Source organism: Rutidosis leptorrhynchoides, chromosome 3, assembly GCF_046630445.1.
Source record: "Rutidosis leptorrhynchoides isolate AG116_Rl617_1_P2 chromosome 3, CSIRO_AGI_Rlap_v1, whole genome shotgun sequence".
NCBI classification, from domain to species: Eukaryota; Viridiplantae; Streptophyta; class Magnoliopsida; order Asterales; family Asteraceae; genus Rutidosis; species Rutidosis leptorrhynchoides.
Window position 1 is genome coordinate 229,343,267 of NC_092335.1, and position 144,179 is coordinate 229,487,445.

Below are 144,179 nucleotides of genomic sequence, written 5' to 3' on the forward strand. Positions count from 1 at the left end.
AAGTTTAAATTCGGGTAGTACCTACCCGTTAAGTTCATACTTAGTAGCTAATATACAATTCAACTACTACAATTCTATATGAAAAACTGATTATAATAATATTTCGCGTTCAAACTTTTATACAATATTTTACAAACTTACAATACCACTTATTTTACATAAAGCATGAAATATAGCACACAATAACTTTGATAGAAGATAGTTGTGAAGATAATTCTAGCTAGTACACAAGTCGTTCAGCAAAGGCAATAAAGACACGTAATTCATACGTCCAGAAACAAGTCATGCATTCTGGTTTTACTAGGACTACTTCCCATCCTTGGTCTTGTGGAACATAACCGTTATGGCCGTTGATAAGTCAGCGTGTTGTAACGTCGTCAAAGGGACGAGGGTTACGTAATGACCAACAGTCTCGTAATAACCTAAAAACCTCATTTCTTACCCCAATTACCGACTCCATCACTTGTGGGAACGTTTTGTTTAATAGTTCTAGCCCGATGTTCTTTTTCTCACTTTGGTGAGAAGCGAACATTACTAACCCGTAAGCATAGCATGCTTCTTTATGTTGCATGTTAGCTGCTTTTTCTAAATCACGAAGTCCTATATTCGGATACATTGAGTCAAAATAATTTCTTAACCCGTTGCGTAAAATAGCATTTGGGTTCCCCGCAATATATGCGTTAAAGTAAACACATCGTAACTTATGGGTTTCCCAATGTGATATCCCCCATCTTTCAAACGAAAGTCTCTTATAAACCAAGACATTCTTGGAACGTTCTTCGAATGTCTTACAAACTGATTTCGCCGTAAATAGTTGTGCCGAAGAGTTCTGACCGACTCTAGACAAGATTTCATCAATCATGTCTCCGGGTAGGTCTCTAAAAATATTGGGTTGTCTATCCATTTTGTGTTTTTATACTGTAAAATAGACAAGAGTTAGATTCATAAAAAAAATACTTATTAATACAAGCAATTTTTACATATATCATAAAGCATAAGCACACTATATTACATATATTACACCACACGAATACAACTATCTTATTCCGACTTGCTCGTTTCTTCTTCTTCGGTTTTGGTTCGTTTTGCCAAGTTTCTAGGGATATATGATGTTTCCCTAATACGAGCTGTCGTTTTCCACAACGGTTTAGAAAAACCTGGTGGTTTAGAGGTTCCCGGGTCATTGTTACAACTTAAGGGCTTCGGAGGTTGACGATACATATAAAGTTCATCGGGGTTGGAATTAGATTTCTCTATTTTTATGCCCTTTCCCTTATTACTTTCTTTTTCCTTTTTAAATTCAGTTGGGGTAATTTCTATAACATCATCGGAATTCTCGTCGGAATCCGATTCATCGGAGAATTGGTAATCCTCCCAATATTTTGCTTCCTTGGCGGAAACACCATTGACCATAATTAACCTTGGTCGGTTGGTTGAGGATTTTCTTTTACTTAACCGTTTTATTATTTCCCCCACCGGTTCTATTTCCTCCTCCGGTTCCTCCTCTTCCGGTTCTGATTCTTCTTGCGGTTCTGATTCTTCTTCCGGTTCTTCTTCGGGAACTTGTGAATCAGTCCAATATATATTCGACTCTTCGTTATTATTAGGTGAGTTAATAGGATTTGTGCTAGAGGTAGACATCTATCACACAATATCAAAGATGTTAAGAGATTAATATATCACATAATATATACATGTTAATAATATATAGTTTCCAACAAAAATGTTAAGCAATCATTTTTAAAGAAAACACGGTCGAAGTCCAGACTCACTAATGCATCCTAACAAACTCGATAAGACACTCTAATGCAAATTTCTGGTTCTCTAAGACCAACGCTCGAATACCAACTGAAATGTCCCGTTCTTATTGATTAAAAACGTTCCATATTAATTGATTTCGTTGCGAGGTTTTGACCTCTATATGAGACGTTTTTCAAAGACTGCATTCATTTTTAAAACAAACCATAACCTTTATTTCATAAATAAAGGTTTAAAAAGCTTTACATAGATTATCAAATAATGATAATCTAAAATATCCTGTTTACACACGACCATTACATAATGGTTTACAATACAAATATGTTACATCGAAATCAGTTTCTTGAATGCAGTTTTTACACAATATCATACAAACATGGACTCCAAATCTTGTCCTTATTTTAGTATGCAATAATGGAAGCTCTTAGTATTCACCTGAGAATAAACATGCTTTAAACGTCAACAAAAATGTTGGTGAGTTATAGGTTTAACCTATATATATCAAATCGTAACAATAGACCACAAGATTTCATATTTCAATACACATCCCATACATAGAGATAAAAATCATTCATATGGTGAACACCTGGTAACCGACATTAACAAGATGCATATATAAGAATATCCCCATCATTCCGGGACACCCTTCGGATATGATATAAATTTCGAAGTACTAAAGCATCCGGTACTTTGGATAGGGTTTGTTAGGCCCAATAGATCTATCTTTAGGATTCGCGTCAATTAGGGTGTCTGTTCTCTAATTCTTAGATTACCAGACTTAATAAAAAGGGGCATATTCGATTTCGATAATTCAACCATAGAATGTAGTTTCACGTACTTGTGTCTATTTTGTAAATCATTTATAAAACCTGCATGTATTCTCATCCCAAAAATATTAGATTTTAAAAGTGGGACTATAACTCACTTTCACAGATTTTTACTTCGTCGGGAAGTAAGACTTGGCCACTGGTTGATTCACGAACCTATAACAATATATACATATATATCAAAGTATGTTCAAAATATATTTACAACACTTTTAATATATTTTGATGTTTTAAGTTTATTAAGTCAGCTGTCCTCGTTAGTAACCTACAACTAGTTGTCCACAGTTAGATGTACAGAAATAAATCGATAAATATTATCTTGAATCAATCCACGACCCAGTGTATATGTATCTCAGTATTGATCACAACTCAAACTATATATATTTTGGAATCAACCTCAACCCTGTATAGCTAACTCCAACATTCACATATAGAGTGTCTATGGTTGTTCCGAAATATATATAGATGTGTCGACATGATAGGTCGAAACATTGTATACGTGTCTATGGTATCTCAAGATTACATAATATATAATACAAGTTGATTAAGTTATGGTTGGAATAGATTTGTTACCAATTTTCACGTAGCTAAAATGAGAAAAAATTATCCAATCTTGTTTTACCCATAACTTCTTCATTTTAAATCCGTTTTGAGTGAATCAAATTGCTATGGTTTCATATTGAACTCTATTTTATGAATCTAAATAGAAAATGTATAGGTTTATAGTCGGAAAAATAAGTTACAAGTCTTTTTTGTAAAGGTAGTCATTTCAGTCGAAAGAACGACGTCTAGATGACCATTTTAGAAAACATACTTCCACTTTGAGTTTAACCATAATTTTTTGATATAGTTTCATGTTCATAATAAAAATCATTTTCCCAGAATAACAACTTTTAAATCAAAGTTTATCATATTTTTTAATTAACTAACCCAAAACAGCCCGCGGTGTTACTACGACGGCGTAAATTTGGTTTTACGGTGTTTTCCGTGATTCCAGGTTTTAAATCATTAAGTTATCATATCATATAGATATAGAACATGTGTTTAGTTGATTTTAAAAGTCAAGTTAGAAGGATTAACTTTTATTTGCGAACAAGTTTAGAATTAACTAAACTATGTTCTAGTGATTACAAGTTTAAACCTTCGAATAAGATAGCTTTATATGTATGAATCGAATGATGTTATGAACATCATTACTATCTCAATTTCCTTGGATAGACCTACTGGAAATGTGAAAAAAAGATCTAGCTTCAAAGGATCCTTGGATGGCTTGAAAGTTCTTGAAGCAGAATCATGACACGAAAACAATTTCAAGTAAGATTTCCACTCGAAATAAGATTGTTATAGTTATAGAAATTGAATTAAAGTTTGAATATGATTATTACCTTGTATTAGAAAGATAACCTACTGTAAGTAACAAAGGTTTCTTGATCTTGGATGATTACTTGGAATGGATTTAGAAAACTTGGAAGTAAACTTGCAATCTTGAAAGTATTCTTGATTTTATGAAACTAGAACTTTTGGAATTTATGAAGAACACTTAGAACTTGAAGATAGAACTTGAGAGATATCAATTAGATGAAGAAAATTGAAGAATGAAAGTTTTTGTAGGTGTTTTTGGTCGTTGGTGTATGGATTAGATATAAAGGATATGTAATTTTGTTTTCATGTAAATAAGTCATGAATGATTACTCATATTTTTGTAATTTTATGAGATATTTCGTGCTAGTTGCCAAATGATGGTTCCCACATGTGTTAGGTGACTCACATGGGCTGCTAAGAGCTGATCATTGGAGTGTATATACCAATAGTACATACATCTAAAAGCTGTGTATTCTACGAGTACGAATACGGGTGCATACGAGTAGAATTGTTGATGAAACTGAACGAGGATGTAATTGTAAGCATTTTTGTTAAGTAGAAGTATTTTGATAAGTGTCTTGAAGTCTTTCAAAAGTGTATGAATACATATTAAAACACTTCATGTATATACATTTTAACTGAGTCGTTAAGTCATCGTTAGTCGTTACATGTAAATGTTGTTTTGAAACCTTTAGGTTAACGATCTTGTTGAATGTTGTTAACCCATTGTTTATTATAACAAATGAGATGTTAAATTGTTATATTATCATGATATTATGATATATAATATATCTTAGTATGATATATATACAGTTAAATGTCGTTACAACGATAATCGTTACATATATGTCTCGTTTCGAAATCATTAAGTTAGTAGTCTTATTTTTACATATGTAGTTCATTGTTAATATACTTAATGATATGTTTACTTATCATAATATCATGTTAACTATATATATAACCATATATATGTCATCATATAGTTTTTACAAGTTTTAACATTCGTGAATCACCGGTCAACTTGGGTGGTCAATTGTCTATATGAAACCTATTTCAATTAATCAAGTCTTAACAAGTTTGATTGCTTAACATGTTGGAAACACTTAATCATGTAAATAACAATTTCATTTAATATATATATAAACATGGAAAAGTTCGGGTCACTACAGTACCTACCCGTTAAATAAATTTCGTCCCGAAATTTTAAGCAGTTGGAGGTGTTAACGTATCTTCTAGAAATAAATGCGGGTATTTCTTCTTCATCTGATCTTCACGCTCCCAGGTGAACTCGGGTCCTCTACGAGCATTCCATCGAACCTTAACAATCGGTATCTTGTTTTGTTTAAGTCTCTTAACCTCACGATCCATTATTTCGACGGGTTCTTCAATGAATTGAAGTTTTTCATTGATTTGGATTTTGTCTAACGGAATAGTGAGATCTTCTTTAGCAAAACATTTCTTCAAATTTGAGATGTGAAAAGTGTTATGTACAGCCGCGAGTTGTTGAGGTAGCTCCAGTTGTTAAGCTACTGGTCCGACACGATCTATAATCTTGAATGGTCCAATGTACCTTGGATTTAGTTTCCCCCGTTTACCAAATCGAACAACGCCTTTCCAAGGTGAAACCTTAAGCATGACCATTTCTCTAATTTCAAACTCTATATCTTTTCTTTTACTGTCCCCGTAGCTCTTTTGTCGACTCTGGGCGGTTTTCAATCTTTGTTGAATTTGGATGATTTTCTCGGTAGTTTCTTGTATTATCTCTGGACCCGTAATCTGTCTATCCCCCACTTCACTCCAATAAATCGGAGACCTGCACTTTCTACCATAAAGTGCTTCAAACGGTGCCATCTCAATGCTTGAATGGTAGCTGTTGTTGTAAGAAAATTCTGCTAACGGTAGATGTCGATCCCAACTGTTTCCGAAATCAATAACACAAGCTCGTAGCATGTCTTCAAGCGTTTGTATCGTCCTTTCGCTCTGCCCATCAGTTTGTGGATGATAGGCAGTACTCATGTCTAGACGAGTTCCCAATGCTTGATGTAATGTCTGCCAGAATCTTGAAATAAATCTGCCATCCCTATCAGAGATAATAGAGATTGGTATTCCATGTCTGGAGACGACTTCCTTCAAATACAGTCGTGCTAACTCCTCCATCTTGTCATCTTCTCTTATTGGCAGGAAGTGTGCTGATTTGGTGAGACGATCAACTATTACCCATATAGTATCAAAACCACTTGCAGTCCTTGGCAATTTAGTGATGAAATCCATGGTAATTTTTCCCATTTCCATTCCGGGATTTCGGGTTGTTGAAGTAGACCTGATGGTTTCTGATGCTCAGCTTTGACCTTAGAACACGTCAAACATTCTCCTACGTAGTTAGCAACATCGGCTTTCATACCTAGCCACCAAAAATATTTCTTAAGATCCTTGTACATCTTCCCCGTTCCAGGATGTATTGAGTATCTGGTTTTATGAGCTTCTCTAAGTACCATTTCTCTCATATCTCCAAATTTTGGTACCCAAATTCTTTCAGCCCTATACCGGGTTCCGTCTTCCCGAATATTAAGATGCTTCTCCGATCCTTTGGGTATTTCATCCTTTAAATTTCCCTCTTTTAAAACTCCTTGTTGCGCCTCCTTTATTTGAGTAGTAAGGTTAGTGTGAATCATTATATTCATAGATTTTACTCGAATGGGTTCTCTGTCCTTTCTGCTCAAGGCGTCGGCTACCACATTTGCCTTCCCCGGGTGGTAACGAATCTCAAAGTCGTAATCATTCAACAATTCAATCCACCTACGCTGCCTCATATTCAGTTGTTTCTGATTAAATATGTGTTGAAGACTTTTGTGGTCGGTATATATAATACTTTTGACCCCATATAAGTAGTGCCTCCAAGTCTTTAATGCAAAAACAACTGACGGTTAAAGCTAAGGGGTATAAAATACTATTAAATTTTACAAGAAAATACTATTAAATATGATACAATTTTACACAAGATATTTATTTATTTAGAGAATGGATATACTTAAACCTTGCTACAACACTTATAGGCAGTGTACCTAATCGTACAGTAGTGTAGTTTTTAGTAAGTCCGGTTCGTTCCACAGGGAAAATCTTTAAACAAAGCTTAACGCTATATTAGTTTACTTTTATAAAAATACAAATATATATATATAAGTAATATTATTGTTATAAATGGGGGTTTTTACCATTTAATGACCGGTTTGTCGATTTTAAAACTTTAGTCGCAGTTAAAACCAAATGTAAAATAATAAATAAATACAAGACTTAATTTAAAGCGTAAAGTAAATAACGATAATGAAATTGCGAATAATAAAAGTGCGATAAAATAAACTTGCGATAATTAAAAAGTACGATAATTAAAAGTGCAATTAAATACAATAACAATAAAAAATGCGATAATTAAAAGTGCAATTAAATATAAAATAAAGGAAATTAAATATGAAATAAAAGAATTATTCTTATTTAAACTTTCGTAATCACGATGTTTGACGTGTTGATTTTAGTTTTATGCCCATGGGTTAATTGTCCTTTGTCCTGGATTATTTAATATGTCCATACGGATTTTGTCCATAATAGTCCATCAGTCATAAATATAAAGAGCGAAAGCCTTCGTCAAATTATTCTTATTCTCGAAGTCAAATATTCCAACTAATTGGGGATTCGAATTGTAACAAGGTTTTAATACTTTGTTTAATGAATACACCAGGTTATCGACTGCGTGTAAACCAAGGTTTTACTACTTTGTTAACAATTACACCAATTACCCTTGAATGTAATTCACCCCTGTTTCAACAAGTCTATTAACTATTAATCCAGTTCCGTATCCGGTAAAATGAATAATTATTGGTATTTATAGATATCCCGCCCACCGTACCCAGTCAAGCGTATGTGGTTATATATAAATACGTCGAATTATAAGTTTGTATATTAAATTAACAAGGTATTGTTTAGTTAATATAAAACCCATTAATAACCCATAGTCTAATTTCCACAAGTGTCGTTCTTTTATCCAAACCCCAATTATGGTACAAAGCCCAATTACCCAATTTTAGTAATTAGCCCAACATCATGATTACTTCGGATTTAAATAAGCATAATAATAACTTAGCTACGAGACATTAAATTAAAAAGGTTGAACATAACTTACAATGATTAAAAATAGCGTAGCGTTATACGGACAGAATTTCGACTTACACCCTTACAACATTTGCTAACATACCCTTATTATTAGGATTAAAATTAAAATTAAAATTAAAATATAAATTATAAATATAAATATTACGTATATAGATAGAGAGATTGATGGATATTGGATGATAAAATGATCAGAATTCGTTGCGCTTTATAGGGAGTTTCAGTTTTTGGGGCTCCGCGACTCGCGGCCCATTCCTTCTTCAAACTCCGCGAGTCGCGGAGTTTGTAATTACAGCTCACTCCATTTTGGCTCTTTGTTTACCGACGGTTTATTATATAAATATAATATATATAATTTATATAATTAATTATATATTATATTATTTATATACATAGTTAACTTGTAATTTTTAGTCCGTTGCGTCGAGCGTTGAGAGTTGACTCTGGACCCGGTTCCGGATTTTCGAACGTCCTTGCGTACAATTTAATATCTTGTACTTTGCGTTTTGAATCTTGTACTCTTGTAATTTCGAGACGTTTCTTATCAATAATTGGAACCTCTTTGATTGTCTTTTGTACTTTTGAGCTTTTTGGTCGTTTGCGTCTTCAATTCGTCGAATCTGTCTTTTGTCTTCACCTTTTATTATTTAAACGAATATCACTTGTAAATAGAACAATTGCAACTAAAAGCTTGTCTTTCTTGAGGAATAATGCTATGAAATATATGTTCGTTTTTAGCATTATCAAATATTCCCACACTTGAGCGTTGCTTGTCCTCAAGCAATATCGTCTTGAAATACTAGAATCACTTCTTTATTCTTCACACTTTGTACATCAGTGATTTCTATACGGCGGTATAAACAATGGTAGTAACGATATGGTTTACAGTCCCACATGACTATAAATATTTAGATCCATTAAGGAAATTGGATCTTTATGAAAACATTTGATCTTTTGAAAATTAAATCTAGTTTTTACCCTAGATAAGTTTTCCGAAATAACCCTTCACCGGTGTTTGCAAAATATTTTTGTGGGTTTGGTGGGTTTCAGATTTGAAAATTTTAGCTCAAAACTTATGGTTTTGTGTCACCCACTTACTAACCTTGTATTTGGAAAGCAACACGTCCAGTTTACTTGTCCCGTATATTACTTTTCGGCAATCTACCGTCCGGTTGTAAAGGAAAGCGTTGAACAAGCAACTGTTAAGGCAATGCCCCCTGACATGCTTTTAATTATGGTCTATAACGTGTCGGACGCAATTACTATCTTTGGTAGGAGCAATAGTAAAGCTTACCCTTATAATTTTCCGGCCTGGCACAAGGTCCTGTCTTTGACCATACTATGCAACCACCGTTCTTACGGTTGACACCCGATTTAGTTCAGGTGACCTAATGAATTCCAGGTGAATTCCTAGGAATTTACGTTCAATGGTAATGAACGCATTGAAAATAGAGTTTTCAGAAAACAAATCGGTTTGTAATTTTATCAAAATATTTTCTCGTTCAAGCTCGAGTTTAGATATCATTGAATTCCATGAGTTTGAATTCTCAATCTTTAAGGTCAATCTCTAGGATTGAGTAATATCAGGCTTAAAAGCTGATTTTTGATCTTTTAAGGAGATTATCCTTTCTGGGGATCTGATTCATTAGTCTTATCCAGCTAATTTGCATGGTGCCCCCCATTGTACGAGATAAATCCTTCTCATGGTTAGGATAAATCTGACCACTTGGCGACCCTATTTAATGCTGAGGTCCGTGGATTTTCTGCTGATTTTAGTGATGACTTTTCTAGGTTTTTCGTCAACCTACAGTTGGTCTGGACGACAACTTCCTGACCTAAATCAAGAAGCGCATTTCTTTTTCGGAAGACTTTACTTCCTTTTAATGATGGAATTGATTCATCGTGTAGATCCATCTCTTCTTTTCTTTCATCGGGTAAAACAGTTTAGTTTAGTCCAAAGCAAAAGTATTTTCAGTTATTTGTACAAAAATATGTGACATATGTTTCGAATAACTTGGAGAATTTTCCCACACTTGGCTTTTATTTTCCTTTTTATTTTCCTCTATTCCATTTTAAATGAATTTTAACATTTTGGTTTGTTTATCAATTTATGTCCTTTCCGAGGTAACAATAATTTCGGTGTTAAAACCTAGTTTTATCATTCATAAATATGTATAAACATGATTTTGAGTTCATTTAATTAAAAATTTTGAAAATTTTTACTAGAATTGGGTAGTCAGTATATAAGACTAGGGATGTTCTTTATTATCAGAGAGCACTAGATTCTAATACAACTACTACTTTACTAGTATTTCTAATGGTAACCAAGTGTATAAAGTAAAAATTTTAAAATCCGAAAGAATTTAACCCCTTCCCACACTTAAGATCTTGCAATGCCCTCATTTGCAAGAAATCAGTAACAATTTAAATTATTGAGGGTGATTTGTGTGAAAATGATTAAATTTTACCAAAGTTTCCAAATATATTTGTGTTTGTTTGCTGAATGATAAATGGTGCACATCATTTGTTCATTCCGTCTTGTTGTTATTTCACATATATTTTGCATCTTGTCGTCAAAATTAGTTGCTTTTGCTGAACTTAATGCCAGTCTTTGAAAATGCGTTGTTTTACCCTGTTGTGTACATAAGATAAACTGCATACATATATACATATTTTTGAAGTTTGGTATATTACCCCACATTCAAAAATTATTAAAATCTAAGAATAAAAGTTAGAAAATTATAAAAACTATTAGAATATTAAATAAGTATTAAACGTATCAACATTACAAATTACAAAATAAATAAAACTAAGTAGACTAAGGATGATACTGATACCAGTAGGGGTTCCATGCATAACCATAGGTGCTATAAAATGCTTCGGCTGGGTTATACGTAGGATACGGTGGTTGAATCTCTATAGACCAGGGAGGGAATATGGGCGATGGAGTAGGAATATAGTTTCTACCTATATGTTGGCAATAAGCTATGATTTGGTTTTGATGAACTTGCCAATCTTCAAATGCTCTATGTCTAGCATTTTCGTACTCCTGTGAAGCTATAAACCTTTGCATTTCTTGCATTTCATTTACCCCTCCTACATTACCTTGCTGTTGGTTTCTCTCAACCTGTGGATGTCTACCATGGTATTGTACTGCGGCGTTATTTCGCCTCTTCAAAACTTTCGCACCATGGTATACATTTAAACCTATTGTATCGCGGGGTTCTGGTTCTTCGACTAATAATCCCCCCGACTTATATCCACACCAAGATATTCAACAATCAAAGTAATAAATATACCACCTCCAATTATGCTATGCGGTCTCATCCCCCTAACCATAGCTGATAAATAATAACCCACACAATAAGGTATACTTACAGCGCTTTGTGGGTCTCGAATACCCATATGGTAAAACAAATCCTGTTCATTTACCTTTTCCTTGTTCTTACCTCTTTGTGTAATCGAATTAGCTAAAAACCTATGAATTACTCTTAATTCAGCTCTATCTATATCCTAATAAGAGTAATTTCCCCCTTTGAATCGGTGATGGCTTGTCATTTGACTCCATACACCATGTGTATCAAAATTTTCATCTATCTTTCTACCATTTAGTATCAACCCTCTACAATCGGCAGATGCTAACTCCTCAGGCGTATATATACGTAAAGCCTGAGCCATGTCTAGTAAAGACATGTGGCGCATCGAACCTCCTAACAAAAATCTAATAAAAGATTGATCGGTTAAACTAGCTACCCGATCATTTAATTCTATACTACACAACAATTCTTCACACCATACTTTATATACAGGTCTACGCATGGTGAATAAACGTACCCAGTCGTTAAAAGTAGAATTACCATACCTCTATGCAAGTAATTCCCTAATTGGCCCGGCCAATTCTACAGCTTCTAATGCTCCCCATTTTATGACCCTAGGTACCTCAACAACTTTAGAATGAAGAGTATGCAAACCCCTTTGGTATTTTGGATAATCTATCCAAAGTCTATCAAATCTCAGGTTCGGGTGCACATCTTCCAAGTGCATATCAGAAAATGTCATGACTGGATGAGGTATATCTTGTTTGTAGTAGTTATCCACCTCCTGTTGTTCCGCATTCTCAGCAGGAGCATTGCGAGCTTGGGATGAAGATTCACCCCTTTCAGTCTGCAAAACACATCAAACACGATTTTTGTGCATCCAAATATGCATTAGTGTCAGCAAAATCATCAATCAAAATAATTACAATGACATGATCAATTTATATCAAACTTAAGCTCATTTTCATATTTTCATCAAATCTACACTTTTTCAAATAAGCATATACGAAAATGTTCGCCAAGTTCATAAGCATTCAACTCAAATAACATGTCAAAATAATCATTACTAGCAATTAAACAAGTTTCAAATGGCATTATCTCTCAAAAATCAAGTTCATGAATTTTAGACTTGAAAAAGTCCACTTTAATTCTCAAAATCATGTTTAGGTTCAAAGTTTGGATCATTTAACTACCTAAACATGTTACACTACTTAATTTAGCAACAATTCATGACAAAAATCGGCCATAACCTGTTTATATCAAAAAGCCCCAAATTGCTCAAGAACACAAACCCTAGATTACTCAAAATTTGAAGTTTAAGGCTTCTAATCATGTTAAATAGCATCAATCTAGGTTATACAAGCATAATACATAAGCAATTTAAGCATAATTACACTAAAAAGCATCAAAATCGAATTGGGTATAAAATTGCTCAAGAACACTAATTTTCGGATTAAATGGTGTTTAGGTGTAGAAATTTACCGTTTTTCTTGAGTAATTCCTTGATAGCATCCTTCTCAACATGATTTTAGTAAAAGATTTGATGATTAATGGTGAAAAAATTCGATTTTTGTGTGATATTTTCGGGTTTTTTCGCAGTATGTTTTGTGGGTGTTGTGTGGACTGAGCTGTTCCAGCTCCTTTATTTTTTTCTGTAATTCGGTCCCTCCGCGAGTCGCGGTGTTTGAACCTTCAAACTCTGCGAGTCGCGGAGTTTGTATTTTTTTTTTAACATCTTATACTAATTAAAACAATTAAGTAATTAATTTTAAAATTTTGTTTCCCTTGTTATTTAGGACGAGGTCGTTTCGGATCGATGTCCTAGTCCGTCCTTCGACAAAATTTTAAAATTTATCTTTTTGTAGCGATTGTTTTAAAAGCTAAGATTTTTGGGGGTTTTTTTTAATGTTTTTGGCATACTTTAATTCAATAAGATTAAAAATAATGATAATAAAAGTTCTCGTCCCTCCCTTGGGTAAAGCAATTTCGGTTCAAAGACCTAGTCTTCAACTTACGACGAATTTTAAAAATCATATTTTTAACTTAATGAGATAAAGTAAATTTTTGTTTTTAAATTCACACAATTTAAATATAAAATTCAAAATTAATATTAAAAATTCACACCAAACTTACAATTTAAAATGCATAAAAATAAAATTCATATTTAAAAATTAAAAATTCACACCAAACTTATATTAATTTTTCAAATATTTACAATTTTAAATATATTGTTTTTACAAAGTTTACAATATTAATTTAAGATTTATATATTAATTTTAAAAACATGGTAAAAATAAAATTAAAATTTTTTTGGCTTTTTATCCCACTTTAATCAATCAAATATTATCAAAAATATGCGCCCCTCTTTTCGGTAAAGTATTTCGGTTCCAAGACCTAATTTAACTCATGACGAATTTTTGAAATATTTTGGGTTGATTGATTAAAGATATTTATACCTTAAGAATAAACGTTAAATTTCGCAGTGATGTAATAAATTTTTGTATGATATCAATAATTTCGGTCGCCAAACCTAATTTTATTCAATACCAATTTAATACTTTATAGCGAACAAATTAGCGTTTATTATCAAAAGGTTAAAAAAAAAATTTAAAAATAAAAACTGTACAGACTTACCTGTGAGATAGTATTCTTAGTTATACGATCTATCCCATTCATAAGATAGTCGGTTTAATTGGTTTTCCATGGCTACATAGGCGTAACCTCAAGCATTCAGTGTTTTTTCTTCTAAACATATGAACGGTCCGTCTCTGCATAAAGTAACAAATTCGGTGTTTGAATAGGTTTGATTATTTGAACATTTACCTCCATGTGACCATTTTCCGCATTTGTGACATCTTTCTAGGTGTCGTGCTCTTCTTTTCGCTGTGGATTTTGATTTTCCTTTACCAAATTGTAACTTATTATCTTCGCATATGGATTCTTTTCTAACTCCGTCCAATCTTTCTCTGATTACTGATACTATTTCACTTGAAAGTGTGTCATTATTACGTTTAGTGATTAAAGCGTGTAGCATTAGACCATGGTTTAGTTCACAGGCAGTCTTCATTTCCTAAAAAAATAAAAATTCAGAATGGGGGGAGAAGACTAGTTCTTTAGGGTCTGCTAGGGAAAGACCGTTCGGGTTCCATTTTCGAGAACTACACGAAAACAGACAATCTAACTCTAACATAAATACATAAACCCCCTATACTTAGTTAGCTGTGGTATCGAAATTGTGATTAACTTCATTGTCTTCTTCCATCGGACCATGTATGTAATGTTTAACTCTGTGACCATTAACTTTAAATTCAATCCCATTTGAATTTATTAATTCTATCGTTCCGTATGGGAAAACTCTTTTGACTATGAATGGTCCAGACCATCTTGATTTCAATTTTCCAGGAAATAGCTTGAATCGTGAATTGAAAAGAAGAACTCTGTCTCCTTCTTTAAATTCTTTTGAACTTCTGATTCTTTTATCATGCCATTTCTTCGTTCTTTCTTTATAGATTAACGAATTTTCGTATGCTTCATGTCTTAATTCTTCTAATTCGTTTAGTTGACTTAATCGTAGACGTCCGGCTTCATGTAAATCAAGATTACATGTCTTCAAAGCCCAAAATGCTTTGTGTTCAATTTCTACTGGAAGATGACATGCTTTTCCATAAACAAGTCTAAAAGGTGTGGTTCCAATTGGAGTGTAGTAGGCTGTTCTAAAAGCCCAGAGTGCATCCTCCAATTTAATGGACCATTCCTTCGGATTTGATCCTACGGTTTTCTCTAGAATACGTTTTAAAGCTCGGTTGGTATTTTCAACTTGTCCACTTGTTTGTGGATGATATGCGGTGGAGATTTTATGAGTTACTCCATATCTTTTAAGAACTTTCTCAAGTTGATTATTACAGAAATGAGTACCCCGATCACTTATTAAAGCTTTCGGTGTTCCAAACCTTGCAAAAAGACGTTTTAAAAAGTTGACTACAACTCATGCATCGTTAGTTGGGAGAGCTTATGCTTCCGCCCATTTAGATACATAATCAATGGCTACGAGTATATATAGATTATTATGAGATTTTGGAAATGGACCCATAAAGTCAATACCCCAAATGTCAAATACTTCACATACTTGGATGACATTTTGTGGCATTTCATCACGTTGACTTATTTTTCCGGCCCTTTGACAAGCATCACAGGATTTGCAAAGAAGGTGTGCGGCTTTGTAAATTGTAGGCCAATAGAATCCAGCATCATAAACTTTTCTTGCTATTAGTTGAGGCCCATAATGCCCTCCTGTTGGTCCTGTGTGACAATGGTTTAAAATTTTACTACCTTCATCTCCAAATACACATCGGCGTATTATTCCATCGGAACAACTTTTAAACAGATGTGGATCTTCCCAAAAATAGTGTTTTATATCACTGAAGAATTTCTTTCGTTTTTGGTACGATAATCCTTTTTTAAGGAATCCACAAACTAAGTAGTTTGCATAGTCTGCAAACCATGGAATTTCTTTATAATCTATCTTCAATAGATATTCATCAGGAAAGTTGTCTTGTATGGCCGATTCATTTAGAACTTCTAATTCGGGATTTTCAAGACGAGAAAGATGATCTGTGACGACTCCGTCAAAACACTTAACGGCTCCGTCACTTGGTCCCACAGCTTGATCGAAAATCTATATGAATTTAATAAAACAACCTTGCATTCTTTATTTAAAAATGATTTCCTATAAAGGAAATCTACTAAAATGTATAAGTTTAGAAAAACTATGCAATAATACTTTAACCAAAAGTTGACCAAAATAAAGTCAACAAACAACCACTTTTTAATGTAACAAAATAGAATGCAAGTTAATGTTTAACAAAAGCTGCCATCATAAATATGCAGACTCTCTAAGCACAGCGGAAGCAATCAATCATGAACCTGAGAATAAAACATGCGAGTAACTGTCAACAAAAATGTTGAGTGAATTATAGGTTTAATATTGCAAACAATATTTAATTTAAACAATAAAAATTTATGTTTGAAAACATAAAAACTCCTTTTTGAACCACCAAATTATATGCTAGAAAACATATAATAAAACATTATTCCATTTTCCGTGAGCCACCTGGTAACCACTTAACCATTTATTTACCCTTGCCAAACACAATAAATAATATACACCGAACAAGTGTATCTACAACAAAATACGAAGTACTAAACATTCCGATTATAAATTGCTAGCGCGACTAGCTCGAAATGGGGTTGTCAAACCCGATAGATCTATCCGTAGGATTCGCGTTCACCAGTAGAAACCAGTGATTACAGTTACCAGACTAGGGAATATTTTTGTTCAACTCACAATGAATAATTTAAACCAACTTTCACTTGTGTCCAAAATATAAAATAAATTGCATGTATTCTCATCCCAAAAGATTTAAGATAGAAAAATGGGACTATAACTCACCTTAAATAGCAACTGAAGAAATCTCACAAACAAGCGAACAGCAAGTAAAGTAAAGTGACCAAGAAAGATCACAACGCCGACCTATAAATAAAGCAGGTCGAAATAAATAACTAACTTAGGTCAAGTCTTAGTATGATAGCTATTGTACATGTTGCAAGTAGACATAGAGCATTACTCAGCAAGCATCGGTTTGATTGGAACAGCATAAGGACACACACTTTCTATTTTTAGAAAGTTTCTATTTTTAGCAGGTTTCCATTTTTGGAAAGTTTCTATTTTAGGAAAGTTTCTATTTTTGGAAAGTTTTAAGTTAGGAAAGTTTTCTTATTTAGAAAGTCAACAGAAGTCAACTGAAAGTCAAAGTCAACCGAAAGTCAACTCAAAAGTCAACCTTGGTCAAACATAGTCAACATTAATTTTAAAAGTGTAAGTTATAATAATAATGTAAGTTATAACGTTTATTAAAGTTAAATATGTCTAATTATGTCATAACATAAGTTTAATTAAATTAAAATGAATTATTAAAGTTAATATAAGTTGAAGTGTTATAATTAGTATAACATAAGTATTTAATTAATTAAATATTAATCATAATATAAGTTTTATTAATTAATAATGAATTTTAATTCATATCATAAGTATTATAAATTAATAATGAATTATTAATTATATCATAAGTTTCTAATTAAAATTATTAAATCATAAGTATTTAATAATTAAATCATAATTAAATAATAATTAAGTCTTATAATAATTAAATAATTATTTAATCTTTGTTATAAGTCCTATAATAATTTCTCAAAAATAAATTTAATACTTATCATAAGTATTTTCCTTTAATAATAAAAGTATTATTAATCATAAGTTTAATTAAAATGTTAATTAAATCATAATTAATAATTAAATGATATAATAAATATTTATATCATAAGTCTTAAATAATAATAATTACTTCTTTTATCATAAGTAATTTATTAATAATGAAAGCCATTCATTTTAACATAAGTTTAATCATTAACCATAAGTTTTAAGTTTAAAAGTTCATCGGGTCGTATCTTGAGCCCCGGGTGTCGGTTTCGGGCGAGCCACATATGCATCTCCGCCTACTCAAACCACCCGACACAATTATGTACTCAAGAACACTCCAAGAACAGTCCCTAGGTCGTGGATATCAGCCATGACAACACTTGGGAATTCAATTTACTCAAAACAGTGATTTAGGCACAACGGGTGAACCGTGGCTCGGATTTAGGTGACCCGAACATGAAAATTCATCCCACCATCAGTCCTAACCAAATGACACACCCTAAAGACACCAAGGATGATCACAAAGTTGGACCATACCTTGTTCTTGCCCATAACACCTTTCAATCTTTACCAAAAATCAAATTAAGCATATCTAGGGCTCCGGGAATCGAAACGACATGAATCCGGAGTCTAAAATTAATGTCTTGATGAGAGGAACTCATTTATATACTTTATTTTAACTTTTATATGAGTTACACAACCATAAATGAACGAATAAGCTGCTGTCCCAATTTAATCAAACCGAAAACAAGTGAAATTGAGCAATTCTATGCATACAAACATCATTACAATAATCCACAATCATCATACTACTATAATAACATATAAAAACAGTAAAATTAAAGAAAATTGAAAAAGTTAGGGTTAGGGTTTATACCCTAATCAAGAATTGATTAATATCAACGTGTAGAGATCGAAGAGAGGAACGCGTTTATACAAACAATAGGATGATCCAAGCTTTATTGATGAAGATGATGGTGATTTTAGTGTGCTAGGGTGATGGCTAGGCTAGGGAGAAAGAGGGAGATGGAGAAAATTAAAAATTAAATGAGATAGGTTAAGGAAAATTGAAAAGTGTAGGTATTATTCCAAAATGAAGCAAAATGTGGATATACCCCCTCCCCCTTGAATAATTCGGCCAAGAACTGAATGGGGTGGGCCCCATAGTGGCCCAATTTGATAAATGATAAAATCCTAGTGGCCCGAACGCCCGAACGAAACCCGAAATGCGAAAACACGACTACGCGATTGAAAATTCGGAGAGATAACAAATACGCGACGAAAAATAAATATAAATACTATATATAATAATATGATCTTAAAATATCATATTTAAAATATTTAGGAATTAAAAATTCCAAAAGCTCGACCGTTGGTTTGAAAACCGAAAAGATTCGCCGGATAGAAATCCGCGACACGTAGAAACGTGTAACTTAAAATATGAATACAAATGTTCACATAACTCATAATAAATAAATATATATTATTACAAAAATAATAATATAGGTCATAGAAATGACGTGGCACGAATAATAGTTAACGGTCGTTAAATAATTAATGGCAAAAGATAACGGAAAAAGTAGGGTCGTTACAGTACCTTCCCGTTACGGAAATTTCGTCCCGAAATTTAAGCAGGTGCAGGGGTTGACTCAGCATCTGAGAACAAATGCGGGTACTTCTGCCTCATCTATTCTTCATGCTCCCAAGTGAACTCGGGACCGCGTCTGGCGTTCCATTTAACTCGAACAATAGAAATTTTACTCTGCTTAAGAGTCTTTACCTCTCGGTCCATAATTTCAACAGGTTCTTCAATAAAATAAAGTTGCTTATCAACATGAAGTTCATCAAAAAGAATAGTTTCATTGGCCTCGGCCAAACACTTCTTTAAATTCGATACATGAAAAACGTCACGAATAGCACTGAGTTCTTGTGGCAATTTCAAACGATAAGCCACTGGTCCAACTCTCTCAATAATCCCAAAAGGTCCAACAATTCGAGGATTCAACTTTCCCCTTTTTCCAAAACGTACCACACCCTTCCAAGGTGAAACTTTCAACATAACACGATTACCGACGTGAAAGTCGATATCGTTCCTTCTCTTATCAGCATAACTCTTTTGCCTACTCCTGGCAGTTCTCAATCTTTCCTTAATCTGTGCAATCTTCTCGGTAGTCTCGTGAATGATCTCTGGTCATGTGAGTTGAGCATCCCCAACCTCATTCCAACAGACAGGAGACCTACACTTTCTACCATACAGAGCTTCAAATGGTACGACTTTAATACTTGCATGATAACTGCTGTTATAAGAAAACTCATCCAGCGGCAAATATTTATCCCACCCATTTCCAAAATCAATAACACACGCTCTTAACATGTTTTCTACGTTTGAATGGTCCTTTCACTCTGACCATCCATCTGTGGATGATAAGCGGTGCTCATATCCAATTTAGTTCCTAGAGCACCTTGTTAGGACTGCCTCAGTCCAACATAATCGATACGGGAACACCATGTCTCGAAATAATCTCCTTCAAATACAAACGAGTAAACTTCTTCATTGAATATGTTTCCTTAATTGGCAAGAAAAGAGTTGACTTAGCGAGTCGGTAACAATCACCCAAATGGTATCATAACCACCCACAACTCCCGGTAACTTCGTAATAAAGTCCATCTTAATACCTTCCCACTTCCACTCGGGAATTTTAGGTTGCACCAAAAGTCCAGACGGTTTCTGATGTTCAGCTTTAACCTTAGCGCAGGTCAAACACTTAGCCACATACGTAGCCACATCAGCTTTCAAATTAGGCCACCAATACAGCTCCTTAAGATCATGATACATCTTTCCTGAACCAGGATGAATAGAGTACCTAGACTTATGAGCCTCATCTAAAACAAGTTTTCGTAGATCACCAAACTTCGGAACCCAAAGGCATCCCGCAAAATACTGAGTACCATCGGTTTGTACCTCTAACTGTTTACTCAAGCCTCGGACCTTCCCGTTACAAAATTTTCCTCCTTCAAGGCTTCTTATTGTGCCTCAAGGATCTGCCTAGCGAGGTTTGCTTGAATTGTCATATTCAAGGCCCTAAACCTGCGAGGTTCAGCCCTTTCTTTACGACTTAACGTATCAGCCACAACATTTGCCTTCCCTGAATGATATAAAAGTTTACAATCATAATCATTTAACATCTCAACCCATCTTCGTTGCCTCATATTCGGCTGTTTCTGATCAAGGATATGTTGAAGACCTTTGTGATCAGTGTACACTGTACATTTGACCCCATATAAGTAATGTCTCCAATTCTTGAGTTCGAACACAACAACTCCCAACTCTAAATCATGGGTTGTATAATTCCGTTCATGGATCTTCAATTGACGTGACGCGTAAGCGATGACTTTCTTTTGTTGCATCAAAACACAACCAAAGCCCTGACGCGAAGCATCATAATAGACAACAAAATCGTCATTACCCTCAGGTAGTGATAATATCGGTGCAGAAGTTAACTTCTTCTTCAGAGTTTGGAAATCAGACTCTTGTTCACTCTTCCACTCGTACTTCTTCCCCTTATGCGTTAAAGCAGTCAGAGGTTTCGCTACTCGTGAAAAATCTTGAATGAACCTTCTATAATAGCCTGCTAATCCTAGAAACTGGCGAATCTGAGTAGGAGTTTTCGGAACTTCCCACTTTTCAATCGCCTCAATCTTAGCAGAATCAACTTGTATTCCCTATTTACTAACAATATGTCCGAGGAAATTGAACTTCTCTTAACCAGAAAGCACACTTAGAGAACTTAGCGTACAACTCTTCTTTCCTCAACAGATCAAGCACTAACTTCAAATGTTCTTCGCCCTTCATCACTCTTAGAATAAATAAGGATGTGGTCGATGAAAACAGTAACGAATTTGTCCAGATAGGGTCTACACACACGGTTCATGAGGTCCATGAACACAACAGGTGCATTTGTCAATCTGAACGGCATAACAAGAAATTCAAAGTGACTATAACGGGTACAGAAAGCGGTTTTCAGAATATCAGTTTCTTTAGCGCGTAATTGGTGATAACCAGAACGAAGATCAATCTTATAATAAACGGACGAACCTTGAAGTTGATCGAACAGATCATCAATTCTCGGAAGAGGGTAACGGTTTTTAACAGTAAGCTCGTTCAATTCACGATAATCAATACACAAACGAAATGAACCATCTTTCTTCTCAGCGAACAAAACGGGAGCTCCCCAAGGGGACGAACTGGGACGGATTAAATAAAGTTGCAATAATGAAGGAAGAAATAAATATGGAGTAGTCACATCGGTGGCATAGATATTTAAGGCAATTCTCTCAAAGGAGTTAACGAGGATCATGGACTCCAAAGTAAATTTTCATTATATTTCCGAAAGGAAGACGTATGAAAGGTGTGATAATTCAACGAGAGTGAACTTCCTTGTACAATGAGCGAGGAAGTCTAGGATTCATCCATATTCTTAAATTTATGTGGGAATGAAAAGAACGCGAATCATGGGTTATAAAGAATGGCCGACTCCAGGTGAGATGAATCTCCAAAAATAATTTCGTGCACCCTAAAGTATCGAATCCTAGGATTGATGTTTACGAGGGTGTTGCGGTTGACAGCGAAAATTGAGAGTAGAAACTCCTCAAACGGTCTAGAGTAATATATATCCATGATACCCATTATAACAACAGTTGGGGTAGAAACCCACCTAGCGCCTTTTCTACAATAAGGTGACCATCGAGTGTACCCCAGAAACTTGATTTATCGGTCTGCGTTTCGACCATGTCCAACCATAAGAGGGAAAATTCTATGAGCGCAATGACTTTCCAACAAATTTTATAAAACCGGCATCCAAACTGGTGTAAGAATTTCTATCAATGGACTTAATGGTAAATTTTCATCCTTAAACGGAGGATGAGAAGAATTGTGATCCAAGCACTCTGTAGAGTAATGCGAAAATTCTAATGTACTCAATCAAAGAAGTTTTGAAAAAGCTTTAAACATCTGATGTAACCCCATAAATGGAACGAAGCTCTTAGTAAATTTAGAAGTATGTACAACGTGTACCATTTTACGTAAAACAATTTGAGTTAACTAGACAACTCAATAAGATTGGTTTTTAAAATAATTTTAAAGGTATAATTTAGTGTATACTAGTCAAAATAGGTAAGGGTAAATTTATCCATTCGAATTCATACGTACATATATGATTTTATAATTAGTATACATGACAAAATATTTCATTACTTCTATTCGCCCATAAATCTCACGAGAACCGCCCAATTACACAAATGTGTAAAAATTTTAAATGAAAAGCAGGGTATCCGCATTATAAAGGTTACGAGTTGAAGTAAGACCGTTAAAGCTCGGGTGAAGGACTTGAATCGTCTTGCGACATCTAATCAATAAATGCTACGAGATCATGAAAACCAATGAGTTAAATATTGTTTTGACTTTTATCAGGACACAAGTCCTTGGGTCAAAACTAGTCACGTGCGAAGCTGTCACTAACAAGCGAGTTATGAATGATAAAACATGGGGTAAGTAGTTCGGTTAAGATGAGTCTCTCGTATATCAAAAAATAAGATAATGAGTATCTTCCTTACTCATGTAACAACGTTAGAATTTCTGAATGAGTGGTGTACAAATTTTCTTTGACTCACTTTCTATTCCTCATGTCACAATACTGGGACTTTTTATGAATTAACGTAATATAATCACGTTGGCCTGACGCCATTATATTTCACTAACTCATAGTTCCATTCCAATATCACTACATAAGGTCAGGACACGTGGTCAACCTCGAATTTCAACACAATTTCCCTAAAACAATTTCTTAACAATGTGCTAAGGATAGCACAAGAGACAAAGACATCGAAAGTAATGAATAGGAGTAACGATGACATAAAAATATCTTCGAAGTACCAAGAATCTCTAAAAGTAAGAATGACGTTTTCCGTTTCAACAACCAAAGCACATAGGCACAACGGCACAAATGCACGTAATATAACAAAAATGTTATATACCTAAACATAATAGCTGACATTGAAATGCCGAGCATTTAGAAGTCAAGAATGACATCTCGCGTAATATAACTCAAACGTTATATACATAACCATAATAGATGACATAGAAATGCCGAGAATTCTAGAACACGTAATGTAACTTAAACGTTATATCAATAAACACTAATTATGACATAGAAATGTCGAGAATTCCAGAAGTCAAGAATGACACCCCCTCGGTTTCACTAACCGAGGTGTTCCTTTAAAAGATGAACTCGCATGAGTCGGAGAATACGTTTAAATCGGAATGGGAGTTCCTCCCGGATTCAGAACATAATAGAAATGTATGTATGCTAACCATATACATACCAATACGATACAAATAATCACATATAATAATATATAATAGGTCGGGCTGTAGACTAGACTCACTAATGCACCCTATTGACTCGGGTAACGACATCAATGCAGCCTAATTCCCTACAACCAACGCTCTGATACCAACTGTGACGACTCCGTCAAAACACTTAACGGCTCCGTCACTTGGTCCCACAGCTTGATCGAAAATCTATATGAATTTAATAAAACAACCTTGCATTCTTTATTTAAAAATGATTTCCTATAAAGGAAATCTACTAAAATGTATAAGTTTAGAAAAACTATGCAATAATACTTTAACCAAAAGTTGACCAAAATAAAGTCAACAAACAACCACTTTTTAATGTAACAAAATAGAATGCAAGTTAATGTTTAACAAAAGCTGCCATCATAAATATGCAGACTCTCTAAGCACAGCGGAAGCAATCAATCATGAACCTGAGAATAAAACATGCGAGTAACTGTCAACAAAAATGTTGAGTGAATTATAGGTTTAATATTGCAAACAATATTTAATTTAAACAATAAAAATTTATGTTTGAAAACATAAAAACTCCTTTTTGAACCACCAAATTATATGCTAGAAAACATATAATAAAACATTATTCCATTTTCCGTGAGCCACCTGGTAACCACTTAACCATTTATTTACCCTTGCCAAACACAATAAATAATATACACCGAACAAGTGTATCTACAACAAAATACGAAGTACTAAACATTCCGATTATAAATTGCTAGCGCGACTAGCTCGAAATGGGGTTGTCAAACCCGATAGATCTATCCGTAGGATTCGCGTTCACCAGTAGAAACCAGTGATTACAGTTACCAGACTAGGGAATATTTTTGTTCAACTCACAATGAATAATTTAAACCAACTTTCACTTGTGTCCAAAATATAAAATAAATTGCATGTATTCTCATCCCAAAAGATTTAAGATAGAAAAATGGGACTATAACTCACCTTAAATAGCAACTGAAGAAATCTCACAAACAAGCGAACAGCAAGTAAAGTAAAGTGACCAAGAAAGATCACAACGCCGACCTATAAATAAAGCAGGTCGAAATAAATAACTAACTTAGGTCAAGTCTTAGTATGATAGCTATTGTACATGTTGCAAGTAGACATAGAGCATTACTCAGCAAGCATCGGTTTGATTGGAACAGCATAAGGACACACACTTTCTATTTTTAGAAAGTTTCTATTTTTAGCAGGTTTCCATTTTTGGAAAGTTTCTATTTTAGGAAAGTTTCTATTTTTGGAAAGTTTTAAGTTAGGAAAGTTTTCTTATTTAGAAAGTCAACAGAAGTCAACTGAAAGTCAAAGTCAACCGAAAGTCAACTCAAAAGTCAACCTTGGTCAAACATAGTCAACATTAATTTTAAAAGTGTAAGTTATAATAATAATGTAAGTTATAACGTTTATTAAAGTTAAATATGTCTAATTATGTCATAACATAAGTTTAATTAAATTAAAATGAATTATTAAAGTTAATATAAGTTGAAGTGTTATAATTAGTATAACATAAGTATTTAATTAATTAAATATTAATCATAATATAAGTTTTATTAATTAATAATGAATTTTAATTCATATCATAAGTATTATAAATTAATAATGAATTATTAATTATATCATAAGTTTCTAATTAAAATTATTAAATCATAAGTATTTAATAATTAAATCATAATTAAATAATAATTAAGTCTTATAATAATTAAATAATTATTTAATCTTTGTTATAAGTCCTATAATAATTTCTCAAAAATAAATTTAATACTTATCATAAGTATTTTCCTTTAATAATAAAAGTATTATTAATCATAAGTTTAATTAAAATGTTAATTAAATCATAATTAATAATTAAATGATATAATAAATATTTATATCATAAGTCTTAAATAATAATAATTACTTCTTTTATCATAAGTAATTTATTAATAATGAAAGCCATTCATTTTAACATAAGTTTAATCATTAACCATAAGTTTTAAGTTTAAAAGTTCATCGGGTCGTATCTTGAGCCCCGGGTGTCGGTTTCGGGCGAGCCACATATGCATCTCCGCCTACTCAAACCACCCGACACAATTATGTACTCAAGAACACTCCAAGAACAGTCCCTAGGTCGTGGATATCAGCCATGACAACACTTGGGAATTCAATTTACTCAAAACAGTGATTTAGGCACAACGGGTGAACCGTGGCTCGGATTTAGGTGACCCGAACATGAAAATTCATCCCACCATCAGTCCTAACCAAATGACACACCCTAAAGACACCAAGGATGATCACAAAGTTGGACCATACCTTGTTCTTGCCCATAACACCTTTCAATCTTTACCAAAAATCAAATTAAGCATATCTAGGGCTCCGGGAATCGAAACGACATGAATCCGGAGTCTAAAATTAATGTCTTGATGAGAGGAACTCATTTATATACTTTATTTTAACTTTTATATGAGTTACACAACCAGAAATGAACGAATAAGCTGCTGTCCCAATTTAATCAAACCGAAAACAAGTGAAATTGAGCAATTCTATGCATACAAACATCATTACAATAATCCACAATCATCATACTACTATAATAACATATAAAAACAGTAAAATTAAAGAAAATTGAAAAAGTTAGGGTTAGGGTTTATACCCTAATCAAGAATTGATTAATATCAACGTGTAGAGATCGAAGAGAGGAACGCGTTTATACAAACAATAGGATGATCCAAGCTTTATTGATGAAGATGATGGTGATTTTAGTGTGCTAGGGTGATGGCTAGGCTAGGGAGAAAGAGGGAGATGGAGAAAATTAAAAATTAAATGAGATAGGTTAAGGAAAATTGAAAAGTGTAGGTATTATTCCAAAATGAAGCAAAATGTGGATATACCCCCTCCCCCTTGAATAATTCGGCCAAGAACTGAATGGGGTGGGCCCCATAGTGGCCCAATTTGATAAATGATAAAATCCTAGTGGCCCGAACGCCCGAACGAAACCCGAAATGCGAAAACACGACTACGCGATTGAAAATTCGGAGAGATAACAAATACGCGACGAAAAATAAATATAAATACTATATATAATAATATGATCTTAAAATATCATATTTAAAATATTTAGGAATTAAAAATTCCAAAAGCTCGACCGTTGGTTTGAAAACCGAAAAGATTCGCCGGATAGAAATCCGCGACACGTAGAAACGTGTAACTTAAAATATGAATACAAATGTTCACATAACTCATAATAAATAAATATATATTATTACAAAAATAATAATATAGGTCATAGAAATGACGTGGCACGAATAATAGTTAACGGTCGTTAAATAATTAATGGCAAAAGATAACGGAAAAAGTAGGGTCGTTACATGATCAGCGGCGAGATTTTCTGCTCCTCTTTTATCTTGGATTTCAATATCAAACTCTTGTAAGAGTAAGATCCAACGGATTAATCTTAGTTTAGCATCTTGTTTTGAAAATAGGTATCTAAGAGCAGAATGGTCGGTATAGACCACCGTTTTTGCTAGAACGAGATATGATCGAAATTTGTCAAAAGCAAAGACAATAGCAAGGAGTTCTTTTTCAGTAGTTGTATAGTTCGTTTGTGCTCCTTGTAACGTCTTACTAGCATAATATATAGGTTGAAATCGTTTTTCAATCCTTTGTCCTAAAACGGCTCCCATTGCAAAATCACTTGCATCGCACATTAGTTCAAATGGTAGATTCCAATTTGGTGTTATCATGATCGGTGCATTAGTGAGTTTCTCTTTAAGAATATTAAAAGATTTGATACACTCATCTGAAAAGATGAATGGAGCATCCTTTTCTAGGAGTTTATTCATAGGAGTGGCAATTTTAGAAAAATCTTTTATGAAACGTCGGTAAAAACCGGCATGCCCTAGAAAACTCCTAACTCCTCTAACATTGGTGGGATGTGGAAGTTTAGCAATTACATCTACTTTAGCTCTATCCACTTCAATTCTTTCTTTTGAAATTTTATGTCCAAGAACGATGCCCTCTTTAACCATGAAATGGCATTTCTCCCAATTAAGTACTAGATTTGATTGTTCGCATCTAATAAGCATTCGTTCAAGATTAGCTAGACATGTTTCAAATGTATCACCGAAGACTGAAAAGTCATCCATGAAAACTTCCATGCATTCTTCTATCATGTCATGAAAAATCGCCATCATACACCTTTGAAAGGTTGCAGGGGCGTTGCAAAGTCCAAATGGCATGCGTTTGTAAGCAAAAGTACCATAAGGGCACGTGAATGTGGTTTTCTCTTGATCTTTGGGTGCTATTGGAATTTGAAAATATCCGGAAAATCCATCTAGAAAACAATAGTAACTATTTCCGGCTAATCTTTCCAACATTTGATCAATGAAAGGTAAGGGAAAGTGATCTTTTCTGGTGGCGTCATTTAATTTTCTATAATCAATACATACACGCCATCCTGTTACAGTCCTAGTAGGAATAAGCTCATTTTTCTCATTTGTAATGACAGTCATGCCACCCTTCTTAGGCACGCATTGAACTGGGCTTACCCATGGACTATCAGAAATTGGATAAATTAAACCTGCATCTAGCAGTTTAATAATCTCTTTCTTAACTACATCTTGCATATTAGGATTTAGTCTTCATTGGCGTTGCACATACGTTTTATGACCTTCTTTCATAAGGATTTTATGTGTGCAATACGAAGGACTTATTCCTTTAATATCATGAATTTTCCATGCAATGGCTGGTTTATAAGCTTTCAACACAGAAATGAGTTGTGATTTCTCATTTTCAGTAAGAGAAGATGATATTATTACAGGTAATTCAGATTCACCATGTAAATAAGCGTATTCCAAATGGTTTGGAAGTGGCTTTAACTCTAATTTCGGAGGTTCTTCTATCGATGATTTATATCGATATCTGTCTTCTTCTTTTAGCATTTGAATTTCTTCTGTTGTTGGTTCATATCCATTAGCTATAAGTGTAGCTAACATTTCAGCTTCATCAATTTGTTCTGTTCCTTCTCCTAAAGAACATTCTCCTGTTCCTTGTAATTCTGGAAATTCTTCTAATAATTCTGCATGTGCATCTATAGTTTGAATATAATAACATGTATCATCTGCAGATTGTGGTTGTTGCATTGCTCTATCAACTGAAAAGGTAACACTCTCATCCTCTATACTTAGGGTCAATTTCTTACCGAACACATCTATCATTGCTTTAGCCGTGTTTAAGAATGGTCTTCCTAATATGAGAGGAACTTGAGAATCTTCTTCCATGTCCAGAACAACAAAATCTACTGGAAATACTAAAGTACCAACTTTAACTAGCATGTTCTCCATTATCCCTCTAGGATATTTTATTGATCTATCGGCTAGTTGTATGCTTATTCTGGTTGGTTTCAATTCTCCAAGGTCTAATTTAGCATATAGTGAATATGGCATTAGATTTATACTAGCACCTAAGTCTGCCAATGCTTCTATTGAACTAAGACTACCCAAAAAACATGGAATTGTGAAACTTCCTGGATCAGATAGTTTTTCTGGTATCTTATTCAACAGCACTGCTGAACAATTAGCATTCATGGTAACAGCCGAGAGTTCTTCCATTTTCTTTCTATTTGAGATTAGATCTTTCAAGAATTTAGCATATCTAGGCATTCCTGAAATCACATCAATGAAAGGAAGATTTACATTTATCTGTTTAAACATATCCACGAATTTGGATTGCTCGGCTTCAAGTTTCTCTTTCTTCATTTTACTCGGGTAAGGAAGTGGTGGTTGGTATGGTTTAACATAAGGTTTAGCCTTAACTGTGTTATCTTCATTAACCTTTTCAACTACCGGTTCTTTTTCCTTATCTTGATTAGGTTGTGGTTCTTGTGGAGTACGAATAGCTTCATCAGAAGTTACAAGTATTTCAGGTGGTTTAAGTGTTGTACCACTTCTTGTGGTAATGGCTTTAGCTGTTTCATTCCGGGGGTTAGCATTTGTATCACTAGGTAGACTTCCCGGTTTTCTTTCACCTATTAACCTTGCTAGGTTACTTACTTCTTGTTCCAGATTTTGAGTAGAAGCTTGTTGATTTCTAAATGCTTGAGCATTTTGTTCATTAGTTTGTTTCTGAGATGTGAAAAACTGCGTTTGAGTTTCAACTAGCTTCGTCATCATATCTTCTAAATTCGGCTTTTTATCATCGGTTTGTTGTGGTGGTTTGTTTTGAAAATTAGGTCTTTGTTGATTGTAATTATTATTGGATACTTGTTGATTGCTAGGACCTTGTTGGTTGTTGTAGGGAATATTTCGGTTATAATTCTGGTTTTGATTGTAAATCGGTCTTGGTGGTTGATAATTATTCTGATAATTATTTCCAGGCCTTTGGTTTATGTATGAAATATTCTCTCTTTGTTCCATTGTTAATTCAATACTGAGACAATCTTTTGTCAAATGTGGTCCTCCACACTGCTCACAACTAATTCGTATTGAGTGAATATCTTTAGTCATCTTTTCCATTCATCTCTCAACAGCATCTATCTTTGCGGAAATGGAATCTAAGTCATGGCTAGAATCGGCTCTAGCTGCTTTAGATGATCTAACGATATCTTTTTCTTGGTGCCACTCATGTGAGTGGGAAGCAGTGTTATCAATAATTTTGTAAGCATCAGTTTCGGTTTTCTTCATAATGGAACCACCAGCTGCTATATCTATGTCTTTCCTTGTAGTGATGTCGCATCCTTGGTAGAATATTTGTACTATTTGACAGGTGTCTAAAACATATTGCGGACATCCTCTTAACAACTTTCCAAATCTAGTCCACGCCTCATATAGAGTTTCATTTGGCTTTTGTGTAAACGTAACAATTTCTCCTTGAAGTCTTACGGCTTTAGATGCAGGAAAGAATTGTTTAAGAAATTTTTCAACTAAAACGTCCCATGTATCAATCGCCCCTTCAGGTAACGATTCCAACCAATCTTTGGCTTCTCCCTTTAAAGTCCAGGGAAATAACATGAGATATATCTGTTCATCCTCTACTTCTCGGATTTTAAATAGTGTGCAGATCATATTAAAGGTACGTAGATGTTCATTTGGATCTTCCTTCGGCGCACCACTAAATTGGCATTGATTAGTCACCATGTGTAGAATTTGTCCTTTGATTTCATAATCTGGCGCATTAATGTCTGGATGAGTAATTGCGTGACCTTGGCCAGTGCGTTTAGCTCTCATTCGGTCTTCCATACTTAATGGTTCTGTTACTTCCATAATTGAATTTGTTGAATCGGAATCACTAGAGGATTCTGATTTAATGGTTCGTTCCTCAACAATCTCTGTTTGAATGATTGGTGGTTCCGGAGGAAAGTTTAGTGGTTCAGGATCTACGAATCGTCCCAGAATATTCTCCGGATTCTCAATTGTGAGGTCGGGTTCAAAAATTGGATTATCGGAAATTTGAACTGGAGTACTTGGTCGACTGGATGACGATTCTAAAGAAAAATCAACGGCAATAATATTTGCTAAATGTCTTGATCTAGTTACAGGTGGTGAACGTACAAAAGGTGGTGAACGTCTTGCTCGGTGCATTCACTGAATATCCTATTAGTTTTAAAAGGAAAGAAAAATTATAATAAGTTATCCAATCAATAGACTTTTCTGATTTTGCCCACGTTTCGAATAGCCAAAAGATGCAGCAGAGGGGCAGGATTCGTTTGGTCTCAATATAATTGAGGACTGTTTGGCTCCAATAACCCGGTCCACGTACAAATCCAACTATTACTACGAACCAGAAAATTTTGATGTCTATCAATTTAACTACTTAAAATAAATTTTCGTAATTTTAAGAAATTTAGATAAGAAGTAGAATAAAAATCTATGTCCTAAAACTAGAATAGCGAGAAATAAGAAAGAAAAAGAGTTCATCGAAAAAGGTCGAAAAAGAAAAATAGTTGAAAAATAAAAGGTGACGGAAAAATAAAAGAAACTTATAAAACTTAAAAACACTTAACTAACCTAACCTTATTACCACAACTAACTTAAAATTATAATCGCAAATTGAGATTACTAATTGGAATGATAATTGATACATAGGTAAAAGGTTTCTGAAAATATTAAAGCTTACAGGAAAAACTAAATCCCAAATGGAAATAACTTAAAAAGAAACTAAAACATAAAAGGCGTCGCAAAATTCTAAAGTACCTAAATTTTAGTCTAAAGAAAAAGTACTTAAGGGATTTTAAGGCAAAGCCTAAAAATCTATAACTAAAAAAAATAACTATGGCAAAAACTAAGTTTAAAACTAAAAACGAGCGAAAAATAAAAAAAATTACGCTAAAACAATTAAAAAGGGACAAAATATAAAAATATACTAAAAGTTGTGAAAATTACAATTTTTATAAAAATATTATTTTTATATATAATAAAACTAATTATAATTAATTAAAACTAAATTATATTAATAATAAACTAATTAGGGTTTAAATAATAATAATAATTAATTACACCGTATTAAATGCAGATTAGGGTTTTGGTCTGGCCTGTCAGGGCGGCTTCGCGAGTTGCGGTGCCCGAAGCAGCAAACTCCGCGAGTCGCGGGGTTCCAAAATTCAAATGACAGGTTGTTTAAAATTCGACGCGTTTTTTTTTTAATAAAAATATTTAAATAAAACTTATATTTTTATAAAATAAAAATAAAGAAACTTTATAAAACTTAAATATTTGACAAGATCTTAAAAAAAATATATAAATTTTTGTTTTCTTTTTATATTTTCGAATAATAAAAAACGTACTTTTACAAAAGTGAATTTTAATAAAAGTAAACTAAAAATAAAAATCTTTTTTTTTAAATATTTAGCGTTGCGCTTTCGGCGTTTAAGAGTTCCCCGGCAGCCGCGCCAAAAATACTTGATGGTTAAAGCTAAGGGGTACAAAATACTATTAAATTTTACAAGAAAATACTATTAAATACGATACAATTTTACACAAGATATTTATTTATTTAGAGAATGGATATACTTAAACCTTGCTACAACACTTATAGGCAGTGTACCTAATCGTACAGTAGTATAGTTTTTAGTAAGTCCGGTTCGTTCCACAGGGAAAATCTTTAAACAAAGCTTAACGCTATATTAGTTTACTTTTATAAAAATACAAATATATATATATATATATATATATATATATATATATATATATATATAAGTAATATTATTGTTATAAATGGGGGTTTTTACCGTTTAATGACCGGTTTGTCGATTTTAAAACTTTAGTCGCAGTTAAAACCAAATGTAAAATAATAAATAAATACAAGACTTAATTTAAAGCGTAAAGTAAATAACGATAATGAAATTGCGAATAATAAAAGTGCGATAAAATAAACTTGCGATAATTAAAAAGTAAGATAATTAAAAGTGCAATTAAATACAATAACAATAAAAAATGCGATAATTAAAAGTGCAATTAAATAAAAAATAAAGGAAATTAAATATGAAATAAAAGAATTATGCTTATTTAAACTTCCGTAATCACGATGTTTGACGTGTTGATTTTAGTTTTATGCCCATGGGTTAATTGTCCTTTGTCCTGGATTATTTAATATGTCCATACGGATTTTGTCCATAATAGTCCATCAGTCATAAATATAAAGAGCGAAAGCCTTCGTCAAATTATTCTTATTCCCGAAGTCAAATATTCCAACTAATTGGGAATTCGAATTGTAACAAGGTTTTAATACTTTGTTTAATGAATACACCGGGTTATCGACTGCGTGTAAACCAAGGTTTTACTACTTTGTTAACAATTACACCAATTACCCTTGAATGTAATTCACCCCTGTTTCAACAAGTCTATTAACTATTAATCCAGTTCCGTATCCGGTAAAATGAATAATTATTGGTATTTATAGATATCCCGCCCACCGTACCCAGTCAAGCGTATGTGGTTATATATAAATACGTCGAATTATAAGTTTGTATATTAAATTAACAAGGTATTGTTTAGTTAATATAAAACCCATTAATAACCCATAGTCTAATTTCCACAAGTGTCGTTCTTTTATCCAAACCCCAATTATGGTACAAAGCCCAATTACTCAATTTTAGTAATTAGCCCAACATCATGATTACTTCGGATTTAAATAAGCATAATAATAACTTAGCTACGAGACATTAAATTAAAAAGGTTGAACATAACTTACAATGATTAAAAATAGCGTAGCGTTATACGGACAGAATTTCGACTTACACCCTTACAACATTTGCTACATACCCTTATTATTAGGATTAAAATTAAAATTAAAATTAAAATATAAATTATAAATATAAATATTACGTATATAGATAGAGAGATTGATGGATATTGGATGATAAAATGATCAAAATTCTTTGGGCTTTATAGGGAGTTTCAGTTTTTGGGGCTCCGCGACTCGCGGCCCATTCCTTCTTCAAACTCCGCGAGTCGCGGAGTTTGTAATTACAGCTCACTCCATTTTGGCTCTTTGTTTACCGACGGTTTATTATATAAATATAATATATATATAATTTATATAATTAATTATATATTATATTATATTTATATACATAGTTAACTTGTACTTTTTAGTCCGTTGCGTCGAGCGTTGAGAGTTGACTCTGGACCCGGTTCCGGATTTTCGAACGTCCTTGCGTACAATTTAATATCTTGTACTTTGCGTTTTGAATCTTGTACTCTTGTAATTTCGAGACGTTTCTTATCAATAATTGGAACCTCTTTGATTGTCTTTTGTACTTTTGAGCTTTTTGGTCGTTTGCGTCTTCAATTCGTCGAATCTGTCTTTTGTCTTCACCTTTTATTATTTAAACGAATATCACTTGTAAATAGAACAATTGCAAATAAAAGCTTGTCTTTTTTGAGGAATAATGCTATGAAATATATGTTCGTTTTTAGCATTATCAACAACCGCGCCTAATTCCAAATCATGCGTCGTATAATTTTGCTCGCGAATCTTCAATTGTCTAGACGCATAAGCAATCACCTTCGTCCATTGCATTAATACACAACCGAGACCTTGCTTTGATGCGTCACAATAAATTACAAAATCATCATTCCCTTCAGGCAATGACAATATAGGTGCCGTAGTTAGCTTTTTCTTCAATAATTGAAACGCCTTCTCTTGTTCATCCTTCCATTCAAATTTCTTCCCTTTATGCGTTAATGCAGTCAAGGGTTTTGCTATTTTGGAGAAATCTTGGATGAATCTTCTGTAGTAACCAGCCAATCCTAAAAATTGACGTATATGTTTCGGAGTTTTTGGGGTTTCCCACTTTTCAACAGTTTCTATCTTTGCCGGATCCACCTTAATACCTTTTTTGTTCACTATGTGACCGAGGAATTGAACTTCTTCCAACCAAAATGCACACTTTGAAAACTTAGCGTACAATTCTTCCTTCCTCAATACTTCTAACACCTTTCTCAAATGTTCACCGTGTTCTTGGTCATTCTTTGAGTAAATAAGTATGTCATCAATGAAAACAATGACAAACTTGTCAAGGTATGGTCCACACACTCGGTTCATAAGGTCCATGAACACAGCTGGTGTGTTAGTCAATCCAAACGGCATAACCATAAACTCGTAATGACCATAACGCGTCCTAAAAGCAGTCTTTGGAATATCATCTTCCTTTACTCGCATTTGATGATATCCAGAACGTAAATCGATCTTCGAATAAACCGACGAGCCTTGTAGTTGATCAAATAAGTCGTCAATTCTCTACAGTGGATAACGGTTTTTGATGGTAAGTTTGTTCAACTCTCTGTAGTCAATACACAACCTAAATGTACCATCCTTCTTCTTGACAAACAAAACAGGAGCTCCCCATGGTGATGTGCTTGGTCGAATGAAACTACGTTCTAATAGTTCTTGCAGTTGGCTTTGCAGTTCTTTTATCTCGCTGGGTACGAGTCTATAAGGAGCACGAGCTATTGGTGCAGCTCCTGGTACAAGATCTATTTGAAATTCAACAGATCGATGTGGAGGTAGTCCCGGTAATTCTTTCGGAAATACATCGGGAAATTCTTTTGCGACGGGAACATCATTGATGCTCTTTTCTTCAGTTTGTACTTTCTCGACGTGTGCTAGAACAGCATAGCAACCTTTTCTTATTAGTTTTTGTGCCTTCAAATTACTAATAAGATGTAGCTTCATGTTGCCCTTTTCTCCGTACACCATTAAGGGTTCTCCTTCTTCTCGTACAATGCGAATTGCATTTTTATAACATACGATCTCCGCTTTCACCTTTTTCAGCTAGTCCATGCCAACTATTACATCAAAACTCCCTAACTCTACTGGTATTAAATCAATCTTAAATATTCCGCTACCCAGTTTAATTTCTCGATTCCGGCATATATTATCTGCTGAAATTAATTTACCGTTTGCTAATTCGAGTAAAAATTTACTATCCAACGGCGTCAATGGACAACTTAATTTAGCACAAAAATCTCTACTCATATAGCTTCTATCCGCACCCGAATCAAATAAAACGTAAGCAGATTTATTGTCAATAAGAAACGTACCCGTAACAAGCTCCGGGTCTTCCTGTGCCTCTGCCGCATTAATATTGAAAACTCTTCCGCGGCCTTGTCCATTCGTGTTCTCCTGGTTCAGGCAATTTCTAATAATGTGGCCCGGTTTTCCACATTTATAACAAACTACATTGGCATAACTTGCTCCGACACTACTTGCTCCGCCATTACTCGTTCCAACACCATTTGTTCCTTTCGTTCTGTTAACCCCTGGTCCGTAGACCTCACACTTCGCCGCGCTATGACCATTTCTTTTACACTTGTTGCAAAATTTGGTGCAGAACCCCGAGTGATACTTTTCACACCTTTGGCATAGTTGCTTCTGATTGTTGTTGTTGTTGCGGTTGTTATTGTTATTGGGATGATTGTTGTAGTTGCTGTTGTTGTTGTTGTTGTTATTGTTGTTGTTGTTGTTGGGCCGTTTATTGTAGTTGCGATTGATGTTGCGATTGTTGGGATAATTGTTGCGATTATTATTGTAATTGCTGTTGTTGTTGTATTGGTGATTCTTATCACAGTTTTCCTCCCACTTTCTTTTGACTTACTTCACATTGGCCTCTTCAGCCGTCTGTTCTTTAATTCTTTCCTCAATCTGGTTCACTAGTTTGTGAGCCATTCTACATGCCTGTTTTGAACTTATATCTTCTTGGATTCTTTCCGGTAATCCTTTCACAAACGCGTCGATCTTCTCTTCCTCATCTTCGAACGCTCCCGGACACAATAGGCACAATTCTGTGAATCGTCTTTCGTACGTGGTAATATCAAATCCTTGGGTTCGTAACCCTCTAAGTTCTGTCTTGAGCTTATTGACCTCGGTTCTGGGACGGTACTTCTCGTTCATCAAGTGTTTGAATGCTGACCACGGTAGTGCGTACGCATCATCTTGTCCTACTTGCTCCAGATAGGTATTCCACCATGTTAACGCAGAACCTGTGAAGGTATGCGTAGCGTACTTAACTTTGTCCTCTTCATTACACTTACTTATGGCAAACACCGATTCGACCTTCTCGGTCCACCGTTTCAATCCAATCGGTCCTTCGGTTCCATCAAATTCCAAAGGTTTGCAGGCAGTGAATTCTTTGTAGGTGCATCCTACACAATTTCATGTACTGCTAGATCCAAGGTTATTGTTGGTACGTAGCGCAGCCTGTACTGCGGCTATGTTTGAAGCTATAAAAGTATGGAATTCCTCTTCATTCATATTCACGGTGTGTCGAGTAGTCGGTGCCATTTCCTTCAAAATAGTCAAATGGAACAAGTTAATCATACAGAATATTAAGAGTAGTTAATAGTATTTCGTAGCATAATATGAACTCATTTATAAAAGCTTTTTCTTCATATTAGCGTTTTATAAGTTTAAATTCGGGTAGTACCTACCCGTTAAGTTCATACTTAGTAGCTAATATACAATTCAACTACTACAATTCTATATGAAAAACTGATTATAATAATATTTTGCGTTCAAACTTTTATACAATATTTTACAAACTTACAATACCGCTTATTTTACATAAAGCATGAAATATAGCACACAATAACTTTGATACAAGATAGTTGTGAAGATAATTCTAGCTAGTACACAAGTCGTTCAGCAAAGGCAATAAAGACACGTAATTCATACGTCCAGAAACAAGTCATGCATTCTGGTTTTACTAGGACTACTTCCCATCCTTGGTCTTGTGGAACATAACCGTTATGACCGTTGATAAGACAGCGTGTTGTAACGTCGTCAAAGGGACGAGGGTTACGTAATGACCAACAGTCTCATAATAACCTAAAAACCTCATTTCTTACCCCAATTACCGACTCTGTCACTTGTGGGAACGTTTTGTTTAATAGTTGTAGCCCGATGTTCTTTTTCTCACTTTGGTGAGAAGCGAACATTACTAACCCGTAAGCATAGCATGCTTCTTTATGTTGCATGTTAGCCGCTTTTTCTAAATCATGAAGTCCTATATTCGGATACATTGAGTCAAAATAATTTCTTAACCCATTGCGTAAAATAGCATTTGGGTTCCCCGCAATATATGCGTCAAAGTAAACACATCGTAACTTATGGGTTTCCCAATGTGATATCCCCCATCTTTCAAACGAAAGTCTCTTATAAACTAATACATTCTTCGCCGTAAATAGTTGTGCCGAAGAGTTCTGACCGACTCTAGACAAGATTTCATCAATCATGTCTCCGGGTAGGTCTCTTAAAATATTGGGTTGTCTATCCATTTTGTGTTTTTATACTGTAAAATAGACAAGAGTTAGATTCATAAAAAAATACTTATTAATACAAGCAATTTTTACATATATCATAAAGCATAAGCACACTATATTACATATATTACACCACACGAATACAACTATCTTATTCCGACTCGCTCGTTTCTTTTTCTTCGGTTTTGGTTCGTTTTGCCAAGTTTCTAGGGATATATGATGTTCCCCTAATACGAGCTGTCGTTTTCCACAACGGTTTAGAAAAACCTGGTGGTTTAGAGGTTCCCGGGTCATTGTTACAACTTAAGGGCTTCGGGGGTTGACGATACATATAAAGTTCATCGGGGTTGGAATTAGATTTCTCTATTTTTATGCCCTTTCCCTTATTATTTTCTTTTGCCTTTTTAAATTCAGTTGGGGTAATTTCTATAACATCATCGGAATTCTCGTCGGAATCCGATTCATCGGAGAATTGGTAATCCTCCCAATATTTTGCTTCCTTGGCGGAAACACCATTGACCATAATTAACCTTGGTCGGTTGGTTGAGGATTTTCTTTTACTTATCCATTTTATTATTTCCCCCACCGGTTCTATTTTCTCCTCCGGTTCCTCCTCTTCCGGTTCTGATTCTTCTTCCGGTTCTGATTCTTCTTCCGGTTCTTCTTCGGGAACTTGTGAATCAGTCCAATATATATTCGACTCTTCGTTATTATTAGGTGAGTCAATGGGATTTGTGCTAGAGGTAGACATCTATCACACAATATCAAACATGTTAAGAGATTAATATATCACATAATATATACATGTTAATAATATATAGTTTCCAACAAAAATGTTAAGCAATCATTTTTAAAGAAAACACGGTCGAAGTCCAGACTCACTAATGCATCCTAACAAACTCGATAAGACACACTAATGCAAATTTCTGGTTCTCTAAGACCAACGCTCGGATACCAACTGAAATGTCCTGTTCTTATTGATTAAAAACGTTCCATATTAATTGATTTCGTTGCGAGATTTTGACCTCTATATGAGACGTTTTTCAAAGACTGCATTCATTTTTAAAACAAACCATAACCTTTATTTCATAAATAAAGGTTTAAAAAGCTTTACGTAGATTATCAAATAATGATAATCTAAAATATCCTGTTTACACACGACCATTACATAATGGTTTACAATACAAATATGTTACATCGAAATCAGTTTCTTGAATGCAGTTTTTACACAATATCATACAAACATGGACTCCAAATCTTGTCCTTATTTTAGTATGCAACAGCGGAAGCTCTTAGTATTCACCTGAGAATAAACATGCTTTAAACGTCAACAAAAATGTTGGTGAGTTATAGGTTTAACCTATATATATCAAATCATAACAATAGACCACAAGATTTCATATTTCAATACACATCCCATACATAGAGATAAAAATCATTCATATGGTGAACACCTGGTAACCGACATTAACAAGATGCATATATAAGAATATCCCCATCATTCCGGGACACCCTTCGGATATGATATAAATTTCGAAGTACTAAAGCATCCGGTACTTTGGATAGGGTTTGTTAGGCCCAATAGATCTATCTTTAGGATTCGCGTCAATTAGGGTGTCTGTTCCCTAATTCTTAGATTACCAGACTTAATAAAAAGGGGCATATTCGATTTCGATAATTCAACCATAGAATGTAGTTTCACGTACTTGTGTCTATTTTGTAAATCATTTATAAAACCTGCATGTATTCTCATCCCAAAAATATTAGATTTTAAAAGTGGGACTATAACTCACTTTCACAGATTTTTACTTCGTCGGGAAGTAAGACTTGGCCACTGGTTGATTCACGAACCTATAACAATATATACATATATTTCAAAGTATGTTCAAAATATATTTACAACACTTTTAATATATTTTGATGTTTTAAGTTTATTAAGTCAGCTGTCCTCGTTAGTAACCTACAACTAGTTGTCCACAGTTAGATGTACAGAAATAAATCGATAAATATTATCTTGAATCAATCCATGACCCAGTGTATACGTATCTCAGTATTGATCACAACTCAAACTATATATATTTTGGAATCAACCTCAACCCTGTATAGCTAACTCCAACATTCACATATAGAGTGTCTATGGTTGTTCCGAAATATATATAGATGTGTCGACATGATAGGTCGAAACATTGTATACGTGTCTATGGTATCTCAAGATTACATAATATACAATACAAGTTGATTAAGTTATGGTTGGAATAGATTTGTTACCAATTTTCACGTAGCTAAAATGAGAAAAATTATCCAATCTTGTTTTACCCATAACTTCTTCATTTTAAATCCGTTTTGAGTGAATCAAATTGATATGGTTTCATATTGAACTCTATTTTATGAATCTAAACAGAAAAATTATAGGTTTATAGTCGGAAAAATAAGTTACAAGTCGTTTTTGTAAAGGTAGTCATTTCAGTCGAAAGAACGACGTCTAGATGACCATTTTAGAAAACATACTTCCACTTTGAGTTTAACCATAATTTTTGGATATAGTTTCATGTTCATAATAAAAATCATTTTCCCAGAATAACAACTTTTAAATCAAAGTTTATCATAGTTTTTAATTAACTAACCCAAAATAGCCCGCGGTATTACTACGACGGCGTAAATCCAGTTTTACGGTGTTTTTTGTGTTTCCAGGTTTTAAATCATTAAGTTATCATATCATATAGATATAGAACATGTGTTTAGTTGATTTTAAAAGTCAAGTTAGAAGGATTAACTTTTATTTGCGAACAAGTTTAGAATTAACTAAACTATGTTCTAGTGATTACAAGTTTAAACCTTCGAATAAGATAGCTTTATATGTATGAATCGAATGATGTTATGAACATTATTAATACCTCAAGTTCCTTGGATAAACCTACTGGAAATGAGAAAAAAATATCTAGCTTTAAAGGATCCTTGGATGGCTTGAAAGTTCTTGAAGCAGAATCATGACACGAAAACAATTTCAAGTAAGATTTCCACTCGAAATAAGATTGTTATAGTTATAGAAATTGAATTAAAGTTTGAATATGATTATTACCTTGTATTAGAAAGATAACCTACTGTAAGTAACAAAGGTTTCTTGATCTTGGATGATTACTTGGAATGGATTTAGAAAACTTGGAAGTAAACTTGCAATCTTGGAAGTATTCTTGATTTTATGAAACTAGAACTTTTGGAATTTATGAAGAACACTTAGAACTTGAAGATAGAACTTAAGAGAGATCAATTAGATGAAGAAAATTGAAGAATGAAAGTGTTTGTAGGTGTTTTTGGTCGTTGGTGTATGGATTAGATATAAAGGATATGTAATTTTGTTTTCATGTAAATAAGTCTTGAATGATTACTCATATTTTTGTAATTTTATGAGATATTTCGTGCTAGTTGCCAAATGATGGTTCCCACATGTGTTAGGTGACTCACATGGGCTGCTAAGAGCTGATCATTGGAGTGTATATACCAATAGTACATACATCTAAAAGCTGTGTATTGTACGAGTACGAATACGGGTGCATACGAGTAGAATTGTTGATGAAACTGAACAAGGATGTAATTGTAAGCATTTTTGTTAAGTAGAAGTATTTTGATAAGTGTCTTGAAGTCTTTCAAAAGTGTATGAATACATATTAAAACACTACATGTATATACATTTTAACTGAGTCGTTAAGTCATCGTTAGTCGTTACATGTAAATGTTGTTTTGAAACCTTTAGGTTAACGATCTTGTTGAATGTTGTTAACCCATTGTTTATTATAACAAATGAGATGTTAAATTGTTATATTATCATGATATTATGATATATAATATATCTTAGTATGATATATATACAGTTAAATGTCGTTACAACGATAATCGTTACATATATGTCTCGTTTCGAAATCATTAAGTTAGTAGTCTTATTTTTACATATGTAGTTCATTGTTAATATACTTAATGATATGTTTAATTATCATAATATCATGTTAACTATATATATAACCATATATATGTCATCATATAGTTTTTACAAGTTTTAACGTTCGTGAATCACCGGTCAACTTGGGTGGTCAATTGTCTATATGAAACCTATTTCAATTAATCAAGTCTTAACAAGTTTGATTGTTTAACATGTTGGAAACACTTAATCATGTAAATAACAATTTCATTTAATATATATATAAACATGGAAAAGTTCGGGTCACTACAATAACACCTTTCCATGGCGAAACTTTAAGCATCACCATGTCACCTTCTTGGAACTCAATTAGTCACCTCCGTTTATCGACATATGACTTTTGTCTATCTTGAGCCGCTTTCAAATGAGTCCGAATCATCTCAATCTTGCTATTTGTCTCTAACACCAAATCGGTACTCCCGATTTCTCTTTGACCCACTTCACCCCAACAAATCAGAGTTTGACACCTCCGCCCATAAAGCATCTCATAAGGTGGCATCCCGATACTAGTATGATAACTATTATTGTACGAGAACTCCACCAATGGTAAGTGCTCATCCCAACTACCACCGAAATCGATAATGCACGCTCGTAACATATCATCCAAGGTTTGGTTCGTACGTTCTGTTTGACCGTCCGTTTAAGGATGGTACGCCGTGCTCATTCTCAATTGTGTACCCATATCTTCATGAAACTTATTCCAAAACCGAGATGTGAAGAGAGTATCCCGATCCTAAATAATAGATATAGGAACCCCATGTATCAATATCACCTCCTTGATAAACAACTTCAACAACGCCTCTGACGATATCGTTTCCCGAATGGGAAGAAACAAAGCACTTTTCGTCAACCGATCAACTATCACCTAAATCGAATCAAATTGGGTTCTCGCCGTCTGTGGTAACTTTGTAATGAAGTCCATGGTAATGTGCTCCCATTTCCATTTCGGGACTTCCAACGGTTGCAACTTACCATACGGCTTTTGGTGCTTAGCCTTAACTTGCAAACACGTGACACATTGTTCAACATACTTTACAACATCACGCTTCATGCCCGGCCACCAATACTCTTTATTCAAATCAAGATACATCTTCGTCGCACCCAGATGAATGGAATACTTTGACTTATGTGCTTCATCAAGTAGCACTCGTCGATAATCTCCCATTCTAGGCACCCACACTCTTCCTTGAAAAGACAACAAACCATGCGGGCCTAAGGTAATAAACTCCGTTTCGCCCACAATTCGCTCCTCATGCTTATTGTTAACAAAAGCTTCAATTTGAATTTCACCAAGCTTTACAAGAAAGTCGTTAGTAATAATCATGCGTAACGATCCTACTCGTATCTCAATAATGTTGACTCTTTCGACTTAACGCATCCGCGACCACGTTCGCCTTACCCGGATGATATAAGATTTCTCAATCATAGTCTTTTACCACATCCATCCATCTACGTTGACGATAATTCAAATCTCATTGATCAAAAAGATGCTTCAAACTTTTATGATCTGAATAAATCGTACACTTGACACCATACAAGTAGTGGCGCCAAATTTTCAACGCATGAACAATCACCGCCAACACAAGATCATGAGTCAGATATCTCGTTTCGTGTTATTTTAATTGTCGAGAGGCGTAAGCGATGACTTTACCTCTTTGTATTAGAACACACCCGAGCCCATTTAAAGAAGCATCATAATAAACCGTCATGTCTTCTACTCCTTCCGGCAACACTAACACCGGAGTTTGACATAACTTCTCTTTTAACAATTGAAAAGAAATTTCTTGCTCGTTCTCCCAATTAAATCTCGCATTCTTTCTCGTCAACTTCGTCAAAGGAGAAGCGATTTTAGAAAAGTCTTGGATAAACTGACGATAATAACCGGCCAATCCGAGGAAACTTCGGATTTTGATAGGCGTAGTCGGTCGTCCCCAACTCTTTACCGTCTCAATCTTCCCCGGATCTACTTGAATACCACCCTTGTTCACGATATGGCCAAGGAATTGAACTTCCCTTAGCCAAAATTCACATTTGGAGAATTTTGCATACAATTTCTCCTTTCGCAACGTCTTCAATACTTCATGCAAGTGACGTTCATGTTCTTTCATACTTTTCGAATAGACAAGTATGTCGTCAACGAACACAATTATCGACTTGTCCAACATAGGTTGGCACACTCGGTTCATAAGATCCATGAATGCCGCCGGTGCATTCGTAAGACCAAAAGGCATAACTACAAACTCAAAATGCCCATAACGCGTTCAAAAGGGCATTTTCTCAATATCTTCCTCACGGACCCGCATTTGATGATAGCCGGACCGTAAGTCAATTTTAGAAAAATAAGTCGCGCCTTGGAGTTGATCAAACAAATCGTCAATCCAAGGCAATGGATAGCGATTCTTGATCGTCACTTTATTCAACTCCCGATAATCGATGCACATCCTCATACTACCATCCTTCTTCTTCACGAATAAAACTGGAGCGCCCCATGGTGAAGCACTCGGTCGAATAAAACCCTTTTCAAGCAACTTTTGGGTTTGATTTAGCAATTCTAGCATTTCTGTTGGTGCTAAATGATAAGGGGTTTTAGCAATGGGAGTAGAACCCGGAACCAACTCAATGCAAAATTCGACTTGCCTTTCCGCCAAAACACCCGGTAATTCATCTGAAAAAACGTCTTCGAATTCACTAACTACCAGAATTTCACGAATGGATGGTGGCTCTTCACGAGTATCAACTACATGAGCAAGAAAAGTCATGCCACCACTGACAAGAAAACGTCGTGCCCGTGCATAGGTGCATATTGGCATAAGTTTTCTCTGTCTCTCGCCGTGAATAATTAACTCTCCCCCACTTGGGGTCTTCACACGAATAGATTTTTCATGGCATGCAATATCAGCTCTATAACGATCGAGCGAATCCATACCAACGACAATATCGAACTCACCCAAAGTCATCGGGATAAGATCGATTTTAAACATTTCGGAACCAAACACAATATCACAATCATTACAAACATCAACCCCTAGCACCGTCTTACCATCCGCTATTTCAACTTCTACCGGATGACTTAACTTAGCTAGTGGTTTATCAAGCTTAGACACAAAACACGGAGACACAAACGATAAATTAGCACCGCTATCAAATAGTGTCTTTGCCGGATTAGAGTTAACCATGAATGTACCTGAGACAACTTCGTTTTATTACTTGGCGTCATCATTCATCATCAAATAATTTCGTCCCCTAGCCGTACTCGCCGCCTTCTCTAACCGTTTAACATGATCATCCCGCAACTCGGGGCACTCCGTCCTTCGGTGCCCTTCCTTACCACAATTATAATAAGTGAGTTTGTTCGGCGCCTTGGTACAATCACGGGCCATGTGCCCTCTTTGATTACAATTAAAACACGTGGGTCCATAACTCAAAGAACCACCTTTCTTCACACTATTAACGCTCTCGGAACCCTTCTTGTGTAACATCCCGTCTTTTTTCGTTTACCTTCTGTTTAATTATTTAAAGTCCGTTATATAAATATAACATCTTTCGTTAATTTGCGTTTTAAAATATTTCGTTTAGGTAATGCACGCACCCGCTCCTAAACTTGAGGGACTAAACTTGCCTAAGGACCAAAGTCCTAACTAGGTCAAAGGGGTCAAACCCCATCCTCCTCCATTCATTCACCTCCTTCACCATTTTGATACTTTCAACTTTCTCTCAACTCACTCAAAATAAATTCATCATCTAAATCCGATCTAGCAAGAGATATTCGAAACAAATTACATATTCAGAATCCTTGCATCTTCCTCTTCGAATCCATACCAATCTCATATCATTTGGGTAACTTTCTAAAAACAGTAAATTTCATGTTCTTGATGTTTTTAACTTATAAAAGTGTTAGTTAGTGTCTATGGCTCGAGTCTAACATGAATATATGATTTTTATGCTCGATCTTGTTGTTTTAGAGTAACTAGCATGAACTTGAAAGTGTGTGTTTAATCTTGAGTTTTGGATGATTAAATGTTGTTGTTATGTTAAAGTTCAAGTAGTAAATGTGTTACTAGCATCACTAGCTTCATTTTAATCTTGAACTACTTTGTAAACTTGAAACATTTTACATTTGAAATTATTGCGACATATTTTGGTCGAATGTTATTTTAAGGACTTATGACCACGTAACGGGACCTAAGTAGACGGCGCTGTCAATGACGATTTTGTCGAGTCGCTACAGATGGTATCAGATCCAGGTTGTAGAGATTTAGAGTTCATTGGTGTCAACTCCGAGTCATAGGGTACATTAGTGAGTCTAGACTACAACCGGGATATAGACTTGAAGTAGGAATTACTTGACTACTTGTGCATTTATACTCGAACTCTTTTATTCGTATCTAACTCTTATTTCATCGTAATCTCACGCTGTTTAATTTGATTGACACGCCATCTTGAATTTATGAGGTAATGTCAAATGCACATGTGAATTAGGATAATATAATTGCCGGGATTATATTATGGTGATTTAAGTGGACATTCAGACATTACGACATAGAGAATCGAGGGCGGATCAAGGAAAATTTTCTCTCTATCTTTATTCCATATCACGATTAGTATTATTGAGGATACTAATCAATGATATTCTTGTGTCTTGAAGGAACAATGCCTCCTCGCCGAATTCCACGCAATTACACTCCCGAACAAGCTCTTCAACGAATGATAGCCACCGCCGTAGATGCGGCCATGCCCGGTCACTCATCCAACAACAACAACAATAACAACAACCATAACAACAACAACAATGGAGCCAGAAATTCAAACGAGGGATGCTCTTACAAAGCTTTCATGGGGTGCAAACCTCACACATTCGATGGGACCGGAGGACTGGTTGCTCTTACTCGATGGTTTGAGCAAACGGAAGCCATTTTTAGCATAAGCGGTTACCGGGACCAAGACAAGGTTAAATATTCCACCCACACTTTTCCCGGTATCGCTCTCACGTGGTGGAACATGTATGTACAATCGGTGGGTACCGATGAAGCCCACGCTCTCTCTTGGTCCGATTTGAAAGAAAAGATGATCACCAAGTAATTTCCGCGTGAAGTGACCCGAAGGCTCGAAAGCGAGCTAAGAGGTTTGAAAGCGGTCGGAAATAACCTCAAGGCTTATAATCAACGGTTTGCCGAGCTAGCCCTTATGTGCTCGGCCCTCTTGACTTCCGAGTCCTTAAGAGTTGAACTTTACATGGATGGCCTCCCTAAGAGCATTAAACGCGAGGTAATGGCATCCAAACCCGCTAACCTACAAGAAGCTTTAAAGATGGCCCGCCAATTGATAGAAACGATGGATGAAATTGAAGTGCCGGTACCTAAGGCGAGGACAAGTCGGGTGGCAACAAAAGAAAATGGGAAGCCACTCCATCAAGCAACTACAACAACAACCTCACCAAAAGGCCTTTCACCTCCGACGGCATGAAAGGTTATGCCGAAACCAAACCTTTTTGCAACAAATGTCACAAGCATCACTTTGGTGAATGTGGCAAGCTAATTTGCCACCGGTGCTAAGGAAGTGGTCATATGTCCAACAATTGTAGAAGTGCCGCCCCAGTCGCTCGAAAGGGACCCGATGCACCAAAGACGGTCACTTGTTACGGATGTGGCCAACATGGTCATTTTAGAAATGCATGCCCAAATAAGAAAGCTAACCCCAATGCTCGCGGCCGAAATTTCAACATCAACACCAAGGATGCCCGGGATGACAATGAACTAGTTACGGGTACGTTTCTCCTCAACAACTCTTTTGTTTCTTGCTTATTCGATTCGGGTGCCGATAAGAGTTATGTATCCAAGGCCTTGACTCATTCTTTTAGCACTCCACCACTCCCACTAGATAGTACTTATACCATTGAAGTGGCCAACGGGAAACTTTTGAGTGCCGACAAATTTAATCGGGGGGTGTACGTTAAACTTAATGGGTAAAGAGTTTGAAATTGACTTGATACCTATAGAACTAGGGAGCTTCGATGTAATAATTGGTATGGATTGGTTAGCCAAAAAGAAATCTCACATCCTTTGTGATCTTAAAGCGATTCAAATTCCTATCGAGAATGGTGAACCCTTGATTGTCTATGGCGATAAGAGTTGCACCGGACTCAACCTTGTCTCGTGCCTAAAAGTTGAAAAATACCTTCGTAAAGGTTGTTTTGTGATCCTAGCCCACGTTAAGAAAGTCGAGTCCGATGAGAAGCATATCAACGATGTGCCAATTGTTAGTGACTTTTCCGATGTATTTCCCGACGAATTGCCGGGTCTTCCACCTCATCGACCGGTAGAATTCCAAATCGATCTTATTTCGGGAGCCACACCCATAGCACGTGCACCATATAGACTTGCTCCATCCGAAATGCAAGAGTTGCAAAGTTAAATTCAAGAACTACTTGACCGTGGTTTTATCCAACCTAGCCATTCACCATGGGGTGCTCCGATTTTATTCATTAAGAAAAAAGATGGATCCTTACGAATGTGCATCAACTATCATGAATTAAAAAAATTAACAGCTAAGAACTGATATCCCCTTCCACGCATCGACGACCTTTTCGATCAACTACAAGGATCTCGTGTATATTCTAAAATCGATCTCCGCTCGGGTTATCATCAATTAAGGGTTAAGGGGGAAGATGTCTCCAAAACCGCTTTCCGGACTTGCTATGGTAGTTACGAATTCCTTGTCATGCCATTTGGTCTAACTAATGCACCGGCGGTGTTCATGGATCTTATGAACCGCATGTGCAAACCGTATCTCGAAAAATTCGTTATTGTATTCATTGATGACATCTTGGTCTATTCTAAAAGCGAAGAAGAACATGCACAACACCTCTGACTCATACTCGAACTCCTTAGACAAGAACGACTCTATGCCAAATTCTCCAAGTGTGAATTTTGGTTGAAGGAAGTTCAATTCCTTGGTCATGTGGTAAGCGATCAGGGTATTAAGGTCGATCCCGCAAAAATCGAAGCCATTAGCAAATGGGAAACCCCAACTACTCCTACTCACATTCGTCAATTCTTAAGACTCGCCGGGTACTATCGTAGATTTATCGAAAATTTCTCTTTGGTTGCACGTCCTCTAATCGCGTTAACTCATAAGGGAAGGAAATTCATTTGGTCAACCGAACAAGAATCTGCGTTTCAAATCTTAAAGAAAAAGTTAACCACCGCTCCTATCTTATCTCTCCCCGAGGGCAATGAAGATTTTGTTGTATATTGCGATGCCTCAAAACATGGTTATGGGTGTGTATTGATGTAACGAAAGAAGGTTATCGCTTATGCGTCCCGACAATTGAAAATCCATGAACGGAACTACACGACACATGATCTCGAACTCGGAGCCGTTGTCTTCGCACTTAAAATGTGGAGACACTACCTTTATGGAACAAAAAGCACCATCTTCACCGATCACAAAAGCCTCCAACACATCTTCGACCAAAAGCAATTAAACATGAGAGAATGACGATGGATTGAAACTTTGAATGATTATGATTGTGAGCTTCGTTACCATCCCGGAAAGGCAAATGTAGTAGCCGATGCCTTAAGTCGAAAAGAAAGAGCGGTGCCTCTTCGTGTCCGAGCTTTAAATATCACCATCCATACCAACCTCAATAACTAAATTCGTGTAGCCCAAGATGAGGCTCTCAAAGATGAGAATATTGCTCTCTTACGCTTGAACGTCCTCGCATCAGGATTCAAAGTTAACGAGACTGGACTTCGATATTTCGTCGGAAGAATTTGGGTGCCTAGTTATGTGGACTTGCGAAGCCTTATTCTAGAAGAAGCCCATAAGTTAAGATATTCGATTCACCCCGGTGCCAATAAGATGTACCACGACCTCAAGGAACAATATTGGTGGCCGAACATTAAAAGGGACGTCGCTACTTATGTTGGAAAATGCCTAACTTGCTCCAAAGTCAAAGCCGAACATCAAAGACCGTTCGGATTACTTCAACAACCCAAAATCCCACAATGGAAGTGGGAAAGAATAACGATGGATTTTATCACCAAACTACCAAGAACGGCGGGCGGTTATGATACCATTTGGGTTATTGTTGACCGTCTCACCAAATTCGCCCACTTCCTCGACATGAAGGAAACCAATAAAATGAAGAAACTTGCACAACTTTACATTAAAGAGATCGTAGCCCGTCATGGTGTACCCTTATCTATAATTTCCGACCGAGATGGCCGTTTTGTTTCTAAATTTTGGCGTACCTTACAAGAAGCGTTGGGAACGCGTTTAGACATGAGCAACGCATATCATCCACAAACCGATGGACAGAGCGAACACACGATTCAAACTTTGGAAGATACGTTACGAGCTTACGTTATCGATTTTGGAAAAGCTTGGGACAAGCACTTGCCTCTCGCCGAATTCTCTTACAACAATAGTTATCACGCGAGTATCAACACCGCACCTTTCGAAGCTTTATATGGTCGAAAATGTCGTTCACCTCTTTGTTGGGCTGAAGTAGGCGACACACAAATCACCGGACCTGAACTCATTCATGAAATAATCGAGAAGATTGTTCAAATCCGATATAGGCTTAGGACGGCCCGTAGTCATCAAAAGAGCTATACCGACATCAGACGCAACGACCTCGAATTCCAAGTCGGTGACCGTGTAATGTTAAAAGTCACACCTTGAAAAGGTGTAATCCGCTTCAGGAAACGCGGGAAGCTAAATCCGCGGTATATTGGTCCTTTCGAAATCTTGGAACGTGTTGGACCCGTCGCTTATCGTTTAGATCTTCCGCCTCAATTGAGCTCCGTTCATCCTACTTTTCATGTATCAAACTTGAAGAAGTGTTTTACCGAACCCGAACTCGTCATCCCTCTCGAAGAGCTTACTATTTATGACAAACTTCATTTTGTGGAAGAACCGGTTGAAATTGTGGACCACTCCGTCAAAACGCTAAAACAAAGCCGAATTCTGATTGTCAAAGTCCGTTGGAATGCCAAAAGAGGACCCGAGTTTACTTGGGAAAGACAAGATCAGAAAAAGAAGTACCCTCATTATATTCGTGGATTTGGAAACGCAAGATCTTGAGGAAGAAACAACGACTACTACGCCTACTTAAATTTCGGGACGAAATTTCTTTTAAGGAGTAGGTAATGTAACATCCCGTATTTTTCCATTTACCTTCCGTTTAATTATTTAAAGTCCGTTATATAAATATAACATCTTCCGTTAATTTACGTTTTAAAATATTTCGTTTAGGTAATTCATGCACCCGCTCCTAAACTTGAGGGACTAAACTTGCCCAAGGACCAAAGTCCTAACTAGGTCAAAGGGGTCAAACCCCATCCTCCTCCATTCATTCACCGCCTTTACCATTTTGATACTTTCAAATTTTCTCTCAACTCACTCAACATAAATTCATCATCTAAATCCGATCTAGCAAGATTTATTCGAAACAAATTGCATATTCGGAATCCTTGCATCTTCCTCTTCGAATCCATACCAATCTCATCTCATTTGGATAACTTTCTAAAAACACTAAATTTCATGTTCTTGATGTTTTTAACTTATAAAAGTGTTAGTTAGTGTCTATGGCTCGAGTCTAACATGAATATATGATTTGTATGTTCGATCTTGTTGTTTTAGAGTAACTAGCATGAACTTAAAAAGTGTATGTTTAATCTTGAGTTTTGGATGATTAAATGTTGTTGTTATGTTAAAGTTCAAGTATTAAATGTGCTACTAGCATCACTAGCTTCATTTTGATGTGTAGGTTGATTAAGAAAACTTCATTAACATGATTATTGTTTTGGTGATTTAGGTTAGGGTTTGATAGGCTTAATTATGAACTTTTGATGCATTTAATGCTATGAAATATTGTTGATAAGTGTTTAGTTGCAATGTACATTTAAGTACCTTCAAAACGACATATCATACATGTAAATTGGTTGCCCGAATCATGAAACGCATTTAATGAACTTGAATGTAATAAATGATGAGCATTTAATGCGATTTTGGTTGTTGTAAATGATGGATTGATTGATGAAAGGTGCTTAATCATTTTCCTCGTCAAAATACCTTTCCAACGGTATAAGATACATGTTTTAAGTGTTTTCGGTTCATAATTTATGTTTGATTGAAGTTTGGTTCGTGCACTTGTGTGATTTCAGCAAACAGGGTCTGTATACCATTTGGGACGCCGCCCAAACACTTGGACGCCGTCCAGCCCTTCACAGCTGAACACCGTCCAGCTAATCTGAACGCCGTCCAAATGAACTGCAGAATTCTGTTTAGCTTGGTCGTTTACCGTTTAATTCTAACTATGCTACGCACCTCCGATTAACATGTAACTTGTTCTAACATGCTCATATATGATTATAAAACTCATAAAAATTGTCCGAGACCCGACCCAAACGTGTTAACTTTTTCGTTGACTTTGACTTGACCAAAGTTGACTTCTATTCAAACTCAACCGAATAATTATGCAATCGTTCTAGCGTGCTTCTATACTTGTATCTTGCATGAAACTTGACAACGTGATTTCATATGCTATATAATCGAGTCGTAACGATCCATAGGACTAATTGAACACTTTGACCGACCGTGTTTACCGATATTGATACAACCTATTTGTTTAGGTCAAGACTAGCAATTGTTCTTTGCACACGTTTACCTTGTGAAGTACTTATATACTCGTACACTCAAGGTGAGATCATAGTCCCACTTTTACTCTTTTAAATTTACATTTGGGATGAGAAAACATAAACGTTTCATTTTACAAAGTGAACACAAGTACGAAAACAAACATTCTACGTACGAGTTAGAACAAAAATCCTCAATTCGATTATCATTAGTTACACTTGCCAGGTGTAAGCGAGAACTTATGTTGTATAGCCATATGGGTTTGACAAACCCTCATTCGGACGGTTCGCTACCATTATGCGGATGAAATATATTTTCGAGAACAAAGTGTAGGTTCTAACACTATGTGATGGGGTAACGTTAGTTAAGCCTTGATAATTGGGTGCTCGTGATATCAACTTTTAGAATGTATTACTATTATCTCAACGTTATAAATCTTGTGGTTCAACTTACTTACTTACATACTCACTTACTAAACCTATGATTTCACCAACGTTTTCGTTGACAGATTTTCTATGTTTTTCTCAGGTCCTTGAACGATATGTGTTACATGCTTCCGCTCACTATTTTTGATACTTGCTTGGATGTTGAGTATACATGCATACATGGAGCGTCTTTTGATTTTACTTTAAATTGTATCGCATAGGTTTCATTTGTGCTTTGAAACGTTGTAACGTACTAGTCATTGAACTACTTTGTAAACTTGAAACATCTTTACATTTGAAATGAATGCGACATATTTTGGTCAAACGTTGTTTTAAAGACTTATGACCACGTAACGTGACCTTAGTACACGGCGCCGTCAATGACGATTTTGTCGGGTCGCTACATCCTGTTCTTCTTGTTGGAAAAGTTCGAATGACTCGAACCTTCAAACTTTCTCTTAGAAAAAGAGAAATCGCTTCTCTTTGGAACCTCCGGCTAGGAACCCCGAGCCATTTCAAATAACTCGTCAAAAGACTTAGACATTCCCCGACTAATCTTACCATTCAACTCATCGTTCATAGTACGGTAGAAATCTTGCATCAATTTGTGATCATCACCAACATACTCCGGACAAAAACGAGTCTTTGCCAAGAAGGTAGACTTGAGAGTAACCAAGTCCATTGAACCTTGTCGCAAATTGTGCAACTCATCCCGGATTCTATCAAGGTCGGAAGGAGTTCGGTATTCTTTGAAAAATTCCTTTTTAAATTCTTCCCACGTCAAACTCATGCATTGCTCTTCCTCATATAATTGGATTTTATCGTCCCACAACAACTTCGCCTCTTCTCGCAACATGCTAGAACCGTACCTCGCCTTCTTCTCGGGAGGACACTCCGCGGTACGGAAGGCCCCTCGATGTCGGAGATCCAACATGTACTCTTCAACGGATCTCTTACCCCATTAAACATAGGGGTTGAGCATCCTTAAAGTTTTTGTAATGGAAGTCCCGCCTTCCATGTCCCCCATTACCCTCACCTCCTTCGCCACGAGGATGGATGTTTCTAGCATCGAGTGCCTCTTCGATTGCGGCACTCATTCGTTCATTTATTAAATCGGTTACTTGCTCATCAACCGAATCTTGGAAAACTTTTTGGACGTCCTCAAGAAATTCCGCTTTTTGCTTCTTAAAGATGGCCTCAACTTTGGCCGTAAACTCGGCGTCCTCGCTCGTACCTCCGTCATTGTTTTCGTGTCCGTTTCTCGTCTTCATACTATAAAACAGAAATAGGTTAAACAATGAAATGAAAGGACACAACATAAAATCCATATACACCTCACCGCCCCATCTTGCTTAACAATCGTCGTACATCGCTTGTTTGACACGATTTGAACCCGTAACGATGGTAGCTAATCATTGTTACGTGAGCACGTCGCATTAACTCGCTAGTACAACGTCTATCTCGCTTGATGATTGCAAAACACAACACAAAACAATTAGCGCATAGTTAGTTCACCTAAACCTAGGCACTAACAAATCCCCGGTCCGACCCGTCTCCTACAAGTCCCGCATAAAGCGCTTTCACAATAAAGTCTAAGTCTAGGCACCTATCTCAAGTCACCTAAATCCCTTAGACCATGCTCTGATACCACTTGTAACAACCCAACCCAGTATCCAACCGAAATAGTAAATAAATTTTTTTTTTATATAAAAGGGTGCGCGGCACGCAACACACCTTGTGAGCGGCGCGCACAAGCCTCAACAGCTTCTGTTCGATTTTGCAGTTTTTCAAACAAAGATCACCCACTTCCCGACATATTTAGACAAAACGCTTTTCACAACATGATATAATATGAAAAACTCACACGATTCAATAATAAAATAAGTTTTACGAAACGGGACCCACATCGACCCGAATTACGAGTTTCATACAAAACATGAGTTTCGACCACATTAGTTTAAATTCCAAACGACACTATGAGCATGGTGTTTGAGGGTTAAACTACCCAAATCTCGGTCAAACTCCAGAAGCTAACACATCCAAAAGCGTCCCCTATCAAACAAAGCGGGATCTCTAATCCAAACGAACGCCCTTACCCTTGTCCACGCCAGAGCCTATAAAAAGGTAAACAACGAGAGGGTAAGGAAAGTTTAGTGAGTGCAACAATTATACATACACATATATAACCCATCTATTTGCAATCGCACCCACCAAATACCTCATACGAACATATAACTCAGATAGCATGCCGTCATACTCATAATGCTAACAACTCGTACACAATCACAACCCCACATTAGCATATACTCAACACAATATATATATATATATATATATATATATATATATATATATATATATATATATATATATATATATATATATATATATATATATATATATATATATATATATAACATGCTATACAATATCCAACAACATAGTATGGTTAATCATAAACGCTATGGTATTACCGGCTCGTGGTTCACACCATATGTAATGCTATGACGCTACCGGCTCGTGGTTCACGCTACTACGCATTTAAGTCATTTTACATGTAGTTTGTATATATATGGTTTATAATTAATAAAATTTTTGACTTTTTAATATATTTTTTTTACTAAGTTGTATATTTTTATTACCCGCGGGTTACCCGCGAGTCACGGGTATCCGCGGGTCACGGACATGGGCGAAATATTTTTACCCGCGAGCGGGTAATGGGTCTCAACGAGAAAAAAAACAACCCGATGGGCGGGTCGCGGATATATAAGATCCGCGCCCATTACCCGCGGGAGCCATCCCTAAGTAAATATTTAATATTATAGTAATATTTAATATTTAATATTTAATATTAATATTAAAATATTATTGTTTAAATTGGGCTAAGTAGATATTGAAGATGTTATTTGTAAATTGGGTCAGGCAGAATTTAAAACCCATTGAAATTTGATTCTACCATTTTAACTGCTTCTTAATTTTATTTTTAATTATATTTTACTATATTTTCCTTTTAAAATTATCTACTTATTGTCGGAGGTTCACTCGGAAGAAATCTATTTATCCGTCGAATATAATGAGATGACTTTCTCTACTTACTTACGTTGTGTTCTCGAGTTTTGTTTTGAGCTGAACAGAATGGGGAACAAAGGGGAAGAGAGTAATATACTATCCTTTTCAATCCTCCCAAATTTAGTTGAAGAGTGTTATTAACAAAAAGTTAATGTACTATTCTTCCTAATTATCTACTATCATTTCCTTTCCAATTAAAATAAGAACTCGAGAATTATTATTACTCCCTCCGTTCCAAAATAATTGTCCTGTTTTGAGTGTTCGAGTCTTTTTTCTTCAACTTTGACTTTAAATATCTTTCTTTGTGTTATATAATATCGAATGAAAGTTATACCAAATGAAAACACATTCGAAAATCAATCAATTTATACATATAAACTTCATCAAATATTCTATAGCAAAAATCAACAAATATTTAAAGTTAAAACTTAATAATAAATTGACTTTAAAAAATCTAAGAGGACAATTATTTTGAGACAATCTTTCCATTCAAAAAAAAAAATATTGAGAATTTGTATTTCACTAAAAAAAAAATAACTTCCCACTTTTGGGGAGATGATAAATCCAACAGCACTTTTACTTCTTCCACCATCATTTGATGGTTCTTTCCTATAATATCCCTCACTAAATTATATTATAATGTTTTAAAAAGTTTGTGCAAGTGTATTATTAAGGGCAGTTTAGACATTTTAGGTGGTAGAATTAAAAGTGATGGTGGACTTTTGGGGTTAGTAGGGCTTTCTCACCTCCAAATAAACCACTCATTTTATTCTTGTTGCACAAGAAACCTAATTTCAAAACCTCAAAAACCCTTGCAAAAATTATAAATTTACATAAATCACTCTGCAGCCGCCGTACCAATGGGGAAATCCGGTAGGACGCCGGTGAAATTTTGTAGGACCCCGGTGAAATCCCGTAAGACGCCGGTGAAATCATCGTTATTCGAAGTGTTACGCCAACGTATACAAGAAACCTACGGTAACTCATCTCTGTCCCTTGACCAGCTCGTTAACCGCCTTCGTGCTAGATACCCTGACTACCATCGCCATAATAAAATTCATTTCACTAAAATGGTCGAACAAACCCTAGACTCTTCAATTAAAACCAACGGAAAGCGTAAATCAAAAATTGATAATAATGATAATGATGATGATGACGATGATAATGATGATATGACGTCAGTGCAATTACGAAATCCGGTCAAAAAATCGAAGAAAATTGATAGTAGTGAGCAACGATTACAGATGATGGAAATGGAACATGTGACACGTAGACGAATCGAGAAACAATCGGAATCGGAATTAAGTGGAGATGTTGATGATGATGATGATGAAGATATTAGTGCGGTTTCGACCTCTGATGATGATGATGAGATTTATAGTTTGCAATTTGAACCTGAGTTTGACTTAACAAAGTCAATGCTGAGAACTAAGTACAGTACTGTAAAACCTGAGTCAAAAATTGATAATGAGAAACCTAAAAATGTGGAGTTGGAAGTGGTTACTAATGATAATAATAATAAGGAAATGAAAAAAGTTGATGTATTGAAGGAAGATAGAGGTGTAAAGACGATTTCGAAAATGAAGGAACAAAAGTTGAATGATGAAAGTGGTGATGATGGTAATGTGAAAAAAGATGGGCCAATGTTTAAGGATTTGGGTGGAATGGATGGTGTGTTGGATTTGTTGAAAATTGAAGTGATTGTTCCGTTGTATCATCCCGAGGTACCTCGATGTTTGGGCGTTAAACCGATGGCTGGGATTTTGTTGCACGGGCCACCCGGGTGTGGGAAGACGAAACTGGCTCACGCGATTGCTAATGAGACCGGTGTTCCGTTTTATAAGATTTCTGCTACTGAGTTGGTCTCTGGTATTTCAGGTATGGTTTAAAGTTGATATTGTGAACTGTGCAAGTGTTGCCTCAGCTTACTAAATGATGTTTTGAATTTGTTTGTGTATGTTGTGATAAGTTTGTAGGTTATAAAATTGTGTTAGTATGTTAAAGAACTGTTACCTCTTTACATTTACAACTATTACATTTGCAAACGTTTTAGCTAATGACATGAGTTTAATAATAATAATAATAATAATACAAATGGGTTCAATTGCTCGGTCAAAAGTTGGGATTAATTGTTCAAACTCAGTCAAAACTCGTGATTACTTGAAAAATTCGTCAAAAGTAGGTGAAAAGCGGTAGAAGTCAAACATGGTCAACATCTGACCAGAGTACTTCCCGAATACTCCCGAGTAGCCAATTACTCCCCAAAAAGTGTCTACTGCTTGAGTTGTGAGTTCAACGTTGTCTTTAATACATACATGTCACGACAAACTTACCTTTGTCAGCGCATTACACTGATTAGTAATTTACATATTTTATGTTTTTTCCAATGTTTTTTCCAAAGGAGATCAAGGTTCAATCCTCACTGCCTACACTTTGGGGGGCTTGCCTTCCAAAAAAAAAATATATATATATATTTTATGTTTTATTTTTTTTTTGAACGACGATTTTTTGGCATCAGTAGATCATTTCTTTCAACGACCCTCATCATTTGCACGTAGCACACACGTTAGGCCGGGAACCCAACCCGATCAACGGTACCCGGGAACACATCCATTCGGGCAGTGTTCCTGATTAGAGGTCCGTGAACGAATCCGGTAAAACCTCCCTATAGGGTCAATATATACCACCATTATTGGTGTTCAATTTTTTTAAAGAAAATCATGTCATCCCTAAGGATCGAACCCATGACCTCAGGATCGAACCCATGACCTCTCCCTATCCCATGACACAAAGTACATGGGGAGAACCGTTGGGCTATGCCCGCAAGTTCTATTTTATGTTTTATTGATGCATGTTCTAAGTTAAATATGGTCTGAAATAACTTTTCATGTCTTCTCTCATTTCGAGTTTATAGTCACGTCGAAGTTTACATCATAGTATATTATATATTTATATTGTAAAATTATTAGGTGCATCCGAAGAGAATATACGAGAGCTGTTTTCAAAAGCTTACAGGACTGCACCGTCTATAGTTTTCATCGATGAGATCGATGCAATTGCTTCAAAACGAGAGAATCTTCAAAGGGAAATGGAAAGGCGCATTGTGACACAATTGATGACATGTATGGATGAATCTCATAGGGTAGCTAAAGCAGACGATAATTCAAATAATGTAGAAACAACTGATGGTAAACCAGGATATGTCTTGGTTATCGGGGCAACTAATAGACCCGACGCTGTTGACCCGGCATTAAGAAGACCGGGACGATTTGACCGAGAGATTGCTTTAGGTATTCCCGATGAAAAGGCTAGAATGAAGATTCTTGATGTGCTTACACGAAGTTTAAAACTTGAAGGTGAATTTGACCTGGTCAAACTAGCTAGGTCAACTCCTGGATTCGTTGGAGCTGATTTAGCAGCGTTGGTGAATAAAGCTGGTAATCTAGCCATGAAGAGAATTATTGATGGGAGAAAATCAGAACTTTTTAATGAAAATTCAGACGTAGAACAAATTGAAGATTGGTGGAGAAAGGCGTGGACCCCAGAAGAAATGGAAAAACTTAGCATCACGATGTGTGATTTTGAGGTAATACAAGTCGTTTTTTGTAAACCATCACTAGATAGCCTCTGGGACGAATATTTAGTGGTGGCCAGGGAAGGGTTGGAAACAGCCAGAGATTAATCCTGCTGGGCTGCGTTCATCAGAGTATGAGGTCGGATTACTCGCCCTCCCGATAGCCCAAACAGTGAAAACCTTCTATCTTTTTACCCTTTACATGTCGTTTTTTGTTTAATCTTTATTAAATTTGTATAGTTGTCAGCCTGTTGTTTTTAATGATGTTTAACTTGTATCTAATTATCTGCAGGTTGCAGCCAAAATGGTTCAACCCTCATTAAGAAGAGAAGGATTCTCTAGCATTCCAGATGTCAAATGGGAAGATGTAGGCGGTCTTTGCTCGTTAAGTCAAATATTTGACCGTTACATCGTTAGACGAATCAAATATCCCGATTTGTATGAGGTAAATCGTTGACTCTAATATAATTGACTTTTTGGTTGCCATACAATTACTAGATAAGCGTTGTTGAAAAATGTTGACCTTTTTTCATATTCCATACCTATTTAGAAATATGGAGTGGATCTAGAGACGGGGTTTTTGCTTTATGGACCTCCTGGTTGTGGAAAGACATTAATTGCTAAAGCCGTTGCTAATGAAGCAGGAGCAAATTTCATATACATTAAGGTCCGCCCCCGATTTACTCTATTCAATATTTCATCTATTTGATATATTTTCTACAATAACTAAATATGGTAAGTTATTTTTTTACTTTGAAGGGCCCCGAGATTATAAACAAATATGTCGGTGAGAGTGAATTGGCAGTGCGAACAATATTTAGTCGTGCAAGAACATGTGCTCCATGCATACTCTTTTTTGATGAGGTTATCTACTCTCAACTATCGAATGTGAAAATTATAATTCAAATAAATTAAAGCAACTTATATAAAGAAAATGCTTAGTATATGGTAAAATTAAAGTTGAAGATTGAATTAGTTGTGATATAATAAACTTATGGTTAAACTTGTTCGGAATATTAGGTAGATGCTCTGACAACAAAGCGTGGAACCGAAGGGGGATGGGTTGTCGAGCGACTTCTAAACCAGGTAAGCAAATCACGAAATCGTATTTTTAAACTTGCTCATTGCTCATTAAAATTTTAACTTTTGCAAAACTTAGTGTATAATAAAAAGTTTAATTTTTGCAGCTATTGATAGAGCTAGATGGTGCTGATCATCGCAAGGGTGTTTACGTAATTGGTGCCACTAACAGGTGTTACACATTTTTTTTTTCTTTTTTTTTTAAAAATTTCATAGTCATAACAAGTGTTGAATATATATGTTGATTTTGATGGCATTATTATTATAGGCCAGAGGTGATGGATGATGCATTATTACGGCCTGGAAGATTTGGGAAAATGCTATATGTTCCTCTGCCAAATCCAGATGAGCGTGGTTTGATCTTAAAAGCTCTCGCTAAATCGAAGCCGCTAGATGCTGACGTGGACTTGATTGCTATTGGAAGGGATTATTGTGACGGTTTTAGTGGAGCTGATCTTTCTTCACTGGTACGTGTTTTTCTTCTGATGAAATTGATACAAATTTATAAATTCAAGAGTCAAAGATTAAATAATGCAGCAAGTGCAGATTTATTGTTTTTCTTTATACTAAGACTTGTTAGACGTCGTGCATATAAGAGACAGGGCGGTGATATATCCACCATTGTTTTTTATGTATCCACAATGAATATGCAATAACTTGTTGTACTATACAAACTGTTAATGCACAATCATATGGAGGATTTGTAAAAATTGATGGTGGATATATCAAACACATATGAAACAGAATTTACTAACCGGAAAGCCTACTTCACCCTCTTCCAGTTAACCTAAAGGTGCCAAAAATGGTGGGATCGGTATATGAGTCAAACTAAGTATTAGTTTTATTTTATCATTATTTAATTATGGGTCGAGTTGGGTTGACCCATTTTCCAATTTCTTTAGTTTTTTATTTTTATTTTTTTATTATTGAAATAGTAACCTGTATTTTTTAATTAAAAGAATATAGAAGTGTCACGTTTTAATATTATAAATGCAACTTTCTACCCATACAATCTTTTTTTTCTATGTTAATCCTTTGTTTATGCTAATACTTCTTTTTTACATGTTAAACCCATTATAAATAAAACATTACCCATGTAATCTTTTCACAAAAATGGGCAAAAAAAATCTCACCATCGATGTCAGTAAATGCATACAAATACTCAAAATCCTGAGAATTGTGATTGAACTTTTTTCAAAATTTCAGATTAATGAAGCTGGCATGATTGCCGTTGAAGAGAACTTTAGCAGAATTGAAGCGGCAACTGCTGCTAATGAAGGGACATCTGAGAGTGTTTCTTGTGGCGGCATTAAAACTGTACATTTTAAACAAGCATCGCAACAAATTAAGCCTTCCGTGTCAGAAAAGGTACAAGCTTTTAATCTTTTAATAACATTTCATGACTTTTGACATGTTAGACAATTCATCATTTTGATCTATCCAAGTTTTACCCGTTAGACCCATTGGGGAAAAGTTGAACCCTTATTGACCCAATTGAGTCAAGATTGCCACGTGTTACTATTCATATATATGTATCAGTTTCACTGTCCACAACATACTCACATTGGCAACGCTAATATACATTTGTCGTCTGTTTTGTTGCAGCAAAGAAAGTATTACCAGCAACTGCATGAGAAGAAGTTTAACCCATCTCAAAATGAGGGCTGTTTATCAATTTTACAACCGACATTACATACCATGGCCACAACAGAGTAGTTTCCAGTTTTGTTACGAGAGATGTAGCTTTTTTTATCTGTTAATATTCTTGCAATTATCGGTAATCTTAGTATTTTAAGATTGAGATAATAACTTATCAATTGATGACGTTACATTTTGTGAGTAGACTCGCTATGGACATGAATATGAGAGAAGTCTCTTTTCGTCAATCGGAAATTTTACAGTTTTGTCATTGTTATGTTATGTTGGACTTCACTTGAGAATTATATTCTAATAGCTCAAGTTTTAAACCAAGGTTTGTATATGAGTTGTGAGGACATAAAAATGTGAGTAGAACTTGGAGGATTAATTTCAATAACTCAAGTTTTGTATTAAGGTCTGTTAAACGCTAAGACAATATTTCTATTCAGTTTTTATCAAAATGTGTTGTGTTCCTGAGCCTTAGGACTCAGGAGTAAGAAATTGAAGCAAAGGATCAGTAAGTAAAAAAAAAACTTTTTTCTTTTTTCTAGTCCAAACAATTTGCTTTGTTCTTGAGCAAATTACCCCATGAGTGACAGAATCACAAAATCAGATAATGGGTTCAGCTATAACTGGGATCAGAATTATAAAATGGAAGACTGATTGAGGAACTTCAAACACTATCGAGTGAGATTATGGAACACTGATTTAGCAATGACGGGAAGGACTCATGGAAGTGGACATTGGCAATATACGCAATTTTCATACCAAGATTTTATAAGCTGTCCTATAATAATAATAAGATTTACTTTCTGGTGGTTGCTCTGATTCCTCTTGCGCTATGAAATTGGGCTCGAATGTTGACAAGTCTTTGTCTCTCTTTCTTTTCTCAGCCTTCTTTTGCAATTGGCATTTCACATGCTTAACGTTGTTGGGATTTCTAAACCCATGAATTTTTTGAGCTTTATTTATACAATTAAGAACATGAGGTATTCATGCATACAAAATGGTAAATATCATAATTTTTTTTGGGAACGGCATAAAAATGGTAAATATCAGATTGAGTTAATTCACACTGCCAAGAGAGTATACTATAGATACCAACAAGAACTGACATGCCTTTAATTGTAAGAGTTGTACGTTTTATATTTCTTACGTGATTTTGAGGAAATAAAGCATTCTTGCTGAAGGCTATCGACCGCATGAAGTTCCCTTTGACCGATATGTGAACGCCCATGATTTGCTCGGTATAGTAGTGATGGCAATTAAGATATATAATTCATCTCCCTTGATCGATCATATTGTATGACCAACAACAGGGTCATCTCATAAATTTAGAAGATGTGCGAAAATATAAATGAGCCCTTATATACGTTATATTTCTATTTCTAATACATATAAAAAGATAATACTAAAAATTATTCATAAAAAGACGTTCTCAAAAATGGCGTAGTAAAGTGTCTTGTCCTCTAATTATAATTAAATATTTTTAAATCAAATTATCCTCCTATCATTTAGAAGCAAAGTTGTTATTTGTTGATCAACTCTTTATAGTCAATAATCTCCAATATACCATTCTCAATAGCTATCAAAGACAATGTGTGTGTGTGTATATATATATATATATATATATATATATATATATATATATATATATATATATATATATATATATATATATATTGAAAAGCGAAGAATATATTGATATAGATAATATGTACATAGCTGAATTGGGCTGTAAACAGGCTTACAAGCACCAATATAGAGAAAGTAAGCCCACGATAATATACAAGTATGCTACACTAAAAAAGCTTATACATGAAACAATATGCTCGAGGAAGAAACAAGCTCAGTAATGAAAAAACGACTCAAATTTTCAAGGATCAAAACACATGTTACTCTGCACTATCGAAGATTGCGGATTCAAAAGCCATTTGTGCCAGCTGAGATTGATTTTCTTCGAACGGTTATTAATCCACTCGTAAGATTTAACTTGAATTTCATTTATTATCTTTGAGACGCCCCACGAATCGTTAGCGAAGACCTTTTGATTCCCGTACTTCCAGATAAAATAGCTTGAGACCCAAATACCGATTTCCATAATTCCTTTTGGGTATCCGAAAAACCCGAGATAAAATCGCCAGTGAAAAAAGAATCAAAATCCAGATTCAGTGGAAAGTTACAACTCCACCATCTAGCAATCCCATTCCATATTTCTTTAGACTTTGCACAAGAAAACATAATATGTTCCACATATTCTGGAACATCAGAACATAAGGGACATAACACCGAGTCGAGGTCCACACCACATTTGTCGAGTTCAACTCTCACCGGGATTCGTTTAAGCCGAGTACGCCAAATAAAAATACTGACCTTTTGTGATATTAGTTTGTTACGCAATGTGGCAATATTGAGACTGTTACCAGCAAGTAGCAATTCGTCCAATTTTAGAGCCGTGGATTTTGTTTTGTGGATTCCACTATTGTCGAGATTACAGACCCATGAAGCTTTACCTCGACCGATACCAGCAACATCCTCAATTAAAGTTGTAAGGTTTGCAAGTTCTCCTATTAATCTACCCGAAAGTTCTCTGGACCATTGCCAAAAAAAGACCAGAACAAGCTCGTTTTGTTGAACTCTATCACGAACAGTTGCTTCCTGATTTATATCAAGTCTAAAAAGCCGAGGGAACCTGTCTTTGAGCTGCACATCATCAACCCATAAATCTTTCCAAAAAAGAATATCTTGACCATCACCAATCTTTCTTTCAAAACACGAGTTAAAATCTATCCCGATGTTAAGCAACCCGTTTCTAATTTTAATAATGTTTCCCCAAACAGAACATGACCTTTGAGAACCAAAATCATGTCCCAACCCCCCGTCCCGCCCATAGATACTCTGAATAATATTGACCCACAGGGAGTCACTTTCATTACGAAAGCGCCACCACCATTTCCCGACCAAAGCCAAGTTTTTGGATTTAAGAGACCCTATGTTTAACCCACCCTCCCCATATGGCAACAAAACAGTATCCCATTTCACCCAAGATAATTTAGAATCCCCGCTTGACCCGCCCAAAAAAAACTTACGACGCATCTTCTCAAGAAGGTTGATGACACCGGAGGGGGCCCGAAACAACTAAAAGAAGTATAGTGGAAGACTACTAAGAACCGATTTAATCAGTGTCAACCGTCCCCCGTATGACATAGTTCGCGCTTTCCAATCCGATAACCTTTTTGTGACTTTATCAATGATAATTCTCCAAACGTTTGGTTTGTTCATGTACTGACCAATCAACATCCCTAAATAATTGAAAGGTAAACTGCCAGCTGAATAATCAATGCGTGTGGCCATAGCCTCAACCTCAGTTTGAGGAACCCCGACACCTACAAGATTGCTCTTACTCATGTTAACTTTTAATCCTGACACTTTTTCAAAACATAAGAGAGTCTTCTGAACGTTAAGGATATTTCTCTTACTCTATTTACCAAAAAAGATCATATCGTCTACAAACTGTAAATGAGAGACAATGACATTGTTATAACCGATATCTACACCCCTAATCAGCCCGTCCCTTACAGCAATGTTGGTCAGAATATTTAACCCTTCACTTGCGATTATGAACAAATACGGAGACAAAGGATCGCCCTGCCAAATGCCCCGCTCAATCTTAAATTCTTTTGTAGGGGATCCGTTGACTAAAACTGAGATCGAAACCGATTTAAAACACGCCTCAATCCATCTGATCCATTTTAGCCCGAAACCCATGTTAGCCATGATTTCAAACAAAAACTTCCATTTTACACTATCAAACGCCTTTTCAAAATCCGCTTTAAATATGAAGCATTTTGATTTTTTCCTCTTCGCGTCATCAACTAGCTCATTAGCAATTAGTATGCTGTCAAGGATGTATCTGTCTTTTAAAAACGCGCTTTGCTCGCTCCCGATAAGCTTAGAGATCACCTTCTGAAGCCTGCAAGCTAAAAATTTTGAAAGGATTTTGTAGTAGCTGTTTATAAGACTTATCGGACAATAGTCACGAAGACTCATCGGGTCTTTCTTTTTCGGAATGAGAGTAATAAAAGAAGCGTTGCATCCCGAAGAGATTTCACAACGGTCCCAGAACCAACCTAAAGCAGACATTAACTCGTCATTAATCAACCACCAAAACATCCGAAAGAACTTGAAGTTGAAACCGTCCGGACCGGGAGCTTTTGAAGGCCCACAATATTTGATAGCATCCCACACCTCAGCTTCTTTGAATGGCTTTTCAAGTCCTGATGCATCCTCATTTGATATTTTTTTGGTTTCAAAACCTAACATACTGAAATCAGAAGTTACACGATCTTCAAAATGGTTTTTGAAGTAATTGAAGACTTCTTCTTTGATCGCATTTGGGTCTTCCTGCCAATTCCCATGTATGTATAACCCATGGATGTTGTTCTTAAGATTCCTACGCTTTATAACCGAATGAAAAAATTTAGAGTTTTCATCTCCTTCAATACTCCACTTAACCCGAGCCTTTTGTTTAAGCATGGTTCGTTTGTCTCTTTCCTTTGCAAGCCATTTGTTTCTGATCGACATCCATTCGTTACGTTCCGCATCAGTGAGTGCCCTATTTTCAGCTTCTAGTTCCCAATTTCTACTTTCATCCATTAGTTCCAAAATTTCGGTATCAATTGATCCAAATTTTTCTTTGCTCCAACGCTTCAGACAGTCCTTCACATTTTTAAGTTTCAACCTGAAGATAGTGTCGGGATTTTGAGCATTTACATTAGAATTCCAAGCTTCAACAATAATAGATTCGGCACCTTCTTCTTCTAACCAAACATTAAAGACCCTCGTGGGTTTCAGACCAAAATCATCACATCCATTTTTGAGTAGGATGGGGGGAGTGATCGGTAAGTTTTCTATCTAAAGAGATGACTAATAGATCATTCCACATAAGAGCAAACTTATCAGATACAAGAAAACGATCTAGTTTACTAAATTTCACCTCGTCATCAATTATGCGAGTAAACTTTCTCCCTACTAGAGGGATTTCAATTAGACCGTTGTTTTTGATGAAATCGTTAAACAATGAAGCTCTACGTTCCAATAAAATGTTGTTCTTTCTCTCATCACATCGCCGGACTTCGTTAAAATCCCCACATAAAACCCATGCAACATCATTACACTTTAGCAGATTTGAAAGGCTGTCCCTGTGATTTACTCAAAATTATACCGGTAGTCCTTTTCTTTTTAAAATTATACCGGTAGTCCCTGTGGTTTAATAAATGTATGGTGATGGTCCAAACCTTAAGTTATGTAATTAGTTAACGGGAAAAATTAACTGGCATTAAGTTTAGGACCAGCGTCGTGCATTTATGTAACCACGTTGACTAACATGATAATTTTCTTCTCTTTTCTCACATTCTCTTCATCTTCAACTTCCATCTCAAAATTATAAACCCTAACTTTATAATCCTTTATCTTCATCATTCCAATTACAATAACTCTAATTTTATAAACCTTCTCATCTTCATCAAAAATAATGCAAAGAAATTCTCGCCAATGGAAAGAAAATTATTTCATTTACAACCTTACGAACTAATGTATCTTCATAGATTGTAAGAAAATTATACTTGCAATATTAGTCTGAGTTGTTGCTGTAATATTATTTTCAAGGGTTAAAGCCATAAATAGGCCATATACTTTCATTTTTGTCCCAATGTAGGCTATATACCCCAAAAAATACCAATGTAGGTTATATACTCTTAAAACTTGTATTGATGTACACAAATTTTACAGGTTACCTGCTAAACCTGTCAAGTTAATTATTTAACATTTTTTTTGCATTTTATATGGCTACAAATAGGTCATATACTTTCAGTTTTGTTCCGATGTAGGCTATATACTTTCAGTTTTGTTTCGATGTAGGCTATATACTTTTAGTTTTGTTCCGATGTATCACCAACATCATTCTCCACGTATGATGCCACATCATCGTTTAGTTGTTTATCCGGTTAATAAGTTTTGTTCGTTCATATTAGTACACTTTATGAAAGTATATAGCCTACATTGGTATATTTCGGGGTATATAGCCTACATTGGGACAAAAATGAAAGTATATGGCCTATTTATGGCTTTAACCCTATTTTCAAAGAAGTACAATCATAACTCTTCTATATAATTAATCATTACGAGATCCCTCTCCCGATTTAACCTTGAGAATATCACACAGGTTAATTAAGATCTATAGCATTAATTGTTCACATACTATAGAAAATGTGAGTCTCTACCGTCCTAAACTTAACACTATTTTAGTTAGGGTTATTCAAATTGGCATCATGAAGATGAAATTTATAAAATTAAGATTTATAATTTTGAGATGATGAAGATGATGGTGAGAAAAGAGGATATTTATAATTTTAAGATGATGATGAGAAAAGAGGAGAAAAGTAGTCATTTTCTTTTTAAAATTATATCGGTAGTCCTGGTGATTTGATAAATGGATGACGTAGATCCTAAACTTAACGCCAATTATTTTATCACGTTAACTAATTACATGGGGTTAGGTTTAGGACTAATGCTATACATTTATCAAACCACAGGGATTACCAGTATAATTTTAAAAAGAAAAGGACTATCGGCATAATTTGGAGTAAACCACAGGGACCAATGCTATAATTAACTCTCTCTCTCTCTCTATATATATATATATATATATATATATATATATATATATATATATATATATATATATATATATATATATATATATATATATATATATATAGGGTGAGGATCCACAGAGAACCAAAGATGGTAGAGAACCAAGAGAACCATCGAACTGACCTTCAGACTTTTGTAAGACCCGAATATTTGTATTGTACATATGTGTATAAAAGTTACTCAAGTTTGGGGTTTTTGTTGCACATAATTAAAAAGACAAAAGATGCTGAACTGGGAGGTCGCGCGCCGCGCGGCTAGGTGGCGCGTCGCGCCATCTGTCTGCGACAGATTCTCCTCTTCTTTTAAAATAGATATTTTGAGGGCAATTGTGTAATTTCACTTTGGGGCCGAATCTAATACCCCAGATCAGTTTTAGGGAGCTCATTTACTACTCCCACAACAACCTTATCTCCTCCAATTGAATTTTAGTGAGAGAGTGCAATCCTTGAGAGAGAGAGAGCTCCATTAAAGGGTGAAAGAGGTTGAATCGGGTCTTGATGCAAGTTTTAAAGTCGTTCATCTAGTCGATAGCTACGTGGTGATTGTGTTGGTAAGTTATAAAAATCCAATTTCGTACTTTGCTTTAAGGGTTAGGGTTTGGGCTAGTGATAAACCAAAGACCCATCTTGTTAGTATTTTGGGGATTTTGGGTGAATATGGGTTATGAAGGCTCATTGATGACTAACCTAGGGTTGAATGTGTTAATTGGACTTTTGAGTCTTAAATTTAGTTAGTTAATGCTAGAACACTTTAATAATATGTAAATGGGTGTTATTGGGTATGGATGACCCAAATGGGTGTGTTGACCTTGAAATGGGTCAAATGAGTCTTTAATGACCTAAGTGGCCTAGCAATTATGAAAACGAGTTAGCCTTGTGACCTAAATGTGTTTTAAACCCATCCTGACGAATGATTAGGGTTTTGGTGTGTGTTGCCCAATTTAGGATTAAGGGTGCAAATGGGTTGAAATTGCACCATTGGGTCAAAATGGCTTAGAATGGTGAAAGGGTTTGGTTGACCGACTTGAGTTTGCGTTGATGATGTGTATAATATGATAGGTACGTTACTTTGAGGTCTTGCAAGCTCGGGTATCTTTTCACAAGACTTTGAGGTGAGTGAAATAATTATATGCGTATGTATATAATGTATCTATTTGTTGTAGCGTGAAAGGTGTAGTGTCGAGGTGTTAAGACACCACGTTTCACGTGAAGAATGTAGCATCGAGGTGTTAAGATGCCACTCGGGTGTAGCATCGAGGTGTTAAGATGCCACCTAGGAGTGTAGTGTCGAGGTGTTAAGACATCACTCCGTAAAATAATGAGTGATGCATCGAGGTGTTAAGATGCCACTCGGGGTGATGTGCCGAGGTGTTAAGGTGCCACCCTAGGGGTTAGTGGTGCGAGGTGTTAAGTGCCCTAACGGATGTTGTGAACACAGATGGCGTTTTCGCGAGCGCCGTTCCCTTGTACTATTGGTTAACCATGGTTATTTGTGTTGTAAGCATATTATATTATTCGAGTTATATTCATATGCGGTTGTTATGCTAGCTTGTAGTATTGGTGATTTATAGCTCGTTATTGTGACGGTAAGCTAAATGTGTATGCTAGCGTGTTTGCGGTTTGGTGTGTAAGTGTATGCAAGTAGGTATAATTATATATGTATTCGTATAATTATTGCATTCACTAAGCTTTGCTTACCCTCTCGTTGTTTACCATTTTATAGGTTCGGTTTTGGACAAGGGTAAGGGCATCGTTTTGGACTAGAGATCCCGCTTGATGTTAGGGGACGCTTTTGGCTTTAGTAGCTCTTGGAGTTTGACCGATAGTTGGGTAGTTTAATCCCAAACGCCATGCTCATTGTGTAGTTTGGAACTTAAACTTTTTGGTGGTCGAAACTCGTGAATTGTATTAAACTCGTAAAACGGCCGATGTGGGTCCCACTTGTAAAACATCATTTTTATGTTTGAATCGTGATAGTTTTACATATTTGAATGTGTGGTTAAAAGCGTGTCGTCTAAAAATGTCAGGAACTAGCCGATCTTTTTCGCATTTTAAAACTTTCCGGACAGACCACTTTGGCGCGCCGCGCCCCTACCTGGCGCGCCGCGCGGGTATGCTGCACAGGAATTTTTTTTTTATTTTGTATTTTCGCGTGGTTTGGTCGAGGGTTGGTTTGGGTTGTTACAAGTGGTATCAGAGCATGGTCTAAGGGATTTAGGTGACTTGAGATAGGCGCCTAGACTTAGACTTTTTGTGTGCGCGTATATGCGGGACTTGTAGGACTTTGGGTCGGATAGGGATGGTTAGTGCATAGGTTTATGTGAACTAATCATGCGCTATTTGTTGTGTTGTGTTTAGCAATCATCAAGCGAGATGGACGTTGTACTAGCGAGTTAACGCGACGTGCTCGCGTAGTAATGACTAGCTACCATCACTACGAGTGCAAATCGTGTCAAACAAGTAATGTACGACGATTGTTGAGCGAGATGGAGTAGTGTGGCGTATATGTATGTATATATGTAATCTGTCCTTCCGTTTTGTGGTTTAACCTAATTCGTTTTATAGAATGAAGACGAGAAACGGTCCCGAACATGATAACGGAAGTACAAGCGGGGACGCCGAGTTCTCAACCAAGGTCGTGGCCATCTTTAAGAAGTTAAAATCGGATTTTCTTGCGGACGTTCGAAAGGTCTTCCAAGATTCGGTTGATGAGCAAATAACCGATCTAATTAATGAACGAATGAAGGCCACTATCGAAGAGGCCCTTGACGCTAGGAATATCTACCCTCACGGTGAAGGAGGTGAAGGAAGGCGGGACTTCCACTACAAGAACTTCAAGGATGCTCAACCCCCGATGTTTAATGGGGTGCGGGATCCTTTAAAAAGTACATGTTGGATCTCCGATATTGAGGGAGCTTTCCGTACCGCGAAATGTCCTCCCGAAAGGAAGACGAGGTATGGTTCTAGCATGTTACGCGAAGAAGCTAAGTTGTGGTGGGACGATAAAATCAACTTGTATGGTGAAGAACAATGTATGGGCTTGACATGGGAGGAGTTCAAGAAAGAATTTTTCAGAGAATACCTAACTTCATCCGATCTCGATAGAATCCAGGACGAGTTGCACCATTTGCAACAAGGTTCCATGGATTTGGTTACCCTCAAGTCTACATTCTTGGCAAAGACTCGTTTTTGCCCGGAATATGTGGGTGATGATCATAAGCTCATGAAGGATTTCTACCGTACTTTGAATGATGAGTACAAGGGGAAGATTAGTCGGGGTATGGCTAAGTCTTTTGATGAATTGTTCGAGTTGGCTCGGGGTTTTGAGCCGGAGGTTCCAAGAAAGAGTGATTTCATGTTTTCCAAAAGAAAGTTTGAAGGTTCTAGTTACTCTAACGCCTCAAGCAAGAAGAGCAAGAGCAAGAGGGGGGCCGAAAGTGTCAATAGTGCGAAGAAGGGCACTACCGGCGGGTTTTCTTATACGTGCTACAACTGTGAGCAACCTGGTCATATGGCTCGTGAGTGTCCGAAACCACCCTCCGGAAACAAAATCACTTGTTTTAATTGCGGCAAAGAGGGGCATAAGAAGCCGGAGTGTCCCGATTTGCGAAATGATAATGTGAAGTGGTTAGAGAAGGCGGCGGGTACGGCTAGGGGTCGCAACTACTTGATGACTAATGATGAAGCCAAACAATCGAACGAAGTTGTCTCAGGTACTTTCATGGTTAATTCTAATCCGGCGAGGATTCTTTTTGATAGCGGTGCAAATTTGTCGTTTGTGTCTCCTAAATTTGTGCCTAAACTTGATAGACCATTAGCTAAGTTGAGTCGTCCGGTAGAAGTCGAAATAGCGAATGGCAAGATGGTGCTAGTGGTTGATGTGTGTGAAAATTGTGATGTTGTTTTTGGTGCCGAAACCTTTAAAATTAATCTTATTCCAATGACCTTGGGCGACTTTGATATTGTCGTTGGTATGGATTGGCTTGATCGTTATAGAGACGATATTGCATGCCATGATAAGTTTATTCGTGTGAAGACCCCAAGTGGGGGAGAGTTGATTATTCATGGTGATAGGCGGAGGAGACCGGTGCCGATATGCACTTTTGCACGGGCACATCGTCATGTTGTTACCGGCGGCATGGCTTTCCTTGCTCATGTTGTTGATACTCGTAATGAGCCGCCACCCATTCGTGAAATTCCGGTTGTTAGTGATTTCGAAGACGTTTTTCCGGACGAATTACCGGGTGTTCCGGCGGAAAGACAAGTTGAATTTCGCATCGAGTTGGTTCCGGGGGCTACCCCCATTGCTAAAACTCCTTATCGTTTAGCGCCAACGGAGATGCAAGAGTTGTTAAATCAAATTCAAGAATTGCTCGAGAAGGGTTTTATTCGACCGAGTGCTTCACCGTGGGGCGCTCCGGTGTTATTTGTGAAGAAGAAAGATGGTAGTATGCGTATGTGCATTGATTACCGTGAGTTGAATAAAGTGACGATCATGAATCGTTATCCATTACCTAGGATTGACGATTTATTTGATCAACTTCAAGGTGCAACGTATTTCTCTAAGATCGACCTACGGTCCGGCTATCACCAAATGCGGGTCCGTGAGGAAGATATTGAGAAAACGGCTTTTAGAACGCGGTATGGGCATTTTGAGTTTGTGGTGATGCCTTTTGGCCTTACGAATGCACCGGCGGCATTCATGGATCTTATGAACCGAGTGTGCCAACCTATGTTGGACAAGTCGGTAATAGTGTTCATTGACGACATACTAGTCTACTCGAAAAGTATGAACGAGCATGAACGTCATTTGCGTGAAGTATTGAAGACGCTACGAAAGGAGAAATTGTATGCAAAGTTCTCCAAATGTGAATTTTGGCTAAGGGAAGTTCAATTCCTTGGTCATATTGTGAACGAATACAGTATTCAAGTAGATCCGGGGAAGATCGAGACGGTGAAGAGTTGGGGACGACCGACTACGCCTACGAAAATTCGAAGTTTTCTTGGATTGGCCGGTTATTATCGTCGGTTTATCCAAGACTTTTCTAAGATTGCTTCTCCATTGACGAAATTGACGAGGAAGAATGCTAAGTTTAATTGGGAGAACGAGCAAGAAATTGCTTTTCAATTGTTAAAAGAGAAGTTGTGTCAAGCTCCGGTGTTAGTGTTGCCGGAAGGGGTAGAAGACATGGTGGTTTATTGTGATGCTTCCTTAAATGGGCTCGGGTATGTTCTTATGCAAAGGGGTAAAGTTATTGCTTATGCCTCTCGACAATTAAAGGAACACAAAATGAGGTACCCGACTCATGATCTTGAAATGGCGGCGGTGGTACATGCGTTGAAAATTTGGCGCCATTACTTGTATGGTGTCAAGTGTATGATATATTCGGATCATAAGAATTTGAAACATCTTTTCACTCAAAGAGATTTGAATTATCGTCAACGTAGGTGGATGGATGTGGTGAAAGACTACGATTGTGAGATACATTACCATCCGGGTAAGGCGAACGTGGTCGCGGATGCGTTGAGTCGAAAGAGTCAACACCCGACGATAAAAGTAGGATCGTTACGTTTGATTATTTCCAACGATTTTCTTGAGAAGCTTGGTGAGATACAAATTGAGGCTTATGTTCACAACAAGCATGCGGAGCGAATCGTGGGCCAATCGGAGTTTATTACTATGGGTCCGCGTGGTTTGTTGTCTTTTCAAGGAAGGGTGTGGGTGCCTAAGATAGGTAATTACCGACGGGTGCTACTTGATGAAGCACATAAGTCAAAATATTCCATTCATCCGGGTGCGACGAAAATGTATCGTGACTTGAAGAAAGATTATTGGTGGCCGGGCATGAAACGTGATGTTGTGAAGTATGTTGAGCAATGTGTCACGTGTTTACAAGTAAAAGCCGAACACCAAAAGCCGTATGGTAAGTTGCAACCGTTAGAAATTCCGAAATGGAAATGGGAGCACATTACCATGGATTTCATTACAAAGTTACCTAAAACGGCGAGAACCCAATTTGATTCGATTTGGGTCATAGTTGACCGATTGACAAAAAGCGCTTTGTTTCTTCCCATTAAAGAAGCGATATCGTCGGAGACCTTGGCTAAGTTGTTTATCAAGGAAGTGGTCTCGCGACATGGGGTTCCTATATCTATTATTTCGGATTGAGATACCCGTTTTACATCTCGGTTTTGGGAAAAGTTTCATGAAGATATGGGTACGAATTGAAGTTGAGCACGGCGTATCATCCTCAAACGGACGGTCAAACCGAACGTACGAATCAAACTTTGGAAGATATGGCGTGCATCATTGACTTTGGTGGTAGTTGGGATGAGCATTTGCCTTTGGTGGAATTCTCGTACAATAATAGTTATCATACTAGTATCGGGATGCCACCTTACGAAATGCTTTATGGGCGTAGGTGTCGAACTCCCGTTTATTGGGGATAAGTGGGTCAAAGAGAGATCGGAAGTACCGATTTGGTTTTAGAGACTAATAGCAAGATCAATTTGATTCGGGAACATTTGAAGAAGGCTCAAGATAGGCAAAAGTCGTATGCCGATAGACGTAGGCGATTGATTGAGTTCCAAGAAGGCGATATGGTGATGCTTAAGGTTTCGCCATGGAAGGGTATTATTCGATTTCGAAAACGGGGAAAGTTAGCTCCTCGGTTTATTGGGCCATTCAAGGTTTTAGCTCGTGTTGGTGAAGTTGCATATCGATTGGAATTACCCGAAGAGCTTGCGGGGATCCATAATACATTTCATGTTTCCCACCTCCGTAAGTGTCTTGCGGATGATTCCTCATGGATGCCTTTAGACGAGATCGAGCTAAACCACAAGTTAGAATATGTCGAGGAACCGATTGCTATCCTTGACGAGAAGGTGAAAATGTTGAGGAATAAAGAGGTGAGGACCTTTAAGGTTCAATGGCGACGAAGTAAAGGTTCCGAGTTCACTTGGGAGCCCGAAGAGTTCGTGTTAGTTTATCTTCCCTCGTGTCATGCGGCTTGGATTGCGAGGACGCAATCCGAATAAGTGGGGGAGAGTTGTAAGACCCGAATATTTGTATTGTACATATGTGTATAAAAGTTACTCAAGTTTGGGGTTTTTGTTGCACATAATTAAAAAGACAAAAGATGCTGAACTGGGAGGTCGCGCGCCGAGCGGCTAGGTGGTGCGCCGCGCCATCTGTCTGCGACAGATTCTCCTCTTCTTTTAAAATAGATATTTTGAGGGCAATTGTGTAATTTCACTTTGGGGCCGAATCTAATACCCCAGATCAGTTTTGGGGAGCTCATTTACTACTCCCACAACAACCTTATCTCCTCCAATTGAATTTTAGTGAGAGAGTGCAATCCTTGAGAGAGAGAGCTCCATTAAAGGGTGAAAGAGGTTGAATCGGGTCTTGATGCAAGTTTTAAAGTCGTTCATCTAGTCGATAGCTACGTGGTGATTGTGTTGGTAAGTTATAAAAACCCAATTTCGTACTTTGCTTTAAGGGTTAGGGTTTGGGCTAGTGATAAACCAAAGACCCATCTTGTTAGTATTTTGGGGATTTTGGGTGAATATGGGTTATGAAGGCTCATTGATGACTAACCTAGGGTTGAATGTGTTAATTGGACTTTTGAGTCTTAAATTTAGTTAGTTAGTGCTAGAACACTTTAATAATATGTAAATGGGTGTTATTGGGTATGGATGACCCAAATGGGTGTGTTGACCTTGAAATGGGTCAAATGAGTCTTTAATGACCTAAGTGGCCTAGCAATTATGAAAACGAGTTAGCCTTGTGACCTAAATGTGTTTTAAACCCATCTTGACGAATGATTAGGGTTTTGGTGTGTGTTGACCCAATTTAGGGTTAAGGGTGCAAATGGGTTGAAATTGCACCATTGGGTCAAAATGGCTTAGAATGGTGAAAGGGTTTGGTTGACCGACTTGAGTTTGCGTTGATGATGTGTATAATATGATAGGTACGTTACTTTGAGGTCTTGCAAGCTCGGGTATCTTTTCACAAGACTTTGAGGTGAGTGGAATAATTATATGCGTATGTATATAATGTATCTATTTGTTGTAGCGTGAAAGGTGTATTGTCGAGGTGTTAAGACATCACGTTTCACGTGAAGAGTGTAGCATCGAGGTGTTAAGATGCCACTCGGGTGTAGCATCGAGGTGTTAAGATGCCACCTAGGAGTGTAGTGTCGAGGTGTTAAGATACCACTCCGTAAAATAATGAGTGATGCATCGAGGTGTTAAGATGCCACTCGGGGTGATGTGCCGAGGTGTTAAGGTGCCACCCTAGGGGTTAGTGGTGCGAGGTGTTAAGTGCCCTAACGGATGTTGTGAACACCGATGGCGTTTTCGCGAGAGCCGTTCCCTTGTACTATTGGTTAACCATGGTTATTTGTGTTGTAAGCATATTATATTATTCGAGTTATATTCATATGCGGTTGTTATGCTAGCTTGTAGTATTGGTGATTTATAGCTCGTTATTGTGACGGTAAGCTAAATGTGTATGCTAGCGTGTTTGCGGTTTGGTGTGTAAGTGTATGCAAGTAGGTATAATTATATATGTATTCGTATAATTATTGCATTCACTAAGCTTTGCTTACCCTCTCGTTGTTTACCATTTTATAGGTTCGGTTTTGGACAAGGGTAAGGGCATCGTTTTGGACTAGAGATCCCGCTTGATGTTAGGGGACGCTTTTGGCTTTAGTAGCTCTTGGAGTTTGATCGATAGTTGGGTAGTTTAATCCCAAACGCCATGCTCATTGTGTAGTTTGGAACTTAAACTTTTTGGTGGTCGAAACTCGTGAATTGTATTAAACTCGTAAAACGGCCGATGTGGGCCCCACTTGTAAAACATCATTTTTATGTTTGAATCGTGATAGTTTTACATATTTGAATGTGTGGTTAAAAGCGTGTCGTCTAAAAATGTCGGGAACTAGCCGATCTTTTTCGCATTTTAAAACTTTCCGGACAGACCACTTTGGCGCGCCGCGCCCCTACCTGGCGCGCCGCGCGGGTATGCTGCACAGGAATTTTTTTTTTATTTTGTATTTTCGCGTGGTTTGGTCGAGGGTTGGTTTGGGTTGTTACAACTTTCGTCAATCTGCGTGCAGACTTTCGTCAATCTGCGTGCAGATTGAACTCAATCTGTATGCAGATTGAATTTTTTTTTTTTAATAAAAAAATTCAGTCTGTGTTCAACAACTCAATCTTCGTACAGATTGAACCCAATCTGCACGCAGATTGAACGTCGCTGTTGCTTCTCATGAACATAAAATCGAATTTTATGATCTAGATGCTTTCAGCGTATGATTTCTTCATGAAATGTGCTCCAAATCATCCAAAAAACACTCGACATCTGTTGATAACATCTAAATTCAACAGAATCTCGCCAATTAATTTGTTGACCAGAAGAACATCAACGTTGACTTTTCGAATTCGAAAGTAAATCTTCATGTTTGGATCTGTAATGTTGCAGATAGTGTCACGATAAGAATTAGATCATATCTACACTTTTACATTTCCTCAACTCGTGCCAATTTGATCCAGAGACCTACTCAGCTCAAATTTATGAAGAACGAAGAGCATGGATCGAAAATCATTGAATCTGTTGTTGTGATATAATCTGTTGATGAAAGAGTGTTAGGAATCATGTAAGGATCACAGTTTTGTTCTCAATTTGTGGTTATAATCATCAATTGATGATTATGAAATTTAGGCTTGAGGATGAACGATGAGTATTTGAGTGAAATAACATGGTGCTATGGGTTCTCTCTCTAGTCAAGTTCTCTCAGGATCCTTTCACTATATATATATATATATATATATATATATATATATATATATATATATATATATATATATAATTTAAATTTTTTTGAGCCCTATTAAATTTTAAGTCCTTATCGGTTTACCATGTTGTTCTTACTTGAAGACTTCTCCGAACAATAATAACCAGGGTGAACACCATCATGAGCCCATATAAGTAAAATAAACCAACTTCCATTAAAACGACAACTAGGTTTAGTCTGAAAGAAATATAAAAAAATCCTAGCAATTCTTAAATTTCTTTTGAAATTCCAAATCTACCGTCATTTCATTTAGAAACTTTAATGACTCTTCCCAAACAGTTGTCTTTGGGCCTTGAATGAGGTAGGTACATTATTGGGCATTCTGGATTTTCCCTTTCAAGCCTGCAAATAATATATATTCATGTATTAACAACATATAGTCTAACTGTTGATCTATGAACTATTAACTATATTTATATTCATATATTATATATTATATATATAATATGTATAATTATAATAATATAATAATAATATATATAATAATGGTGTTAGCAATAAGGTGTTTGCATATAGAACTAAAACAGTTTTTTAATAGGATTTTGTGAAGTGTCATGCTAATTGAAAATGAAAAAACAGAACAGTCAAAGTCAATACATAAAACTTTTGCAGCTTAAAAAAACAGCACCAATACTCTATGGCTTGCATAAAGATTATCACAAGTCAAGAAAAACTTATGTAGTTATGTATACACTAAAACAATTATAATATTTGATGTTTTCTAAAGTTTGGTGCAAATATCCCCCTCATTGACAATATAATGTTTTTTTAGAGAGAAAAATTAGTTGACTTTTAAGTCAAATGGGTACTTGAAACTTTAGAATGTTAGTATATTATGTTGAAAATTATATAAATGTTATATCTAGATTAAAATACTGCACAGGAACATGCTTTATGTACATCAAAAACATTCATCAACTTCATAAAACTTGATAGAAAAGGACTAATTAAAATGTAAACTTACTGATAATGAAGAAGGAAATGGTGAAGAAAGATGGCAATCTCCAGCTTAGCAAGATCATTTCCAGGACAAAGTCTACTTCCTGCTCCAAATGGAAGAAAAGTTCCAGGTTTTGGTACAAGATCCTGTCAATTTGTTAAAATTTGTTAAATTTGCACCACTTTTTTTAAAAAAATGATATTAACAAAGCCATTGGTACAAGTTACAAAAGACTTACATCCCATCTTGATGGATTAAATACTTTGGGTTGGGGATAAACTTCAGGACTATGGTGAACACTCCTAAACCAAACCAACACTTTCCATCCTTTAGGAATTATATACCCTGAAAATCAAATAAATAAGTTAAATACAATCTAAACTAAAGTTATTAATAATAGTTTTTTTTTATTTTATTTAGTATTTCATAAAGATTGGACCTTTGATCTCAACATCCTTCTTGGCTTCTCGGAACGTCATGAGTGAAAACGTCACTAAGCGAAGTGTTTCATCGATAACCTTCGAGAGGTATTCCATTTGCCTAAACTCTTTAAGGGTCAAACCTTTTTGTCCCGGTGGCATATTCTTCACAATCCTTTCTTGTTCTTCCTATAATATAATCACATAAATTTTTGCTATTAAAACGTAAAATTGTGATTCATGATTTTTATTACCTTGGCTATACGAAGAAATTCAGGGTGCGATTGGAGAAGAACAGTTGCCCACATTGTTATATGTCCTGAAGATTCATGTCCTGCATTTAAGTACATCACTAAAGTATCGATAATTTCCTCATCGTCTAATTTTTTTCCATTATCGTCTGCAGTGTCTAGAAGTGCATCGAGCATGTCCATTTTGGTCGTTGATTTTGAAAGCTCTCGTTGATTCCTACGCTTGGTTACCGCTCCTTGCAAAATGGCCACAAGCCTTTTTCTTGCCTGTAAATTTATAGTAATAATCAAAATTGTTTATGTAGAACCCCAATTTAATTAAGGTATTATTTAATATTATTGTTGTTAATTAATTTGTCGTTTGTTAGAAAAAGGACCAGGGTTGCCAGAAAAGGGACCTAATTTACAAGACTTGAGTGGCGAGGGAAGAAAGTGAAAATATAATCAAATGTGAAAAATGAGCTGTTTTGGACCAGACTTGTTGTGCGCAACCCGCACACATGTAGCTGCTCACCGCGCACTTCTGTTTGCAGTCAAAACAGAAATGTGGGTTTTAGGTGCGCGTCGTGCACTAAAGTGCGCACTCTGCGCGCTATGCAGGTGTGCACCGTGCACTAAAGTGTGCACTCCACGCACCGTGCTGCTAAAAAAAGTTGTTATTTTTGATAACGAGTCTGTGGTGGTTTCAGTTGATAAGTTTATTGTGCGAAAATAACGTTAGTACGAAGCAATATCACGAACCTTGAGTGCTTTATGGTACACAAAACCGGGATAATTTATTGCCAATGCTCTAACACCATAATTCAGTACCGTGTATTCTTTCTCTAACGCCTCCATAACGTCTTCGCTTTCAGAGCTTAGAAAAATGTGCATGATTATCCGAAAAGTTAGCTTTCGAAGTTGAGTCAGGAACTCGATTTTTCCCATTTTTGACCATTTTTCCAATGATGCGACCACATTGGCCTCAATATAGTTCATGTATAAAGACAAGGCTTCGTGACCGTTGACTGGTGATGCAGTCAGCTTACGAAGCCTTTTATGATCTTCATACGAAATAGCAACAAAAGATTTTTTTCCAATGAGTTCATGCGTTGAGATGGGCCACCCGGGCTTGAACGCGTCGTCATCAAACAACACTTTTCGACATGCTTCAGGAACGGTGACGATTATGCTAGGGTTACCAAACATGAATGACTTATAAATACCACTTGACCCAAATCTACATTGTGAAAAATATAAAAAGGCATCACTTTTAAATGTTTTAGTGACTAATCACTACCTACTAAATATGCAACATACACCATCTATCGTTCTATGCATATTTTGAAACATTAAAGTGAACGGCAATCAAACATCAGCAATTGGATGATAATAATATAAATTATCTAATGCAGAAGAGGTACAATAATTTGATTAAAATTACTCTAGTTGAAGAACAGTGACAATGGTAGTGACAAAAGTTGCCTGCTTGTGGAATAGGACCAATGATTCATTTTAATATATATATATAATATATATATATATATATATATAATATATATATATATATATATATATATATATATATATATATATTAATATATATATATTATATATAATACAGTAGTAATTATATAAAAAAAGATTTACCATTGCGTAGCACGACTAGAATTTTAATGAAATGTTGTTCTTGTAACTATGCAATAGTAAGGACTTTACTACAATATAAAATAAAAACTTATAAAGGTAAGAGTAAGATGTAACATAGTACTATATTGTTTAAGGGATTACAGATAGTGGAGCACCTTTTTGTTATGTGATTTATAACCATGGTTGAAAAGGACGCGAGACGGGGCCGAAACGGTAGCGACTTCAAAATGTCGCAACGGAAAAAACGGGGCCGAGGCGGGGTCGAAACGGATGTTGACTAATGTTGACTTTAATATATATTCATATATATTACACATATTTTAGAGTTAAAAAACTTTCGTTGACAAGTTTGTACCTATAATTGTTATTAGTGTTAATATATTACAAAATGAAATACTAAACTAAGTCAATTTTGATTGATTTGATCGACTTATGACCGGTTTTAACCGAATTTCTGACTTTTGACCGGCCTTGACCCAATTTTTCCTGCATTTGACCTGAATTTTGCCCGTTGACCGGCTTATAAGAAAATGGGACGGGGTCGAAACGGTTTAGCCACCAAAACGCCGCAACGGACGTTGCAACGGACGCAACGGACGCCGTTTACAACAGTGTTTATAACAAAGCATTGTTGACATACAACTATTTCAAACCCTCCTCTATGATGCTCATGATAAAGTACATATAATTGAAACTAAAAGTTTCTTCAACAATAATGTTACGTTGTTTGTTTATAGGAGAGGTAACAATTAAAGTAGTCATAATTTTTCATGTAGCATTTATAGAAGAATTTCTCTTATGACCAATATTTTTTCTTCTCGCTATCTATAGACTTGTAATAGACACACCTCTATAAAATTAGGATATTCATATATTCACCTCTATAACAATTAAGGTACTCATAGAGTCACATCTATACTATATTTATGCTATATATATCTTATCTATATCAATCTCATGAATAAAAATGATAAATATGTAGGAAGCAATTAAATTAGGTTACAAGTATATTGTTATAATTTGTGACATATTTTCAAAAATTAACACTATAATTAGTTACCATTTTAGGGTTAGTTGCGCTGGAAAATTTTAGTTTGTCTTGATTTTTTTATTAATATATCAACTGAAATTTTCTATAATATGTTTTTGAGAATATAAAAGCACTTATTTTTTTCAATAAACATATATTTATGAAACATAGACTTAAGATTTTTTTTTTTTTTTTAACAGCAAGCAGAAATTCAATATATATATATATATATATATATATATATATATATATATATATATATATATATATATATATATATATATATATACGATAATTACAGGAAGTAACGAGGCAATATTTACAGTCTATACTATAAGGCCCCGAGCTGTACGGTTTTGAGACAAATTAAAACTCGAAAACAAGATACAAACTATAATACAACACAAACGAAGGTGAATTAACCAACTCCCGTCCTATTGTTTATATTGTAAATTACTCTTAATAGAAGTTCAATAAATAAAATGATATTTTATTATATCTTATTTATTTAGAGTTCGCACAATGTGTTTTAATGTTCATTAATAGAAAACATATATATTATAATCAAATCTGTTCATTTACTTTTGAGACAAATTATCAAATGATATACTATTTAATATTTACTAAAATAGATTTTTTAACAAATTTCAGGGTTGTCATTAACATGCATAAAAGATTTATACATTTCAGTAAACGTTATTAAAAAGTCAATATTAACGCTGCGTGAATCCACGTTAATCAGGACGTCACTAGAAGAATCTTTATTAAAATCATCTAACTTTCAAAAGGAAAATAAATGTAAGCAAATGGTTACTCTTTTTTTTTTTTTTTAAATGTAAATATACGAAATTATATGTATTATATTACTTACAATTTAATGGATAGAACCCCTTCCAACTAACTAATAACAATAACAGTAAGATTTATTTTAGAAGTGATAGAGCAAGTCTTTAGTTACTTGATATATGTATTGATAAAATATGATTATATACATAACATTTAAGATATAAATTATACGTTGTTATCTTAAGATATGATTATGGTTAATCAGTTAAATATTATATTGTTAAAAATATAACATTGCTATCTTCAAATCTTTTATAAATTTTTAAAAAGTTTCAAGCTTAAAAAGTAAATAAACTTTACGTGTCAAAAAAGAAGTATATCCCATAGGATTTAACTATTATTCTTTTAGTTATGTACACCAAGAGAGGTTGAATTACTAGAGAATTTATAATGTAGTTTTTATTTTTTATTATATAAAGGAGTTCATATAATAACAATTAAAAATCGATATACGTTAGCACCACCGTTAAGTATTGAATACTAAATACATTTCAAAAGTGCCTCCAAACAAAGAAAAAAGGAATTTTACTTGCATCCAAACAACTTCATTCTTCAATAATAAATAATAAGTCGGCACGTAGGATTTTCGAAACCAAAAATGAACTTTTGTCAATTACTACGTACTACTCTTCCAATTCTTAGTGGATATCATGTATTCTGACTTTATTATTATTATTATTATTATTATTATTATTATTATTATTATTATTATTATTATTATTATTATTATTATTATTATTATTATTATTATTATTATGTATTACTCCGTATATTTTAGGAAAAATAACTTAAAAAATGAAAGATAAACGGCAAAGCAAAATTTCTTAATAAATGAAATATCAATTTCTCATTCGTCCATAATGATCCTCATTTGAATTTAATGAACAAAAAGAAAACTAATTAAAAGAAATTCAATCAAAGTAATATTTATCCACGTGATCATTCACATAGACACTACCTCATCAAAGTTGATGAGATGGTGCAACATTATCATCTTTTACGATTAGGTAGTCGCTGAAAAAATAAATCTTTTGTCAAAAATCGTGTGAAAAATTTTTGGGTGGAAAATTGAATAACGTTGCTTTGGAAAATTGGATGACGTGGCTTCATCTCATCAAATTTGATGAAGTGATGTCTATATGAATACACATGTGAATGAATAATACATTTATTGAACTTTTTTTCAAATCGGGATTCTTTTTGTTCACCAAATTTTAATCGGGACCTTTTTATGGCAAAGGAGAAATATATATTCTCTTTATCGAGAAATTTCTTTTTTTATATTATCTTTTTAAACTATTTGTCCTGCATACTATATTTTCTAATTTAAAGTAGTAGTTAATTACTTAAACAATATTTATTTGCATATTAACAAGCCTATAAAAGTTATATTTAAAAATTCTATTTTATTTTATACTCTCAGCCTCAGATTAATCATTCCAAATATGTGTGTTATAAGTTTATAAATTGTCAAATTTTGCACTTAATAGTTAAATCAAGTCAATTTCCTGCTATAGTTCATTTTAAATAACATAACAACAACAATAAAAATAATAATAATAATAATAATAATAATAATAATAATAATAATAATAATAATAATAATAATAATAATAATAATAATAATAAATATAAATAAATGAAGATATAATAGGAGGTTTATTTTTTATAAGTATATTTCATTACAAACTGATGACAATGTCTTGATTCAAAAAGTAATTATGATGTGTGCAATTAAAATAAGGGTGTGTGTAATAAAACTGAACGACTGAGTATTGAATGGTTCATAATTTAAATGATTTAAAAATTTTGAATAGAGTTGCTTCTGAATGACAATAACAATAGTCTGTTAAATAATCATTTTAAACGAATAATATGAATGGTATAGAATATTTATTAACATTCGACATGAATAAAACTACAATATTGTTGTTTAATAAATTTTTTGATATAATTTAATAAGAATATTACATAAAATGTAAGCGCTTAATGGTTAAAAGAGAATTTTAACTCTCAATGGTTAACAACAAATGCTGAACAATTCATTATCGTCTGTCATTCAGAAGTAAGAAAAGTTACACTCAATGCTGAATTAAAAGGGAAATAAATTCACCCTAAATTAATTTAAATAATTATAATTATATTATATATAATTATATTATTAATTAATTAATTATATATATATATATATATATATATATATATATATATATATATATATATATATATATATATATATATATATATATATATATATATATCTTTTCAATTAGTAATTATTAAATATTTTACACTTTGGGAAATTGCTTTCTAAATAATGTGTTTCTTTCATAAAGTTGCGATTATTTGTCTTTATATAAGACATGCTTTTGCACTTGTTTGGTTCCTTTTCATGTTGTACAATTTTTTCATGTTGTACATCATGTGTACCTAATGCTTCTCCATGAAGATTTGTTCCTTTCCATATTTACTCTATTTCATATTTATACATACACCTCACATTAGAGTGCTTACTTTAAATGTAAGAATCAAAATATATTTATAAAATTAATGAGTAGGAAATTTTATGATTTCAAGTTTAGTTTCTAATTTAAACTAGTTTATTTATTTAAGTACGTATAATATAAAATCTAGAAAGAGTTCTCTGAAAATATGCTTGTCTTTTCACTTAACTGAAACATGAAAGTGACAGACCGACTCTCCCAAAAATACAAAATTATCCAAGAGTACCCAAAATAGTTTTTGTGTAACTTTTCATGGAAGGTGTTTCTAAATGGTATTCCTATTTTCGTTTTTGGAATTGATAATTTTAAAGTAAATGTGTATTAAATATCTGAACACCTATTTAATGTAAATTGTGATGATTAATTTGTAAATTGTGATAAATTTATCTAATTGAATGGTAGAAATACAATCATTAATTTCTAAAAAGACTACTTGATTTACTTTTAATTAAGGATATGAGTGTTTATATTTTTTTATTGAAATAATTTTGTTATTACCATTTCAGTCTAATAATTCTCTTAAGATCTTACGATTTATGACATGTGTTATGCGCTAATTTTCTCTTTAAATCATCTTTATTGTTTATGATTATTCTAAGTGTTATTATGCTATTGATGAGTAGATTGATTGATAAGATGAAATTGTAGGTTATATCGATCGTGAGAGACAATGTTCGTTTGTTTTAGACATTTTTTTTTTTTTTTTTTTTTTTTTTGGTATAAGCGAGGAAACCCTCCTATAAAACCACTGAAGCAACGGGACTTTTAAAACTCAATATAATTTTAATAAAACCTCTTAAACAAAATACCAAAAAAGACTATATAAAAACCCATCTTAGACGATATAATTACAAAATACTCGGTATTATATAAGAATATAGTCTCTAAATCTTACATAAGTTGCTATAAAACTCAAAAGTGCCTCATATAATTCACCCTAAAATTCATGAATAAAATGCAAAATCAAACAAGATTGTCAGTGGTTATAAAATGTAATGCAATATAACAAAAGAAGATGCATTATATAGAATTTATTAATAATGCATGTAACGAATTTCTTGTAATAGTATAATGGTATTCCCACTCTAGTTTATCAACCCAAAAAGATGAGACATTTGTTGGTGGTATAGAACCATATTCACATATCATTATGATAGATAAGAATATATTTATCACATCTGTATATTTTCTACTATATGAGTGTTTCATGAAAATTGAACCATTAATTAATTAATTAATTAATCTTATAAAACATGGTAAACACGTACACGATAAAACTTTTTGTTGTATTATCACTACTAAACGGCTAGGATAACTGACAAATAAGCTAAAAAATAAGTGACATTTAACACTAGACAAAAGTACGTACAATTCCTTGATAACGACCTTAATTTTTTCTATTTTATTAAGGACAGATATTTGCAATTTTTTAAATTTTGATGCTTTTAAACCATGAAAAGCATATTCATTGTAGAAACAAACCAAAACAGCATAAAAGCATAATTTTTGCAAAGACAATTTTTAAAAGACTGTCATTAACGTTTAAAATTAAAATCTCTGTATATAGTGGCTTCAAAGATTTTATCAAGTTAATGACAACTTTTAAGACCGTCGTTAAAAAAAAAAAAAAAATACCTGCGAACAAAATTGTCGATGAATGAATCAGGGTCAGTGGACTTATAGGCTCGAAGAAACGACCACATGTTACCGATGAACGGCCAACCAAAATCTCCTGGTGGCAAATATTTTCTGGTTTTGGTTCCTAATTTTCGCTCAATAAACCAAACATTAATGCTCTTCAATGCCCATTTCAAAATTAGAATAATTCCAAAAAAGATTCCAACATAATAACCCAATTTATCGCTTCCCATTTTTCAAATTATTAATTAACAATTCAAATCTCACCCAGTTTCCTCTGCAATTTAGTAGAAAAATTGATAGAGAGAGAAAGGAGTGGGTGTAAAACAGCGAAGAGGGAAGGCAGAGTGATGGAAATGGCTATGGTGCTTTCGCAGTGGACATATATAAGTATATAGAATGGAATATAAAAACAGATAAGTAAAATGTTTTAGAAATGGAAAAAGTTATCCGTAGAAAAGAAATTCTCAAACAATAGTAAAAAAGTGTTTTATTTTAAAAAAATATTGATTGAAATAAAAAAAGTTAATCAGGTACGATAAATTTGTTAAATAAACGTTTTTTCCTGATTTGTTAAAGATGATCTTACCTATTCTCACACAACAATAAGATTTTTCTTAAAAAGAAAAATTTAAAAAAACAAACGCTTTGGCATCACTATTTTAGAAAGACTTGTATAAAACTGAACGTCGCTATATGATGATTAAAAATTTAATATCTTTGAACTCGTACTTACGTTTATCATTTTTCTACATTTATATATATTATATTATATTATATTCTATATCCATCTATCTATATCTATATCTATCTATCTATATCTATGTATGTATCTATCTATCTATATTACAAAACAGAATGAAAACTATTTGGCCCACTTAATTTCAGTCATCACCATTCTTGGCTTAAAAGATAGGAGTAGCAACTAAAGACGTAGATACATCATACATGGAGCCGTGTCATGAGTGGACGATGAACGATGGCAAGCACAGTAAATTATGTGTCTTCTGAATATTACTCCATCCATTTAAAAAAAACTGTTGACTTTTCTATTTTTGTTTGTTCAAAAAATTTTGTCTGTTTCTTTAAATAATCATTAAATATTATTAAAGTTTCAATTATGTCCCTTTTAATTATGGAAATTCAACTTTAAATATATCAATTAATTTTTTTATTTATTTTTTATAACTATATTAAATGAAGGGCAAATTAGACAATTTATCAGTATATCTTAAATCCAACAAAAAGTCAACCGAGACTGTTTTTTTAGTAGTATTTATTTTTATTTTTTTATAGAAAGATAACACATTAAATTTCCATTTAATGGTCGATAAATCGAATTAAATTACATAAATACTATACTCCGTATATTGATTTGATTGTATTTATTTCTATAAATTTTTCCGTAATTGTATTAGATGCATCGAATATTTATTAATCTCCATCTCTATCTCTATCTCTACTAGTTGCAATGCCCGTGCGTTGCACGAATATGTTTACGGTTTGTGTATGGAACTTAGAAGTGACTTTGAAGAGGAAGTTGATGTTGGTCTCATTATGCAAGTAGCCAAGAAGGATTTTTGTGCATACGTTTGTTCGCCATTACGAAAATCTGCACATTCGGGCCATATGTACTAACATATGATGAAACTATATATAACAAAAGTTTACTAAAGGTAGTCAAATGAGTTGACAAATTGTAACGACCCGACTTTTTCGACTTTTAATTATATTTATTTCTTTCACGAAACTGCGTATTTGTGCGTACTGTGATAGATTATATTTCGGGGTCATTAATTATGTTAACTATTTTCGTTATTGCCTTACTACTTGATATTAAGTGCTTAACATGATCCTTGAATGCATTTACTACCGTTAGTGTCACTTACCGTTTAAAACGAGTTACGTACTTGGTACACGTTAAACTTTAGTCATAATTGGAATATTATGACTACGTAAACATAATTGTTATTTATTTATGACAATTACCTAGCTTTATGGTTCCTTAATTATGCTTAGTGGTTACTAATGCTTACTAGTTAGTTTTAATGGACCTAATACCTTAATGGACCTAGTTAATTAAAGGCCCAACCTACTTAACTTAATGGGCTCCCTTAATGGACTAGTTAATGGACTAATTTAGCCCATTAAGTATAAGACAAAGTCCATTAGTAGATTAGACAAGATTAAGCATGCTAGTGTACCATTTCCTTACATGTTTTAACACCTTATTCCATGCCACCCAACATGTACAACCACCACCATGTACCACCATCCAATAGCAAGCAAATGGTCCCCCCACCCCACCCATTGCAACCGTCGGCCTATAGGGTCACCAACACCACCACCATTTCATTTTAACTCTCACAATTTCATTTCAAAAACACACACTACTTTTCTCTCAAATTTCTCTCTACTTTTCTCTCAACTTTTCTTGAAGAACTTGAAGGTTTTAACTCTTTTTCTCTTCTTTTTCTTCTCCAAAACCGTAGCTCATCATCATCATTATTTATTATTGGATTTTGGTTTTTATAACTTCAATCCTCATGTTATCTTGCAACCTTTGATCACTTTTATGATAAAGAAGCAAGAACAAGGATCAAAGCTTTGTAGCTTTTGATTCTACATGAAACTTATAACAAATTTAAGGGTCAAATGCTTTAAGATCCTCTTTATGTTCAAGTATTGGAACTTTAAAGTTCATTTCATGAAGATTTAAGTTTGTAACTTGATATTTTTTATATATAAAGGATCCTTACTTGAACTTGTTTACTTTTAACTTTAAATCTATTATTTTTGTTTATGGAATTCGATTTGTTTGAGTTACTTGGTCAAAGATTACTTGTTAACTTTGATCTCATAAATCTTGTAACCAAAGTCTAACTTTGAAAGTTCAAGAACAAGAAAGTTTAAGCTTACTAGTTTATAACTTTCACACATGTAAGATTGATCTAAGATACATAACTTTTGGTCATCTAACCTGTTAAAATAAGAATTCATTTATTTGTGTTCACTTTACTTTACAAAATCTAAGTTTCATAACTTATGGTTGTGTAAAGTTGAAAGTCTAAGTGTTTTGACTTAGGGTTTCACCAAGAACATGAGATCTAGACTTTTTAGTCTAAGATCTTTAATATCTAGTTAAGATCTAAGCTCTCTAGCTTAAAGTCTTGATTATTTAGTTTGATTCAAAGTTGTAGCGTAATAAGACTTGTATTTGTGTTGAAACTTAGAAGATTAATGTAACTTTGGTTCATCACCTTGCTCAAACTCTCACATGAGTTGTGTTTTAATTCTTAGTCTTGAATCTTGTGTGTTGATGGTTAAACCTTGGTCAAAGTGATGCAAACACATCAACGAGTTGTACACTTAAAGCTACAAGCATCAAGGATGAGAACCGTGATGAGCATCAAGCACCAAGAATCCCACCGGAGCACTTCGTTTCTGTTTTTCAGGGTCTGACCAGAATCTATGGGCTACTAGAAATTTGATTTTCAGTTAGTTCGGTTCGAGTAGATGACTTTTCGTTTAGGCCTCACCTAAATCCGATATACGGTGCAGGATTTATAGCCTTCCGAAAGTCACTACGCCCTTGTAACGTTGTGCTGAAATTTCTGACCTACTCGTACTTAAACCGTCGCCACGGTCAAACGAAGACGAGTTTGGTTCTGAAAATTGGTCAAAGGTTAGAGAACTCATATACGGAGCCATGGCCACTGGTCTCACGTCATTTCAGTTTGTATAGAGGTCGTAGCAGCTGAACCAACTCAGCCTTTGTTTCGATCTCTATTCTTGATTGAAAATTTACTTACTTTTTACATATGATGTTGATGATGATGACACTTAAGACTTAAATTACGTATTTTTAAACCTGTTGGGACGATTTACTGACTTAGTAACTTTTAACTTAGGTTGACGACCATTCGGACCTACTTATTTGCTTACTTACCTCGTATCGACTTTTACTGCACTTTCACTGTGAGTTATAGCTCCCTTTTTATTACAACTATTTTTGAGACTGAGAATATATGCGCTTTTTATGTTTTACTTACTAGGAACGAGTACTTAAACTTTATATATGTGTAGGTTATATAACGGCATAAACTTTCCCCTTAGCTCGGTAACGTTTAGTCATTGGTTTATGAACCGGTGAACGCGAATCTTAGATATGGATCCATAGGGTTTGACATCCCCACTCGGGCTAGTTACGCTAGCATTTAACGGGTGTTTAATACTTCGTAGACTTACGCACTCGCCAAGTGTACTTTTAGGGGGTGATGATTGTGACGACCCGGGAATTTCCGACTAAATTTAAACTTAATCTTTATATGATTTTGACACGATAAGCAAAGTCTGTAATACTGAAATCTCAAAAACTTTGAACTGTGTTCATGTATTCATTTACCCTTCGACTGCTCTCGACGATTCACGAACAATTAATTGTAAATAGATATGTGTGTATGGATATATAAATAATAATTTGAAATATAATTTGAAGTATTATATGTTGTTGTTATAGGATATCATAATAATTAATATTTAAAATATATCTCTATATATAAATAATGTATATTAAAAATAAATATTTAATGATTGTAATACTCGTTTGATGTTTCGATTGATATTAAGCAAGTTAAATTCAAACTTTTGTAATTTTAAAATAAACGGTTATCCGAAAATGAGTTATAGGCTTATTAGAAATGAATTTAGGATCAAGTTATTAAATCTTAACACTTTTTATATTTTACTTAGGATTGGGGTGATTAATTAATGTAATTTTTTATTTAATAGTTAATAACCAAATTTTAAACCATAATGACCAAAATAAATAAATATGGTTAATTTAAAAATATGGGATTCTTCTGAACACTTTTATTCGCCACTGAGTAACAACGGACTACGAAATAGCACTCCGTGAAATTAGAACACGTTTTAAAATTTTGTACAATTATTATATTTAGAAGTTGCTTTTCCATTTTTGGATTTACACAAAACTAATTAGGATCCGTGAGTTGATTGAAAACACAATAATTATTACTGTGGCTAATTGAATCCTACTTGATATTAGATTCGTGAATTGATGACTTTTCTAGTATGATTATTATTATTAATATTATTATAGTATTATATTTATATCCATATCTTTCTGCAATCTATCCACTCTCCATATGCATTATATATGCATATTACATATACTTAACATTTACGGAGGGAAGCATAATCAACCATCATTCATTACTACATCTTCCTTCTTCTTATTCCTTGGTGAACTTGCTTCATCAACCTATCGATGAACAACCTGCACCACACCCGTTTAACCTTCCACCACCAACGATTAACCCATCATCGTGATCCTACACCATGAAAACAACCACCAACTTCTCTCTCCCTCTCTTAATTCTCGTAACAAAAAAAAAAAAAAAAATATAACAATCACCACCCATCAATCTTCCTGCTTTAACAACCACCAAAACACCACCTATTATCAACACCACCTATGTGTTTTCTTCAAATCAATATGCAAAATTAATCTTTGCTATACTTTTACGAGATTAACTTAACAACACCTTTATCACCTCGTCTAATCATCGAAATACACAACATCGAACTAGAACCATTGCAATCACATGACCACCTTCGGTTTACTTGTGGTTAGCCGAGAACCAAACCCATTTCCATCTTGTTTCCTATCCGAGAACAAACACACACCTCACATACACAAGCACTCTTCTTCTTCTTCTTTGCTTCGGTTGATCAAAACCACAAACCACTATAACCACCGCCACCTGAGACATTGCAGCCATAAATCACTAAACAACCGTCACCATCGAATTATACTTTTTACTATTACTGCTATGCTTCTTCTGCTCTAAAACAGCCCGAATCATGTACTTATTACTTTTTATGTTCGAACACCATGAACCATCATAAACCCCCACTCATCCACCCTTATATAATGCTACAGCTACTGCTCAAGACTATTCAGTTTTTTGTTTTCAAACGCCACCATTTGTAGACCCAACAAACCCTCTCGCTGTTACTGCTGCATCTTATTTTCTATTTTAAATCATCTCCATCGTTTTCCTTTGCTATTGCTCCCTTCGTTTCTATTTTCTGATACACTGAAGAGCTGTGAAACACGATGATAAAGATGTGTGCTTGTGGAACACACCACAACTTCATGGCAGACAACAAAATAACTTTAAAAACCCACTTGAACGTGAATTGCTTTTTCTTTGTTGTTTGTAGGGATGTGACTTGTTAATTGGGGTTTAATTACATTAAATAATGAGGGCTGCTGTGTGAGACCTTTGTAAACAACCTTAACCGAACCCCACACAAATTAAAACTTTAAACTTTCAGCTGCTATTAGAATTCCACGAGGCAGATTATAAAAATAGGGCTGAGAATTATTGAGTTATTTAACGGGCTTAATTAAATGGGGTTGTAAATTTTGTTGTTTGGGCTTCTTGTAAATGAGTATGATGAATTAAGTTGTTTTGGGCCGATAGCATGCTTATAGTTGCTGTTGGACTACTGCCATATTAATGAATCGATATGGTGATCGAGATGAATAAAACTTACAATAATAATGATGATGAAGATATAAATGGGTGTTGTATTTTGAAGACCATAGACTTTAAGGTTAAAAGAAATTAATCTGAGTTTATTTCAGAAAAACTAGTGTGGTTGAATGGTTTGAGGTGTGTGTTGCTTACCAAGAGGTCGTGGGTTCGAAACTAGGAAGCTGCAAAATATTTTTTAGTAAAAACTACCTTAGTAGTGTGGGCCTGTTGGACCAAGTTTCTGTTGGGCCGTGAATAGAGTCAACAGGAGCAAAACCCACTATGTTTCTGTGTTAATGATTTTGCGAAGGGGAAGAAAACAAGGAGACAGAGAACAAATCGATATATATACATTTAGGGTGTTATAATTTCAGAAAAAGCTGAAACTGCATGTTAGTTTGTGGTGTTATACATTTGGGTGAGCGAGAGGTCATGAGTTCGTGTCAAAACCCGACCTTAACCATAAGGACGATTACAATAACATATGATTTCATCGCGAGGTATTGACCTCTATATGCGACATTTTTCAAAAACTGCATTCGTTTTTACAATACAAACCATAGCTTTTATTACAAATACAAGGTTTAAACAACTTAATAATGATTATCGTTTAGCGATAATCTTAGACTTACAAACTTTACATGTGATAATAACAATACGACTTCCAACATATTTTACATTACAAATCCTCCGGTATGCAATTTTATTTTTGACACAAATATGCATACTCAAGATCTTGCTTAAATTCAACATGTTGCAGCGGAAGCTTTTAGTTATCACCTGAGAATAAACATGCTTAAAACGTCAACATAAAGTTGGTGAGATATAGGTTTAATGCCGGCAGCGTTATAAATATAGACCACAAGATTTCATATATAAACGTTTTAATAAAAATATTCTAAGTTGTTGAGCACTTGATAACCATACTTAACATTTAATCAACGTCACATATTGAAAGGACCCGTCCTAATCCACCTGGATGAAATCTTCAACAGTTGGTCCCATTGCGATGATCGACTCCAAATAATGCCTCTAAAATGAGCAATTGCACAGCGGAATGTTTCTTTCATACCTGAGAATAAACATGCTTTCAAGTGTCAACCAAAAGGTTGGTGAGTTCATTAGTTTAACATAAATAATCATTTCATAATTTTAATAGACCACAAGATTTCATATTTCCATTTCTCATAAACATACGTCCCATGCATAGAGACAAAATATCATTCATATGGATTGAACACCTGATAAACGACATTCACAATATACATATAAGAATATCCCCATCATTCCGGGATCCTCCTTCGGACATGATATAAATTTCAAAGTACTAAAGCATCCGGTACTTTGGATGGGGCTTGTTGGGCCCGATAGATCTATCTTTAGGATTCGCGTCAATTAGGGTTTCTGTTCCCTAATTCTTAGATTACCAGACTATATAAAAAGGGCATATTCGATTAGATAATCCAACCATAGAATGTAGTTTCGATCACTTGTGTCCATTTCGTAAAACATTTATAAAAGCAGCGCATGCATTCTCAGTCCCAAAAATATATATTGCGAAAGCATTTAAAAAGGGATTAATGAAACTCACGCATATAATTATTGTAAAACAGTTAATAAAACATTTGCATGTATTCTCAGCCCCAAAAATGTAAAGAGAAAAAGGGAATCAAATGAAACTCACCTAATGTATTTTGTAGTAAAAATACATATGACTATATTGAACAATTGAACAATGCAGGGTTGGCCTCGGATTCACGAACCTATATCAAGTATATATATTAACACACATAATGAATACATAATGGTATTCAAGCCAGTTTATATATATTAATTACATAGTATGTTACTTATTTAAATTAGTATGTATTTATTATTTCAAATGTTATATATATATATATATATATATATATATATATATATATATATATATATATCTATATATTTTATTTTTATATTAAAATAGTAAATTAGACATACTTATGATATATGTCAGAATTACATTTTTATGCATGTATCTTTTCTTTGTTAAAATAATAATTATGATTATACTAAAGTAATGATAATAAAATAATGATATTTATATTAATAATAATGATATTACTTTAATAATAATAGTAATAGTAATGATATTTGTTAATATTGATAATGAACATATTAATAAAATAATACTATTTGTAATAATAATAATAATAATAATAATAATAATAATAATAATAATAATAATAATAATATTAATAATAATAATAATAACTACCTCTCAAGAATTAATAAGCTTCAAAAATGAATGAATCTGTCACTGCCCGGAATTTGAACCCACAACCTCTCGTTCCACACAAACACCTCCCACCATGCTGCCATTTATGTTTTTCTGAATAAGTACCATCCGAAAACTAAAAAAACCCGCCGCCTAATTTTTGTTTCGTTTCCCTATTCCTCTTTCACAGATTTAATTGGCCAAAGCCCATGAAACACGGCCCAACAGCAAAAATCAGTCTCGGCCCAACAAATAAAAGATTTACGGTCCACTAGTAGTTCCTAAGCCCAACTTTTCACAAACCCAATATTCTTTATTAGTTCACCAGATTTCGTAAAAAATATGAAAGAAAAGTAAGCTCTGCATCAACCGATTGATTGCTCAAATCACCTTTTATAATTCGCTTGTAACAAAATCCTATATAATACTCCTACTACTTTTCAAGAAACAATATCTTATTAACTTTTGTTGGCCATAATATTCTAACCCGCCACATAAAGCAATTAAATAATCCAAATGTGCGAAAGCCTAGTACACCAAATATATATGCTGTATCAATCCCTTTCATAGCTCATCTTTGTCATTTTAAAATATCAAGTGTCCTAGTAGAACAATTACTAATCGCTCCACTATAAAGAAGTAGGTACATGTCGGCCCACTTAGAGATTAAATGAGTTTTTTTTTATAAACCACAACAGTAGGCGAAGTGTTGGTGGATTATGAGGTGTCCTCGCTTGATTTTTAAATGGAACATATATGTAGCAAAGTGTACATTGGATCCCTTCAAAAATTGTATAACAAATATATGCATGCTCTTTATTTAATTAAACAAATCGTTAGTGTGTTGGCTGCCACTTTACATAAAGCAATAACAATTATTACATAGCAAGTGGGTTCTCTCTTTATGATTTTGTCGACCGAAACACACAAAAAAATATATAAAAGGCAGTTTATGGTTTCGAGGGTTTTTGGTCTATAGGGTGGTGAAGTGGGTGAGTTTACGTGTATAAACAAACTTGCAGTAGCAATCTAATGAGATTGACCGATGATATGATGGTAGCAATGGTGGCGGTTTGATTAAAACTAAATGATAGTGTGTTGTAGGGTGTTGTAGTGGTTTGCTACTGCTACAACAACTTAAAAAGTGTTGGGTGTCGGGTGATGGAGGATTTTGGTGTTTGTTCTAACAAGAAATAAGATCAGGGAGTAAGTAACTTACTTGAGTGCGAGTGGGAGTTCGATACAGATGAGGTGATGACAAATTAATGGCAATAATGATCGTTTTGGGGAGATAGTCATCGAACAAGAAAGAATATCTTGGGATGGTGGTACGTTTATGATGTTTTAGTAGGTTCATAGAGAAACAAGATAAATGAAGGTGGTTTCATGTTTTGAAAGAGAAGAAGAGAAGTAATTGAGTTTATGCATAGTTATATGTATGTATATTAAGTTTGCTAAAACACATTACATCTAATCCTAAATTCACGGACTAGTATCGATTGTTTTACATCCCAATTTGGTCGACAATCCCATACCTGCTCAGTGTACGAATGAAAATAAAAAATACAAAGTGAAAATGACCTTCAACATATTTTGATTGTTACCTGTGATCAGGATCTGATTTGGTATCAATTATCAGACATGAAACAAATTTGGTACAGGGTTGATGTAGATATAAAGCTATTTGAAAAATTGATTCCAATCGATCAAAGTCTTATGGTGGGCTGCTGGAAGTAGACAGCTTTGCTCACAGGTGTAACAGCAATACAAATAAAAAAAAAGAACCGAATCTGATAAAAAAAAACATTACGCGTGCAAATATCTGAAGTTACATATGTATATAATTGTATTTATATATGTATTCTTATATATATATATATCTGAAATTCTGTAATTGTATATGTATTTATATATCATTATGAATATAACCTATTATTGTTTAAATCTATATCTGTATTTTAGATATATAAAGAAAATATAACAAGATAAATTTTATAACATTAATATTTAATATCACTTTTAATAATAATAATGATTTTTAATGATGATAATTTTATTAATAATAATACTGTATCAATTTATATATATCAAGTTTCACTTTTGTATGTTAAATTGATAATAATTTTGATATTACAATTGAAATTACTATAACATTTATTTCTGACTTGTAATTACATTTAACATGTTATTATTACAATTTATTAACTTTATCACATTTCCTCGTTATATAATGTATTACATATTTAATATTTAAATATTTTATGTGTTTTACAATATACATGTAATGTTATAGAAGTCATATATCTATATTTATTTTACTAATAACTTAATTGTTTTTAATATATTGCTTGTGTATTTTAATTCAAATGATAAAGTATATTTTATTTATTTCTAAAATATTATATACATACTTTTATATGTAATTACACCCAATTGTTCGTGAATCGTCGGGAAGGGTCGAAGTCAATTGAATGTACGAAAATACTTCAAAATTTTGAGAATCATCATTACAGACCCTGCTTATCGTATCGAAATCATATAAAGATTAAGTTTAAATTCGGTCGGAAATTCCCGGGTCATCACAGTACCTACCCGTTAAAGAAATTTCGTCCCGAAATTTGAGTGAGGTCGTCATGGCTAACAATAAATATGTTTTTCTTGACGAATCTGAGCTGATAAATAGAGTTTTCATCATTAAAGAATAATAATACAGATAAAATAATTCGATTATTCGAAGAGCACGAATGAAACTATCATGAGAGAGGTCCCAACGGGCATCGTCCACCTTCACCCAAAAACTTGCCCAAATTTTTAGCCGTTAAAAAAAAAAATTCAACGGCTATCCCAACGGTCACTTTTACACTATAAAAACACCAACCATATACTTTATTTTATACACTCAAACATATATTTCTTTTATATTTCCACCTTTCTCAAAATCAAAATCAAACACTCCCAAATTGCAAAATGTTAACACTTCCCCCAATGATTGTTTCATTCGATGTTCATTACGGAGGTGATTTCTGTAATCAAATGAAGGAATATAAGTAGGGCGATAGTATTTCGTTTGAAGATATCGACATTCATGATGTTGGTTTACAAGACTTACTATCCTTTCTGAAGGAAAAAGTTCCGTGTGAATTCACGTCTGTGTTCTTTTATAAAGGCGATTATGATGCGGATTGTAGGGCAAGTTTTCTGTGTACCGATGATCAATGGTACTTTATAAAAGATACCATTGAAGATCGTGGTAAACGCATTTCTTTGTATGTGGTTCTTGAAGATAAAGGGACGTTGGGTTATCGTTACCTCGATGAATCAGCTGAAGCAGCAGTTGAGGCATCAAGAGAAATACCGATGTCTCCAGAGTACCTCACGGATGGTGAAATGACTGGTGAACGCTACTTTGCAGATGACAATTGACGACGACGAGTAGTTTGATTGTAATCTTCTAAATTTTTAATTGTCGTGATGTTTTAATTTTTAATTATTGTAATTTCAGTGTTGTTGTCGAGTTTTATATCTTGCTTTATGTTTCGGAGCTCTTCGTCTTTTTAATCTCCTCTCGATCTCTAGTAAAACGAGTAATGGTCTAGAATTTGTAAGTATGGAGTTTCGAATGAATTTAATGTTATAATCAAGAAAGAACGTAATAGCACGATTTGATTCGTCAAATTACCAGAATCATTGAGAATAGAGCTATCAAGAATATACTTTCTTGATATGTTCAGAAGTTATTTAGAATGAAAAAGTTATGTAACATGACACATGATGGTGGTATGATCTACTGTGAACCATCATGTCCCATTAGAACTCAGCATAACTTACTGTAATATAATCACGTTGATCAAGTGTCATTATATTATACTAACTCATGCATCAGTTCCCAACATTACTTCAATAACATTCATATTTTAAGCTCGAAAGTTTACAGAATATCGAAACTAATAGTTTCTATATGAGGTAACACGGATAGCATGAAGAGATAAATGATTTCAGATAGTATTAGTTATAAAAATATATTCAGAAATATCGAGGATATTTATAATGAAAGATACGATAATATCTCGGAATATCTAAGATCGGAGGATGATAGTAACTATTAGCTGTAAGGGTTTAGAGTAAGGAGCAAGATATTCACTAAAGACTTTAGCAAACATTGAATCATTTGGATTCTTTGAAGTCAAACTTATTCTTTGTGATTTGTCCACGATTTTCTTCTTAGTTTCGCATAATCTGTTTTTCGGTACTAAATTTTCTATTGAATGTTTTCAATATAATGATACACAGGAAGCATAAGGAGGTATATAATTTCGGACGAGAATATTTATGAAAATATCCTCAGAAATATCGAAGATATTGATGATGATATTTTGGAATTTCTAAGTTCGATGGTTGATGGAGAAAGATTTTCCGCAAGATTTTAACATGACTTCGGAGCAAGATATTCTCTAAAGATTTCAACGAATCCAGAATTACCTGAATTCTTTGAATATAGGGTTTAGTCCTTGTATTTGTCCTTGGTCTCCTTTATGGGTAGCTCAATCTGTTTTTCAATACCCAATTTTCTATCGAGCGTTCCTAACACTCCTTTCTTTATCATCAAACTTTTGTCCGTTTAGACCATCTACCATTTTTCTGTTTCCTCTGCATTTAATGCTATGATATCTGAATCATCGGTTATTAATCCGAGGTAGTTCCAGGAGAATTGTGTTTTTAGATGATTAAACGCTAATGGTAATATGGTGGAATATAAAAGGTTCCCCGGTAACAATAAAAGAGCATACATATAAATCAAGGTGATAATAAGGTTGTTTCGAACGAAAAGTCGAAGTTGATTTGCTGGAGCTGTGACGAAATTTGCTACTTTGAAAGGAATTACCAAGTTATTTTGGGTAATAATAACACTAAAGGAATTAGCACAACTATGTGTTAAACGTTTACTCAGTTTCCGAGAGTTTTTCAGATGCATAACTAAATGCATCAAACTTTTCTCCTGTAGATGAAGTGCGGTTGATTCATCCTATCGATTGAGGTGTTTTCAAGAGTCATGAAAGGTTTGAACGCAGATTGTAATTGTGATGATACGAATGGGGTTTAAAATGAAATCAAGTGGCAAACTTGAAGAATTGTTTAGTTTCATATATTATAATCAATATTTTAATTCATTTTAATTGTCCAATGTTGGTAGTCCTTGATTGATAGTCTACAGTTAGCAACTCAATAATTCATATATATTTTAATATATAATATTCGAATTAATTAATACGTATCGTGACCCGTATTCGTCTCAGACTCGATCACAACTCAAAGTATATATATTATTATAGAATCAATCTCAACCCTGTATAGAGAACTCGATCATTACTGCATATAGAGTGTCTATGGTGATTCCAAATAATATATATAGATGCGTCGATATGATATGTCAAAACCTTGTATACGTGTCCCGATATTTAAAGTGCGTAAAATAAATAACAGAAATTAAATAACGATAAATAAAGTGCGTAAAGTAAATAACAGAAATTAAATGACAAAATAAAATTACGAGAATATAAATTACGATAAAATAAATTGCGATAATTAAATTGCGATAAATTAAATATAATACGGAATTAACAGTTAGCTAGGAACAGTTAGCTAGGATTTTGTTAGCGTGGATTCTTAAATAGAATTTCATATTGTTAATTAATCTGTTTCTAATCATTTTTTTATTGTGTCCATTATTTCTTCATTATGCCACTTGTTGGATTCTGATAGGTCAAAATCCAAATAGGTAATTGGATGAATATGGTTATTCTGTGGTGAACGGATTTGTATATCGGTGGATGTAAGTAGGATAGTATATGACTATTGAAACAGATTTGAAGAACGTACAATGTAACTTATTAATGTGAAATTTAAATAGTCCTCGGGTATTACCTACCCGTTAAAATATTTTCACCATTAACAGTTTGTACAAGAGAATTTTTAATCACAATCTTTATGAAAATATACTTACATATATATTTTCTTCAGATGTAACCATGGATTTAATGAGTCAATATGATATTAAACTCTTTTGATTTACCGTTTGAACAAGTAGATATAATCTCTAAAACATTAGAGTTTACATAATCATCATGTCGAACGAAGATAAATGATGTAGAACGTCATGTGGAACGATGATTATACTCGAGGTACAGAATGAGATGTCGAAGCTGGTGATGCGGATGTTGTTGTTGGTGGTACTAGTGCTGTTGGTGATACTGCTGATGCTTGCAAACTGTGTACCGTGCTCTCTAAAGTTAACACTCGAGCTCGGAGTTCTTTAACTTCTTCTACTAACCCTGGTTGGTTATCAGTGTGGGGTAGAGGTTGGATATCTTCTCTAGTTCCGTTAATGGTAGTGTCAAGACGAAAAATTCTGGCAAAAAGGGTATAAACGGTGTTGCGAACAGGTTCGCCGGTGAGCGGGTCGAGTACTCCAAGGTTAGGTGGTAGATTCGATTCATGATATGGAGTACCTTCTTCCCTTCTCCATAGGGTGAGTATGTCGCGAACCCACCCCCATTTTCTCCAGTAATCACGATAGTTGATTTATTGGTGTGTTCCTGTCACGCTGTCTTCGGAGTCAGAGGAACTTGGTCGATTCGTAGAGGCCATCTTACGCGATTTCAGGAAGGATTTTTGATATGAAGAGTTTAGTGACAGTAATTGATAGCTGGATGCTATTCTTAATGCACAATTTACATCGATATATATAGTACCAGGATCCCTTAAATTAAGGAGAAATTTACGAGAGATATCAGACAAGGTCTTCAGTAACAGATACGCTAAGATATGAATTGTCAGATACGCTAAGATATGAATTTTATCTATACACTATTCATGCAGTCAATGCAGTAAAATGTGTCTAGACTAAGAGTAATGAGTAAGTGATTTCCTAAGGATGATAAGCAGATAATTTTTGACAAAAATGATAAGCAAAACTTTTGACATGCAGACACGGTCGAAGTCCAGACTCACTAATGCATCCTAACAACTATCAGTTAGACATACCAATGCAAGACCTGGTTCACTAAGACCACCGCTCTGATACCAACTGAAAGGACCCGTCCTAATCCACCTGGACGAAATCTTCAACAGTTGGTCCCATTGCGATGATCGACTCCAAATAATGCCTCTAAAATGAGCAATTGCACAGCGGAATGTTTCTTTCATACCTGAGAATAAACATGCTTTCAAGTGTCAACCAAAAGGTTGGTGAGTTCATTAGTTTAACATAAATAATCATTTCATAATTTTAATTGACCACAAGATTTCATATTTCCATTTCTCATAAACATACGTCCCATGCATAGAGACAAAATATCATTAATATGGATTGAACACCTGGTAAACGACATTCACAATATACATATAAGAATATCCCCATCATTCCGGGATCCTCCTTCGGACATGATATAAATTTTGAAGTACTAAAGCATCCGGTACTTTGGATGGGGCTTGTTGGGCACGATAGATCTATCTTTAGGATTCGCGTCAATTAGGGTTTCTGTTCCCTAATTCTTAGATTACCAGACTATATAAAAAGGGCATATTCGATTAGATAATCCAACCATAGAATGTAGTTTCGATCACTTGTGTCCATTTCGTAAAACATTTATAAAAGCAGCGCATGCATTCTCAGTCCCAAAAATATATATTGCGAAAGCATTTAAAAAGGGATTAATGAAACTCACGCATATAATTATTGTAAAACAGTTAATAAAACATTTGCATGTATTCTCAGCCCCAAAAATGTAAAGAGAAAAAGGGAATCAAATGAAACTCACCTAATGTATTTTGTAGTAAAAATACATATGACTATATTGAACAATTGAACAATGCAGGGTTGGCCTCGGATTCACGAACCTATATCAAGTATATATATTAACACACATAATGAATACATAATGGTATTCAAGCCAGTTTATATATATTAATTACATAGTATGTTACTTATTTAAATTAGTATGTATTTATTATTTCAAATGTTATATATATATATATATATATATATATATATATATATATATATATATATATATATATATATCTATATATTTTATTTTTATATTAAAAGAGTAAATTAGACATACTTATGATATATGTCATAATTACATTTTTATGCATGTATCTTTTCTTTGTTAAAATAATAATTATGATTATACTAAAGTAATGATAATAAAATAATGATATTTATAATAATAATAATGATATTACTTTAATAATAATAGTAATAGTAATAGTAATGATATTTGTTAATATTGATAATGAACATATTAATAAAATAATACTATTTGTAATAATAATAATAATAATAATAATAATAATAATAATATTAATAATAATAATAATAACTACCTCTCAAGAATTAATAAGCTTCAAAAATGAATGAATCTGTCACTGCCCGGAATTTGAACCCACAACCTCTCGTTCCACACAAACACCTCCCACCATGCTGCCATTTATGTTTTTCTGAATAAGTACCATCTGAAAACTAAAAAAAACCCGCCGCCTAATTTCTGTTTCGTTTCCCTATTCCTCTTTCACGGATTTAATTGGCCAAAGCCCATGAAACACGGCCCAACAGCAAAAATCAGTCTCGGCCCAACAAATAAAAGATTTACGGTCCACTAGTAGTTCCTAAGCCCAACTTTTCACAAACCCAATATTCTTTATTAGTCCACCAGATTTCGTAAAAAATATGAAAGAAAAGTAAGCTCTGCATCAACCGATTGATTGCTCAAATCACCTTTTATAATTCGCTTGTAACAAAATCCTATATAATACTCCTACTACTTTTCAAGAAACAATATCTTATTAACTTTTGTTGGCCATAATATTCTAACCCGCCCCATAAAGCAATTAAATAATCCAAATGTGCGAAAGCCTAGTACACCAAATATATATGCTGTATCAATCCCTTTCATAGCTCATCTTTGTCATTTTAAAATATCAAGTGTCCTAGTAGAACAATTACTAATCGCTCCACTATAAAGAAGTAGATACATGTCGGCCCACTTAGAGATTAAATGAGTTTTTTTTTTATAAACCACAACAGTAGGCGAAGTGTTGGTGGATTATGAGGTGTCCTCGCTTGATTTTTAAATGGAACATATATGTAGCAAAGTGTACATTGGATCCCTTCAAAAATTGTATAACAAATATATGCATGCTCTTTATTTAATTAAACAAATCGTTAGTGTGTTGGCTGCCACTTTACATAAAGCAATAACAATTATTACATAGCAAGTGGGTTCTCTCTTTATGATTTTGTCGACCGAAACACACACAAAAATATATAAAAGGTAGTTTATGGTTTCGAGGGTTTTTGGTCTATAGGGTGGTGAAGTGGGTGAGTTTACGTGTATAAACAAACTTGCAGTAGCAATCTAATGAGATTGACCGATGATATGATGGTAGCAATGGTGGCGGTTTGATTAAAACTAAATGATAGTGTGTTGTAGGGTGTTGTAGTGGTTTGCTACTGCTACAGCAACTTAAAAAGTGTTGGGTGTCGGGTGATGGAGGATTGTGGTGTTTGTTCGAACAAGAAATAAGATCAGGGAGTAAGTAACTTACTTGAGTGCGAGTGGGAGTTCGATACAGATGAGGTGATGATAAATTAATGGCAATAATGATCGTTTTGGGGAGATAGTCATCGAACAAGAAAGAATATCTTGGGATGGTGGTACGTTTATGATGTTTTAGTAGGTTCATAGAGAAATAAGATAAATGAAGGTGGTTTCATGTTTTGAAAGAGAAGAAGAGAAGTAATTGAGTTTATGCATAGTTATATGTATGTATATTAAGTTTGCTAAAACACATTACATCTAATCCTAAATTCACGGACTAGTATCGATTGTTTTACATCCCAATTTGGTCGACAATCCCATACCTGCTCAGTGTACGAATGAAAATAAAAAATACAAAGTGAAAATGACCTTCAACATATTTTGATTGTTACCTGTGATCAGGATCTGATTTGGTATCAATTATCAGACATGAAACAAATTTGGTACATGGTTGATGTAGATATAAAGCTATTTGAAAAATTAATTCCAATCGATCAAAGTCTTATGGTGGGCTGCTGGAAGTAGACAGCTTTGCTCACAGGTGTAACAGTAATACAAATAAAAAAAAGAACCGAATCTGATAAAAAAAAACATTACGCGTGCAAATATCTGAAGTTACATATGTATATAATTGTATTTATATATGTATTCTTATATATATATATATATATATATATATATATATATATATCTGAAATTCTGTAATTGTATATGTATTTATATATCATTATGAATATAACCTATTATTGTTTAAATCTATATCCGTATTTTAGATATATAAAGAAAATATAACAAGATAAATTTTATAACATTAATATTTAATATCACTTTTAATAATAATAATAATTTTTAATGATGATAATTTTATTAATAATAATACTGTATCAATTTATATATATCAAGTTTCACTTTTGTATGTTAAATTGATAATAATTTTGATATTACAATTGAAATTACTATAACATTTATTTCTGACTTGTAATTACATTTAACATGTTATTATTACAATTTATTAACTTTATCACATTTCCTCGTTATCTAATGTATTACATATTTAATATTTAAATATTTTATGTGTTTTACAATATACATGTAATGTTATAGAAGTCATATATCTATATTTATTTTACTAATAACTTAATTGTTTTTAATATATTGCTTGTGTATTTTAATTCAAATGATAAAGTATATTTTATTTATTTCTAAAATATTATATACATACTTTTATATGTAATTACACCCAATTGTTCGTGAATCGTCGGGAAGGGTCGAAGTCAATTGAATGTACGAAAATACTTCAAAATTTTGAGAATCATCATTACAGACCCTGCTTATCGTATCAAAATCATATAAAGATTAAGTTTAAATTCGGTCGGAAATTCCCGGGTCATCACACATATTCCCTTTATTATGAAATCTTACTACACCGTACCAAGTGTAGTTACCGAAACGAAGTACTGTGCAACCGTTCAATAATGGTTGTCCAGTCCGGTTGGGGTTGTCAGGCCCGATAGATCTATCAACAGGATTCGCGTTTACAATACCTCATGTAAATAATAGTTACCAAGTTACAGGGAAGTATGCCAGTGGTACAACTCAACGTAGAATATATATTTTTAATCACTTGTGTCCATAACATAAATCATAAAATGCATGTATTCTCATCCCGAAATATTTAGAGTTTAAAAGTGGGACTATATACTTTCTTTTGCCTTGAAGGTATTTATCACGACTTGGTCTCCGATAGATATCACGAACCTAACCATATATATAATATATCAACATATTTTCTTTTTAAGTAATCGTTACATATATATATATATATATATATATATATATATATATATATATATATATATACTTTTAATACTTTTAATATTTTCTTAGTCCGTAGTTAGCAGTCCGATGTTAGTGGTCCACAATTAGTTGCTCAATAAAATAAATAAAGACCCCATCGTATTCGTATTGATCAGAATTAATCTTGACCCATGGTACCATGTTGTCAAATGACGTGTTGCGTACATAAAGTACCGTGTTGTCAAATGACGTGTTGCGTACAATCATGAGGTCTTATGATTAATCTTCTAGTGTTGTTTACGGGTGGTCCTGAAATATATAAAATCAAATCATAAGTAAATATATATGAAATATCATATTAATTAGAAATATATGATTAATTTAATTTTTCTCCAAATATTTTCGTAGCTAAACTAGCTTCGCATACCCGATCTTGTTTTAGTCGTAGTTTCTTCATTACAACTCCGTTTTTGTTGGTTCAACTTGCCACTTCCTTGGATCGAGTCAAATTTTAAGAATATGAGCTGAAAATACCTTAGGTTGTATTCAAAATCACAGGTTATAGGTCAAACTTTGGTGAAACTTATGAAAGTGATCCTTTTCCATCATAAAAACAACATTTAATGATCATTTTTCTAAAAATACTTACACTTTGAGTTAAACCATGAAATTTTTATGTGTTAACATATTCATAAGAAATATCATTTTTCCAGAATATGAACTTCCAATTCAAAGCTTAAGATGGTTTTTAATTATCCAACCCAAAACAGCCCCCGGTTGCACTCCGACGACGTAGATTAAGTTTTTAAGGTGTTCTTTGTAAAACCAAGTTATATCTTGTTAAGTTAGCATATCATTATGATATATTACAGGTCTTTAAGTGTTTTAAAAGTCAAGTTAGAAGGATCTATTTAGTTTGCGAACAAGTTTGAAATCATTCAAACTATGTTCTTGTTGTTAAAATTTTATACCACAAAATAAGATAGCTATATGAATATGAATTGAATAAGATTATGAATAAGGTTACTACCTCAAGTTACTTGGACAAAGTTACTGTAAGAGATGAGAAAAATCCTAGAATCAAAAGAGTGGTGGAGTTGGATTGAAAGGTTGGAAGTAAACTTGTTTACTTGGAAGGATTTTTGAAGTGTTCTTGAATGAATTTTCTTACGATGATTAAGGGTTGTTTTTGAAGCTAGATCTTCATGGTTATTTTCTGAGATTGTGAAGAACACTTAAGGTTCCTAAGAGTGTGTTTTTGGTTAGAGAAAATGTGTAGTAAAAATGAAAATGGAATGGAGTATAAATGGTGGTGAAAAGATGTATAAATTTTTAATATTGTGCAAAAGTCTTGTAATATGCCAAATTGATTAATCATGCATGCTAAGATCTAAAATTGGCTGACTCATGGCTGCTTATAAAGTGATTGTGATGTGTATATACCAATAGTAAATATGTATAGAAGCTGGGTATGATACGGGTACATATACCCTAGATATACGTATAAAAATCTTGAGAAAACGGAACGAGGATTCAAATATAGCTATCTTTTGTATATATACTTATATTGTTTTATGTATATAAATCCTTTAAAAGTGATAAAATACATATCTATACGATACATGTATAAGCATTATAAGTTTTAAGTATTTAAGTCGAAGAACGTCACATATAGTTATCGTTTTGAAAACTTAAGTTAGTAGTCTCAAAATATACTTATAACTCATTGTTATTAGTACACAATGAGATGTTAAAACATTCTTAGATCATGTTAAATATATAAAATACATATATATACACAAACGTATAATTATCGTATGTTATATAGTTCGTGATATCATCGGTCAAATTGGACGGTCAAACGTTGTGTAAAACTCTTTTCAAAAACATAAGTCTCAACAATTTAGATTGCTTATCATGTTGGTAAGGTTTAATTTATGTAAATATTAATCTTATAAGTGTAAAACGATCGGAAAAATCCGGGTCGTTACAGTACCTACCCGTTAAATAAATTTCGTCCCGAAATTTTAAAGTTGTACCTATTTTGCGTTCTCGGGAAACAAATGTGGGTACTTTTGTTTCATCTGATCCTCTCATTCCCAAGTAAACTCGGGACCTCTTCGAGCATTCCAACGAACCTTAACGATCGGTATGTTGCTCTGCTTGAGTTGTTTAACTTCACGGTCCATGATTTCGATTGGTTCTTCTATGAATTGTAGTTTCTCGTCGACTTGGATTTCTTCAAGAGGAATGGTGAGATCTTCCTTTGCAAGATATTTCTTAAGGTTTGATACGTGAAATGTATTATGTACTCCGGCGAGTTGTTGTGGTAATTCGAGTCGATAAGCTACCGGTCCAATGCGTTCGATGATCTTGAACGGGCCTACATACCTTGGGTTCATTTTACCCCTTTTACCGAAACGTATTACACCTTTCCAAGGTGACACCTTTAACATAACCATGTCACCGATCTGAAACTCTAATGGTTTCCTTCGGACATCGGCGTAGTTCTTTTGGCGACTACGGGCTGTTTTCAATCTCTCCTTGATTTATACTATCTTCTCAGTCGTTTTGTGTATGATCTCGGGACCAGTTAATTGTCGATCTCCTACTTCATTCCAACAGATAGGGGATCTACACTACCTTCCATACAGTGCTTCGAATGGTGCAGCTTTAACGCTCGCATGATAACTGTTATTATACGAGAATTCTGCTAATGGTAGATATTTATCCCATCCGTTTCCAAAATCGATCACACATGCCCTGAGCATGTCTTCAAGAGTCTGAATTATTCTTTCACTCTGCCCGTCAGTTTGTGAATGATATGCGGTGCTCATATCCAAACGAGTTCCCAGGGCCTCCTGTAGTGATTGCCAAAACTTTGATGTAAATCTACTATCACGATCGGATATAATGGAAATAGGTATTCCATGCCTTGAAACAATTTCCTTTATGTATAATCGTAATAGTTTCTCCATTCTATCCGTTTCCTTTATAGGCAAGAAATGTGCAGATTTAGTGAGACGATCAACTATTACCCAAATGGTGTCATAACCCCAGGCAGTCTTAGGTAACTTTGTGATGAAATCCATGGTAATACCGTCCCATTTCTATTCTGGGATTTCTGGTTGTTGAAGTAACCCTGACGGCTTCTGGTGTTCTGTTTTGACTTTGGAACAAGTTAAACATTCCCCAACATATGTTGCAACGTCTGTCTTCAAATTAGGCCACCAATAATGCGTCTTAAGATCTTGATACATCTTTCCAACTCCAGGATGTATCGAGTATCTTGTCTTATGTGCCTCATTCAATATCAAATTCCTTAATCCACCCAACTTCGGTACCCAAATACGGTTTGCAAAATATCGAATTCCGTCTTCCCGCATAACGAGTTGCTTCTCATACTTCTTCATTATTTCATTTCCTACGTTTTCTTTAGTAAGAGCTTTTCGTTGAGCCTCTTTTATTTGTGAGTTGAGATTCATGCGAATTTTTATGTTCATTGCTCGTACTCGAATTGGTTCCCGTTCCTTTCTGCTTAGAGCGTCGGCCACTACATTCGCTTTCCCGGGATGATAGCGAATCTCACAATCATAGTCGTTTATCAGCTCGACCCACCTACGTTGCCTCATATTCAGCTGTTTCTGATCGAAGATATGTTGAAGGCTTTTATGATCGGTAAACAAAGTGCATGTAACCCCATATAAGTAGTGTCTCCATATCTTCAATGCAAACACTACTGCTCCCAATTCTAAATCATGCGTCGTATAATTCCGCTCATGAATCTTCAATTGTCGGGATGCGTATGCTATAACTTTCTTCCGTTGCATAAGGACGCAACCAAAACCTTGTCGCGAAGCGTCACAATATATCTCAAAATCATCGTTCCCTTCAGGTAACGATAAAATAGGTGATGTAGTCAACTTCTTCTTCAGTAATTGAAATGCACTCTCCTGCTCAGAAGTCCATTCGTACTTCTTCCCTTTTTGTGTTAACGCTGTTAATGGTTTAGCTATTCGGGAAAAATCTTGAATAAACCTTCTATAATAACCAGCTAAACCCAAAAATTGGCGTATCTGTGTTGGTGTCTTAGGAGTCTCCCATTTTTCAATGGCCTCAATTTTAGCTGGGTCAACCTGAATTCCTTTGCTACTAACAACATGGCCAAGAAATTGCACTTCTTTCAACCAAAACGCACACTTAGAAAATTTGGTGTATAATTGTTCTTTTCTTAACAATTCTAATACCAATCTTAAATGTTGTTCATGCTCTTGCTCACTCTTGGAATAGATAAGAATATCGTCAATGAAAACGATAACAAACTTATCTAAATACGGACTACAAACTCGATTCATGAGGTCCATGAATACAGCTGGCGCATTCGTTAATCCAAACGGCATGACCACAAATTCATAATGACCGTAGCGTGTCCGAAAAGCAGTTTTCGGAATATCTTCTTCTTTGACGCGTAGTTGATGATAGCCCGACCTTAGGTCAATTTTCGAGTAAACACATGATCCTTGCAATTGATCAAATAAGTCATCAATTCTTGGTAGTGGATACCGATTCTTGATAGTTAACTTATTTAATTCACGATAATCTATACACATCCTAAAAGATCCATCTTTCTTCTTGACGAATAAAATCGAAGCTCCCCACGGTGAAGTACTTGGTCGTATGAATCCACGGTCCTGTAATTCTTTTAAATGACTCTGAAGTTCTTTTAACTCAGATGGTGCAAGTCTATATGGAGCACGAGCCACCGGTGCAGCTCCTGGTACTAGATCTATTTGAAATTCTACAGATCTAAATGGAGGTAATCCCGGCAACTCTTCCGGAAAGACTTCAGGAAAATCTCTTTCCACAGGCACGCCATTGATGCTCTTCACTTTTTCCTTCGTTTCGACTTTATTAACATGTGCTAAGATAGCATAACACCCTTTCTTCAAGCACTTTTGAGCTTTCAAAGAACTAATGAGTTTTAGCTTTGAGTTACCCTTCTCTCCATAAATCATTACTGGCGTTTTATCCTTACGAGGAATGCGAATTGCCTTCTTGGCACACACAACTTCAGCTCCTATTTTGGACATCCAGTCCATGCCGACTATTACATCAAAACTTCCTAATTCTACGGGTATCAAATCAATCTTAAATATTTCTCCGGCTAAATTTATTTTACAATCACGGAAAATTTTATCGGCTTTAATTAGTTTACCATTAGCTAACTCAATCATGTACTTAGCATCTAGAGGTAATGATGAACAATTCAATTTAGCGTGAAAGTCTCTACACACGTAACTTCTATCGGCACCAGTATCAAATATAATAGATGCGGATAAGTTATTAATGGTAAACGTACCCGTAACAAGCTCCGGGTCTTCACACGCCTCTCTAGCATTAATAACAAATGCTCTTCCACGTGCAGATCCATTATTCTTCTCTGGATTCGGACACTGGCTCTTATAATGACCCTGTTTCCCACACCCATAACAGGTAACAGTGGCCAAGGCAGTTCTATTTGCATTGGTGGCAGGAGTCTTGGTGCCATTTGTATTTGTAACAGGAATCCGACAATCTTCAGCAAGATGACCCCTTCGATTACAATTTTTGCACACTACATTACAATAACCAGAGTGATGTTTGTGGCATCTGTTACATAAAGGATTTCGTCCTTTATAACCTGAGTTCGAACCGCTACCCGCACCTTGCGTGGTTTCTTGTTTCTTGTTGGATTGTTGATGATTACCTTCCCACTTTATTTTGTTTCCCGATGTCTTGACATCAGTGTTCTTATCCAGAATAATCTGGTCCATCAACTCGTTCGCCATGGTGATGGCTTCATGAATAGTCTTGGGTTTCGATGCTGTAACATTTGCTTTGACATTTTTAGGCAAACCATCTTTGTACAGTTCTATCTTCCGTTCTTCGATTGGTACCAATTCCGGACATAGCAAAGCTAATTCCATGAATCGCTGATTGTAGTTGGTGAGTTCAGTACCAACAACTTTCAGGCTTCGTAATTCAGCTTCCAACTTCCTAACCTCGTTCCTTGGACAATACTCGTTGATTAGCATTGTTTTGAATTCTTCCCAGGGAGTATCATAAGCTACATCTCCTCCTACGGCCTTCACATAGTTTTTCCACCATGTGAGTGCACTATCTTGTAAGGTGCACGATGCATACTTGGTCATGTCCTTCTCAATACAACCACTGATTTTAAACACAGACTCAATCTTTTCGATCCACCGGGTTAAACCGACCGGTCCTTCTGTTCCACTGAATGATGAGGGCTTGCAACCTTGAAAAGTTTTGTAAGTACATCCCACACGAGGATTTGGGTTAACTGCAGCACCTCTCGCAGCCTCGACCCATAACATTCTGTCGTCCACTCGCTGATTGATGAGTTCCTCGATTTCTTGTTCCGTCATTCGGTTCAATCGCGCCATAATCTTCAATAAGAATGAAAAAAATAATTATTCACATGGAATATTATAGATGTAGTATGTATTTACAGTACATCGTAGCTTATTAATAATATGAACAAGTTATTATTATAAAAGCCTTTTCTTCTTATTAGCGTTTTATAATTATATCTAGGGTAGTACCTACCCGTTAAAGTTCATACTTAATAGCTTAGTACAGAAATCAATTACTATCACCCAAATAATACTCAACCATGGAAAATTATTGCATTTCACACATCACTATTTTACATATGCTTATCTTACATCAAACATTAAGCAAACCATACTAGTAATATTATACAAAACGTTATATTATCCCATGGTTTAAAACAACAGCGCATCATTTAACCCAAAACGTTTGTGTTCAAAGAAATCGCTTATAGGTTATCTTGACTGTCTCCCTGCGTTTTGGCTGAGGGGCTGAAGAACTGGATGCCAGGATAGAACTAATAAGAATAGCGGGAATAGGGGTGGAAGTATCTGGTGGAGTTGGTGCCACAACATCCTCTCTAGACTCGGGATTTAGATTTTCCATTTCAGTAGCCTTTCGTTTCTTTCCTCGTTCGAACTTGTCTTTCGTAATTTCCTGTATTTCTTCCTCCTCAGGATCATTTTCCGGTTCCTCTTCAATTGATTCATCCAGAACTTGTGAGTCTTCCCCAAAGGTGTCGTTTTCATTATCGGATAGATTAATGACTGGAACACCATCTGAAGAGTCTGGTTCGGAGTCGCTGAATGTGATAATAAGTTCTAAGCCAGACATCTATCACATAACAACTAGCACATTAGTACCACATAATATTTACATATTAATTTTTAACCAACAAGGATAAGCAATAGTTTTCTAGATCAAACACGGTCAAAGTCCAGACTCACTAATGCATCCTAACAAACTCGATAAGACACACTAATGCAAATTTTCTGGTTCTCTAAGACCAACGCTCTGATACCACATGTCAAAACCCGACCTTAACCATAAGGACGATTACAATAACATATGATTTCATCGCGAGGTATTGACCTCTATATGCGACATTTTACAAAAACTGCATTCGTTTTTACAATACAAACCATAGCTACTATTACAAATACAAGGTTTAAACAACTTAATAATGATTATCGTTTAGCGATAATCTTAGACTTACAAACTTTACATGTGATAATAACAATACGACTTCCAACATATTTTACATTACAAATCCTCCGATATGCAATTTTATTTTTGACACAAATATGCATACTCAAGATCTTGCTTAAATTCAACATGTTGCAGCGGAAGCTTTTAGTTATCACCTGAGAATAAACATGCTTAAAACGTCAACATAAAGTTAGTGAGATATAGGTTTAATGCCGGCAGCGTTATAAATATAGACCACAAGATTTCATATATAAACGTTTTAATAAAAATATTCTAAGTTGTTGAGCACTTGATAACCATACTTAACATTTAATCAACGTCGCATATTCCCTTTATTATGAAATCTTACTACACCGTACCAAGTGTAGTTACCGAAACGAAGTACTGTGCAACCGTTGAATACTGGTCGTCCAGTCCGGTTGGGGTTGTCAGGCCCGATAGATCTATCAACAGGATTCGCGTTTACAATACCTCATGTAAATAATAGTTACTAAGTTACAGGGAAGTATGCCAGTGGTACAACTCAACGTAGAATATATATTTTTAATCACTTGTGTCCATAACGTAAATCATAAAATGCATGTATTCTCATCCCGAAATATTTAGAGTTTAAAAGTGGGACTATATACTCACTTTTGCCTTGAAGGTATTTATCACGACTTGGTCTCCGATAGATATCACGAACCTAACCATATATATAATATATCAACATATTTTCTTTTTAAGTAATCGTTACATATATATATATATATATATATATATATATATATATATATATATATATATATATATATATATATATATATATATATATATATATATATATATATATATATACTTTCAATACTTTTAATACTTTTAATATTTTCTTAGTCCGTAGTTAGCAGTCCGATGTTAGTGGTCCACAATTAGTTGCTCAATAAAATAAATAAAGACCCCATCTTATTCGTATTGATCAGAATTAATCTTGACCCATGGTACCATGTTTTCAAATGACGTGTTGCGTACATAAAGTACCGTGTGGTCAAATGACGTGTTGCGTACAATCATGAGGTCTTATGATTAATCTTCTCGTGTTGTTTACGGGTGGTCCTGAAATATATAAAATCAAATCATAAGTAAATATATATGAAATATCATATTAATTAGAAATATATGATTAATTTAATTTTTCTCCAAATATTTTCGTAGCTAAACTAGCTTCGCATACCCGATCTTGTTTTAGTCGTAGTTTCTTCATTACAACTCCGTTTTTGTTGGTTCAACTTGTCACTTCCTTGGATTGAGTCAAAATTTAAGAATATGAACTGAAAATACCTTAGGTTATATTCAAAATCACAGGTTATAGGTCAAACTTTGGTGAAACTTATGAAAGTGATCATTTTCCATCATAAAAACAACATTTAATGATCATTTTTCTAAAAATACTTACACTTTGAGTTAAACCATGAAATTTTTATGTGTTAACATATTCATAAGAAATATCATTTTTCCAGAATATGAACTTCCAATTCAAAGCTTATTATGGTTTTTAATTATCCAACCCAAAACAGCCCCCGGTTGCACTCCGACGACGTAGATTCAGTTTTTAAGGTGTTCTTTGTAAAACCAAGTTATATCTTGTTAAGTTAGCATATCATTATGATATATTACAGGTCTTAAAGTGTTTTAAAAGTCAAGTTAGAAGGATCTATTTAGTTTGCGAACAAGTTTGAAATCATTCAAACTATGTTCTTGTTGTTAAAATTTTATACCACAAAATAAGATAGCTATATGAATATGAATTGAATAAGATTATGAATAAGGTTACTACCTCAAGTTACTTGGACAAAGTTACTGTAAGAGATGAGAAAAATCCTAGAATCAAAAGAGTGGTGGAGTTGGATTGAAAGGTTGGAAGTAAACTTGTTTACTTGGAAGGATTTTTGAAGTGTTCTTGAATGGATTTTCTTATGATGATTAAGGGTTGTTTTTGAAGCTAGATCTTCATGGTTATTTACTGAGATTGTGAAGAACACTTAAGGTTCCTAAGAGTGTGTTTTTGGTTAGAGAAAATGTGTAGTAAAAATGAAAATGGAATGGAGTATAAATGGTGGTGAAAAGATGTATAAATTTGTAATATTGTGCAAAAGTCTTGTAATATGCCAAATTGATTAATCATGCATGCTAAGATCCAAAATTGGCTGACTCATGGCTGCTAATAAAGTGATTGTGATGTGTATATACCAATAGTAAATACGTATAGAAGTTGGGTATGATACGGGTGCATATACCCTAAATATACGTATAAAAATCTTGAGAAAACGGAACGAGGATTCAAATATAGCTATCTTTTGTAAATATACTTATATTGTTTTATGTATATAAATCCTTTAAAAGTGATAAAATACATATCTATACGATACATGTATAAGCATTATAAGTTTTAAGTATTTAAGTCGAAGAACGTCACATATAGTTATCGTTTTGAAAACTTAAGTTAGTAGTCTCAAAATATACTTATAACTCATTGTTATTAGTACACAATGAGATGTTAAAACATTCTTAGATCATGTTAAATATATAAAAATACATATATATATACACAAACGTATAATTATCGTATGTTATATAGTTCGTGATATCATCGGTCAAATTGGACGGTCAAACGTTGTGTAAAACTCTTTTCAAAAACATAAGTCTCAACAATTTAGATTGCTTATCATGTTGGTAAGGTTTAATTTATGTAAATATTAATCTTATAAGTGTAAAACGATCGGAAAAATCCGGGTCGTTACAGTTCGAGCCTGGGCGGAGGTGTTTTGTTTTTAAATCCGATTCTTTAGGAGGTAGCATTTTCAATTATTATTATTGTTATTATTATAATTATTGTTATTATCATTATCATTATTATTATTATTATTATTATTATTATTATTATTATTATTATTATTATTATTATTATTATTATTATTATTATTATTATTATTATTATTATTATTATTATTATTATTATTATTATTATTAACATCAGTATTATTATTAACATTAGTATTAGTATTGTCATTAAAAATATTATTAGTAGTATCATTATTATTAACATTACAATTATTATTAAAATTATCATTTCTAGTAATATTATTATTATCATTATTAAGTATATTTACTAATATTATTATTATTATAAAATAGTATAACTTTTTATTTATTGTTATTAATATTATTTTATCAAATATTTTTTAGTTATATAACACTATAGTTAATACATATAACATATCTAAATTAACATTTTTATAATACTGTTTATTTATTTAAAGTATATAAAATAAAAATATTTAAATTAGTTATTAATGAAACATATAGATTATTAATATAACAATTATATCATTATTAATAATATATAAATTTGTTCGATTTCCATTATATGTGTTAATATATACATAAATGGTATAGGTTCGTGAATCCAAGGACAACCCTGCATTGTTCAGTTGTTAAATATCGTCATATGTATTTTTACTACAAAATACAGTATAGTGAGTTTCATTTGATTCCCTTTTACTCTTTACATTTTTAGGACTGAGAATACATGCGCTACTTTTACAACTGCTTTATTAAATGCTTTTGAAATACATTTTGAACTGCGAATACATGAAATGCTTTTATAAATGTTTGACGAGATAGACACAAGCAAAACATTCCTCGAATGAATTATGTGGACGTGATAATTGCCACCATTGAATTATGTGGACGTGATAATTGCCACAATTGATATGAATATTTTTCCCCTGATTATTATTGTTTGGTAACCTAAGAATTAGGGAACATCACTAATTTTGAGAATTAGTGCACGCCTAATTGACGCGAATCCTAAAGGTAGCTACCGGGTTTAACACCCCCACCCAGAATGTTCACTAGACGAAAGAGCTAGTGGGCGTGGTGTTTAGTACTTCGAAGTTTATATGATTATTATACAGACGAGATGTTCTGTTTTGGGGATATTATTATGCGCATTATATGTTAAGGTCGGTTACCAAGCCAAGTTATGAAAGCAATGAAAAGTGATTTTATACATAGGTTATGTGTATGTTATTTTTGTGCACGAGATATGTGTACGGTTACTAAGATTTATGAAAGATGATTTTGTACACGAGAAAGGTGTACTGTATTTAAAAGATATCGCATGTACATTATAGGTGGGTATAGGATTCGGGCCCATTTGTACCATGAAGCATTTAAATCTTGTGGTCTATCAAAATGATGAATTTTATTGTTTATGATAAACTTATGAACTCACCAACCTTTTGGTTGACACTTGAAAGCATGTTTATTCTCAGGTATGAAAGAAACCTTCCGCTGTGCATTTGCTCATTTTAAAGACATTATTTGGAGTCGATCATCGCAATGGGACCAGATGTTGGTGACTTCGTCCAGATGGATTAGGACGGGGTTTGACAATGATACGTTAAGTTAGTTACCAAGTGCCCACTGATAAGAATATACTTTTCATACTGTTTTGACTTACGAAATCTCGTGGCCTACCTTACATTACTGTTACAATTAAACTATAGCTCACCAACATTCATGTTGACATTTTAAGCATGTTATTTTTCAGGTGCTTAGACGTTTGATGCTTCCACTGATAAGAATATACTTTTCATACTGTTTTGAATTACGAAATCTCGTGGCCTACCTTACATTACTGTTACAATTAAACTATAGCTCACCAACATTCATGTTGACATTTTAAGCATGTTATTTCTCAGGTGCTTAGACGTTTGATGCTTCCGCTGTATTAGTCTCGCTGTTAGACTTGCTGTGTAGACTCCTGATGCTTTTGTTTAGAGATGTCTCTGCATGAAACTTTTACTTTGCATTCACGAACTATGTTACTTTTGAACAATGAAATTGTAATGACCTTTGAGTCTCGTACTTATGTTGTTGCTTTCTATTCATAGAAGCACACTATCATTTGTAAAACATTTGACGTCGGTAAACACATTACCCCTTTTTATGAATGCAAACTTATTTTCAAACAACATATAGTGTTTGACCTTGTAATGATCCTGTTGTTGATGATCCGTACACGATGGTTTTGTACGGGGCGTCACATTTGGTATCAGAGCATTGGTTGTAGGGAATTAGGTTGCATTAGTGAGTCTAGACCAGACCAAGTAGGATTCACTAATATGACTAATCTACAACTTGCTTGTTTTCCCGTTTCTGCTGAACTTACTTGTAACGACCCTGGTTTTTCCATCTTTTATTAATAATGTTTATTATTAATGCTTGCGTTTAATAAATGTATTTTATTACATTTACTTGTTACCGTGATTGACTTTACATGTCCTGACTTGTCTTTGCGAAACACGTACGTTTCACGAATAATATTTTCGAATATTATTTACATTCATGATTAATTTTTTTATTAATCATTTTTAATTAACTAAGGTTACTAGTTAATTACTTGGGATTTTATTTAGATTATTACTTATTTAGACTTGGGCTTGTGTTAATGGACATAGAAGCCCACCCTACTTATCTTAATGGACTAATTAGCCCAACATTATGTTAATGATGCTTTAAGGCTTAACCAAGATTAATTAAGTTATGAGGAATCTAGTTACTTACACATTTACACCACTTTTTCATACCAATTTGCTTTATTACCACTCTAAGCTATCACAAATCTCCCACATTTGAAAGGTTGCATTTGACTTGCCTCTTGTGGCTCTTGAAACCGTCGGCCAAGGTGGAGTAAAAGGGAGATCAAAACTTTTTTTTGAGATACTTATTCACCAGTTTCCTTTCACTTTTCTCACACAAAAACTTACACTTTCTTCTCTCTTCTCATTTGCTCTCTAACTTGTAAGTATCAAACTTGGTTTTCTTTCTTTTTTTCTTGTGAAAACCGAAACCTAAACCATCATCATCATCATCATCATCATCATCTTTTGCTTGTTTGTTACTTGTTCTTGTTTGTTGATTGCTTACTTGTTGTTGTTGTTGTTGTTGTTTACTTACTAGTTGTAAGAATCAAACTTCCTAGTTTATTCTTCATATTATCTTGTCATTACAAGAACAAACAAGAACCTAAACTTTCTAGTTTATGGTTCTACATTTAATGCTTTAAAAGATTTAAAGTTCATGAGTTTTAAAATCATACTTGTATTCATGTTTGTAAACTTAAGGTTTACTTTCTTAAAGATCAAAGCCTTGGCTTGAATCTTTAAAGTATGAACAACCATGAACTTGTTACTTGTAGATTTAATTTATTTCTTCATTTTATGTACTTTAAAGTTGTGATGTTGTTAATTTGGTCAAGTATTACTAGTTAATCTTGATCTCATATTTCTTGAAACTAAAAGTTAACTTTGTAAGTTCAAGAACATGGAAGTATAACTTTCTAGTTATAACTTCATATACTTGTGTTGGATCTAAGTTTATATAACTTATGGTCTTCTAATTTTGTTGTAAATAAGAGCTTACAAGCTTACATACATGTTACAAGTTGAAAATCTAAGTTTCATAACTTATGGTTTCATTAAAGTAAAGATCCAAGTATTATAACTTAGGATCTAACTTAAGAACACTAGATCTAGACTTTCTAGTCTAGGATCTTTAAGATCTAGCTAAGATCTAAGTTCTACAACTTAAGATCTTGTTTATTTAGTTTACTTTTAAATTTGTAGCTTTATATTACTTTTATAACTCATGTATGTGTCGGATCTAAGATCTTGATGTAACTTTGGTTCAACAAACTACATACAACTCTTAAGTGAGTTGTGCAACTTATATTAGACTTACACTAGTGTTATGATGGTCAAACCTTGGTTAAGATGATGCAAACCCATCAACGAGTTGTACACTTGAAGCTATACGCATCAAGGATGAGAACCGTGATGAGCATCAAGCACCAAGAACCCATCGGAACACCTTTAGCTACTATTTCTGGAACTGATCAGACTACCTGGGCTACTGTAAAGCTTATTATCAGTTAGCTTGGTTCGATTAGATAGTTTTCCATTTAGACATCGTCTTAATTCGATTTATGGTTTAGGATCTATGGCCTCCCGAAAGTCACTACACCCTATTAAATTTGTGCTGAAATTTCTGACCTACTCGCACTTAAACCGTCACCACGGTCAAACAAAGACGAGTTTGGTTCTGGAAATTGGTCTGCCTCTAGGGGACTCATATACGGAGCCATGGCCACTGGACTTACCTTATTTAAGTTTGTATAGAGGTTGTAGCAGCTGAACGAAGTCAGCCTTTGTTTTAAACTCTTTTCTTGAACGAAACTTACTTTACACTTTTTGTTTAATGATGGATGATGATGATCCTTAAGACCTAATTTACATACTTTTAAACCTTTAGGAACAATTTACTGACTTAGTAACTTTTGACTTAGGTTGAGGACTGTTCGGACCAACCACTTTGCTTACTTTTCCCGCGTATTGACTTTTACTACTTTTCACTGTGAGTTATAGCATCTCTTTTTACTTTAACTATTTTGGGAACTGAGAATACATGCGCATATTAGGCAGAGTACTTAAACTTTATATACTTAAACTTTATATATGTGTGGGTTATACAACGGCATAAACTTTTCCCTTAGCTCGGTAACGTTTAGTCATTGGTCTTTGAACCGGTGAACGCGAATCTTAGATATGGATCTATAGGGTTTGACATCTCCACTCGGGCTAGTAGCGCTAGCATTTAACGGGTTTTAATACTTCATAAACATACGCACTCGCCAAGTGTACTTTTAGGGGGTGATAAACGTTAAGTTAATTACCAAGTGCCCACGGTTATACATATACTTTTCATACTATTTTGAAACGCTGTTGAAGCACTGAAATCTCGTAGCCTACCTTACATTACTGTTATACTTAAACTATAGTTCACCAACCTTTGTGTTGATGTTTTTAAGCATGTTTTTCTCAGGTGCTTAAGGTTTGCTTGCTTCTGCTGTACTAGTCATGCTTTGTAGACACCCGCTGCGCTTATTAGAGATGTCACCGCATGAAACGTTCATTTTGCATTCAAACTATATTACTTTTGAAACGATGTATTTGTAACGACCTATGGGTCACGTACTATTATCGCTTGCTATTCGTAGAAGCATACTCATGGTTGTTAAACATTTGACGTTGGTTAAAACGTCACCTTTATTCATGAATGCAAACTTATTTTGAAACCACATATAGTATTTGACCTTGTAATGATCCTGTTGTTGATGATTCGTACACGATGGTTTTGTATGGGGCATCACATTTGGTATCAGAGCATTGGTTGTAGGGAATTAGGTTGCATTAGTGAGTCAAGACCCAACCGAGTAGGATTCACTAATATGACTAATCTACAACTTGCTAGTTTACTTGTTTCTGCAGAACTTGCTGCATGCTGCTGCTTACTTTTACTGCTATATGCCGTATGCTACTACATGATTTCACTACTGCATGCTATTATCTGCTTTCGATTGCATGATACTTGTCGTTATTGCCATGCTACTTACTGCTATAGATGATCTAGACTGTCGTAGTTACTTTGCCTAATACGTGCTTGCTTTATGACTTACTGACACGGAAAAAGTTATTTTTCCTTGTTCAGATGTCGGATATTCCACCTGTTATCATTTTGGAGAGAGACTCGGACTCATCCGCCACCTCGCCTGCCATTGTTGCCGATTCTCAGATCCCGTCGTCGACACCCTTCAGTGACTCAGGCGCTTTGTCCTCTGGAGCCAGTAGCCATGCACCCGACCCAGTGGTCACCTCAGATGGAGCCGATGACCTACAGGAGATTCCAGCTCCACTTGTCCCAGGACCCTCGGAGCCACAGCACCATCCCAGTGGTGCTGGGATTCTCGCGGAACTTGGGGAAGGTCTGGTCTCTAATGAGCATAACCATTGGTGTAGGCGCCTTCCTGATGGACGTTTAGTGCCGATCCCGCCTTTCAGATACCGACTGATGATGGACGCCCGAGGAGAGCCACCCGTGCAGCCACCCTCAGATGATTCCGACGACTCATCATCCGACGACCCATCCTCTGATGACTCCAGTGACGAGGATTCTGATGAGGCACCCGTGCAGCCACCCTCTACCCCCCCCAAAGAAGCGGTATTGTTTTGACGGTACTGTTATTCCTGGGGTTAACAGAGGGAGATCATCCGTTAACACACATGGACTGAGGACTAGGGTCACCGCCCGTAAGCGGCTTGTGCCGTATCCTGCTGATCCCTTCATCCATAAGCCTTACCGTTATGCAGCATCTACTTCTGGTCCCGGACCGTCTGCACCACCCGCACCACCAGCACCACCTGCACCATCAGCACTGCCTGCTCCATCAGCCTCTCCCTCTGTCGAGCAACTGACGAGGGAGGTGGATATCCTCCGTGCTCGGGAAACTGAGCTCGAGGACCAGGTGTCCCACATGATGGACATCCTTTACCCACCATCACCATAGGATATTTGTAGTAGATTTCATTATGTAATCTCATTTGTAGTTTCATGTATTACTTATGTACTGTACGAACATATGCGGATGTATGCAACTTATTATTAATGAATGGAACTTTGTGTTGTTTAATTCTTGCACAGTGTTCTATTTACGTTACTGTATGATGACTTTGTGGTATCTGTACCTATTTGCGTTACTTAATTAGCATGTGTTGTGTTGATTCCATGCAAGATACCATATACTGTATTATTATTTATTGAATACTGGATTTTGACTTGAGTCAAAATTTTTGTTTAGAACATCAATGGCCAACGGAAGATCAACGCCAACCGCGGCACAAATCTAGGAAATGATCAATGAACGAGTCGCCGCAGCTTTAGCGAAAATGAACCCCCAAGCTCCACCGCCACCGGTTATCCAGCCCATTCATAATGGGTGTACATACAAAGAGTTTCAAAGCTGCAAGCCCCACAACTTTAGTGGAACTGAGGGACCAGTTGGTCTCACTAGGTGGTTTGAGAAATTAGAATCTGTGTTTCGAGTTAGTAACTGCTCAGAGGCGAACAAAACCAAGTATGCTTCATGTACGCTGTCAGACGGCGCACAAACTTGGTGGAACACCCTGGCTCAAGCAAAGGGTATTGATGAGGCGTATGCCACTCCATGGGAAGAGTTTAAGGGGGCCATGATTGAGGAATATTGCCCTAGGATAGAGATCCAGAAAATGGAGATTGAGTTTATGCAGTTGAAGGTTGTGGGAAACGATCTCGATGGTTACAACTGTAGGTATCTAGAATTAGCCCTGATGTGTCCTACCATGGTTACCCCGGAGTTTAAGCGTATGGAAAGGTACTTGTGGGAACTTCCTAAGTCCATTAAGGGAAATGTCACCTCGTCTAAGCCACCCAATGTCCCAGAAGCAATGCGCATGGCGCATACCTTAATGAAACAAATCATCATCGATGAACCGAAAAAGGCGAAATTCGAAGCGGGTAGTAGTGATAAGCGTAAGTGGGATAACAACCAGGGGAGAGCCTATGATCAAACCCCTGCCAAGAGGCACAACGATGGGAGGAACCCCAACCCGAACACTGGCTCAAACCCCAACTACAAGGGTACTCTACCACAGTGCAAGAGGTGCTACAAGCACCATACCGGGTACTGTAACGTTGTTTGTGAAAAATGCAAAAAGACATATTGGCAGAGACTGCAAGATCACCACCATGACTGGGAAGCCAAACCCCAATGGACCGAGAAAGTGCTACGAATGCGGACAGACGGGCCACTTCAGAAATGAGTGTCCCAACAAGTGAAAGGACGGCGGACCACCGCGTGGACGAGCTTTCAATGTAAATGCAATAAATGCTCGTGAAAACCCCGACTTGGTCACAGGTATATTCACTATCAACAATCTATTAGCTTCTATTCTGTTTGATACTGGTGCCGATAGAAGTTATGTATGTAGACACTTTTGCTATAAGATAAATTGGTCGTTAGTTCCTTTAAAGGAGAGTATGCTTGTAGAAGTAGCCAATGGAAAACTTGAGAAAGTTGACTAAATTAGTCGAGGAGCTATTATCAACATAGCTGGTGTGGATTTCGAGATTGACTTGATACCCATTAAATTGGGAAGCTTTGATGTTACTGTCGGTATGGACTGGTTGACCAAGATAAGGGCCGACATTATCTGTGGAGATAAAGCTCTGCGTATACCGCACGAAAATAGTGAGCCACTGATTATTTACGGAGAGAGATGTAGCTTGAGACTGAATCTCATTAGTTGCATGAAAGCGCAAAAGATCATGAAGAAAGGACGTCTTGCTGTTCTAGCACATGTGAAAACGTTAGAAACTGAGGTGGAGAGCGTGGATGACGTGCGAATTGTGAACGAATTTTCCGATGTCTTTCCAGAAGAATTGTCTGGATTACCGCCACTGAGAGCAGTGGAGTTTCAGATCGATTTTGTGCCAGGAGCTGCACCTGTAGCTCGCGCACCTTATCGACTCGCACCTTCCAAAATGCAAGAGTTGCAGAGCCAATTACAAGAACTGCTAGACCGTGAATTTATCCAACCAAATTTCTTGCCTTGGGGCACACCTGCTTTATTTGTGAAGAAGAAGGATGGATCCTTCCGCATGTGTATCGACTACCGTGAACTCAACAAATTGACGATCAAGAATCGGTATCCTCTTCCCTGAATTGACGATCTTTTCGATCAGCTACAAGGATCAAGCGTTTACTCTAAGATCGATTTACGATCCGGTTATCACCAGTTGGGGGTGAAAGAAAGTGATGAAGAATGCATTCAGAACTCGTTATGGTCATTATGAGTTTCTTGTGATGCCATTCGGTTTAACCAACGCACCTGCCGTGTTCATGGATGTCATGAATCATGTATGCAAACCATACCTGGACAAGTTCGTTATCGTCTTCATAGATGATATCCTCATCTACTCCAAAAGTGAAGCGAAACATGAGCAACATCTCTGAATCGTACTGGAACTCTTGAGACAAGAGCAACTTTATGCCAAATTCTCTAAGTGTGAGTTTTGGTTGAAGGAAGTCCAATTTCTGGGTCATATTGTGAGCGGTCAGGGTATCAAAGTTGATCCCGTAAAGATCGAAGCTATCAGCAAGTGGGAAACCCCCACTACTCCTACTCATATCCGCCAATTTCTAGGCCTCGACGGTTACTATCGTAGATTCATTGAAGGTTTCTCTCTGATTGCGCATCCTTTTACCGCACTGACTCACAAAGGGAAGAAGTTCACTTGGGAACCCGAACAGGAATCTGCATTTCAAACTTTGAAAAAGAAGTTAACCACCACACCTATCTTATCACTTCCTGAAGGCAGTGACGATTTCGTCGTTTATTGCGATGCTTCGAAAAGTGGTTTTGGTTATGTACTGATGCAACGAACAAGGGTTATCGCTTACACCTCCCGACAACTGAAGATTCACGAGCGAAATTACACAACACACGATCTCGAGCTTGGAGCCGTTGTCTTTGCATTAAAACTGTGGAGACACTATCTTTATGGAACAAAGAGCACTATTTTCACCGATCATAAAAGCCTTCAACACATCTTTGATCAGTAGCAACTAAATATGAGACATCGTTGATGGATCGAGACACTGAACGACTATGATTGTGAACTTCGTTATCACCCTGGGAAGGCCAATGTTGTAGCTGACGCTTTAAGCCAAAAGGAGAGGATGACACCTCTTCGTGTTCGGGCACTGAACATCACCATTCATTCGAACCTCAATAGCCAGATCCGAGCAGCCTAAGATGAGGCTCTCAAGGAAGAGAATATATCTCATGAATACTTGAACATCCTCGTTTCTCGATTTAAAGTTAAGGAGACTGGACTCCGATGCTATGCCGAAAGAATTTGGGTACCTCGTTATGGAGATCTATGGAGCCTTATACTAGATGAAGCCCACAAGTCAAGATATTCGATTCATCCAGGAGCCGGTAAGATGTACCACGATCTCAAGGAACAGTATTGGTGGCCTAATCTTAAGAAGGATGTTGCAACTTACGTTGGTAAGTGTTTGACTTGCTCAAAAGTTAAGGCCGAACATCAGAAGCCTTCTGGATTACTTCAACAACCGAAAATCTGGGAAATGATAACAATGGATTTCATTACAAAGCTACCAAAGAAGGTGGGCAGATACGATACCATCTGGGTTATCGTTGACCGTCTTACTAAATCTGCGCACTTTTTGGCCATGAAGGAAATGGATACGATGGAAAGACTAGCTCAACTATACATGAAAGAGGTTGTATCTCATCATGGTGTACCTCTATCGATCATCTTAGATCGCGATCCCCGCTTTGCTTCTAGATTTTGGCGTTCTTTGCAAGAAGCCTTGGGACATGAGCACTGCGTATCACCCACACAACGACGGACAAAGCGAACGCACGATTCAGACTTTGGAGGACATGTTGCGTGCTTGTGTTATTGATTTTGGAAAGGCTTGGGAAAGGCATTTGCCGTTAGGCGAATTTTCTTACAACAACAGTTATCATTCGAGTATTAATGCCGCACCTTTTGAAGCGTTGTATGGCCGCAAATGCTGTTCTCCTATTTGTTGGGCCGAAGTGGGCAAAACGCAAATCACCGGACCCGAGATAGTCCATGAAACAACTGAGAAGATTGTCCAAATTCAAGCGAGACTCAAGACGGCCCGTAATCGTCAAAAGAGTTATGCCGACCTTCAACGTAAAGACTTCGAATTCCAAGTGGGTGACCGCACTACTACACAAATGAGAATGCAAACCCCCAAACCAAACTGTTTTTTTGAGAGACCCTTAAAAACAGGTTTGGAAAGTGAATTGGAACCGGTTTTAAAAAAGAAGGAAACGGGGAACCAATTTTTACAAAAAACTGGTCTCGAAAGTACACTTTACAAACCTGTTATTTTAGGAAACTGGTTTCGGACTTTCCGAACTGGTTGTTTGTTAAAACCGGTTTCAATAACCAAAAAAATCATAGAGGGAATATGTATATCGGCGGGAGCAGATGAAAAACAAACAATTTCAATTCTCTTCAACCTTCGTCATCCCACCATCGTCACTCACTCACCACCACCACCACTTCCACCTTCGTCTCTACTCACCACCGCCACCACCTCCACCTTCAATTCATCCAACCTAATCCTCATCCATACTCGATTTTACCCTAATTTTCTTCATTACGACTCTCCTCCACCAACAACAGCCGCAACGAATCAGCCACGGTGGAAAACGACAAAGTTCATCATCATAAAAATTGACCTTATCATCACCATCTTCATCTCCAAATTCATTGATTGATGTTGAGAAGACGAAAACGAAAGGGAATAACGGCTCGACTATATTGAATGGGACGAAAAAACGACTATCAAAATCGAATGTTCGGGTTACTTTGGATCTTTGCCATTTTTTTCAGGTAAATATGTTATCAATGGTGAATTCCAATCTTCTTATATATTATTTCGGTATTGTATTATGGATATGTTCTAATTGTTTACTTTTTTGTAATTGTGTTAAATAAAACTGTATTTATCAACTAATTCTATTCAATAATGTCTCTAATTCTTATATATTATTTCGGTCTATCGTTTTAGGACTACAAGTTATTTGGATTCATTTTGGAGATATGCCATGTTTATATCGTAGTATAGTTTATACCAGATGCACGATATAGTGACTGGCCATGACGAATAATATTGACACAATTAAAAAGTGATATTTGGTTCAATACTGATAACATGAATTTGCAGTGGTGGGAGGGGATATGGAAACCTTGAAGCATTTAATGAGTGATTAAACTTTGAAACCCTCTGTTGACCGACGCTATTTACAAAACTACATTTGAAGAATCATAGATTAGACAGAAGCATGAAAAGTTCTTAATATCATTAAACAACTTATGCTTATGATTATGAAGGCGTGCCTGCTTACATCATCCCTTATACATAATGTAAGTCGCATTATACAATTAACTTTTCATTATTTGTCCAACCTTTCACTATGATTTGTAATACCATTGTAATACTATTCTGCTTATTTGGAATGTTTTGTATGATTTATATGCAATGGCTTTAGTGGTTTTGGAAAGTAAAAGTAAAATCACTTACAACATGGAGTGATGCATGAACTCATACAACTTACAACCTAAAAGAAGATTGGCTATGTACATGTGATGAAGATTCAAGTCACACAGGTTTTAAGTTTTCCATGTCATCTGCATCTGAGATAGCCTGTGTAAGTTATTTTGAGAGGCTCATACATTTTTTGTTGTATCTACAGTAAATTGAAATAAGACTTCCGTATGATATATAAAAATTATGCAAGAAAGCTAGATGTGAAATAAAGGTTTTACCCAACTTAATGTTATTTCAGAAAGTTGTTTTTTATCACACAACCTGGATTCACTATTTCACTTTTGTCGCAGTAATGTTTATATGTTGCTCTCACTTTGGCAAATTGAAAAGAACTTGACTTTTTAGGCATATTTGTTGATAGCATCTGCATCACACCCAAAATGCCAAGATTTTGTACCCTGATCAAGTTTACGAGTTCCATGTAGCAGGTTGATGAATAAGCTAAAATATATGCATTGTCAAATAAGATCATTTTTCTAACATTTAACATTTTGACATTATAACAGTGGGACCCTAAATTATATAATCGTTTTTTCATCATTTGATCTTTTGCATATCTCTTTATGTATTTGATTTAATAGATGATGGGTGGAAATGGAGGAAACATATACTATTACACGAAGCAAGGTTATGGCAGCGGCTATGGATATGCTTGGCAACATAATCCGGATGCAGGTAAGTATGGTTCTACAGATGCATATGCTTATGGGTCAAATGGATACGACAACCATCAACAGCCCGTGAGCTAATCTCGTTGCATCACAATTTGATTTAAACATTCTAGTAGGTAATTTTGTGGCAATGTATAGATTTACCTTTTCTAGTGTAGGCAATTGATGTTAAAGTGTTTCGGGTGGTCACTTCAAAACACCCGCCTCTTTTGTACTCTTTTTTATTTTGGTTGATATATGTGTAGGTTGAAGTTAATGCATAAGACATTAATTAAGAAATTTGCAGATAATATCTTGAGTAAAAAACATGTTTCTATGAATTATGTGGTATATATACTGCTTCAAAAAAAAAAATTTAAAAAAAATAGAAAGCAAACCGGTTTTATGTAAAAACAGGTTTGGAAGGTTAGGTTTGCAAACCTGTTTTAGCTGAAAACTGGTTTGGAATGTTGAGTTTGCAAACCTGTTTTAAAACCGGTTTGGTCTTTGCAAACCCCTATGGATACAAACCGGTTATAAAACCGGTTTGCAAACCCCTAAAAACCGGTTTGCAAACCCCTTTTTTGTAGTAGTGCCGCGTGATGTTGAAGGTCGCACCTTGGAAAGGTGTAATCCGTTTTGGAAAACGTGGAAAGTTAAACCCGCGATACATTGGTCCTTTCGAAATCTTGGAGCGTGTTGGACCCGTTGCTTACCGTTTGGATCTTCCGACTCAATTGAGCTCAGTTCATCCTACCTTTCATGTATCGAATTTGAAGAAGTGTCTTGCTGAACCAGAACTCTTCATCCATCTCGACGAGCTTACGATTGATGACAAACTCCATTTCGTGGAAGAACCCGTTGAAATTATGGACCGTGAGGTCAAGACCTTGAAACGTAACAAGATTCCGATAGTCTGAGTCCGATGGAATGCAAAACGAGGACCTGAGTTTACTTGGGAACGAGAGGATCAAATGATGCAGAAGTATCCTCACCTTTTCCCGACTCCACCATCTACCTCAGCTTAAATTTCACGACGAAATTTTCTTTAACAGGTGGGTAATGTAACGACCCGACTTTTTCGACTTTTAATTATATTTATTTCTTTCACGAAACTGCGTATTTGTGCGTACTGTGATAAATTATATTCTGGGGTCATTAATTATGTTAACTATTTTCGTTAATGCCTTACTACGTGATATTAAGTGCTTAACATGATCCTTGAATGCATTTACGACCGTTAGTGTCACTTACCGTTTAAAACGAGTTACGTACTTGGTACACGTTAAACTTTAGTCATAATTGGAATATTATGACTACGTAAACATAATTGTTATTTATTTATGACAATTACCTAGCTTTATGGTTCCTTAATTATGCTTAGTGGTTACTAATGCTTACTAGTTAGTTTTAATGGACCTAATACCTTAATGGACCTAGTTAATTAAAGGCCCAACCTACTTAATGTAGTGACCCGAACTTTTCCATGTTTATATATATTAATTGAGATTGATATTTACATGATTAAATGTTTCCAACATGTTAAGCAATCAAACTTGTTAAGACTTGATTAATTGAAATATGTTTCATATAGACAATTGACGACCCAAGTTGACCGGCGATTCACTAACGTTAAAACTTGTAAAAATGACATGACGATATATATATGGATATACATATGGTTAACATGAGATTATGATAAGTAAGTATCTCCATAAGTATATTAACAATGAGTTATATACATATAAACAAGACTACTAACTTAAGGATTTCGAAACGAGACATATATGCAACGATTATCGTTGTAACGACATTTAAATGTATATATATCATATTAAGATATATTAATATATCATAATATCATGATAATATAATAATTTAACATCTCATTAGATATAATAAACAATGGGTTAACAACATTAATTGAGATCGTTAACTTAAAGGTTTCAAAACAACACTTACATGTAACGACTAACGATGACTTAACGACTCAGTTAAAATGTATATACATGTAGTGTATTTAGATGTATTAAAATACTTTTGGAAGACTTCAAGACATATATCAAAACACTCATACTTAACGAAAATGGTTACAGTTACTTTCCCATTCTTTTCTTTCATCAAGAATTCTAGTCGTATTCTTACCCGTATTATACACAGCTTCAAAACGTACTTACTATGGGTATATACCAATAGGAACTAGCATGGGATTACACTCTTGATTATGTCATGTATGACTAATCAATTTTAACTTCTACCATGAGCTATTCAACTAACTAGAACTCCTTTTAACCCCACTCACCACTCACCAATTACCACTCATCATTCACTCCATTTCACTTCCAATTCTCTTTCTAATTCTCTCTCAACACACACACACACACACACACTATTATGAACGTATTTTTCCAGTAGTTAATCATCATCTTCATCAAAAATCACTTCAAGAATCAAGCTATAATCATCATAGGAAGAACACTTCAAGAATACTTCAAAAATCCCTTCAAGTTTACTAATTTACTTCCAAGCTTTCTAATCCATTCCAAGTAATCATCTAAGATCAAGAAACCTTTGTTATATACAGTAGGTTATCTTTCTTATTCAAGGTAATATTCATATTCAAACTTTGATTCAATTTCTATAACTATAAACTATCTTAATTCGAGTAAAAATCTTACTTGAACTTGTTTTTGTGTCATGATCCTACTTCAAGAACTTTCAAGCCATCCAAGATCCTTTGAAGCTAGATCATTTCTTGTCACTTCCAGTAGGTTTACCTACTAAACTTGAGGTAGTAATGATGTTCATAACATCATTCGATTCATATATATAAAACTATCTTATTCGAAGGTTTAAACTCGTAATCACTAGAACATAGTTTAGTTAATTCTAAACTTGTTCGCAAACAAAAGTTAATCCTTCTAACTTGACTTTTAAAATTAACTAAACACATGTTCTATATCTATATGATATGCTAACTTAATAATTTAAAACCCGGAAACACGAAAAAACACCGTAAAACCGGATTTACGCCGTCGTAGTAACACCGCGGGCTGTTTTGGGTTAGTTAATTAAAAACTATGATAAACTTTGATTTAAAAGTTGTTATTCTGATAAAATGATTTTTATTATGAACATGAAACTATATCCAAAAATTATGGTTAAACTCAAAGTGGAAGTATGTTTTCTAAAATGGTCATCTAGACGTCGTTCTTTCGACTGAAATGACTACCTTTACAAAAATGACTTGTAACTTATTTTTCTGACTATAAACCTATACTTTTTCTGTTTAGATTCATAAAATAGAGTTCAATATGAAACCATAGCAATTTGATTCACTCAAAACGGATTTAAAATGAAGAAGTTATGGGTAAAACAAGATTGGATAATTTTTCTCATTTTAGCTACGTGAAAATTGGTAACAAATCTATTCCAACCATAACCTAATCAACTTGTATTGTATATTATGTAATCTTGAGATATCATAGACACGTATACAATGTTTCGACCTATCATGTCGACACATCTATATATATTTCGGAACAACCATAGACACTCTATATGTGAATGTTGGAGTTAGCTATACAGGGTTGAGGTTGATTCCAAAATATATATAGTTTGAGTTGTGATCAATACTGAGATACGTATACACTGGGTCGTGGATTGATTCAAGATAATATTTATCGATTTATTTCTGTACATCTAACTGTGGACAACTAGTTGTAGGTTATTAACGAGGACAGCTGACTTAATAAACTTAAAACATCAAAATATATTAAAAGTGCTGTAAATATATTTTGAACATACTTTGATATATATGTATATATTGTTATAGGTTCGTGAATCAACCAGTGGCCAAGTCTTACTTCCTGACGAAGTAAAAATCTGTGAAAGTGAGTTATAGTCCCACTTTTAAAATCTAATATTTTTGGGATGAGAATACATGCAGGTTTTATAAATGATTTATAAAATAGACACAAGTACGTGAAACTACATTCTATGGTTGAATTATCGAAATCGAATATGCCCCTTTTTATTAAGTCTGGTAATCTAAGAATTAGGGAACAGACACCCTAATTGACGCGAATCCTAAAGATAGATCTATTGGGCCTAACAAACCCCATCCAAAGTACCGGATGCTTTAGTACTTCAAAATTTATATCATATCCGAAGGGTGTCCCGGAATGATGGGGATATTCTTATATATGCATCTTGTTAATGTCGGTTACCAGGTGTTCACCATATGAATGAATTTTTATCTCTATGTATGGGATGTGTATTGAAATATGAAATCTTGTGGTCTATTGTTACGATTTGATATATATAGGTTAAACCTATAACTCACCAACATTTTTGTTGACGTTTAAAGCATGTTTATTCTCAGGTGAATATTAAGAGCTTCCGCTGTTGCATACTAAAATAAGGACAAGATTTGGAGTCCATGTTTGTATGATATTGTGTAAAAACTGCATTCAAGAAACTGATTTCGATGTAACATATTTGTATTGTAAACCATTATGTATTGGTCGTGAGTAAACAGGATATTTTAGATTATCATTATTTGATAATCTACGTAAATCTTTTTAAACCTTTATTTATGAAATAAAGGTTATGGTTTGTTTTAAAAATGAATGCAGTCTTTGAAAAACGTCTCATATAGAGGTCAAAACCTCGCAACAAAATCAATTAATATGGAACGTTTTTAATCAATAAGAACGGGACATTTCACTTAACTTAATGGGCTCCATTAATGGACTAGTTAATGGACTAATTTAGTCCATTAAGTATAAGACAAAGTCCATTAGTAGATTAGACAAGATTAAGCATGCTAGTGTACCATTTCCTTACATGTTTTAACACCTTATTCCATGCCACCCAACATGTACAACCACCACCATGTACCACCATCCAATAGCAAGCAAATGGTCCCCCCACCCCACCCATTGCAACCGTCGGCCTATAGGGTCACCAACACCACCACCATTTCATTTTAACTCTCACAATTTCATTTCAAAAACACACACTACTTTTCTCTCAAATTTCTCTCTACTTTTCTCTCAACTTTTCTTGAAGAACTTGAAGGTTTTAACTCTTTTTCTCTTCTTTTTCTTCTCCAAAACCGTAGCTCATCATCATCATTATTTATTATTGGATTTTGGTTTTTATAACTTCAATCTTCATGTTATATTACAACCTTTGATCACTTTTATGATAAAGAAGCAAGAACAAGGATAAAAGTTTTGTAGCTTTTGATTCTACATGAAACTTATAACAAATTTAAGGGTCAAATGCTTTAAGATCCTCTTTATGTTCAAGTATTGGAACTTTAAAGTTCATTTCATGAAGATTTAAGTTTGTAACTTGATATTTTTTTATATAAAGGATCCTTTCTTGAACTTGTTTACTTTTAACTTTAAATCTATTATTTTTGTTTATGGAATTCGATTTGTTTGAGTTACTTGGTCAAAGATTACTTGTTAACTTTGATCTCATAAATCTTGTAACCAAAGTCTAACTTTGAAAGTTCAAGAACAAGAAAGTTTAAGCTTACTAGTTTATAACTTTCACACATGTAAGATTGATCTAAGATACATAACTTTTGGTCATCTAACTTGTTAAAACAAGAATTCATTTATTTGTGTTCACTTTATTTTACAAAATCTAAGTTTCATAACTTATGGTTGTGTAAAGTTGAAAGTCTAAGTGTTTTAACTTAGGGTTTCACCAAGAACATGAGATCTAGACTTTTTAGTCTAAGAACTTTAATATCTAATTAAGATCTAAGCTCTCTAGCTTAAAGTCTTGATTATTTAGTTTGATTCAAAGTTGTAGCATAATAAGACTTGTATTTGTGTTGAAACTAAGAAGATTGATGTAACTTTGGTTATTCACCTTGCTCAAACTCTCAAATGAGTTGTGTTTTAATTCTTAGTTTTGACTCTTGTGTGTTGATGGTTAAACCTTGGTCAAAGTGATGCAAACACATCAACGAGTTTTACACTTGAAGCTACAAGCATCAAGGATGAGAACCGTGATGAGCATCAAGCACCAAGAATCCCACTGGAGCACTTACTTTCTGTTTTTCGGGGTCTGATCAGACTCTCTGGGCTACTGAAAAGTTGATTTTCAGTTATTTCGGTTCGATTAGATGACTTTTCGTTTAGGCCTCGCCTAAATCCGATATACGGTTTAGGATTTATAGCCTTCCGAAAGTCACTACGCCCTTGTAACGTTGTGCTGAAATTTCTGACCTATTCGCACTTAAACCGTCGCCGCGGTCAAATGATGACGAGTTTGGTTCTGAAAATTGGTCAGCGGTTAGAGGACTCATATACGGAGCCATGGACACTGGTCTCACGTCATTTCAGTTTGTATATAGGTCGTAGCAGCTGAACGAAGTCAGCCTTTGTTTCGATCTCTATTCTTGATTGAAAACTTACTTACTTTTTACATATGATGTTGATGATGATGACACTTAAGACTTAAATTACGTATTTTTAAACCCATTGGAATGATTTACTGACTTAGTAACTTTTAACTTAGGTTGACGACCATTCAGACCCACTTACTTGCTTACTTACCTCGTATCAACTTTTACCGCACTTTCACTGTGAGTTATAGCTCCCTTTTTACTACAACTATTTTTGGGACTGAGAATACATGCGCTTTTTATGTTTTACTTACTAGGCACGAGTACTTAAACTTTATATATGTGTGGGTTATCTAACGGCATAAACTTTCCCCTTAGCTCGGTAACGTTTAATCGTTGGTTTATGAACCAGTGAACGCGAATCTTAGATATGGATCCATAGGGTTTGACAACCCCACTCGGGCTAGTCGCGCTAGCATTTAACGGGTGTTTAATACTTCATAGACTTACACACTCGCCAAGTGTACTTTTAGGGGGTGATGATACGTTAAGTTAGTTACCAAGTGCCCACGGATAAGCATATACTTTTCATACTGTTTTGAATTACGAAATCTCGTGGCCTACCTTACATTACTGTTACAATTAAACTATAGCTCACCAACATTCGTGTTAACATTTTAAGCATGTTATTTTTCAGGTGCTTAGACGTTTGATGCTTCCGCTGTATTAGTCTCGCTGTTAGACTTGCTGTGTAGACTCCTGCTGCTTTTGTTTAGAGATGTCTCTGCATGAAACTTTTACTTTGCATTCATGAACTATGTTACTTTTGAACAATGAAATTGTAATGACCTTTGAGTCTCGTACTTATGTTGTTGCTTTCTATTCGTAGAAGCACACTATCGTTTGTAAAACATTTGACGTCAGTAAAGACGTTACCCCTTTTTATGAATGCAAACTTATTTTCAAACAACATATAGTGTTTGACCTTGTAATTACCCTGTTGTTGATGATCCGTACACGATGGTTTTATTCAGGGCGTCACACAAATGATGCCAAAATACATTATAAATATATATTAGCTTTACTATTTACCATTAAATTTTTGAAGGTCTCTCTTAATAACTTCTCATGTGACAATAAGTAATTACATAATAATTGGAGTACATAAAAAAACTTCTAAATATAAACATGAACAGTTACGTATTAGTAGACTACACAATATAAAAGTTGTGAATAAAATAAAATTGGAGGTTCATAACATTGAATAACAATTGATATGAAATTAATTATTATAATAAAGATATGTAACCTCACCAAGAGTAATAAACGTTATAAACTTTTCAATAACTGTTATTTTTTTATTTTCCTTAATTTAATTTAGTTTCAAACATTCATTCATAATAAGTAAAATTTATATCTCATAAATTACATGATTAATTTCAATCTTTTCATTTTCCTTATCATAATTTTGTCATAAATTTAATATTAAACTATGACATAAATAATAACAATAGCTTCAAACTTTTCATTTTTTATATTTACATTGATAGATATCGTTGCATATGTACATGTACATACATACATATATACATACATACATACATATATATATATATATATATATATATATATATATATATATACATACATACATACATATATATAATTATTTTATGGATATTTATTTAATAAACATTATCTATATATTTACATGGAAAAAAACATTACACCTATAATAATCATACTTATATAAATTATAACTAAAATGTAATAATAATAAAAATAATAATTATTATGATTAATCATAATCATATTCATAATTATAATTATGAATTATAGTCATAATAATATTGTTGCATATATATATATATATATATATATATATATATATATATATATATATATATATATATATATATATATATATATATATAAATTAGTTACATAAACATTATCTATATATTTACATGTATAAAAAATGTTATACCTATAATATTCATAGTTCTATGAATTATAACTAATTAAAATGTAATAATAATAAAAATAATAATCGTAATCATAATCATTATTATGAATTATAATCATAATCTTAATTACTTATCATTTTAGTTATACAATTATACAATATTATCATTATAATATCATACTATTAACATTAAAAAGAGAATTTTCGGACGAATCGATCCAACATAGAGTCAACCACGTTTCTTCTTGCCTTCTTCGCGGTTTACAATATCTTGAAATTGGCGTTTCTTCGATACCTACAAAAAAAAAACAAACATATGTTATATTTAATAATATATATATATATATATATATATATATATATATATATATATATATATATATATATATATATATATATATATATATATACACTATATCTACGATATAATAATCTATATTTCATTTCTTCTTCTTTCCATGTAAAAAAACAAATCGAGAATACAACATTAGTAATATGGTGCGCTCTTTTGTATGATTGATATGGAAAAATGGAATGGAGATCACATATTTATAGGCTAAAAAAACTTACGTTACTTTGAAGATGAAAGGTTTATATATTTATTGATTATATTAATTACTTTAAAAAATTTATGACATTTTAATTTAATATATTATTTATTTTTTTTTACCATAATAATTTTTAACATTTTTTACGAGTCTATTATATTAAATTAGTAAATATGCATATTTAATTTTCTGAGAGCCAATATTTAGATATATATATAGATAGATAGATATAGATTAGCATGAAATTACGAAAAGTTCTCATATTTATTAATTAATGGTAGTTACTTTGACTGTAAACTACTATTAACATGAAAATATGAAGAGTTCTTATATTTATTTATCCCCTATAAATATAATTTATATATATATATATATATATATATATACTCTTACTTTTTATTCTATCACGAGATTTAATTTTTAGTTTTCCAAAAATATATGAGTTCTTATATTTATTATCTAACGGTACTTACTTTGACATTAATCTTCTATTAGTATGAAAATATGAAAAGTTCTTATATTTATTAATTAACGGTAGTTACTTTGACATTAAACTACTATTAGTATGAAAATATGAAGAGTTCTTATATTTATTTATCCCTATAAATAAATCTGATAGATATAGATTATATATATATATATATATATATATATATATATATATATATATATATATATATATATATATATATATATATATATATATATATATATATATATATACTTTTACCTTTTTATTTTTTACTATTTTACTATAATACTTATTAGATGGTAATCACATTTAATAAATCATATTTACTCTTCTATTCAATAATCATATTATTATTATTATTATTATTATTATTATTATTATTATTATTATTATTATTATTATTATTATTATTATTATTATTATTATTATTATTATTTTATTTTATTTTTTATTATTGATATGAATAATAAATATACATAAGTTATTTCTATGTGGTTAAATTATTTTTATTATTTTTACCATAATTAATTCTATGAGGTATATCATATTTATGATTCTTATATAGATATAGATAGATAGATATAAAGAATCGAATAATTTGTTATGATAACAATATTACCTTCGTCTGGGTCGAAAATTCACAAACTTTATTGAATTTAATGTTGTTAACATGACACAAAATTTAATTATAAATAAATCAATAGACTTGTAGTTTCTTATAACATTTAACATAATATTAAATAAATTAAATTGCAAAATAAATAAAAATTTACTCTCCTTATTAATAAGCATATTTACTTTCCTAGGAGTCACTTTTATATTATGTATTTTATATATATATATATATATATATATATATATATATATATATATATATATATATATATATATATATATATATATATATATATATATACAGTGGTAGGATCAAGAGGGAATTAACCAATCGGGGGGAAGCGGGGGAAGCAAATATTTTTTTTTTTCATTTTTTTGAAAAACTTTGTTCACGAACATTATAGATTGAATGAAAATATGAACATTTAATAACGACACTTTGTGATAAATGTTTTTATTTTGGCGGAAAAATGCTCGAAGAAGTAATATATAATAATTATCGTGTTTTTCGAGCGTATTTTGAGGTTTTAGGTATTATGGTTTAGATATTAGGGTTTATAAATTAGGGTTTATAGGGTTTAGAAATTTAGGGTTTAGGGTTTAGATTTAGGGTTTAGATTTAGAATTTAGATTGAGTTTTTAACACGAACGGTTTAGAGTTTAGGGTTTAGGGGTTGGTGTTTTGGGTTTATGGAATAAACCCAAAACACCAAACCCTAAACGCTAAACTACAAGCCGGGCTAAATTTTACTTCACAAAACATGAAAAAAACGTTCACATTTTTCACGAATAATATTATCTTCAATGTTATTTTTGTCGATCGTTTTTCCGCCTAAATAATAACATTCATCATGAAGTGTCTTTTCTAAATGTTCATATTTTCGTGTGATCTTGATGCTGGAAAAAAAATTCCAAAAAAACGAATTTTTTTTTTCCCCCTGCTTCCATTAAGACTATTATTATTATTATTATTATTATTATTATTATTATTATTATTATTACTAATATTATTATTATTTATATTATTATTATTATTATTTATATTATTATTATTACTATTATTATTATTATCATTATCATTATTATTATTATTATTATTATTATTATTATTATTATTATTATTATTATTATTATTATTATTATTATTATTATTATTATTATTATTATTATTATTATTATTATTATTATTATTATTATTATTATTATTATAGTTGAGTATGAATCTGAATTTTCCAGAAAAATATTGTATTTATAGAGTTAAGAGTGGAATCAATTAATCTCAAAACCATTACCATTACAAGTTTCTTTAATCATTAAAACACTTCATATTACTAAAACACCATTATATTCATCACATACAATGGCTGCATTTACTGGTTTTAATCACTTGTGTCCATAACGTAAATCATAAAATGCATGTATTCTCATCCCGAAATATTTAGAGTTTAAAAGTGGGACTATATACTCACTTTTGCCTTGAAGGTATTTATCACGACTTGGTCTCCGATAGATATCGCGAACCTAACCATATATATAATATATCAACATATTTTCTTTTTAAGTAATCGTTTTATATATATATATATAT

General features: G+C 34.3%; 2 protein-coding genes across 2 annotated transcripts; one reads left to right on the forward strand and one right to left on the reverse strand.

Moving 5' to 3' along the window:
- The first annotated feature begins 57,718 nt into the window (after nt 1-57,718).
- Nucleotides 57,719-63,477, forward strand: LOC139897267 (cell division control protein 48 homolog C-like). The gene is made up of 10 exons (XM_071879961.1): nt 57,719-58,808; nt 59,900-60,516; nt 60,797-60,949; nt 61,055-61,171; nt 61,264-61,368; nt 61,525-61,590; nt 61,692-61,756; nt 61,853-62,051; nt 62,791-62,952; nt 63,190-63,477. The coding sequence occupies exons 1-10, from the start codon at nt 57,791-57,793 to the stop codon at nt 63,298-63,300; spliced, it is 2,613 nt and encodes an 870-aa protein (XP_071736062.1). The 5' UTR covers nt 57,719-57,790; the 3' UTR covers nt 63,301-63,477.
- Nucleotides 63,478-79,926: 16,449 nt separating this feature from the next.
- LOC139897268 (ent-kaurenoic acid oxidase 1-like) lies at nt 79,927-89,506 on the reverse strand. Its single transcript, XM_071879962.1, has 7 exons — nt 89,050-89,506; nt 82,147-82,624; nt 81,409-81,672; nt 81,175-81,343; nt 80,974-81,080; nt 80,760-80,881; nt 79,927-80,137 (listed from the first exon to the last, which is right to left on the reverse strand). The coding sequence occupies exons 1-7, from the start codon at nt 89,283-89,285 to the stop codon at nt 80,041-80,043; spliced, it is 1,473 nt and encodes a 490-aa protein (XP_071736063.1). The 5' UTR covers nt 89,286-89,506; the 3' UTR covers nt 79,927-80,040.
- Between the last annotated feature and the right edge of the window lie 54,673 nt (nt 89,507-144,179).

Bases quoted from the DNA above. Each gene is read 5' to 3' on its own strand.
- LOC139897268 (XM_071879962.1), bottom strand. From the start codon at position 89,285: ATGGGAAGCGATAAATTGGGTTATTATGTTGGAATCTTTTTTGGAATT. The intron at 81,673-82,146 runs GTTCGTGATATT...ATAAATTTACAG, and splicing joins TGTACCATAAAGCACTCAAG to GCAAGAAAAAGGCTTGTGGC. The intron at 81,344-81,408 runs GTAATAAAAATC...ATTATATTATAG, and splicing joins AATTTCTTCGTATAGCCAAG to GAAGAACAAGAAAGGATTGT.
- LOC139897267 (XM_071879961.1), top strand. From the start codon at position 57,791: ATGGGGAAATCCGGTAGGACGCCGGTGAAATTTTGTAGGACCCCGGTG. The intron at 61,591-61,691 runs GTAAGCAAATCA...TAATTTTTGCAG, and splicing joins TCGAGCGACTTCTAAACCAG to CTATTGATAGAGCTAGATGG. The intron at 61,757-61,852 runs GTGTTACACATT...TTATTATTATAG, and splicing joins GTAATTGGTGCCACTAACAG to GCCAGAGGTGATGGATGATG.